General features: G+C 40.2%; 8 protein-coding genes and 1 long non-coding RNA gene across 19 annotated transcripts; 3 read left to right on the plus strand and 6 right to left on the minus strand.

Moving 5' to 3' along the window:
• Window positions 1-1,563: 1,563 nt before the first annotated feature.
• On the minus strand, window positions 1,564-7,908 carry LOC125712638 (uncharacterized). Of its 3 annotated transcripts, XM_048982903.1 has the most exons (9): window positions 7,384-7,908; window positions 6,752-6,890; window positions 5,586-6,550; window positions 5,449-5,489; window positions 4,849-4,979; window positions 4,556-4,722; window positions 4,148-4,302; window positions 3,065-3,144; window positions 1,564-2,162 (listed from the first exon to the last, which is right to left on the minus strand). In XM_048982903.1, the coding sequence occupies exons 1-9, from the start codon at window positions 7,492-7,494 to the stop codon at window positions 2,116-2,118; spliced, it is 1,836 nt and encodes a 611-aa protein (XP_048838860.1). In that variant the 5' UTR covers window positions 7,495-7,908; the 3' UTR covers window positions 1,564-2,115. The 3 variants fall into 3 exon arrangements, with proteins under 3 accessions (XP_048838860.1, XP_048838861.1, XP_048838859.1); XM_048982904.1 differs by having other exon boundaries at window positions 5,449-6,550; window positions 7,610-7,908; XM_048982902.1 differs by having other exon boundaries at window positions 5,449-6,550.
• A 4,024-nt stretch (window positions 7,909-11,932) lies between these two features.
• Window positions 11,933-13,050, minus strand: LOC125712660 (uncharacterized). Its single transcript, XR_007383366.1, has 2 exons — window positions 12,736-13,050; window positions 11,933-12,524 (listed from the first exon to the last, which is right to left on the minus strand). It is a non-coding gene; the product is annotated as an uncharacterized LOC125712660 (long non-coding RNA).
• An 81-nt stretch (window positions 13,051-13,131) lies between these two features.
• Window positions 13,132-16,133, plus strand: igbp1 (immunoglobulin (CD79A) binding protein 1). Its single transcript, XM_048982927.1, has 6 exons — window positions 13,132-13,403; window positions 13,687-14,001; window positions 14,261-14,477; window positions 14,549-14,628; window positions 14,714-14,823; window positions 14,901-16,133. Exons 1-6 carry the CDS (start codon window positions 13,186-13,188, stop codon window positions 15,047-15,049), a joined length of 1,089 nt encoding a protein of 362 aa, XP_048838884.1. The 5' UTR covers window positions 13,132-13,185; the 3' UTR covers window positions 15,050-16,133.
• Window positions 16,134-23,218: 7,085 nt separating this feature from the next.
• Window positions 23,219-26,807, plus strand: gjb1a (gap junction protein beta 1a). Of its 2 annotated transcripts, none has more exons than XM_048982935.1 (2): window positions 23,219-23,487; window positions 24,493-26,807. In XM_048982935.1, the coding sequence occupies exon 2, from the start codon at window positions 24,507-24,509 to the stop codon at window positions 25,227-25,229; it is 723 nt and encodes a 240-aa protein (XP_048838892.1). In that variant the 5' UTR covers window positions 23,219-23,487; window positions 24,493-24,506; the 3' UTR covers window positions 25,230-26,807. The 2 variants fall into 2 exon arrangements, with proteins under 2 accessions (XP_048838892.1, XP_048838891.1); XM_048982934.1 differs by lacking the exon at window positions 23,219-23,487 and adding an exon at window positions 24,158-24,280.
• A 2,991-nt stretch (window positions 26,808-29,798) lies between these two features.
• On the plus strand, window positions 29,799-35,777 carry gja2 (gap junction protein, alpha 2). 2 transcript variants are annotated; one of them, XM_048982929.1, is made up of 3 exons: window positions 29,799-30,119; window positions 32,573-32,692; window positions 33,785-35,777. In XM_048982929.1, exon 3 carries the CDS (start codon window positions 33,809-33,811, stop codon window positions 34,895-34,897), a length of 1,089 nt encoding a protein of 362 aa, XP_048838886.1. In that variant the 5' UTR covers window positions 29,799-30,119; window positions 32,573-32,692; window positions 33,785-33,808; the 3' UTR covers window positions 34,898-35,777. The 2 variants fall into 2 exon arrangements, with proteins under 2 accessions (XP_048838886.1, XP_048838885.1); XM_048982928.1 differs by lacking the exon at window positions 32,573-32,692 and having other exon boundaries at window positions 29,800-30,119.
• A 1,469-nt stretch (window positions 35,778-37,246) lies between these two features.
• Window positions 37,247-67,410, minus strand: LOC125712631 (zinc finger MYM-type protein 3-like). 5 transcript variants are annotated; one of them, XM_048982890.1, is made up of 25 exons: window positions 67,286-67,410; window positions 64,718-65,347; window positions 64,546-64,616; window positions 64,394-64,463; window positions 63,829-64,234; window positions 63,546-63,720; window positions 62,334-62,546; window positions 60,747-60,897; window positions 60,547-60,662; window positions 57,685-57,771; window positions 56,306-56,456; window positions 55,966-56,138; window positions 54,799-54,964; window positions 54,331-54,380; window positions 53,400-53,562; window positions 53,121-53,236; window positions 49,664-49,838; window positions 49,419-49,565; window positions 48,198-48,292; window positions 47,929-48,076; window positions 47,690-47,841; window positions 47,438-47,552; window positions 46,983-47,237; window positions 38,772-38,889; window positions 37,247-37,932 (listed from the first exon to the last, which is right to left on the minus strand). In XM_048982890.1, the coding sequence occupies exons 2-25, from the start codon at window positions 65,130-65,132 to the stop codon at window positions 37,746-37,748; spliced, it is 3,915 nt and encodes a 1,304-aa protein (XP_048838847.1). In that variant the 5' UTR covers window positions 65,133-65,347; window positions 67,286-67,410; the 3' UTR covers window positions 37,247-37,745. The 5 variants fall into 5 exon arrangements, with proteins under 5 accessions (XP_048838847.1, XP_048838848.1, XP_048838844.1 ...); XM_048982891.1 differs by lacking the exon at window positions 67,286-67,410 and adding an exon at window positions 66,003-66,415 and having other exon boundaries at window positions 47,959-48,076; XM_048982887.1 differs by lacking the exon at window positions 67,286-67,410 and adding an exon at window positions 66,003-66,412.
• Window positions 67,411-69,013: 1,603 nt separating this feature from the next.
• Window positions 69,014-89,637, minus strand: tbc1d8b (TBC1 domain family member 8B). 2 transcript variants are annotated; one of them, XM_048982892.1, is made up of 21 exons: window positions 89,402-89,637; window positions 84,527-84,637; window positions 83,997-84,115; window positions 83,428-83,653; window positions 82,537-82,777; window positions 81,883-82,090; window positions 80,281-80,448; window positions 78,598-78,759; window positions 78,144-78,294; window positions 77,585-77,799; window positions 77,387-77,504; window positions 76,251-76,536; window positions 75,581-75,710; window positions 75,362-75,460; window positions 75,144-75,212; window positions 74,782-75,022; window positions 74,614-74,679; window positions 74,201-74,305; window positions 73,683-73,736; window positions 72,376-72,473; window positions 69,014-72,124 (listed from the first exon to the last, which is right to left on the minus strand). In XM_048982892.1, the coding sequence occupies exons 1-21, from the start codon at window positions 89,526-89,528 to the stop codon at window positions 71,735-71,737; spliced, it is 3,384 nt and encodes a 1,127-aa protein (XP_048838849.1). In that variant the 5' UTR covers window positions 89,529-89,637; the 3' UTR covers window positions 69,014-71,734. The 2 variants fall into 2 exon arrangements, with proteins under 2 accessions (XP_048838849.1, XP_048838850.1); XM_048982893.1 differs by lacking the exon at window positions 74,201-74,305.
• Window positions 89,638-90,855: 1,218 nt separating this feature from the next.
• rnf128a (ring finger protein 128a) lies at window positions 90,856-106,009 on the minus strand. Its single transcript, XM_048982915.1, has 7 exons — window positions 104,944-106,009; window positions 100,460-100,707; window positions 96,723-96,794; window positions 96,244-96,326; window positions 93,885-93,981; window positions 93,407-93,578; window positions 90,856-92,314 (listed from the first exon to the last, which is right to left on the minus strand). The coding sequence occupies exons 1-7, from the start codon at window positions 105,365-105,367 to the stop codon at window positions 92,196-92,198; spliced, it is 1,215 nt and encodes a 404-aa protein (XP_048838872.1). The 5' UTR covers window positions 105,368-106,009; the 3' UTR covers window positions 90,856-92,195.
• Window positions 106,010-108,309: 2,300 nt separating this feature from the next.
• Window positions 108,310-120,503, minus strand: radx (RPA1 related single stranded DNA binding protein). Of its 2 annotated transcripts, none has more exons than XM_048982895.1 (15): window positions 119,496-120,503; window positions 119,163-119,305; window positions 118,483-118,675; window positions 118,192-118,300; window positions 117,818-117,918; window positions 116,398-116,517; window positions 116,009-116,104; window positions 114,824-114,991; window positions 114,471-114,616; window positions 113,667-113,821; window positions 113,461-113,508; window positions 113,120-113,256; window positions 110,173-110,442; window positions 109,739-109,921; window positions 108,310-108,925 (listed from the first exon to the last, which is right to left on the minus strand). In XM_048982895.1, the coding sequence occupies exons 1-15, from the start codon at window positions 120,091-120,093 to the stop codon at window positions 108,789-108,791; spliced, it is 2,604 nt and encodes an 867-aa protein (XP_048838852.1). In that variant the 5' UTR covers window positions 120,094-120,503; the 3' UTR covers window positions 108,310-108,788. The 2 variants fall into 2 exon arrangements, with proteins under 2 accessions (XP_048838852.1, XP_048838851.1); XM_048982894.1 differs by having other exon boundaries at window positions 110,173-110,445; window positions 119,496-120,501.
• Window positions 120,504-125,603: the final 5,100 nt, after the last annotated feature.

Here is a 125,603-nt window from a genome sequence, read left to right on the forward strand (position 1 = left end):
CATGTACAGTTGTAGTGCTGTATGAAATATTTTGCAAAAGTGAACTTGGTATGGAAAAATGCTTGTGAGCAGTTATATAAAACTGTAATACACATTGATATATTTTGTTAACGGTATTACATAAATAAGCATGAGGAACCTATGAGCAAGAGCCCCTGAGTGTCTCAAACCTGAGTTACGATGATGGTGTCTAAACTGCATTTGGTCCAGCTGTCCGGGGCTAATGGAGTTCCCAGCAACCATATAACATTTCCTCTAACCCAGGAGAACGAAACGCTAAAATGGAAGAGACCCAGAAATGGAAAAATGGCAGAGCTCACTGCAGTTCACTATAGAAATAAGATGAAACAAGGAAATAACGTGAAAACCCCAACTATTTTTTTTTAGCAAGTAAGGCAGTTTTGGGACAGTTCAGCTACAGGGAATCTTTCCCTTTTCCAAACATCCCTTTTTGTATAGAAACAGCTACAATTCTATACTGCTGTGACCTTCCAATCTACACACATTAAGATTTTGTGATATTTAAGTGCTATTCTGTGCAACAAAGAAATACAAACAGAGATCCTGCTTCCATCAACTGCATAGACATTTTCATTCCACTCCATTGGGGCAGATGTCTTGATTTGAAATTTAACAGAATGATTTGTTGGAAAGGTCACTTCCCAGGAGTGTCACTGGAGATTCATGAAATGTAGGGGGGGGTCCTGACTTTAATGAAAACAAAAGACAACACACCATTTAAACGAAATAGTGTAAATTTATTTTTTGTTGGGGGAGGGGGTGGGGGTCACCTGGCCACTTCCTATGATGTGCCACATCACTGGACCCCCGTGTCAGACCCATTCTACTGCCAACGTTCGCTGCTAGAGACTGCATGGTTGTGTGCTTGATTATGCACCTACATAAGCGTACTCAATGGCTGTGGCTCACTTAGCCAATCTCACTACTCAGAAGACACGTCTGATTACATTCTGCTTGGATGGACACTTTACGGATCCCATGCAGAAAATTCATTATTCACGAACATTCTACATTTTTCCCCATTAACTAAACAGTATGCAACAACCAATGCAATAACCAGCCACGTTTAATTCATTTATATCTAGACAGATGACAACTACATTACTGTTGCCTAGGTATAACAGTTTTCTTGCTTTGGAGTACAACAATTTCCTCAGGCTACTGTGATGTGAGAAGTTAGCACTAAGACTTCATAAGTCATGGATTTAAAGTACCGGTTTCCAACCCCTGGTCTGGTTCAAGTGTAACCCTCCGGTCCACAAAATATTTCACATGTCATGATCCTCAGTCATTAAAACATTGAGAACCCCTATTTTAAAGGTTGTATCTACTGAACATATTCCATATCAAACACTTTAATCACATGAAAGTGAAAAGCAGGATATTTAGTTATATTGTGCAATGTTGTGCAACTTTGAGCTACATAGTAAGTTTAAAGAAAAAAAAATTCTGAATTTATCATCCTGAGGAACTCTTCATTTAGGTAAGGACTAGGTGGTCACCGCGCTCTACCCACTGAGTGGCAGAAACTGAGTGGCATCATTAGCGTTCCGCTTGAATGGATTACCTAATAGAATATCGGATCGGTGCACTCCTACTTCATATATACCAGAATTTGAACACGGCAAAAGTACCCTCATAGATTAAATGTTTAGGCATTACATATAGCAAATATTTATTTAAAACTGACTTTATGGACCAACATTTGTGTAAGGATCTTTATTAATCTTAATTAATCTTAATTAAATTACAAGCATTCCTCAACAAGAAGTCTGAATTAATTTTTAAACATTCATTTATATATTCATTTTTATCTTATTTAATGGATGGATGAATCAGATGCTTAATTCAGCAAACAGCACAAAACCAATCAGTTAAGAGCTTAGAAAGAAGGGAAAAAAGCATATTGATTGAGCAGCAGCTCAGCACAACCTGAACTATACTGCAGAGCACATAAAAAAAAAGTTAAAAGAAAGATTTACGGAACGTTGCTGCCTTACATAACTGAGAATTTTTTTCCCTGTACCTGGATCTCTGTCTTACTGATCTGTGCTGCTGTATTTTACAACCTTGATCTCCGTTTGACTCCAAAACCTAGGCAGCTTCTCTCTGGACGTTCTTGTCTCGTCCACTATTGAGGCCTGTAACAGTGATAACAGTCATACAACACAGCATATTACTATTTACAGGTCACTTGGCTTATCCTCCAAAATCACAGGTGAAATCATTAAGTGCAGCTATCTACCCACCCATTATAACCAGGGTCTAACTAACCTGCAAATAAATGTTATGTCTATTATTTCCAGTATTTTTATTGTTCGTTTTATTTAATTTAGCTGTTGCAGAACTATCCATCCATCTTTTAACCACTTACCATGGTCAGGGTCACACTGGGGCATGAAGCCATGGTGCACCCTGGATGGGATACCAGTCCATCATCACAGGGCACACACACACACACACACACACACATGAACAGTTCATATCTTTCTATCATTGTGGGGACTCTGCATTCATTTATATAGGCATAACCCTAATCCCATTCATGACAACTGTAACCCTAACCCAGCCTGAATCTTAACTATAAGTAACCAAACAAAATACAAGACTTCTGGTATGTTCAAGTTTTTGATTGCATTCACAGATTTTTATGAAATTTAAGTTATCCTTTTGGGGACCAAAAAAATGTCCCCAGGGTTTTAAAAGTTACAGGTTTTTAATCATATTGCAGGGAAAATCTGTTCCCCACAATGTAATAATTACAAAAATATGCAAGTCTGCACACGCACACACAAAATTATACATCATGGGCAATTTAGAGAAGGCAATTAGCTTAGAGTACATGAGATAAGTGAGATACACAGAGCATGCAAGCTAAATACTAAGAGTCATAATTCAGACACACTGCACCGGATGCCAGCGCACTGCAGGGCACAGACACAGTGTAGGTGCTGCTGACCGTGTGAAAACAGCTTGAAGCGCATGTCCCAGTGACATTCGTCAGGGTAACTGATTGGAAAATGGAAGAATGGAAAATACTTACTTTTCCTCAAGTTTAGGTTTATCATCGAATGATTGGCATGTCCACACAGAGCCAATCTCGTCGACAGAGAAGCACTTCTCCTGAAATAAGTTATTAAAATTAAGCGGGTATAGATAAATTAAGGGGCGGCATGGTGGTGCAGTGGTTAGTACTGTTGCCTCACACCTCTGGGACCCGGGTTTGAGTCTCCACCTGGGTCACATGTGTGTGGAGTTTGCATGTTCTCCCCATGTCGTCGTGGGGTTTCCTCCGGGTACTCCGGTTTCCCCCCACAGTCCAAAAACATGCTGAGGTTAATTGGAGTTACTAAATTACCCGTAGGTGTGCATGTGTGAGTGAATGGTGTGTGAGTGTGCCCTGCGATGGGCTGGCCCCCCATCTTGGGTTGTTCCCTGCCTCGTGCCCATTGCTTCCAGGATAGGCTCCGGACCCCCCGCGACCCAGTAGGATAAGCAGTTTGGAAAATGCATGGATGGATAGATTAATTAATCACTGCTAATGAATGAATGACTGCTACATTCAAATTAAAGGCAGCATGGGTCAAGTCTAAGCAAAATGTTTGACAGTTTTACAAGTAAATGTGTTTTTCGTAAACAAGAAAATAATGTCCTCAGGTAGAAACATCTAAGCTGAATGTCAAGTAATCACTGTAAAAGTAGCTTAATGTACTTCAAGTCGTGCATTATACGTTTTATAAACGCAACCCAGAGGCCAATCTTGGTCAATCTTTGTCTCGACAGCCATACATTTAAAATGGTACATACACAAAATGCACAGCTTGTACTGCGCTAATCCTCACTAATTTATACATTACTTTTTGGATAAACATGAACTATAAATGGAACACATTATCTTAGAAATATATCACGAATAAACATATACCCCCTTTAATTGTGTATGTTCTCTTATTTTCGGTTTATGTTAGATATCTGAATAGTATACATCTCATCAACAAATTCTTATTAATGGGAATCCCTACTATTATTCCAAAAATTCAGAAAACTTCCCAAACAGAAATATAATTCTGCATTTTACTACAAAAATATACATTTTGCAATAAAATAAATTCCCAAGCAAACAAACCTCATGCCTCCAATTTTTCCCTTCTCCATGAATAGCTCCACCATCACTTTCGTCTCCTGAGGAAACAGCCTTGCAAACAGGGTCCTATTGTGTACTTTGTCTTTCAACCAGCAAACTGCCTCTGGAGTCCAGTCTTGACCATTAACTGGAGAAACCTGTATCCATAATCACAATAAAACAATTCCATATACAAGACACATCAGAATCATAATTTAATTTATTGGCCAGGTACACCTGCATGTACTAAGAATTTGCCTTGGCAGTATTGGTGCATATATTAAAAGACAACACAGAATATACCTTAGTAAAATAAGAACAAAATATTAGATTTAAATATATAAATAGTGGCAAATAAGCACAAAACAGTCAGTATGGAAAAAAATATTTCAAAAATAACTATTCCCTTACATTTGCCAAAGCAACCTGCAGGGCTTGTTCAGGTAAAGCAGCTGTCAAATCATCGAGTTCTTTTATATGCTGCAAAGAGATACAAGCTACGTCGCCATAGTCAATCCTTCTGACCTCCAGGTTGATATTATGCACACCACCTGCACTCCCAAGATTCACTGAAGCTCCTGAAAGCAATGAACAATTTCAGCTAAGAACAGGAAGGACAACGTAACAAGGGCAAGACTGAACGTCATTTTGTGAACTAAGTACTTAAAACAATAACTGAATAAATAATAAGGCTAAAAGCTTACCTTCTCTCATGCCGTTTATCTTAAGCACCTGACCACGGCACCACATCTTCTGTCTTGGAAACCATCCCAGAACATAGGTCCCAATATCCGGAATACAATCCATCTCAGCAAAAGAACGACTGCAGTGCAAACTGCCAGACAAACAACCAAAACACAAACATATAATGAGAGCTGTACCACATACAGTCAGTAATGAGCTGAGTGCATGGCAAACATGTTTAAGAGCAATGTACTATTTATAACTGAATATTCTACTAAAGCACGACTGGTTAAGTGGTTTGCTCAAGGAAAAGTTAAAAGTTCCTGGACATGTACCTAACATCTGATATCCTTAGTTGGATCATCAAGTAAACGAAATTCTATCTGAGGATTATTTATTCCAAGCACTCTGCCAGCTTCCAGTAATTAAAAAAGACCTGGAAAACCCACAGAATGTGGGTACTTTGGAAAAGAAATAGCATATATTAAAAAACCAGATGAGAAAATATGACCAAGTTCGATAAAGCTCTGATTATATTTTAAACAACAATTTTGATGTTACCTTAATACTATAATACTTCATGTTTATTAATGACGCATTCTCAAAAAGCAAATACTTACTCAGTATCTAGGGAGAGCTGTTGCAGTTCTGGGCCCACAAGCTGGATGACAAAGTTACTAGGGTTAACAACATGGGTCACTGTAACTGCCATTTCCTCATACTTTCGAACCTGGAATACTGGGACCTTTTTTCCAACCTTAGATATTGCCAAATTAGACCCAATGGGGCAAGGTGACAAAGTCCCAACTCCACCAGTGATATGCCTTTGAACACTGGAAGCTTCTGTGATCTCCTCTTTTGTTTCTGCACAGGTCCCAGAAGTTGAACCCAACACATCTACTTGCTGAGGAGGACTCCTTGACGAAATAAGGTTTTCATCTATGAATATATTACCAATATCCCACAATTCATACTTTGTGGAAACAATATAAGTGCACCTCAATGCACCATCAATGTAGTCTTCCTTCACCTCAAATACTGGGGCAGAAGTAGCAATTAGCAAGCCATTTGTTCCTTGATACAGATTATCATAGACAGGCTTGCCTTTCACTTCAGACAGAGTCCCTTCTATTAATAAAGGAGACATGTCGTCATGTGTGGCACTGTCAACACTTGGCTGAACCGTTCCTGGAAAACAGGCCAACAAATCGCTTCTACATTTGGTTTGCAAGAACTGTATCAACTGTGATGAGGTCTGCTTCTGATGCTGTATGGTAACATCAGTTCCCAGCTCCTCATTCTGTAAACATGAGGTCACACCATGAAGGGGCTTTTCAAATTGTTGTCCTGTTGATCGTGTTGCTGGATTTCCCAAAGTAACATTATGGCTGTGATGTCTCACTGGAGTTTTTGGACGCGATTGATCCTGGCAGTCATCACTTGAAAGCTGATTATCCTTTGTCTGATTGTACTGAAGTGCATTAGGTATCTGCACTTGTGCTTGCGACATTAAAGAGGTAAAGACTGTCTGAATTTGCTGTATGGTGAGAGCAGCTCCAAGAGTCTGTACTGCATTAGTAATAGAGGTGGCCAGTACAACATTGTGGAGCATTGGTCCAAACTTCAAAATGTTGGAAATCATTACATTTCTGCCCCATTTCAGTACTGGTCCATGCAGATGATTATTCGGCTGATTAGCAATTAGTGAACGATCTTCTGGGTCTGCAAAGTGTAACAAAAACACTTCATTATTCATGGGAAACTAAACTTCAATTATACCTGTCAATTATCACTCGGCTATTGAAGGTTGGCTATTACATAATGATTTCAGTCAGTGCCTAATCCAGAAGTAATGTTTAGTTTCTTTTGATAATTTGTGCTACAACAGGTTATATATTTCCCCGATATAGTTTAGCATTTTACCGGCTATCAGTTGACGAAATAAACCAGTAAGCCTCTCAATGACGGTACATTTGACATCCAAGGCATCCAGAAGCTGAACTCCATCCATCCTAGAGCTTTCTTTGGCGGTTCTCAAGAAACGCTGTACATCTTCGCTTGCCTGAAACGAAAATGGAGCTTAAAACCATCAACAGAAAAAGCAGGAAAATTCACACTATAAATAAAATACAAACATAAAGTATATTGTTGAAAGTATGAGTCATTTTTAAAAACACTCCATTGGCGCTCGAGCAACGACAAATTTGCAGACAACACATAAACCCTTTATTAACTGAAGAACCTGCCCGAATATGGCCGAGTTTAAATCCCGAGAGTCAGGAGACGCTAAACAGACAAAACAAGCTTCCAAAAGTTTAACTTACACTGATAAACAGTCGAACTGCAAACCACCTCGCGTTCACAGACATGCTAACGCCGGCATTATAAGCATTTTTTGTGCCCGATAATATTATGAAAACTTAGGAAGACTCGTCATAAATATTTTAAACAATGTATCAATAAACCATTTATTACGTATTATTTAGATAGCTAACGCAGTCCTGATTAACATAACACATTTTAACTTGCAGCTTTAACTTGGAAGTTTAACCTACCTTTTTCGTGAAAACCCGGAGCTCTTCCTCCAATCTATAACGGACATTTTCCAAAACCATAATTTTGTATATAAGACACGCTTTAGTGACTGGATACCCTTCGATCGACATTATACTGTGTATCCCTTTACCGTTTTACAGTATACTTCCTATAGTTCAAATTAAGTGAGTATTAATGTAGGCTAATACAAACGTAACTTCAAGCGAGCAGATTATACGTTAGTACCTAATCTAAAAAGGTACTCGTCAAGCGCGATCAAGGGGGCGTGCGACGCCGCAAGACCGGATGCTGCTTCCACGCGTCTTCTTCACTCTCCGTACGTCTCCGTGTTGTGGTATTTTTCAAAAGCACACGTGAATACCGTACAAATGCACGTGTTAAGAAAGGTCTAGGCTAATTTTCTTCTGTTTTACATGCTTAAGTTAATGTCTGACGAGCAAAGTAGTAAGGGTCAGGGGGGACTGAATTTGCCTATAGTCTACGGTAATCTCATACAACAGGATAAGAAAAACTGGGTGCCTGGAATGTTTCATCCTCTCTTAAGTTATGCCTACACTGCTGCATTTTATTTAAAATTGAGGCCAATGAGTGCCTCATTGGACTAAGCTTGTGTGTCCGTGATCAGAAGGTTGGCAGTTCAAGTCCTAGCCACAGCAGAACAGTAACACTTATATGGGCCTTTCACCCACCCTCCATCTGCAGGGGCACCACATGTTGGCTGACCTTGTACTGTGAACCCCAAGCTATGGAGAGCAAGATTGGGAATGTGAAGAGAAGGATTCCAATGTACTTGTGTAAATGGCAAACGAAGGATTATTAATATTGTTATTATAAAAACATTTTCAAGTGAAAATGATCTCCATCCACACAGGCATTTTCTCTTCATTTTAAATATTTCCATCCACACTGAAATGAGTAAAACATATCTGATGCAGCCTACACTGGGCATGTGTACATCGATGGAAAAAGGATAAGTAAATATCACCTACTCAGGTGTAATTCATTTGTGATGTTTGTTTCATTTCAGAAAAGACTCAACGATATTACGATAATAAATAGAACTATTTATTTTGGCAACAATCACAGCAACAGCAGACAGTGGTTTAAATGTGAAACATCACAGGTCAAGAAATGTGGTTAACACACGTCTCACTCTCTTTCCCTCAGTTTCATGGCAGTCCTTCCTAATATTATCCCACTTAGTGGGAGGCTCGATATCTCTGTCATACTCAATAGCTGCACTTATGTCTTGTTCAGGTATCGTTTCTTTTTGAGTTTCACAGTAGTTGTGCAGAACAAAACAAGCATAAATAAGGAACGGAAGGTCCTACATGTTTATGTCCATCGGTCTCCTCAATACTGAAAACCGTGCCTTCAAACGCCCATTCAATCACCATGCGAGCCCTACAAAGGGACTGACCAAAAGATTGCTCCTGTGGGGTAACGCCGCCATTCGGATATTCTTTCATGAGGTATGGCAACAGAGGATATGCTGCATCACCCAAAAGAAAAATGGGAACAGCCTCTTCACCCTCCACCAGTTCTGTTGAGCAAGAGGGAATGCTTCCATCCTTTAAATCTTCACTTAATTCTGAACTCAAAAATATCTGAGCGTCTTGAACACTACAAGGCCATTTCACGACGATGTCCATGAAACAGTACTTGTAATCACACAGTGCTTGCACATTCAATGTATGCTTACCCTTTTGGTTCATGTAGTCTGTGGATTTGGCCGACGGTTGTTTGATTTCAATGTGTGCGCAGTCTATTGCTCCTAAGCACTGTGGCATTCCATGACATCTGTAAAAGTTGGCAACAGCATCCTTAACTTTTGCCTCCGTTCTCGGTGTTTTGATGTAATCAGGACCCAAGGAAATGGTAATTGCCTTGCAGACCTGTCTAACAATTTTCGAAACAACTTGCCGAGACAACCCAAATGCGTTGGCAGTTTCCCGTAGCTGTCCTTCATCGGCCAAATAGTACCGGGTACAAGCGACCTTTTTGACTACGTCCACAGGCGATCTCATTTGTGTTTTCTTTCCTTCGATATTAGGACGCAGCTTTTCACTGAGAATGAGCAGAGCTGTTCGAGACATTCTAAAATTTTCGTGCCATTCTTCAGGAACCCCAGATTCACTTACAAAATTGTCCCACCAAGCACTGCTCCGTCCTGGTCTTACCCAAAACTGGCGCTCCTTGAAGGGATTGTGACGCTGCCGGTAACGGGTTTTGTTGCATAACAACAGTGACCGGTAAACTAGTTTCTTTTTGCGAAAATATGCAGCAGTCACAATGTGTAACATGCTATTTAGCTGTATACAGGTCAATAACAGGGAAAGTGCCACTGAAAGCAGCTCCTCCATGTCTGCCATGTTGGAATACTGTTTACTTCTGTGTAAGGTGACCAGGTGACCAATCAGGGTGTAACTCGTGGGATCAAATCAAGGAAAGACCATATGATAAGTAGGGACCAATCAGGGTGCTCTTAGAGTCTGTGCTTTTCAAAAGTAATTTATCCACACTGCAAAGCTAAAACGAAGTTTTCAGAAGTATATGGCTCTGAAGGGGATTTTCTTAAATCTCCATTTTTGGGGGCTGAAAACTTAAAGGTAGCGTGGACAAAAGCTGACAATAGAAACCTATGTCTGCATTTTTAAATGAATGTAGCAATGTGGACTTGGTCTGACTTTCTCTAAAAGCCCCTCAAACATATTTCTGAGGTGGTCCTCTAGAAGCTCTCTTTCATTGACTAAGCCTTCTTTAGCTGTGGAGCAATCTTCTACACTTTGTTCTTGGGTTCCTGTTTGACAATGAGAGAATATTTATTTCAGATTTGTATTTGTGTGTTACATTAAGCACTGCAACAATTATACTGATCAGGAGTGTTTCTAGCTATTGAAAAATTCAGGGGCTAAGTCAGGTTTACCCCAGGTCTTGACAGTTAAATAAAAAAAAAAAAGACTGGCATCTGGGGTAAAATATTTGGGGTTAGGCTTAAAATAGGCTACTCAGGGATATAGCCCCGAGTGAATGGTCCTAACAACGCCTATGATTGTGTTGTCAAAAGTATTGAAAGTATTCATTCCACCATATATAAAATGGTTTCAATACTGATTTTTCATGGTATCGATCCTACAGAGTACACCTCTGGTTTGCTCTGACCACTGAGGCTTATAGGCTTTGCCTAAACCTGAGTGTAGTCTTAAGGCTGAAATATACTTCTGCATCACGCTTACACCATGACCTATGCAAGTAGCCAACGCCATTGCAAGCATTTATGCGCTGGTTTGTCTGCCTCATTAAGCAGTTACACCTCCAAAACACTAAGCGATACATAGTTGGAGGTTGCCTTTATCGTCTTCCCACTCTCCGTGATTGCTGAATCATTCAATTGAAACAGGAAAAAAAAATGAACAGTTTAAAGTATTCATTTATGGAGTCCTGGTTATACAGTATTTGTGTTGATCTGAATTTCCCGTAGGCAAATTTTGGAAAATGTCGGGCCACTAACAAAGTCACTTTTTTCTGTACTACTTTTTATTGTTTTTAGACTTGCAAAGTACAAAAAAACTTAGTAGACGTAAGTTAAATTGGCGCTGGCATCCTGTTTTTTAGACCTGTTGTTATGATGCTTAGGGTGGGTTTTTTTCAATGCTAGATTTAAATAGTGCTTCAGTTTCAATCAGCACCACCTGGGGTGATGCACGTCATACTGCAGTGAAAGCTACTCGTATGGCACAGGGTCCAGAGCTATGCAAAACCTATTTAATTGATCTGATGCAGAAAAATGGGTGTTAGAAGACTAGTTCAGAAGCATCAGAGAATTCACCACTGCACTTAACTGATAAGGAGCATGCAGGCTAGTGCCACCAAACAATACGGACAAAGGGAGTAAAAGCCACAAATGTTGCTAAACATTTAAAGGACCAAGACGCCATGCAAGTTTTGAGAGACAGCTAGGTTTTGGAAATAAGTAAAGAGTTATCCGCATGAACCTGCTGCAGTTGAAGTAAAGATGTGACGTGCATTTTTTCAACGGGTTCAAATACTTATTGTAGTCTTGAACATTTTCGCATCAAGACAATTGTTTGCAATCGTTTTTTTTCTGTGGGTTGTGTTCAGCTCTACTCAGACCTTGTGAGGTCATGTTGATCCATCCTGATCATAAAGTAACATCTAATTTTGAATAGTGGTTAATTATTTACTGTAGGTGACTATCTCTGAACGTAAATACAGTGAGATTACAATGGCCACTACTGTACTTAGTATCATTATGCTTTGACTGACATGAATTTCCAAAGTTAAAGTTGTAAGGTTTTTACTGCAGACTAAATTGCAACAGAAATTATTTTTTTATTGTATCAAATTATATACTGTATTGAGTAATGTAAATGGTATTGAATTTCAATACTTTTTTTGGTACCGTACCAAAGTTGGAAATTTTATTTTCATGACACCAGACCACATCACAATTATAAACATAGTCTTACAAAAAGTGTAAGACAGATTTAAAAGGTTGTAATTTGAAACATTCCACTAATTCAAAAATGACTTTATATGAACTTTATTAATCATTTTATTTATAAATAAAACCAAAATTTTGTCTCAAACAAAATACCTGTATATTCATATTCTAAGAAAAATGGCCAGTACATAGAAGTTTAATGCAGAAAACGGATGTGTCCTCCCTCCGAAAGGTAAACCCACATTTTATTTTGTGACATGGAACAATGACATGGTTTTGTTAATGCTGGCACTATGTGCACTAACAAAAGAAATATTGTTACTGCCTCAGAATTCATACATAAATGTTACTTGTTGTGTTACTTGGGTACATAAATATAATATGAAAAAAATAAGAAGCCCCAACTGAATTGTGCAGAAATTGCGTATGACTATAAAACAATTAATCTAATATTACAGAGCAATATAAAACGATTAATTTCACAATTATAATATTATTCAGTATCTTACAAATCCAAAGAATTTCAGTGCATATTACCATTCACTAAATTATTACAATAAAATATTTTTCTTAATATTTAGCTGACTGAGAGGGCAGAGATGTGGGTGAATGCTGCTGCGATGCAGGCTGGGGTCTCACCGACCCCGGACGGGTCGACTAGGCGAGTGTCTGATGCTGAAAGACCCCAAACACCCGATGAGCCCAGGTCCCATCACTGATGATGCGTCCCCGCGCATTCACAAGATGCATCTATCATCTTCATTAATATTGTATAACATTTTACTTTTACTTTGTTTGTAATACGTTAACTTCAATGCACTGTGCACAGTTTCTTTGCGTCTTGTCCGTTTGCTACTAAATGCATGTTAGTCTGTGCTCTACGTACCTTGCTAGATTTTCCTACAAAATTTCCATATTGGGATCAAAAGTTTAATCTTATAGTAGTCTTCCATTATAGGAAATCTATTCTCCTCCTCTGACATATATTTCGCCGCTGAGTTTTAACGTAACACACCGTGCCATTGGTTAACTTATAAAATTAATAAAACCTTCCCGTATTTTGAAATGGTGAAGTATAGTACGAAAGATTTCTCACTAAAGAGAAACTCCAGCTCCACCTGATTTGCAAATAACATGAAAAACTATCAAAATATCGTGAAAAATGGAGGTGCAAACCGAGCAGCGGAGCAGCGTCGTAAAATATAAAGCGATTTACGCATGCGCAATAATGGTGCACTACGTACTGTGGATTAGGTAGCAACTACAACAGCAGGAAATCGTCTCCGGAAGGTACGGAAGCCGAAGTCGGACAGTCTGTGTGTTAACAATTTGACGCATGAAAATGGCTGCTGCGGAAGAGTGTAGTGAAATTCAAAATACGGACTTGGATTCACAGAAAGTTCCTGAAATGCTGGATCGCGGGTGGAAAATATTTGAAGAAGTGGACAACACCAACCAGCCGACCGGATCAAACTCGGTCCAGGTTAAAGTTAAGCGTGGGATGCAGCTGTTGGAAGAGGTAACACGCATGGTAGCCCAACTGGACTTGTTCAGGTAACTTTTGCAGACTTTGGTCATTTTAGACGTTTCAGCTTAGTTTTCACTCTACAATTTATTTCACTTAGGGGCATTTCGGGACGTTGAGTGCATGTGGGTTTTGATAACTTTACGTTTAACTGGTTATCTGTGCTGTACACATGTGGGAGAAGTAGATTAGCATTGGTGACAGTGAAGGTAGCAGTTTTCAAATTGGTGACTTAAAAATAAATAGCATAGTCTAATACTATAATTTTAATGTTCACTGCGTAAGCATTTAATGAGTTTTCATTTTTTTCAGTCGAAATGAAGAACTGGAGGAAATTGCAACCACCGATCTCAAGTATTTGATGTTACCTGCTCTTCTCGGGGCCCTTACAATGAAACAAGTCAATCTAGCGAAACGCCTGGAGCAAGTGCAGCAAGCAAAGGTTTATTTTTTAGATTTCTTGAGAAGGTGCAAAGACTACAATATCATGAAGTTTGAACTACCCAAAACAAACGATAATTCTGCAGACTCATTGGAAGAAGCGGGAAAAGGACCAATAGCAGCACCTACAACACAGCCTCCGAATTTGATTGCCATGGCAACACAGAGACAGGCTAAAATCGAAAGGTTTTTATTATTCACATCTTCACTTGTGATGATGCAGTAGCAACTGAGACCTAATTAATTTATCAAATAATTAAAAGTGTGATTCGCTAAATTTACAAAGGAAACGCAATTGCAGTTGTCTTTAAATTTCTGATTTTATTTTTAATTAAGCTCAAACAATTTTCATGTAATGATTGATTCTCTCCTAAAGCTGTGGCGTTGAAGGATGACTCTGGGTGCATGATTACCTCGTTATATATGTCATTATAACCTCCCCCAGATATAAACAAAAGAAAGAAGCAGAAGCCAAATTGTCAGAGATCAAGTCTGCAGTGGAGAGCGGTCATGCGGATGATGAAATGCTTCGCGACTTCTACATCCTCAGTCTGCGGAAATGGATAACCATTGCATTGGAGGAAATCGAAAGCATCGACCAGGAAATCGAGATTCTGAAGCAAATGGATTTTCTGAAACAAGAAAAAGTTCCACGAGGAATGGTATGACGACAATGATTCCCATGGAGTTAAACTACATGCTATTAAATTACTACGTCTTCCCCTTCTTCTAGGGTACAGCAGAACCATTACAGTCCCATCAGAGACCTCCCATGAAACCCTTCATCCTGACTAAAGATGCTGTTCAAGCTAGGTAGGCAAATACACAAATGTATAGGTGCTATATGTAGAGATTCGATAATACTGTATTTTAAAGTTTGAACTAAAAATATTTTCAGAGTCTTCGGTGCGGGCTATCCCAGCCTACCCACGATGACCGTTAATGACTGGTATGAACAGCACAGGAAACATGGAGTTCTTCCGGATCAGGGTATTCCACGCAGCGCAGGTACTCCCGCTCTAGTTGTTTGTACATGACTTTGTGTTAATTAAGATGAAAACTAATTCTGCAAGTCTTTCTCAAAGCTGATATTGACAGTGAAGAGCGAGAGAAAGAGGAGAAAGAACGACAGATAGAGAATGATGATGAAGAGGCCTTGCAGAAGGCTCGGGACTGGGACAACTGGAAAGACACGCATCGTAGAGGATACGGGAATCGCAAAAACATGGGCTGATTCAGCTGCAGCCAAAATCCGCAGTGGCAAGCTATAAGTGATTTGTTGAACCAATTAATAAACTATTTAAAATACTTAATTGGGAAACTTATATTTGCCCATGGTGAGGTGGGCAAGCAGCCGGAATGGAAGGTGCTGCCAAACCTTCAATTTGTATTATCGTGGCCGCTCAAACTACAGTTACCTTTTAACGGAATCTGATCATTGGCCAGCTGTTTAGAATTTGCCATTTGCTTTTCTGGGGCTATAAGAGACACATTTGGCAAATACTTTTATTTGCATGTCCATGGAAATGATAGTCTAGTGATATTTATCGTTCTTGTGTTGAAGTAGCACCACCAATATGCATTTGTGAGTTGTTCTTGAAACTGAATCTTGCAGTGCCACGTAGAACAACTTTTTCGGTATGCCAGAAGATAGTATTATTATTCGTTAGAGAGAAATTGAAATCTATTTATCTGCATACGCACTTGCAACAATGGTCGAAATTGTAACAATACCACTACGTGATCTAGATATCCAGATATTTTTTGAAATCTGTTTTTATATAGCTGTTCATCTGAGTAGCTTAAGTTGCATATTAGAAGTGGCTATTTTCACACTGTCCTTGAAGGAAAGGCCAATTTGAATGTCATGCTTACAGTGGGGTTATGAAAGTCTGAGCCTGTCCAATTAAAACGAAAATTTTAAAAAAATTATACAAATACATCTTTTAAAATGTGAAACCTCACCAACTGTTGTGAATGCCTGATCTTGTTCATTACCAATAAGTAAATAATTCAGTGAAAAAACGTGGTGAACTACAATTTAAAAAAATATATGAATGTCCAGTAAATTTTTAGCATTACTTATGTGAATGCTTTGTGGAAGGTTTTAGCAAGAAAAGCTTTCCTTATGTGATAAACCTGAAATCTGCAATCTGGGTTCTAATTACTGTATGAAATATAATTTTGTATGTGGACTGTTTCCTTTTGCTGAAACATGCTATTTAGTTTCTTTTTCCTATTACATATTTTGGTTATTTGTATTTACATTGTTTCTTGGAATAAAAGGGTAACTGTTACTTAAGATTTAAGCAAAGCCATACATTTGGTTAAGAATGATTTTTGAAAACTGTAGCAGTAATAATTTTTCAAAGACCACATTTCATGATATATATTGTACGGTAGCTTGGTTTGGATAATGACAGTATGAACTTTTATATATTAGTTACCTGAAAGACGCAAACCAAAAATTAAAAAACAGAATTTTAATCTGCTGTAGATTGCATTTTGAAATATAACTACTCACCATCTCCTTGTACAATGATTACTATATTTCAGCTCAATTTTCCAACGATTTTGAGAAAATGTAGCCAAAGACTGGAGCAGCACTTCTTGCATGATCTGGGAGGGGGAGCCACATTAGTGTAGGTCTGGCTGTTTGCACTATAATTCTCAACATTATTGGCCTGTTTGGTCATGTTACTGTTCACTTCTTGTGGGTTTATGATTAAAAATGGTTTGCTATTTCATAATTAATCATGATTTCCATCATTGCGGGGGTTTAGAAGTCTACCCAAGAAAAGAATTTAGTTGGTTTTCTTGTCTTGCACAAAGAAAATGAAGGGATGGTCTGCATAAAAAAGGTATCTTAAGGCATCTTAGGTTCTTCTCGACCAAATATATTCTCATCAAATTCATTGATTGACAGCATTTAATAATGAATTGCATGCTCGGGCCTAATGCAACTTATGAAATCAATTATATCCAAAATCAGAAATGCAAGAATTGACAATCACCTGGTCAGCATCTTCCCAGCCCCTCCAGGGGCTCCCTGTGGGATGGCATAAGGAACAAAAGGCTACTTTGCATCTTGCCCAGTGTCATTTCCAGAAATTGTAGCTGACTGGGCTCATCTTCTAAATACCTGTAAAATCCTTTGAGAAAATAAAGGATTCAAAAAAATATATATTTCAATATACATTTCTGAGAATGCATACTGGTTACACAGTGAATTTTGTAACTGTTCTATGCATCATTTGCACAGACACTGTGTGTGTTCGTGAAATCACGAAGCACCTGTTATCCACCATTTTGTGGCTGAAAGCTTCTGCCCAGTCTGAGCTGTCAAAACAATAAATGTCATTTAGCAGAGACTTTCAGCCAAAACGACAGAATTGAAACCAGCCAGTCCCTGGTGCACTTGGGGTCGAGGACTGGCGCGTGCTCAGTTGTAGTAGTAGTCATAATGAAAAATAGTTATGATACGTAAGCCATTACCCCCCCAACGCAGGTTGTTCAACTGAATGAATCGAAAATGCAAAACTCCTAAAATGCAAACAGCTCTACATTACAGTCATGGGAAATGAAACATTTAAAGCATAACTCCAGAATGGTGACTTTCACAGGCAAGTCTTAAAGCATTAAGGCAGCAATAATCTCAACAAAAACACAAAAAAATTCAAAAGCAACAGGGGCGGAGTGGGACCAGGTCATAGGTGGCCTGGGTGGGACCAGGGGTCAATTTGTGGTGACAGAAATCTAAATATATATATATATTTAGATAAGGGAATGTTGAAGTTTCCTTCAATGTTGAAGGCTACAGCTTTACCTGGTTTAGAATTCAGGCAGTGGTGCAATTATAAAATACACATCTAATATGAATTTCTTGCAGTTAAGGTAAGAAGCTTACAGTAATGCCACCATGGTACAAAAATGCGAACAGGACATGGGTGGGCGGGTTTCAGTGAAGCCACAGACACCGCCAGATCCGCATGTGAAACGTAAACAAAATACCAATAAGTCACAGTAAGGCCACACGTAACGATTTGAGTTTGTGAATTGATTTGAGGATTAAGTGCAACACAGAAACGGCAGGAGAAATACTAAAATCATGTAAACGGAGTAAACACCCGTACGTCTGCCCCCCCCCCAGCAGATGTAATTCTCCCAAGCCAGTACTGAGAGGGTTAACAGAGCAATATTGAAATTAATTCTTTAACTACAAAACACAGAGGAAAACCACGAACTCCAGAATTAATAATATTCCATTCATACACACACCAATAATCACAACCCAAAAATAAGCAAACACCAAATGCAAGGCCGAGGAGTAGCAAAAAGAGTTTTAAAAGCACAAAAATCGCACTGTTAATAGTGGCTGTTATTCAAACAGTGAAAGGGGTAGAGAGCTGGAGCTGCGCAGATGCGAAACTCCCACAATGCGTCTCAAGCCGCCTCGCATACAAGCGGCTCAGACTGCGAAAGTCACCTGACCTGCTTTCTGCCTCGGAAGCTCTCCAACTCCCAACCGCAATCTCCCCGGCACCCAACAGACAGAGGCGCAACCCGGCTCACACACAGCGTGGGCTACAACCTGTCGGGCAATCACTGCCACGTGCGCTCTAAAAGGACACTGCACTGATGGATACGTCTAAGCCATGCCCCCAAATTCTCCCCAATTAAGCGTCATCCTACATCACTCATCCATCCATCCATCCATCCATCCATCCATCTATCTATCTATCTATCTATCTGCGCATAATGATGGACTACCTCCCTAGACGTGCAGTCTGAACTTTACATTCTGGTTTCTTCGATTTGGACTCTGGAATCAAAACAAGACGTTAATGCATTTCCATCAATATCATATAAAAATTTGCACTCATACATATAGCTCTGGAAAAAAAGATAAAGAGACTGCTCCATATATTTTTAAGAATCTGCATCGTCAAATTCCTGGTTTAATCCAGGTTCTGCTGGAAGAAGGGTACACTGAATGGCATCAGGACAAGAACAAACAACTAGAAACCAGCCAGGTAGAGGGCAGAAGTGACTTTCCAATGCCAGAGATGATCGTCAATGTATCCAACAGTGCCTCATGAACTGGGGGATGACATAAAGTGACCTTCAAAAAGAATGGGAGACATGAAGTGGTGTGAGATGCACTGCTAGGACAGTTTGAATCAAGCTCCTAGAAGCAGGATTGAAGACCCATAAAACAAGGAAAAAGTCAATCATAAATCAATGAGAAGCAAAGAGCCAGGCTGGAGCTTGTAAAAAAAAAAGTTACATTTTACTCAGGCGCATACAGATAAAATAAAAAATGACTAAAACAAACGTTTTGTGCTGTTGCCCCCAATGTCTTTCCTGAGCTGTAGTCAGCTGCCACTGGGTGGCGTCAAATTGCATTTAAGTATAATCTAAGGCTCTGTAACAATAAGGGAGTAGTCTTTAATTATTATTTGCTGTGAGTTGTCTAGGAACCAACACTAACACCCCCCCACCACCCGCCACGTGCCTCCATCTCAACCCCATGGCAACAAAAAAGGCACCATTCGGCACTGCGATTTTTATTAGATAGATATAAATATTAGTAAAAGTTAAAACTATACTATAAATATAAAAATATATACAAAATCAGATTCATGTGTTATAAAGAAGTAACAAAGGCAAAAGAATGAGGTTTTAGTATATAAATATAACAGAAAACTATTACCTTTTTGCAAACAAAAAAACACAAATGAAATTAGAGTGCACAAATACACAGAGTAGCATGGTCAGTAAGATAAGCTGACTATTACTATTGTGTTTCAGACCAAAAACACACAAACTAAATTTCCCATATAAAATCTGACCTTTTCTTGTTTTCATTGATGCCATCAATTACATCATCATAAGAAATCTGCCCAGCTAGTTCCTGAGAGTGTTGCAAAATATTTCTGAAGTGCCCCTGAATGTGCATTGAAATACAGTATATTGACCTGACACCTCAAATACATTTTTTGCACGATTGTAAGTGTAGGTATAAGGCACCCCAAAAGGCTCAATATATAACAAAAATACAAAATGCTGTATAATATAGATGTTTTTTAAGTTAGCCAACAGCATTGTAAATTCCCATTACTGAGCTCAGGACCTAGTCAAAACAAGCAGAGAAATAGCTATGATGAAACCTCAATGAAAGTTACCCAAATCAATAAGGAGTTAGGAAGGTTATAGTCATTCTGGTGCAGGCTACACTGATTATCAGGATGAAAATGTGTGAAGGCTAGCTGCACAGGAAACAGAATATTGTCACCATATGTGTAATTCCATAGTGAGCAACTCAGTAACACAGACCAACAAACATGCTATTGGCTAACAAACATTATAGTGTTATACTGGCCTATTTCATTACCTGCATAATATTATACTCATACAGAGATGAAAAAGTTGCATAGATTTATCTTTTTCACATTTATCCTCTTCTTTTCACTTTTTTTTTAAACTGGACACCTTATGGCTTAGACCTTTCCTTATCGATTTATGTTAATTTGGCACTCAAGCATGAATACATGACTCATCCCCCACCCAAGAGGCAAAACTACATCAGTTCACCATGGAGGTTTGCCTTCTGGCTTAATATTATTAACAATTTCACATAAACCATAAAAAAAATGCAACAATATGAAACTATGCATTCATGAATGGATTGTGGCAGAGGTGGGGACTCGAGTCAGTGACTTATATTCAGTTACAAATCTGATGACTTGTGACTCGACTTGGCAAAACTGATGGAAAGACTTGGACTCAACTTGGACTTTCGATACGTCCACCTTTCGACATGCCAGCACTGCAAACTGCGCAGACAGAGGCCCCCTCTGCCGCAGACTCATAGAACATCCGCCTCCCCAGCACACGTCTGCGCAGACAGAGGCCCCGGCTGCCACAGACTCATAGAACATCCGCCTCCCCAGCACACGTCTGCGCAGACAGAGGCCCCGGCTGCCGCAGACTCATAGAACATCCGCCTCCCCAGCACACGTCTGCGCAGACAGAGGCCCCGGCTGCCACAGACTCATAGAACATCCGCCTCCCCAGCACTGTCGCCCAGCACACGTCTGCGCAGACAGAGGCCCCGGCTGCCGCAGACTCATAGAACATCCGCCTCCCCAGCACTGCCGCCCAGCACACATCTGCGCAGACAGAGGCCCCGGCTGCCGCAGACTCATAGAACATCCGCCTCCCCAGCACTGCCGCCCAGCACACATCTGCGCAGACAGAGGCCCTGGCTGCCGCAGACTCATAGAACAACATGGTTCTGCTGACTCTGAAAGAGCTAAGCTTCCCCTAGAAGTCCAGCCTGTTCTGGTCTTTCCTGTAGGGGGCAGTGCAGGTCTCAGTCCAGTCCAGCTTACCATCTAGGTGGGCACTCAGATATTTGCAGTCCTGGACAATCTTCACCTCATTTCCTGAATGGGGGGGGGGGTTGCACCCCTCGACAAAGTTATCCACAGTACTCCTGTACTCCATCATGTCTCCATCCCTCATACAACCACCTGAGAATGTCTGCAGATCACAGGGCTCCGCGTTCTGGTTTAGGTCAGAGATGGCAGTTAGGTAAATAGACTTCAGTGTCAGAAGAAAAACTAGATGCTGCTGGAACCGACAAGAATATATTCCTCATACAGCCATCACAGCACATACAGTCATCTCTCCCCGACTAATCTCTACTCTTCCCTCTTTAATTTGTAGCTCCCTACACACTCTCTCCACAAAGCAGCAACACTTCAGTTTTGGAGTAATTTGACTCAAAATGAAATCAGTTCCAGAGTTTGTCTTATACAAAATAATTGTGAAGTTTGAAAAAGATACAAAACATATATTTTTTTAAAATATTGCACTAAAGAGACAGTCTGCAGATACTTTTCTTTTTGCTGCCACAATGTAGCCCTGCTTCAGTTTTGATCTGTTACAGGTTGTATACAGTTACTTGTACATAATTACTTGTGTTTTTATGACGCCATTGCAGGCAAAATTTGATTAAAGCCACAAAGTGTAATGAGGCATGATTCATGTCAACACAAATATATAGAGTAAAAAGTACAAAATTTCTTTATAACTGTAGATGAGTAGAAGGTGAAGCTTGTTAATATTGAAAATACTCAGGGAAGTCGTGCAAAGTTGCTTAAATAATTTTCAAGTACAGTAACAAAGTACAAATACGAACACATAGGTGTCTTCACTGTAAATCATTTCAGTTATAAAACCCCGGTTTGGTTCTAAAATAGAGGTTATATTTATGAAAATCCAGCAGCGCACATTAATTTGCGTCATTTGTGTTTTATGCTAAAAGCTTGCAAATGAGGCACACTGGCCATGGGCGGCACATGGACTGCAGACAAGAGTTTGAGGTCACTGGGGGCTGCACCAAAGTGACGACTGGAATAGTTGGCTGAGATTGTGTGTGACACATTCAGAAAACTGCCACATGCATCACGCAGCCCCACAGTGAACACAGTTATGTATTCAGAATGGAAAAGATGCCTTACAAACGATGTAGCCTAACTCAGGTCAGTCATCTGCCCCTGTAATACAGAAATGCATTCTGGACACACACGCCACTGTCCTGCATATCTCTAGCTGAAATCTATGACTCTTGGTTTCAAGTTTTAAAACACTCTCATATATTTGCTTCCCAGTTCCAGTTTATCTTAAATATTATGCTCTGTACAGTTCAGTACAATACAGAGTTGACTGTGTAACTGGTAAGTCACACAACCTCCACCTACTGTTAATTAATTCTATACACTAGTTGCACTCCTTGTGTGTAACTTGTATAATCATTACTGTGCAATAAGTAATGACAATATGAAAAATTTATTAAATTGTTAATTAATTTGAACATAAACAGAAATGTAATAAATTATGAATAATACCCCATGACCATGACCAAGATAAATGCTTAGAAGATGGTTGGATCAAATGTTTTAGAGCGTAACTAATACCGAAGAGCTAATATATAATGCAAAATATACTAGTAAAAGTACTGTACTGTAAGTGTGGTCTATGATCTTCATCATTGTTACCAAAAGATATCGAAGTTACCTTTTAGAATGACTGAAGATGTCTGAGGAAATTTGCTAGACTGAATATTTTTTTTATTTTATTTTTATTTCAGCTTTCTGTTTTATCTTTAAAACATTCCATTTAATTGTCAAAAGAGCATATTATCTAGTGTGGTTAGGAAAGGAATTTCTGCTAAGTGCTGATATTACTTTGATTACATTTCAGTACAATGTTGAGAACACTTGGATCTTTTCTGTTTTTCTGCTCCAGCTTACGTCAAAAGCAACATTTACTTCCCCTGTCATGTCCAGCACAATGCATAATGGAGGACGGCTTTTATGTGTCCACACAGATTCTTTCTTTGGCAGAGGGTAGGCGGAAATCGTAGCGTTTGATTTGAATTCTAAAGAGTCTTGTTAGGCCAAGAGAAGGCCGTCATTGTATGTAAATAGTTATATAAGAGCATATGACTGCTACAGTGCAGGGTAGTGGCTAGTGTCAGGGAATTCATTTGCAATTTTCAAAGGCATGGTGTTCTAGTAAACCAAGCCATTGAGTAAAATAGCTTACTATACTGATTGTAATCCACCCTTTTCTCGTCGTGTTGGGGCACCACTTCAACAGAAGGTAAATGACTTTTTTTTTTTTTTACTGAACACTAGGCTTCCTACTGACTTATCCGATATCTAAAATCAATGACTTATACTTTTTGTTTTGTAATTATCTTCAATAATCTTGTTGGGACAGTGTTGCAAACAAAGCCTTGTTTGCAAATCAATCAATTGCATTTATTTAAGAAGCAATCAGTTACTGCCCTGTTTTAACACAATATTTGGAGTTTGCAGTACAATTCTGGTGAAAAACAGTAATTGATTTCATTGATTAATTCATTTCAATCATTTGGAAGCCCTCATATTTTTTGTTGGATCAGTCTTGGAAGAAAAATATCATTTGTGAAAATGACAAAAAAAAAATTGCAATTGCCTAATCATAGGTCTGCATATCTCAGCAAAAATATAAGTATGTGTGAAATATGGATCCATATTGTTCCTTACTTAAGTTCTGTATGTTGTTGATGTTGAGCGATAAATGGGTTGCAGCTAGGGCTAGGCCAATAGGATCATTTCAGATGCACTGCAGGAAGCTTGGGGATTTTGGCCATCTACTCCCTACCCCCCACCCCCCGCGTCCTGGCCACGTTGTTCGGGTACACTCCTATCATTGGCTATACCAAAGCAGGTCACGTTATCCTCCCTGTCCGCTGCGCCATCGCCTCGCCTTCTTAAGTAGCCTCCCGGCCATGTGTCAGAAAGCTTGCATTCTCTGTTGGATCCAGCTTAATGTCCATGCTACACTGGAGGGTTAACGTGGTTCTTCAGCTTGGTGCCGCCTATGCCTCTCACACCTCCTGCAGAGCCTGGTAACCCACCTCACCTCACCTCGGAACGGCAGTGATAGCAGCAAAGCGGCTAATCGGGCTGTGTTGTCTTTGACCGAGTAGCGGAATATTTAACATTCTTTAGCATTAACTGTGTTGGTTTAATGCCGTCTTGCTATGCAGTGATATTCTAGTTTCATGTTTTACGCTCAGTCACTAAAACGTTGTTTTGTTCGAAATGTTTTTTTTTCCAGACCTGGAACCGAAAATGAATTGGGCGTCCTTTTATGCCGTTATAAGCGGTGTAAATAGGCACTCCACGGGCATCGGCCGCATTTGGCTCTCCGTCCTCTTCCTCTTCCGCCTCTTGGTGCTGGTCGTGGCGGCAGAGAGCGCCTGGGGAGATGAGAAGTCCGGCTTCACCTGCAACACCGAGCAGCCGGGCTGCAACAGCGTCTGTTATGATCACTTCTTCCCCATCTCCCACATCCGGCTGTGGGCCCTGCAGCTCATCCTGGTGTCGACCCCCGCCCTTCTGGTGGCCATGCATGTGGCCCACCGGCGTCACATCGACAAGAAGATGCTTAAGCTCTCTGGCCGGGGAACTCCCAAAGATCTGGAACAGGTCAAGAACCAGAAGTTCAAGATCACTGGGGCCCTCTGGTGGACATACATGATTAGCTTGTTCTTTCGTGTGTTCTTTGAAGCCGCTTTCATGTATATATTCTACATGATCTACCCAGGCTATAAGATGTTCCGACTGGTCAAGTGCGACTCCTACCCCTGTCCTAACACGGTGGACTGCTTCGTTTCCCGACCTACAGAGAAGACCATCTTCACAGTCTTCATGCTTGCTGTGTCAGGGGTCTGCATCCTGCTCAACATCGCAGAGGGAATTTTCTTGGTAGGGAGAGCTTGCAGTCGGCATTTTCGCGATGCTCAGGATTCACCCATTGGAGCTTTGATCATGCAAAAGCTTTTCTCATATTAGACAATTAGTCCATCTGACTAACCAAGTTTAACTTCCATTTTTCATTCCGTTTTCCATCCCATTTTTTATTAGCCAAAACCGAAAATATAGGTAATATCAATCTTATTCATTATTTTTGTCTCACTGGAGCATGGTGAAAATTTGCATTACCATGGATTTTTTACAACAAACTGTGGATGATAATTGATGTAGTAGAGCATTAAAAGATGCACATGTATTTTAAGACTTACAATAGCTCTTTCCTTCAAAGGAAACTGGCGACAGTGCTAAAGACATTGTCCCCTGGACATCGTGGGAAATATCGAATTAAATGGCACTCGATTATAATTTTGGAGGAAGCTACAGAAGTACATAAATGGGGAACAAAATGAACAATTTATGTACTGTAACAGTTTGTGAGGCATGACTGGATATTAAATCTACTAATTAGAGGACAAAAAAACAGCAAAAACGGTGGAGTCAGTGGCATTAATGCCAGATTTTGTCAAAGTTTTGGACAGTTAAACAAGTTTTGAATACAAAATATTCTATACACTTACCAGGCATTGTCTCTCCCACATTAAACATTTGACTCTTCCACCTCATTCTCACTGTTGGCTAATTCATTGCTTGAATACATCATCTCAAGCTCTAACAACAGGGGTACATATATATATATATATATATATATAGACACACACACCACACACTTTTATCCTAATAACTGAAAATTGCAAATACAAAGTAGAAGGTGCTCCAGACGTTAATATATCTATTATAATGTTCATTTGTCCGTTTCTAACATGCAGCTACAAAACAATAATTTGTGTGCATTTGTCCATTATTTTTAAATATGAAATGCTGCAATTTCAATATGTACTGATTCTTTTACACTGATGGTCTTGATTGCTGAGCTTACCAATTATGTCTGTGACTTTGATCTCAAATATATTTCAAATAATGCCTTTTCAATGTTTAGGTTGACATATTTATATGACAGGGAAGGGGAGAGCTAAGCTGCATTACACTTAGAACATGAACTATATTTTCAATAATACATAACTTGCCACGGTGCAGAAACATTGGAGAAATACATGGTATGGAACAGAAACGTAACGATGTCTATTATACGATTGTCTTCACCATGTAATCGATAGCTCATATACCCCAATATAGCAGTAAAATACTTGACAGAAAAATCATACCTTTTATTCAACAGATTTCAGGACTATTATTATTAAAATTAGTATTATTAGTTTGTGTCACTTCAGAGTTCTATATTGAGTTAAATATTCTATATTTATATAAAGCATTTTTGACCAAAATCAACAAACATATGTTTTATATGTTTTGACTGCAGTCATATGACCAATTGACAATAAACAAGCAATATTATACTACAGTGATATCATTTGAAGGGGTTTATATAGTTACTCTGGATTTTCAGGTATGTTACCTTTCCATTGGCTAAAGTGGGCTTTACCAAAAAAATCTTTGTGAACTGTACTGCTATGGTCGGGAACAAATACATTGTCAGAACATACTTTCACATATGCCACGAAATCATTTTTAAATTAAATTCAATTTAATTCAATTAAATTATGTTTTTTTGGTGATATTGAACCAGATAATTGAACCAAATATTGTATTTAGTGGGGCGGCATGGTAGTGCAGTGGTTAGCACTGTAAGGGGCGGCATGGTGGTGCAGTGGTTAGCACTGTAAGGGGCGGCATGGTGGTGCAGTGGTTAGCACTGTTACCTCACACCTCTGGGACCCGGGTTTGAGTCTCCGCCTGGCTCACATGTGTGCGGGGTTTGCATGTTATCCCCATGTCGTCGTGGGGTTTCCTCCGGGTACTCCGGTTTCCCCCCACAGTCCAAAAACATGCTGAGGCTGATTGGACTTGCTAAATTGCCCGTAGGTGTGCATGTGAGAGTGACTGGTGTGTGAGTGTGCCCTGCGATGGGCTGGCCCCCCATCCTGGGTTGTTCCCTGCCTCGTGTCATAGCTTCTGGGATAGGCTCCGGACCCCCCGCGACCCAGTAGGATAAGCGGCTTGGAAAATGGATGGATGGATTTTATTTAGTTGTTGCTTGTCATCAATAACAACTGATGTGTATTGCTAGCTATGAAAAAAAAAAACAAACTCTTTCACTGCTGTTAAAATGTTCTGTTCTTCCATGACAGGGGTACACCCTGACAGGGAGGCCACAAAATTGCATGACCCATATGCAGATTTTGAGATGCTAGTTAGCCAGGAAAAAGTTTGGATCAGGCGGAAATCCACAATACACAGGGAGAACATGCAAACTCCACATTATATAGATATATCATGCAAACTCCATATTATACATTATCCATTAACAGGGCTCAACAGCAAGATAATTCTGATAGATATTTTAATCGAAATGCAAAGGACATGGTATTTAAAACGTAGCCCATGCTTTTTTCTCAATCAAAACATTTTGTCAAGGACATAGACGAGTCTTGGCGTTTATGCGTGTACGAACATGCTGGCGATCGCTGCACAGAGCCACCGCCCCCCTCACAGACCACGCGATTTCATTATTTCCAGATACTCTCAACAGCCACAAGATGGCGGCTTGAACTCACTTTTATAAAACATGTCTGTGTCACAAGTTTAAAAAAGATTTTAATAACGTTAATGTTAAGAACAGAAAACTTATTCCACACTGTTCATACAGAATTAACATACTTGATTCATCCAAACGAGGAAATCGCCTGGTCCCCGTATACCATAATGTCCATATGAGACCGGCACGTGTATACACAGAGGTGAGGGCTGGTTTAGGGGTCAGGGTGTAAGGCCAACCAGCATCCCGGGAGTAGGTAGGGTTAAGGGGCTTCGCTCGAGGGCCCAACAGTGATATAATTAGTAGGCTACTAATGGAATTAAAGTCATGACCTAGCAGACACTGGTACAGACCCTTAACCTACATGAATGGCCATGTCATCAAGGCAGAGTGGTCCCATTACCAGACATTACAGCCAAGAGTTCCGCATTTGGAACCCATGTAAATTGCCATAACAGATTGATGCAGTATGTGTTATACAATATTTATCAGAAAATTCTTTTGAATTCTGTATGCTGTTAAGGGGAAAAAAACACATTAATAAAGGATTTATCCAAGTAATATATAATTCATTCATTTATATATAATATTTGATAAAGTAATAAAACTAAATCAATTATCACAGTTATCTGAATACTCAAGGCACTCCAACTCAAGGTGAATTTTCCATCATTAATACATTTATTTTATATAAGAAAAATGCCATGTAACTTTTTTTTTCTGTGCATTAAGAATGCATTTGAGAGTGTGCAACTGAATTTCAGATCATTTTTAATTTAAAGAATATTTTTTCAATGGCACTGACAAAATGCAGCATATTAGAATCTAAAACAAATACGCGGACAAGGCTCAGAGCTGTATTTTAAAAGTAACAGTACTACACATACACATATACATACAGGACGTCAGCTTATCACGATACATATAATACATGAGATACGCGTAGTATCCAACACCAAAGCCAGATGTATTTTGAAAGTCATCATTATAGAAATACCTCAGTACTGCCAGGTCACCAATGACAGGGGTCCTGAAAGGTGACAAGGGCTGCATCCCCAAAATACAGGAGCCCACGACAGCTGCTGTGTGGTGGGGCTCAGGCTGGGGCATCAGGGGCTGCAAGCTTTTTAGGGCGGAAAGACACATACCCCTATACCCCTGCCGTGACCATGTATAGAGACTGTACAGAGAGGGACTGTGGATGGGCTGAATGACTGAACTGGCCTGATATCAAATAAAATACTCTGAAAATAGGAATGTGTGAATTTGCTGAGAGTAACAGTAAGCACACTGTTAGAAGGTGTCCAAGCAAAGTATTTCCCCCTAAAGCCAGGACAATTTAAGATATTACATTTTTCTGTATGTTCTTTGGAGCCCGTATTGTAAACATTATTTCTCAGTGCTTCTTCACTTATCAACCTTTGTGTTCCTGAAGTGTAAAAAGATAGCTGATGAGAAAGATCAAACACGAGCATGCAGAAAAACTAAACTGATGTGTCATATATTAAAAAGTATTTTTTAGAAATGTTTGTCACATACGTATATTTTTTTTATTAATGCATGACGCCTTTAAAATTCCATGTGATGTGATTCCTCATATATGGAACGAACGTGAAGAAATATAAATTTTCATAATAAACTACACATTCTATAGTGTAAAAAAGCTTTTCCATTGCTGGAACAATGTGCTATATTTACAATCAACTGATCAGAGTCAGGTTGCTGTTGAGTATGTGCTGTGGGTGACAGCGCCGCTCAGCTTTGTGCTGCGAGAAGTACAGCCGGGACCTGAATCTCTTCAGAAAACAAACAAACAAATAAACATTTCAATAGCATTACAACTGCCAGTCAGACAAATTCCCAGTTATCCCCTTTGTGATAGCAAAATGCTCCCCCCCCCCTTAAAGTGAATTATATTTAGAACTGGTGCCTGACTGGAACCACCCCATTGGATAAACTGGCTGCCATTCACAATGTACGGAGAAATAAGAAGCCAGTGGTAGATAAGCTGCTTCTCTTTGGGAACCTCTCTAGCCATATTTAACCCAGGAGCAGAATGAAGCAAAATTAAATAGTCTTGCTGGTAGTATTTGATCCTCAGGTTGGACACATCTATATGGGAAGAGTTTTACAAAGTCAGAATAGCACATGAACAAAGTGAAATTCTTGAAGTGCTAGCGGGGTAGCGTCATTGCCATTCCAGGACAGGGCCTCAGCTTGTAAAGCAGACCTAGCGTGTCGCCTGTATCAGTGACCTATGTGGGAAGACTGCAACTTGGGACAGTGTTTCTGCCGGAGATGTATGCATTGATCAGGTGGGTCTTTAAGTCTTCTTCATTATACATGATACTCTTAACAACTTCAAAATGTTAGTTTCTCCAGTGGGCATGATGCACTTTAATGAGTTGTTTAAAAATTACAGGGGAATTAAATGAAATTAAATGAAAATCCAAAAAGATCTGCTAAGATGTTAAAAAGAAACATCAGGAATTAAGTGCATTTTACCATATAAAAGCCTAAATGAAGAACTAGCAACTGGAATTTTTTTTAAAGTACAATAGAAATAATATTTCTGTGTTATTGTAATCAAAGAATCAATTGAATTTGACCTGAACAGGCCACCTCTTTGTAATTGCAGTGACTAGTACTCATTAATGCTAATTAAATGTATTAGAATATATTGCAGAGAAACCGTAAAGCTCAGCAATTAAGGCTGACAAATTTTATTCAGTGAAAATGAATTTGATAAAACGGAAAAGACTGTGGCAGTTTTTAATTTATAAGCTTAAGTTATATAGACACCAGTATATGTACTTGCAAATATGTTTAATGGCTGAATAGGACTCAAAGCTTTTTAATATTGTGGCTACAAGTGTAAGGCAAAGGGAGCAAAGCAATGTTCAGGCAAAACATCCCAGGATACACCAGCTTATCGTTATCAAGTCAATTTATGCAAGAGTCCTCAATTCTAAATCACTTACACAAAACTGATTTTTTTAACTACAATTACATAAGAAATACTCAAAGTATATTTACTTCATTTACATTTATGTTATTTCACAGGTGCTTTTGTTCAAGACGATGTATAGTCAGGCAAATAACGCATAACAAACGGTCGTGTTAAAAACTGAATCTTTCTGTGATGCACCATATTTTTGTAGCATTGGAATCTTTGTTAGTGGGTAATAAATGTCTGAAATCAGAGAAATACAAGAGATAAGTGCCATGTCCTCATTAGCCTCAGAGAGTGTCTAGTCTGGACTCCTTGAGGAAATCTAGACTTGCCAAAAATAGGACTATTTACGGCTTAGTGTATGAGCACCTTATGAATGTACCAGTATGCCAGTTCAGTGGAGGGCTGTACCCAGTTAGGCCATGAGCCTCATTATCAGGTTTCTTTCTACCAGCACTGGAGGCAGATGTCACCTGCTCCAGGTCACGGACATGGAGCTTAGAGACACTCAGCCTCCAATAATGCGCCATACATTTTTGGAAGTGTGAGTAGTGACGAGCAGTCTATGGCTGCCTGGAATGTACGGGCGGCCAGCAAGACAGAGGCATATAATATAAATACTCTAATACTGTTAGAGACTGATCGGTGTTGTAGCATTCAGCCAAGCATACAGAAACGTATCTTATATTCCATTAGTTTTCACTGATTCTCATTATAACTATACAAAGTGCTGGCAGTAGGAGCCTACATGCAGCCGTAGCCAGGGGGATTGGGGTTAGGGTCAGGCCCTGGAGGTTAGGGTTAGGCGCCGGTGTTTAGGGTGAGGGTCAGGCCCTGGAGGTTAGGGTTATGCGCCGGTGGTTAGGGTGAGGGTCTGGCCTTGGAGGTTAGGGTTAGGCGCCGGTGGTTTGGGTTAGGGTCAGGCCCTGGAGACTAGGGTTAGGCGCCGGTGGTTAGGGTGAGGGTCTGGCCCTGGAGGTTAAGGTTAGGCGCCGGTGGTTAGGGTGAGGGTCTGGCCCTGGAGGTTAAGGTTAGGCGCCGGTGGTTAGGGTTAGGGTCAGGCCCTGGAGGTTAGGGTTAGGCGCCGGTGTTTAGGGTGAGGGTCAGGCCCTGGAGGTTAGGGTTATGCGCCGGTGGTTAGGGTGAGGGTCAGGCCCTGGAGGTTAGGGTTATGCGCCGGTGGTTAGGGTGAGGGTCAGGCCCTGGAGGTTAGGGTTAGGCGCCGGTGGTTAGGGTGAGGGTCAGGCCCTGGAGGTTAGGGTTAGGCGCCGGTGGTTAGGGTGAGGGTCTGGCCCTGGAGGTTAAGGTTAGGCGCCGGTGGTTAGGGTGAGGGTCAGGCCCTGGAGGTTAGGGTTATGCGCCGGTGGTTAGGGTGAGGGTCAGGCCCTGGAGGTTAGGGTTATGCGCCGGTGGTTAGGGTGAGGGTCAGGCCCTGGAGGTTAGGGTTATGCGCCGGTGGTTAGGGTGAGGGTCAGGCCCTGGAGGTTAGGGTTAGGCGCCGGTGGTTAGGGTTAGGGTCAGGCCCTGGAGATTAGGGTTACGCACTGGTGGTTGCTAGCTCATCGCTCCCTCAGAAGATGGCACTCTGGGCGGCTGGCCATGTCACTTAGTCATTGACTAAATCAAAATCCATAATCTACAATAAATATCTGAATATTTCCTAAATATAAAAAATCTGAAAAGTATGCAGTGTTACATGTTACAGTTTAGCTAGGTTTATTTTCAAAAATTGTTTGATGGAAAAAAAAATTGTTAAACTGTAGAAATGTATTAGTTCTTCCATTCATTAGGGCTTTTTTGCTAATATGTGCACAGAGAGTCACATCTCCATGTGACTCAGATGTTTCCAAGCACATGGATTCCATCTGGATACTGTTAGGGGCGTGACTTCCTTGGGAACAAGATAGAGGAAAATAAATGTTCTCCATGTCCTAAGTGAGTATGAGAATATAAGACATAAGACTTTACATAAGATGAAGAATCATAAAAACATATTTAAAAAATAATCTTGGGATAAACATATAACCAAGATCGGCAGACAAATGGATTTCATAATTTTAGACTGACAAACCATAGCATGTAAGAACCTTAGATATGTCTCTTTGGGTCTGTGTTCAATATTTAAATAAAATAGATTTTTATGTACCTTAATAGTTATTTTATATTCCTAATGTGCAATTTCCAGTGGCTCTTTGTATAACGGTTATCTGGTAGATGGAGTCATTTCATGGTCAGTAGGTAACCTAACCCTAACCTAACCCTACTGGAAAGACACTTTGCCGTAAATATAAGTTGAACAATTAGCTAACAAAGCCGCTCATTTGATTAGAAATAAAGACTGAATAAACATATAAAAAAGAAGTTCTCTGGAGTTTACAGAGAATGGTGTAATTAACCAGAAATGTCCAGTCAATGCAATTTATGTGGCGGAAAGCACCTTGTCCATGACAGATGTCAGAGTAGATTGGCCAGACTCATTAAAGTAAATGGGAAAGGCACAAGTGCAAAGCCAACAGGTTCCGCATCAGACTGGTGTGCAGAAAGGCACTTCTGAACACACTCGGAACTCATCAAGCCTTGAAGTGAATCTGGAGGTAAAATGGCGTCTATATGGTATTACACACCAATGTACAGTTAAATACAAAACCTTAAAAAGACCAAAGATGATAGCTCAGGGGTCTCAAGCTCCAGTCCTGAAGGGCCAGAACCCTGTGTAGCTTAGTTCTTCCCCTGTTCCATCACAAATGATTCAGCTCAAGAGCTGTGTGGTAATTAGCACAAGGAGTTGAATCAGGGGTGTTAAATGAGGGTGAACCAAAAACTGTGTAGGGCTCCGGCCCCCCAGGACTGGAGTTTGAGACCCCTGTGATAGATGTATAGATAAACAGAATCAGCTTAGCATGGAGGTGTGGACAGAGTCACTTATTATGCATTAAGAGAGATTTCTTCGGTGTTGCTATGCAGTGTGAGAACTGCTACAGATACAGACGTTAAACACAGGTTGCTGGGTTGTGTTTCTCTGTGCAGGACTAAGGTTGCACAACAGCCAAAATGGGAGACTGGAGTCTACTTGGGAAGTTGCTGGAAAGTGCACAGGAGCACTCCACTGTGGTGGGCAAGGTCTGGCTGACTGTGCTGTTCATCTTCCGCATCCTGGTGCTGGGCACCGCAGCTGAGAAGGTGTGGGGTGACGAGCAGTCGGGCTTCACCTGCGACACCAAACAACCTGGTTGCCAGAATGTGTGCTATGACAAGACCTTCCCCATCTCACACATCCGCTTCTGGGTGCTGCAGATCATTTTCGTCTCCACACCCACGCTCATCTACCTGGGTCACATCCTGCACCTGGTGCGCATGGAGGAGAAGCAAAAGCAACGAGACAAAGACCTCGCTCAGCTGGCACCACCAGGCGACAAGCAGCCCTTGATCGAGGATGGAAAGGCCAAGAAGCCACCTATCCGAGACGACAAGGGCCGTATCCGCTTGCAGGGTGTCCTCCTCCGCACTTACATCTTCAACATCATCTTCAAGACCCTCTTTGAGGTGGGCTTTATCGTAGCTCAGTACTTCCTGTATGGATTTGAGCTGAAGCCCCTCTATACTTGCAACCGTCTGCCTTGCCCCAATGTGGTGAACTGCTATATTTCGCGGCCCACAGAGAAGACCATCTTCATCCTTTTCATGCTAGCAGTGGCGTGCATTTCCTTGCTCCTCAATCTGGTGGAGATGTATCATTTGGGCTTCACTAAGTGCCGCCAGGGTCTAAGCTATCAGCGAGCTCAGATGGCTTCTGAAACAGACTCAAAGACACCAAGTGAAGCTGTCATACCTTACGGGCCAAGCTACAATTACTTCCCTAATCATCATCCGGCGCCTGGACCCTATCAATCTGGCTCAAGGTACAGCCTCAATCCCCTCACCGAGCCAGACGCAGCTTACCACCCATACAACAGCAAGGTGGCTTACAAGCAGAACAGAGACAATTTGGTCATGGAGAGGAACAGTAGACCAGAGGAGAGTGACCTGAAAGCGAAGACGACCTCAAACTCCGCCCCAGATTCGCCAGCTCAGAACCAGCGTCGGCCTAGTCGCACCAGTAAACATAGCATCAAGACCCGGCAGGACGATCTGAAGATCTGATGGTCTGCATTTGGTGTAGAGCTTTGAGTGCAGCAGATAGTCGATTATTTGCTGTCTGCAGAAAATGTGTGGTCTAGTCTTCAGACTGAACACGGAATACCATTGGATTAGTAGTGCTACAACACGTGTCCTCCATTTCTAACAGCGTGGGTGGAATGGAGTGGTGGTCAAAGAGCCATGTGGTCTATCATTTAATCTGTACCCAAGTGGTTTCGGTAATGGCTGGTTCCATCAGATGCTGTCTAAATGTGTGGGCCAACTTGGTTGTGCAGGTATTTACTTTGGAACATACGAAAGCTTTTAGTTTTAGTTGAGAATAACAATCTCTGATGACGTCGTCACCAGAGAATCAACAAAAAAACTAAAGCCCCCCAAATGTCTGGACTGATTAGAATACTAAACGTTTCTATTCATTATAAGTGGAAAAAGCTAAGGCAACATTTCCAGAGCATGAAAAAAGGAGGGAAACAAAACTAAAAATACAGACAGACACACATACATTAAGCTGGTAATTTGGTGCAGTTCCCTGGGAACTTAATGAAAGCTTGGAACACTAAACGCCCCCCACTGTCAGTGTGTATACATATGTCACTTGGGTATACAAATACAGGCAGATTTTATATCGGTTACTTTTACCACGATCATACTACAAATTTAGAAACATTTGCCAAAGCAGAAATACACCCTCAGATATTCACATTTCTTTACACTCACAGTGAAACAAATCTATGGGGAGTTCTCATTTAAAAAACTTAACAAATACCTTTCTTTCAGCACACTGCACATGGACATAAATATGTACATACCCTGAGTAATTGGTAAAGGACTGTGTACTGGTGTATGCTTATTAAAAATAAAAGTGGTCAGGTGTTTGGTTGGAGATTTGTGCTCTCTAGGCAAAGAGGTGCCAGTGAATGACTGAGCGGTGAGTGACTGCTGTTGGCCCACGGACTCAGTCAGCACTCGGATCAGAAACCAGAATGGATGTGATGCAGAGTTCATGAACAATGATGAAGCAAAACTACTCCCTCACCCCACAAAAAAGGAAAGGAAGAGGGGGAAAAATATTTCAGAAAGCTAAACGAAGACAATAACAGTAAAATAAATTTAAATATACACATATTGCACGGCTGCTGATATTTCACATTTCAGAGGAGATACGAGGAAATTAAACATCTTTCAAGTCTATCACTTCTCATCCAAAGAAAATTCTGAACATTCTCCAACTGAACTTAAATGAGTAAATGGTTCTCGGGACTAGGAATACACTTAACCTGGTTAACCACAACTCGTTCACATCATTAAGTATATTAGAAATCTTTCAAAGAGGTCAACTGTACGCTAAGCCTCCAGCATAATGCTTTTACCTCGAGTTGTCCATCGCTAGGAATCTGCAACGCGCCATGAATCTGAAATCTCACATATCAAACTAGGCTTTTTAATACTGGTTTTGTCAGGTTGCATTTAAGTTATATTTTATAGATCTTGTTAAAGAGCAAGCACAGTTGTTGCTGTTATCAGAATAATTAGAATTTGGCATACTGATTTATAATTCATAGATAAAACCTACTGAAAAATTGCTTTCACAAACAAAAAAAAGCTTATAAAACCACCTAGCCCCATTTAACATTTCAAGCAATGCTTAAAACATGAGTTTTATACACACACACACACACACACACACACACACACACACACACACAGGGAAGAAGAATATACTTAACTCTTTCCAAGTTGTCCAGTAGCAGCCATTTGTCCCAATTAGAACATGCTGTATTCCCAGTTTCATACAATAAATCACCACATTAGCATTGCATCAATATCAGTTTTCATTTTTAATCTTTTATCTACAGCAGAAAATATAGCTGTTCTTCCAATTGCTAATATAGTGCATATATTTTATATATTTTATAGAACAAATGCAATTGTTGGAAAAAATGGTACATTTTGGGTTTGTTTCAGTACAACACAGTATTCATTTATCACAAAGGAAAATGAGGCAATTGCACACAATTGCACCACATCCATAAAACAAGACTGGCCAGTGCACTGGCATTTCACTGCCGGCAACACATGCCAGTGATTGGACTGTATTCAGTGGATTAAACAAAGGTGGAAACATGGTGACTGCGAAACACAAATGCACCGCCCTACTTTTCATTGCAAAAACACTTCAAAAACTTCATATCATGCTTGTTTCTGTTGAATATAAAATTAAATATGGCAATATCTTCTCCCTTTGTTTCTTCCAAGACTAAACCATAAATCTGTAGCACAAACACCAACTTCATGGATCAGTCATTAAACCTTAACATGCAAAAACATTCTGTAAAAAAAAAAGGATCTCAGTCACAGGGTTTTTTAAATTTAACTTTATTAATAGGTTCATGTATACAGTATTGAAGATTTAATGGTAAATTTAGCCTTTATCCAAAAGACCATGTAATAAAGTAGAAAGAAAAATGAATAGATGTAGTAATTGTAGCTACAAGTGGCAGACAATGCTTTCAAGTTATTCAAAAACTAAGATTCAGACCTTTTAAACTTCTATAACAAAGACTGTCAACACAGAAGCACTTGAAGCCTAAATGCCACAGTGGCATCATTTATATTCCTACATAAAACTATTTTGAGAAGCGCTAAAATAAATGCTTTCTCTGTATTTTGGTACAATCCACAAGTCGCACAGAGTGAAATGTGTGGCAGAAAGGTGCTGAACAACGGACCTTTCAGAAGTTTCACGTGCAAGAAATATTTCAGGATTAAGACCTTTCCGCCATTTCACTAACTACGAACAGCACAGTTTGTTGTGATGCAGTCAGCAATGAGGTTCAGCATCTTTCAAGGCTCAGATCGCATGCTCCTTGCTGGTGTAGTCTCTGTAGATCTCTCTGACGGCCAGGATCCGGTACAACATGGTCTCCAGAGTGGCCCGGTCCATGGGGACGGCGGAGTACCATAGCGGGCTCTCTGCCACGCAGGATTTCTCAGGCTGCAGGTAGAACACGTCGCTGCGGTTCCTCACAGTTCCAGAACTGCCGGAGAACGTTTAAGTCGTTTCAATACAACATGCTGCCACTAAATCACGGAAGAGTTTAACCTATGATGACGATAAGCCTGAGAATGAACACCCTTTCTGTGTAAATCGGCGATTAGAAACCATTCAATCGTCAGTGTTTCAGATATTCCTGGGGGATTGCGACATTAAGCTTCATGCACCAATTGGCCTGTTTCACTGAGCATTGTGGGGTCACTAGCTAACTTTATTAGAGGTTGCGTTAGTAGCTCTTTGCCTTGGATCGCATTTCAGACTGAGACGCAATGCAGACGTCGTTGCTCCCTGAAGTTTCACGCTAATTGGCAGCAGCTCCTTGACACCCGCAAATGACGCGCAGTGTCCCAGTAATTTGTCGCTACGCTACTCAATGGCGGAAAAATTAGTGAGCAAGAAAGTTTTACTGCCACAACCCCGGTCCACCAGTTGCCATATTTTACCGCCACCTAACAGCCCCCCCAGACCCCTACCGGTGTCGCTTTCTTACTCTGTCAACCCATATCAGTTTGTTAGCTTCCCATACATAAAATACCGGTCAATTTCACCCTTAATTTTCTCAAAAAAGCCTAGAAAAAAAAACAACAATACATTGGATGCCAAAACAAAGCTTGAAAAATAAAGGTTTTCAAAGATCTGTAGTATAACCCACCATGGGGTGGGGGTACCCCAACAGCCGATTCTCAAAAACCATTAAAGATAAATGTTTTTTTTTTGGTATCAAAATAATTCACATATACACGCACACACCTTCCTGAGGGGTGTTTATACACCAGCAGCATACTTACTAAGCCATCTACCTTCTGTATGACCCACACTTACCACTTGGACAGGTAGAACTCAAAGAACTTGACAGGACATCTGAGAGGGTTCATCCTGTTTTCCTCCTGCTCCTTCCCTGGAATGTCATCATCCCGCTTCCTCTTTCCCAAGGCAGCCTCTGAGTGAATACAAAGTGAGCAGTTTGGGTAATGTTAGGCTCCTGGAACTACAGCGTGTCACATACTCCAGGAAAGTCGCAAGCACACTGAGGAAGGCCTAGAGCAGGGGTATTCAACTAAAATGTAGAGGTCCAGTCAGAGAGAATGTCTTGAAGCAAAGGTCCTGAAGATCATAATGTCTATTTAGTGTGACATATATTTAAGTAGCCTATTAGTTGGATAAACATTGCATGTAATCAGTACCTGACTGTCAAAGCAAATTAATTCAGTACAATTCAAAAACTTTTTGACAATATTTATTGTCACGTGACATAGAACTTCGGCCAGCTAGAGTGAGATTTTCAGTTCGGGATGTCTGCACACACAAGTAACAGTTCTTACCTTGTAAATAGTCTGCTTCTGTATTTAACCGTGTAAATACACCTTTGACGTAGCTAATTTTAGGTTTTATATCGGAATAATATAGATCTGCTGCAGGATTTCCAGAGTGAGTCTGAAAGTGTGTCACGCCAGATGCTTGACATTTGGCAACCCTGAAAACGTACATTTTTTTTGTTTCACCCGAGTTATATAACAGATAACATTACTTTATACAGTTGTTAAAAAGCAGAAACTTCAACAAACATGAAATCAACAATAAACTACGTCTATTTATCCAACATGTTATACAATACATACTGTATTTGAAAACTTTTCAGCTTTATGATTTCAGGACAGATCAGCCGCTCTGTTACGAACATTACGGGTTTTTGGTTGCGGGTGTTAGCTTCGCGGCTGCTATTAACACTAATGGCACATTAGCGCAAACAAAGGGCTGCATAAGCCAAACTACGTCTTGCTTGGCGGTTAAAGGTGCTTGACGTTCATTGGCTGGGTTCTACTGCTAAACCACTACCGAAGAGACTACAAACGCTACGCCTGTTAAAACAGAAGCGTTCAGTCAGGTTTTACATAATAACTTTCCGTTTTGGTTATCGGTCTGGGTCCGTATCGGACAGCTCCTGGGTTTGGACCCGGACTGCGGTCCACCCGTTAATGGCTTCTGGCCTAGAGACAAAAACCCCGTGGCATTCGGTTAGCGGGTTCTAAAAAAGAGAATGCAATCAGGTGCGAACTACGATGGCTTATTATTAATCTGATACATAACTTGGGCTGCCAGGATTAGTTGATAATGTCGGTGTTGAAAATGCAAAATTTAAAATAAAATAATAAAAAAAAGAGCCATTGTCTAAAATTATTTCAATAAAATTACATTTTTGATTTCCAATTCATCATAAACATTTCTTTTAATATCACTACGTAATTATGGGAGTAAGTGAAATTATCACAAAAGAAAAGGTGCAAGGTCTCCACAGCAACACGAGCACCTTGCATGAGCGCCTGAAGAGAAAACACACAGGCACTATTCTGGACCGCTAGAATAGGCAAAACCACTGTAAGTGTTGTGTATTCATGTTTAAATTACCATCAAATTGGTAAGCTTTTAATTTCTTTTGTCATTGTAGCTGCTAACTACACTCATTACTAAAGCCATAAACTTCATTCAGAATTTTCATTGAATAAGTATTTGAGAATATGTTTAGGCTAAAATATGGGTTTATTCTACACTGTCAGTATCTGTGATCATGTGTGTTGGGGTTGTTAGGACCAGTGTTATTGTAAACTAAAACTAAAAAATAATTTGTGACCTGAAATATAAATGAAAACTATTTACCGAAAAAATAAGTAGGAGTTTAAATTGCAAAAAGTATTGCCACGCAACAAATGTCTTGTTTAATGACAATATCTCCTCTTTTAAAAGCTGACCTGTTCCTTTCTTCACCACAACTTCAGTGCTTATTGCTTCCTCGATATAACAAAACAGCCACAAATGACTCCATGAACCAAATTCATTAAGTATCACAATGAGCCTCTCATTAATATTTTAAATGTACTACTTCTCCGCTTATCAAATTGTATCGAACCGTTTGTTGTAGTCTACACCAGCTCACTGCCCTCAGTGAGAGAAACCCACAGTGGTCATACGAGCCGTTTGTTGTAGTCTACACCAGCTCACTGCCCTCAGTGAGAGAAACCCACAGTGGTCAGATGAGCCGTTTGTTGTAGTCTACACCAGCTCACTGCCCTCAGTGAGAGAAACCCACAGTGGTCATACGAGCCGTTTGTTGTAGTCTACACCAGCTCACTGCCCTCAGTGAGAGAAACCCACAGTGGTCAGATGAGCCGTTTGTTGTAGTCTACACCAGCTCACTACCATCAGTGAGAGAAACCCACAGTGGTCAGACGAGCCGTTTGTTGTAGTCTACACCAGCTCACTACCATCAGTGAGAGAAACCCACAGTGGTCAGATGAGCCGTTTGTTGTAGTCTACACCAGCTCACTACCATCAGTGAGAGAAACCCACAGTGGTCAGACGAGCCGTTTGTTGTAGTCTACACCAGCTCACTGCCCTCAGTGAGAGAAACCCACAGTGGTCAGACGAGCTGTTTGTTGTAGTCTACACCAGCTCACTACCATCAGTGAGAGAAACCCACAGTGGTCAGACGAGCCGTTTGTTGTAGTCTACACCAGCTCACTGCCCTCACGCTGTGAGAGACACACTTCAAAGCATCTCCATGCTGGGGGTATAAATAGCATTAAGTCACACTCAGAATAGCATCATGTGCGAATGGGGGAGGGGCACGAAGGCTTTGCTTTACTCCCAGCAGAGACGGTTAAACAGTCATTACAAAGAAAGCTGGGGGGAGGTAGGTGGCCAGCAAACGTGCTACAGCACCGCCTTTCATATTCATCCACCTGCCCCAAGTCACATGACTAGCAGCAATGCTTTGGAACTGAGGTTCGATACCATCCAGTGAATTGAGTACAATGTTTAAGAGCTATACTAATAAATGCCTAGTGGTCATTCACATGGGATTCATTTCAGTGGCTGCCTTAAACAAGCCTTATTTAGAAATAAACATTTTAGATAGAGATTATATATTTTTTTTTTATCATCCTCACATAGTTGCCTTAATACCAATGCACCCTATTAAAATAGGCTGAACTGTAGCTCATGCTGGATTGTAAGTCACAGCAGTTTTATAAGACAATCTAAGAAATATCATGTTCCCTACATTACAACCACAATTATTATTATACGGCTTATCAAAAAAAAAGAAAAAACGAAGTCTAAATTTTAAGAACAAATGTTTTTTGGATGTGGCCATCGGGAAACTGCTTCATACAATTCCCAGGATGCATTTCATCATCATCTAGGCCACGATTGGTTCTTGCAACACCCCAACAAGAGTGGGGATATTCCAAATTTGGAACTGCCACTACTCATAGGTGCCCCCTCATTGCACAACCTGCACATGAATTTTGGAGAAGCAAAAACGAGCATGACCCCACTCCGAAGACTGCAGCCAGAATGTGCCGTTTTCTCAGTGTGATTTCATTGGTTAGGTCTCTCTTACAAATGACAAGGGTATGGGGGTGGTATCCCTCAGGTGGTATTCAGCATTACTCAGACCCCAAGGGCCAAATAAAACAAGCTTGTCCATGTCCTCTAATGGTTGTGACCCATGTCATATTCAAAACTCTAAACAGCCATAAATTAAGGAATTTGTGTGCAACATTGCAGGAAGCTGGGAACTGATCGTGAACAGTAACAGTTACTGCAATGTTGATATTTTTCGTGGTTTTATGAAATTTTCATTTTTGTTAAACATAAAAACTATTATTAGGCTGTTAAAGATTTCAAATAATCCAATTCAGTTTTATTTACTGATAACTGCAACAGTCCTGGTTACAACTGTAGTACGAAACGAAACATCTTTCACGCTTTTTAAATCCAAAATCAAGACAAACTGACATGAGATTTTCTTCCAACTTTTACTCTTGCACACCGTAACAAGCTAAAAACAAACTCCAATTTACTTAAAAGTAACATATAAAATTATACAAAATGACGCTGGGTTAGAAAAACAACTTTTCATCCCATACACATACATTTTGGAAATATATTTGATGATTCCTCCAAAGAAGAATGTTGGAGCTCAGTCACATTTTGAATTGAACTTCCCTCGAATCCCTGGAAAGTTTTCCCAGCCAGACTAGGCCACTCGGAGCATTTCCCTCTTCCCTCCTTAGTCACTTGCTCAGCCATGTCAAAGTAAAAGTGTCTTTTATTGTCAGCTTCAGAAATACGATACACAAAATCACACATTGAGCTGAAGTTCTCTTTGTGGCATTTGACAAGAGTGTTTGTGCGGGGGGGCTGCTACGTGGACACTGTAAATGTCCAGCAGAGATGGCAGAGTGGTCCGGAAAATTCTCTCTGCTGATTTACTGATCGCTGGAGGGACTAGCAGTCTAAGGTGTACAACACATTATGTAATAAAACTTCTTACATTTTGTTAAATCATCACATAATGCAGATTTATTACATAACACATTGCAATACACCATGTAACACGTAACATATTAACTCAAAAAAAATTACATTTACAGCCTGCATCGGCACCTGCGTGTTTTTGTAATAATTTTGTGTCAGTGAGAATAGCAGACGAAAGTGCAGGACTTCCTCAGCTTGCTCGCTGGCTCTGCTGTCGTCTGCATACTTTATGATGTGATGGGCGGGGATTCCGGGGGAGCAGCCGCATGTCCGGAGTGTGACTGGTGGGGGACTGAGGCAGAAGCCTTGGGGGTTCCTGTGCTCTGATTTTACCCAGGGTGATGACCCCCTACCAGACAGACTGAGGTCTCTGCAACAGGATTCTGGACTTCATGACGTAGTAATGCTTTCAGACCAAGTCATTACAAATTTTAGATTAGTGGTCGACATATTACTATGTTGAACGCCAAGCTAAAATTGATGAAGAGCAATCTTACATAAGAGTCTTTATCATTCAGGTGAGTCAGGGTGGTGTTTAATGCCAAGCTTATGCTTATATCATCTTCTGCGGACCCGGTTTTCTTTAATGTGTCCCATGACCAGTCATTCAAAACACTTCATTTTGGTTGAAGGCAGAGCTATTGGTCGACACTAATTCAGCACTGAAACATTCTTCTTAGGCACTGGTATAATCTTGCTGCTTTGGATTACCTTCTTCAGATTTTCACCAGAACACATTTCGCCTTGAGGTTAAGCAGTTCTGTCTTGCTTAAGAAGCCGCCCCCTCCCACACAGAAGGGGTCTTCCAAGTGTTGCCTTCAGTTACCATAGTTCACCACCACCTTCATGGTAAACGTCATCAGTACCGTAGCTGGCAACTTCAGACAATTTTTCATTCTCATTTGGTTGCTCAGTTTTGAATAGAACACTGATATTTTTTTTTCCCCATCAGTCCCCGTGAGGAAGTTCTCATTTAGCATACCCCAACTTGCCCACCATGAAACAGACAAGCTTGGGGGTCACAGCACAGGGTCAGCCAGCGTGCAGCACCCCCGGCCAATCAGGGGCTAACGGCTTAAGCGGTTACGTTAATGGATGGATGGGCCTTACTGAAGCTTCCTCTGGTGGCATCAGTCTATTGGTCATGGGATTTGAACCAATGAATTTCCGTTCACAGGCGGAGCCTTTCAACAGGCAGGCATATGGCTCAGTGGACTAAGCCTGTGTGCCTGTAATCAGAAGGTCGCAGGTTCAAACCCAGCCTCAGCCTGTGGCTCCTTGAGCAAGGCCCTTAACCCCCAGCTCCCTGGGCGCCGCTACGGGTGGCTGCCCTTCGCAGACAACTTCCTCTATGAAAAAAGAGCAAGTTGTGGGAGGCGTAAAGACAATTTCCCTACGGGGATCAATAAAGTATCGATATCCAATTCCCGGGTTGTTACCACCTGATCTTGGATGTGTCTGGATTTTGCAATACACCCCCATTCTGTGACAATGGACAACCATGTTCCCGGAAATGTATATAATGTAAATAAGCCATATAATTTTGTTTTTCATAACGTTCAGTTCTCTCCCAGCTCCCAACAATTCTAAGAACTCAAATTTTACGGACAGTTCATTATCATGACAGTGTGACTGAGATCTCTTGACAAAGTCAGTATTACTTGCCACTCAGCCTTAAAAATGTTGATTCCAAATCAAAAATAATGTATATAAAGAATGTATACATGCCATACTATAATGCAATTTAACTGAATCAAAGTTTCGTGCTTATTTTTAAAATTTGAAACGACACTGAATTGGCATAAATAGAAAAAAAATTCTGCAATTCCAAACTTTGTGGTGTTAAAGGTCAAATTAAGAGAATGCATGAATAAACACTCAAAGCACTCTTACAATATGCAAACTTATGTCAGAATTTATACCTTGTTCCTATTGCAGATATACGTAGGAGATATTTTTTTTAAAAGATATTTTATGGATACAGTGTATATAAAAAAGTATACAGACCCCTGTTACAATGCCAGGTTTTTGTAATGTAAAAAGAAACCATGATAAATCATTCCAAAACTTTTCCCACATTTAAATGTGACTTATAACGTGTACAATTCAGTTGAAAAACAAACAAATCAGTTTGGTGGAAAAGAAAAAAAAATTATATATATATACGTACATATTTACATATACATACGTACATAATTATATATATATATACGTATATATGTCCAATAGGCTGGTTGCATAAACATACACACCCGTAAACTAATACTTTATCGAAGCACCTTTTCATTTAGTTACAGCATTCAGCCTTTTTGGGTACTCAACTGCAATCACTTTACATGTTCAGCTGTCCTAGTAGGTTTTTCCTGACATTTACTCTGTTGTATTCTACAGCAATGGTTTGCAGAGAGCTTACAGAGCATCAAAGGGATCTCATTGCTTAAAAGTATCAGTTGGGAAAAAGGGACAAAAAAAAATAATCCATGGCATTCTATACACCCATGGGACACAGTGAAGACAGTCATCAAGGCGTGGAGAAAATATGTGACGTTACCATGTGACAAGATGAAAACTTGTCAGAGAGGCTGCCAAGAGGCCTAGAGCAACACTGAAGGAGCTGCAGGTATTCCTGGTACACTGTATATGTTTGGCGCAAAAACAGCACTGCACATCACCACACCCACAGTGAAGTACGGCGGTGGCTGCCTCATACTTTGGGGTTGTTTTTCCTTCAGCTTGAACTGGGCCTTTAGCCAAGGTGGAGGGAATTATGAAGAGTTACAAATACCAGTCAATTTTAGCTTAAAACATTCAGGTGTCTGCTAGAAAGCTGAAGATGAATTTCACCTTTCAGCACGACAATGACCCCTAGCATACACCCAAATCAATTAAAGCTTTGGAAGGGCCCAGTCAGAACCCAGACACCAAAATCTGTGGAGAGAGCTGAAGAGGGCTGGGCACAAGAGATGCCCTCACAATCTGACAGACCTGGAGCGTTTCTGCAAGGAAGAGTGGGCAAATATTGCCAAGTCAAGATATCGCAGGCTGATAGACTCCTACCCAAAAAGTCTGAATGCTGTAATTAAAATCAAATGGTACTTCAAGAAATTATCACTTTAAGGGTGTGCACACTTATGCAACCATCTCATTGCACACTTTGTGTTTTTACATTTTTCCCCTCAACAGATTTCTTTGTTTTTCAACTGAACTGTACAGATCATAGGTCACATTAAAGGCAGGAAATATTTTGAAATGATTTATTGTGGTCTCATTTTTTTTTTTACATCACAATAACCTGGGATTTTAACAGGGGTGTGTACACTTTATATCCACTGTACATGCTTACATACACACATGTGCATCCTATATATATCACACTATACAATTTCAGTTACTGCCAGCTTAGCTCTCTTTCAAACTTGATGGGTGACTCTTAATACGAAGAACACAAAGATCGTATTGTGGTTTTGGTAAGACTGGTCTAACTCGCCTCCAAAGACAATTGGGGCGCAATGAACTATGGGGTTGGTCTCATTTGGTGAGGATGCAACTGGTGAATCCTTGATATGTGGGGCTGGGGATCAGGGGATGTTTTTACTGTCCTCTGTACTTTTGTTCTTGCGTATTGGAAGTGGTCTTCAGCAACGGAAGACTACGTAAAACGGGTACACAAGAGTACGGTCAAGTACGCACATAGAGAAAGAGTCGATATCTCACCTTTGGTCTTTCGATGCCGCCAGCTGGGATAGTAGCAGACGCTGTGCACCTTGATGACGCCTTCTGACACAGAGACCATGCGGGACTGTCGAGCCACGTTGGCGAAGGACAGCTCCATGTGCTGCTCCACAGTCCTCAGGCCAAAGTATTTGGTGTTGAAGTACATTAGGGTGTTGATGAGAACGAAGGGCGAGTACACACCCAGCTGCTTACAGTCCCACAAGTGCTCCTCTTCCACGTCCGATCGGGCCAAACCTACAGAAGACACTAACCTTTAGACATGGACTAAAATGAAAAACACAGCTTCATCACACTGTTTCTGAACCAGAACCACACACACACACAGCTGATTCAAAATAATTATTAACATTAGGAGGTATTTCAGCACAAGCAGCAGCTAATGTGTATATTTGCGTTCTCCCCTCGCTCTAAACGTGAGCTGGCATTTCTCATACCCTCGGGAGATATTTCAGGATTCCACTTGCTCAGTATCTTATTCAGTTCTTGAACAAAGGTCGCATAGTACTGGTCTGTGAAGATGTTCACCATTCTGTGATTTTCTAGAAGATACTACAACACATGGAAAAATAAAATAAGTATTAGCATTGCTAAACACATCCATAACCTTTTAACCATTAAATAATGCGCTTTTAATGTCACATTGACACGCAAATGATAACTGAGATCCACACGTCATTGAGACAAACCTGCTGAATTCCAAGACACAGGTAGTAGACACTGTCTGGCTCGTAGTATTCTCCACTAGGACTGGCAGTTTCTTTGACAAACTGTGCCAATCCATAATTCAGCTCAGCAGCCGTGCAAGACAGAATGTCCTCTTTTACTTTAAAACGCTTCTCTAGAATGAAGAGAGCAACCACTTTGTTACTACACTGTGCTCCAGTCGTACCACTCAGGCAGATTCTTCACAGCCAGACTTGCTCACTTTTTCTCTCCTCTGTCACGTGGTTCTTACTTTGAGCCCAAACCTTCCAGGCATTGACACCATATGTGTGATTTAACCTTGTTCTGGTGGCTCGAGCGCCTGGGGGGTCCTTGGAACAGCTCTCAGACAAGCCAAGCTGCTTTGAGCCCTGCAACACAAACACAGGAATCATCCAGCAGCACTGGGGGCCAGGGGGCACATTATTTATTAGTACCATAACTTTTAAGGCAAAAATTTATTTGGAATAAGCTCTGTTAGGAAGTAAATACCTTTTTCACAGCCACCGGAAGCTCATTTTTTGTGCAAATGCTGTCTGGGCTGACAATTCCACAGTCAATAAGAAACTCAACGCTGGGGTTTAGATCTACAGGAGAACACAAAAGTCAAGGGAACCTTTTACGTTGGTCACTTACGTAACTTTCTTTGTGCATGATAACTACCCGGTCAGAAAGTAAATACAGTTGTCAGCACAAGTAAACAACTGTATTCCATTAATACTATTTAATGTTTATAAACAGATATACATCATTATCCAGATACAATTAGTCCTGGAATTTTATGGATTTCTTTTTTAAATCAGATAGGTCCTTACAACATGCTCAGTAGCCTCTTAATTAGGTCCACCTGTTCCTTAAAGCAAAACCAGCCAGCTCCTCCAAATGGTGACTGAATATATATATATATAGCATGCAGACAGGGCCAGTCATTCAGTTACGCTGCGGCTAAGCATAACAACAAGCAAGAGCTTGATTTTAAATGTGGTGTGATTGTTGGTGGCAGGTGTGGTGGCTCCATCATCTCAGACACAGCTGCCCTCCTGGGATTTTCGCAGACTAGTGTGTATATTATGTTCTGAGTGATGAAAAAACACAAAAAACTATCCACTCAATGACACTTCTCTACCTTATTCATAAGAAGAAGTGTGAAAACCACAGATCCATCTGTACAACTGTGACGTGCAGACAAACATCTCCATCAACCCTTCAAGCGAATCCGGGGATGAAAGGGCATCCTGGCTAATACTACGCAGGTGCTCCCCATTCTGTGCTCTCTTACTATCATGGTTACTAGCTTCTGCGGTTACAGCAATAGCTTTATTTACCTTTAAGATTTAAAGAGCTTAATATAATTAAAAACAATACGAATCCCTTCAAGACGAAAAACGCTAAATGGAACTCTGACGATCAGTGGTGCATTAACTACTGTAGCATAGCTGGATATTTGAACATTTAAGTCGCAGTAATGTTACTTTTAAGTTACACTTAAAATAAAAACTTTCCGGTATTATCCAGGGATAATTTTCTTTTAAGGTATTCAATGCCATAAAAACATGTCAAACATCATATCCTTTGCTGGGAAAACAATTAAGCTACACATCGACCAATCATTAACTACTGTAAAGGAAATGCAGATGAGATCTCATTCTCAGAGCATTTTTCCAGTCAAAAGTGTGTTTTGCTATGATGTCATCATTTTATTTTGAATCTAACCTTTAGGAAGATCTTCTCTCAAGTCGGGACCTGGTTCATCTAAAACATTGGCCATCTTAACAGCCATGGACAGCATATCATCTCTCGTTGGGCCAAACAGGTCACAGTCCTCCAGCAAGCTCTCTGCGCTTGGGTTACTGACCAAATCTAAATATAAATCAGTACATAAACAAATAAATAAAAGGCATTAAGCACTTAAAATACTTTTTAAATTTAATTGACTGTGGTTGAGACTGAACCATTACCACAGAGATCTGAGGAGGCTTTGCCCATTTCTGAGGCCTCAGCGATCATCTCGGCCATAGCCAGGATGTCAGCCTCCAGTGGATTAGATGGGATCTTCACTTTGATCTCCTCGATGGCCTCCACTATCTTATCTGCATTTTCAAGTGTAGTGGGGAAGAACATGGGCACAGGAACCTGAGGCAGCAGAGACAAGAGACAAAATTATCACTGTATGACATCAGAGAACTACCACCTAGAATAATGAAACTGGGGGGAAAATAAGTCACATGACAAAACTTTAGCTTCATTTAGAAAAGATGGAAGCTTTCAGAAATGCTGATTATACACTTGTATAACAATACCTGTCTTATAATTCTAATGAGAATGATTTGCACAAAATCAACAAGTCAGAAGTGAAACACATGCAGCATTTCATATTACAAAAAGAATGGTGTTGTTTTAGTTTCCCGAGAACAGCTTATACTTTGCTAATTCAAAAGTTTTAAAACTTGAATAACATTCATCGAAACATTCATCTCAATAATAAAAAGAAAATCTGAAAATATTTGAGCTACTGGCATAAAAGGCTGTTACATTTCGATTTTTAATCCATTTTTTATATACACATACACACACACACACACATAAAAAAAAATTCCCCACTCGCCCTCCTGTGGGCGGTCTTTTGTCCTTCAAGCTCGGGTCCTCTACCAGAGGCCTGGGAGCTTGAGGGTCCTGCGCAGTATCTTAGCTGTTCCTAGGATTGCGCTCTTCTGGACAGAGATCTCAGATGTCATTCCTGGAATCTGTTGGAGCCACTCTCCCAGTTTGGGCGTTACTGCCCCGAGTGTTCCAATTACCACTGGGACCACTGTTACCTTCACCTTCCACATCTTTTCTAGCTCTTCTCTCAGTCCTTGGTATTTCTCGAGCTTCTCATGTTCCTTCTTCCTGATGTTACCATCGCTTGGGATTGCTACGTCTATCACTACGGCCTTCTTCCTCTGCTTGTCCACCACTACTATGTCCGGTTGGTTAGCCATTACCAGTTTGTCAGTCTGTATCTGGAAGTCCCACAGGATCTTAGCCTTATCATTCTCAGCCACCTTTGGAGGTGTCTCCCATCTTGACCCTGGGACTTCCAGCCCATACTCCCCGCAGATGTTCCTGTACACTATGCCAGCCACTTGGTTATGGCGTTCCATGTACGCCTTGCCTGCTAGCATCTTGCACCCTGCTGTTATGTGCTGGATCGTCTCGGGGGCATCTTTGCACAGCCTGCACCTGGGGTCCTGCCTGGTGTGGTAGACCCCAGCCTCTATTGATCTTGTACTTAGAGCTTGTTCCTGTGCTGCCATGATTAATGCCTCTGTGCTGTCTTTCAGTCCAGCTTTGTCCAGCCACTGGTAGGATTTTTCAATGTCAGCCACTTCCTCTATCTGCCGGTGGTACATGCCGTGCAGGGGTTTATCTTTCCATGATGGTTCCTGTTCTTGCTCCTCTTCCTTCTTGGGTTTCTGTTGCCTGAGGTATTCACTGAGCACGTCATCAGTCGGGGCCATCTTCCTGATGTAATCATGGATCTTCGATGTTTCATCCTGGATAGTGGCTTTGACGCTCACTAGTCCTCTGCCTCCTTCTTTCCGCTTAGTGTATAGTCTCAGTGTGCTGGATTTGGGGTGAAACCCACCATGCATTGTGAGGAGCTTCCTTGTCTTGATGTCAGTGGCTTCCATCTCCTCCTTTGGCCAGCTTATGACGCCAGCGGGGTATCTGATGACTGGTAGGGCGTAGGTATTGATTGCCCGGATCTTGTTCCTCCCATTCAGCTGACTTCTCAGGACTTGCCTTACTCGTTGCAGGTACTTGGTTGTTGCTGCTTTCGTTGTGGCCTCTTCATGGTTCCCGTTTGCCTGCGGGATTCCAAGGTACTTGTAGCTATCCTCAATGTCTGCTATGTTGCCCTCTGGCAGTACGATCCCCTCGGTTCTGACTACTTTCCCCCTCTTTGTTACCATTCGACTACACTTATCCAGCCCGAATGACATTCCGATGTCATTGCTGTAGATCCTGGTGGTGTGGATCAGTGAATCGATGTCTCGTTCACTCTTGGCATACAGCTTGATGTCATCCATGTAGAGGAGGTGGCTGATGTTCGCCCCATTCCGTAGTCGGTATCCGTAGCCAGTCTTGTTGATGATCTGGCTGAGAGGGTTAAGGCCTATGCAGAACAGCAGCGGGGACAGGGCATCTCCTTGGTAAATCCCGCACTTAATGGTAACCTGTGCTATTGGCTTGAAGTTGGCCTCTAGAGTTGTTTTCCACAGCCCCATTGAATTCCTGATGAAGGCTCTTAGAGTCCTGTTGATCTTGTACAGTTCCAAGCATTCTAGGATCCATGTGTGAGGCATTGAGTCATAGGCTTTCTTGTAATCAATCCAGGCGGTGCTCAGGTTGGTATGTCTGGTCTTACAGTCTTGAGTGACTGCTCTATCTACCAGTAGCTGGTGTTTTGCTCCTCTGGTATCTCTACCAATTCCTTTCTGGGTCCCGCTCATGTATTGATCCATGTGCCTATTCATCTTAGCCGCTATGATGCCTGATAGGAGCTTCCATGTTGTGCAGAGGCAGGTTATTGGCCGGTAGTTGGGTGGGACCGGTCCCTTCTGGGGGTCCTTCGGTATCAGGACTGTCCTACCTTTGGTCAGCCATTCCGGGTGGGTCCCATCCATTAGCAGCTGGTTCATCTGTGCTGCCAGGCGCTCATGGAGTGCAGTTAACTTCTTTAGCCAGTAGGCGTGGATCATGTCGGGACCTGGTGCTGTCCAGTTCTTCATGTTTGAGACTCTTTCTTGGATGTCTGCCAATGTGATGGTTACTGGGGCTTGTTCAGGGAGGTTACTGTGGTCTGCTCTTAGTTCCACAAGCCACTGTGCATTGTTGTTATGTGATGCCTCTTTCTCCCATATGCTCTTCCAGTATTGCTCAGTCTCCAGCCTTGGTGGGTCTATCTTCATGCTATTACCCTGCCACTGAGAGTACACCTTGGATGGTTCAGTGGAGAAGGTCCGGTTTATTCTCCTGGCTTCTATATCTCTGGTGTACCTCTTCAGACGGGTAGCCAAGGCTGTGAGTCTTTGCTTGGCAGTTTCTAAGGCCTCAGCTATGGACAGCTTGTTATACTTCTTAGGTACCTCTTTTTTCATCACACCTTTCTGTAATTCCGATAGCTGGCTAATTTCCCTCCGTGCTGCCTTGATTTTAGCCTCTAACCTTCTCTTCCATGGGGGATACTGCTCCTTGCGGCTGTTGTTCATCTTATAGCCAAGCACCTCAAGGATCACTGTTGCTGTGGTGTAGATCAGCTGGTTGGTGTCAGTGATGGTTATAGTAGGGATATATACATACATATATACATATATACATATATACACACATATAGATATGTGTGTGGGGGGGGGCTGTGCAGGGCTTTACCGGCAAAGGCAGGGTGAGGGGCACTGGTGCATAGCGACAGTACATGTGCAGTGGAAGCGGGATGTAGACCGGCATGGGAATCGGCAGCACGAAGGGCGGAGCCATTGGGATGTCATCTGAAACATTGCAGGCAGAACAAGGGAAAAAATGTTACAGGCAAGAAGACCTACGTCACTTCCACCTTAAACAGCTTCAGTGGGAAAAGTTCACAGAAGCTATAGGAGTCCGGCAAGATAAAACGATAGAGAAGCTGATTTTATTATAGCACTGGGAAGTTACCCGTCTGGCAGCCCTGAGACTTCACCTCCGGGCTGCAGGATGTGGCCCGGTCCTCCATCACGGGCCGGCATAAGGAAGCCTTGTTTTTGTTAAGCAGAGTCACAGCCGGAGGGGGTGAGGAAGGCGGAGGAGGGGGCTGGGCTGTGTGCCGTCTCCCTGTGGGCTACAAAACGAGCAGAAACCTGCTCGTCAGCATCTCGCGTCCACGGCCCTGCACACCTTTCAGTCATGAGACACACACAGGCCCTGCACACCTTTCAGTCATGAGACACACACAGGCCCTGCACACCTTTCAGTCATGAGACACACACAGGCCCTGCACACCTTTCAGTCATGAGACACACACAGGCCCTGCACACCTTTCAGTCATGAGACACACAGGCCCTTCACTTTAAAAACTTAATGGGTTATTCTTTTTCTCACATGGGCCAGACAAGTTCAACATCAATAAATTGTTTAAGGAAATGTAAAATCTGATGAATGCTAATTAAGCTTGCATCAAAACAAAAAAATTAACAAAGAATATTTCAATATCATTGTTAAAAATAATTTTTCCTCTTAACATTTAATGATTTTTCCCCCCAACAAAACTATATAACAGTTACGTAACAATTTTGCAGTGCGTGAAAGTTCTATTCACATGTAAGAAGTTCCCTAGACCAGTGTTTACAATTGCAGTAACTGAAAATGGTTAACAGTCATATTTTGCTCATTTTACTAAGCCTCAGAGCTCAATATCGATGCATACACACACACACACACACACACACACACACACACACACACACACACACACACACACACCTCTGTGTGTGTAAGATCTTTACAATAAGTCTAAAATGTCTTATCTGCAAAGTATGTATATCATCAAACGTCAATAAATTCGGGAGTTTGGAAGACAAGAGTTCAATAAAAAATGAAAACAACTCACTTCACTTTTCTTCACAGCAGCAGGGGGTGACTTAGAATCTGGGGACTGACCTGAAACACCAGAAAATGAACAGAATTAACAGCCAATTAGAGAGACGATAACACATGTGAGCACTTTACAAACCCGGAGGGACTTTAAAATGCTCCTTAATACTGAGAAAGCATTGAAGGCTGTTCCAGAGAAACTTTACTGCAGAGGTTTTCCTCAATCTATATTTGTAGTCAAAAAAAAAAAAACGTGTACAAGGCACACGTTTTAACAATTCGACAAAGACGAAAAGCTCAACGAGAACTTTTAATCTTCTCAGCTGGAACGTCACCAAAGCCCATGGCAGAGTTTATCCGAATCTTTTCATGAATTGGGGTCACATCAAGTGTGCAGTCTGCAGTGAGGAGTTGAGCAGTTGGACATTTCATAAGGCAATAAAAGGGTGACAGCTGTATCACACGGGTGTAATGACTAACGTACTGTTGAGCAGGCTCTCTGGGCCCTGCTGGGTATCCAGGTTAGGTTGGTTCTGCTGGCTGTAGAACCGCAGGAGACACTTCTGGTCACAATAGTGCTTGATCTCCCCCCGCCAATGGATGGTTTCTAGAAGTTTCCCTTGTCGCTTGCAGGCATGACATCTTGCTACCTGTACAGAGGTGGAGGTAAGAGCTGAGAATTAGAATGCACTGTATACAAGACCAGAAACGAAGTAAACTACTTATCCCGGAACCTATCCCGGAAACCATGGGCACGAGGCAGGGAACAACCCAGGACGGGGGCACACTCACACAGCATTCACTCACACATGCACTTCTATGGGCAATTTAGTAACTCCAATCAGCCTCAGCATGTTTTTGGACTGTGGGGGGAAACCGGAGTACCCAGAGGAAACCCCACGACGACATGGGGAGAACATGCAAACTCCGCACACATGTGACCCAGGCGGAGACTCGAACCCGGGTCCCAGAGGTGTGAGGCAACAGTGCTAACCACTGCACCACCATGCTACCCCTCTACATTTCTCTCCATCCTCTGAATATAGGTAAAAATGTCAAATTGCGAGAGATATCCAAGAAACCGATGTCTAACTGCAGAAAAAAAAGAATTCCTTAATTTAATTTTAAAAAGAGTAAAGAAACACACCATGGTATGATGCTGGGCAACCTTTAGGTACCACAGCAGGTGCTTAGATACCCTGCGCACCCTGCGTACCTTTAGATACCACAGCAGGTGCTTAGATACCCTGCGCACCCTGCGCACCTTTAGGTACCACAGCAGGTGCTTGGATACCCTGCGCACCCTGCGCACCTTTAGGTACCACAGCAGGTACTTGGATACCCTGCGCACCCTGCGCACCTTTAGGTACCACAGCAGGTACTTGCATACCCTGCGCACCTTTAGGTACCACAGCAGGTACTTGCATACCCTGCGCACCTTTAGGTACCACAGCAGGTACTTGCATACCCTGCGCACCTTTAGGTACCACAGCAGGTACTTGCATACCCTGCGCACCTTTAGGTACCACAGCAGGTACTTGCATACCCTGCGCACCTTTAGGTACCACAGCAGGTACTTGCATACCCTGCACACCTTTAGGTACCACAGCAGGTACTTGCATACCCTGCGCACCCTGTACACCCTGCGTACCTTTAGGTACCACAGCAGGTACTTGCTCTTGCAGTCCTCACTGCAGAAGTCCCATGTGTTGCCGTCCATCTCTTCAGTAACTGCTCTAGTGCAGGTCTGAGAGCAGTAAGTGCAGGTAATGCAGCACAGGCCCAAGTTTTTGGTGAAGTCTTGTTTGTACAGCAAGATACAGCCTTTATGGAAAAAGGTCAATGGATTAGGAAAGACAAACATACTAATTACATGAAGAACCCAACATGCAGTGCGTGAAGGTGTTAACTGTAGGTTTTAATAGAACCCCTTATTTTCCTAACAGAACTGAACTGATGATCGAGTACTTAATGCAGTAAAACACACCAACCTTCACTGCAGAAATTCTTCTCTACACCAGAGAACTTGATCTTCTCATAGAGAAGCTTCTCCTGCTTGCAGTGCTCACAGACAGACACCACCCCATGCAGCCGCTTGTAATCTTCGCAGCACTCCTTACAGCAGAACTGGAAGATTGAGTCCTGCAACCAAAATAAAACCATAACATGCTATTTAACATTTGACAAGCCTATTACCCAAAAATATTTCATTACTTCCAAGTAGATCTATTACTTGGTTGCATTTCTATTATACGAGCCACAAGTATTAAAGTCAAAGAAATTTTTCCTTTGCACCAGGTATCACGCTTTAGTTACTTAAAAAATGAGTACTTTCCCTTTTCCATTGACTTCTGGTTCAGTACCAGTTCTAAAAATACCAAACCACCTGAGGTACTTTTTTTGTTTAGAGTTGGACTTTAAAATGTGTTCACTATCAGTTGATTATACAAATAGCCTACATCTGAAACAATACCATCGGTGTCTCAAACAAAGTAATGATTTTTTTTTTAAATAGTACATAATATAAAAAAGCAAGTATACTGATGGAAAAGCACAAACATTTGCATTCAATGGGTGACACTTTCAGTTCCGTGAAGCAAATTTCAACTGTCATCCAACCTAAAGAAGTAGCTAGCTAGTAGACTACAATTGGATGATGACAAAATTTACCTAGTTGCCATGGCAACATGTTCACAAACCATCAGTTACTTTGTGAAAGAGTAATAATCTCACTGATGCCATTTTAATATATTAATCTACATCTACATAATATTATGGTCCCCGAAGGGAAATTGTCTTTACGCCTCCCTCAGCTTGCTCTTTTTTGTAGAGTAAGCTGTCCGCGAAGGGCTGCCACCCATAGCAGAGCCCAGGGAGCTGGGCGGTTAAGGACCTCAGATGTGCTGAGGCTGGGTTTGAAGCAGCAACCTTTTGATTACAGGCACAAAGGCTTAGTCCACTGAGCCACATGCTGCACCCTGGGATACTGTACAATGCAGAATTAGCATTTTGTCCGGTACATACCATTGTAATAATTCTTAACTGGAATTACATTTTTTTTAACTAAAAAATATTATATGCATCAATAGATTGTCATCATGGGTTTTAGTCTCTCATCATTCGGAAAGACTCAAATCATCCCTGAACCAGACTTCCAGTCAGAAGTAGCTGCAAATTTGCAAGACATGGCACTCTAAAAGTGTTTTAAAAAACCTACAGGGAATCTGTGTCTGCTTTAAACAGCAACAGTTGCAGCCACTTGATTACTACCTGGCAAAGTAGCCGAATCAGACTTACTGGCCACCCTATGGCAGGCAGTGCGCCATGGCTTTCAAACAGCATATTCACATCGACACAGAAGCTACATTACCTGCCAATCTAATATTTCTGGTTTTCCATTAAACATATTGTGACAAGAGTGGCAGCTCAGATGAATGTCGCCATCTGGGGTGTTCTTCTACAAATAAAAACAAAAACCCATCAACAGAATTTCTTCAAATAAATGCATCCCGTAAAAAGCATTATAATACCCACACAGAGAAATGCTTTATTATACATCTTAATGGGCTGCACTGCAACCATTTAAGGTGTACATTTTAACAAGCATTCCTGTGCTTTACAGTCAACGGCCAACATTATACATTACATTAACCGTTCTTTTTTTATTATTAATCACTTTTAAACTCCTTATAAAACTTTACCTCCTGCAGTGGTCATATTCTGCAGGAGATCTTTCAAAATAGAGAATATGCAACAAGAAAAATGATTTGCCAAGGCAGAGTGAATTTTCACGTACATATTGGTAGTTAAACAACTTGCTAAATGACACCTTGAAAATTCTGTGCCAGTTCTGCACAAGTTAAGGATCATCAGGCCCTCATTACAGACGTGATACTGACAGGCCCTGTGTACAATAGGGTTTTAAAATACATCTTGAGCGATGGGATCACTAGTGGACAATGTTATATAGAAAGGTAAACGACCACCAAGACGCGCCGTCATCCGATCACTCAAACCACTTGCCGAGGTGGTTTGGGACGCGTTTGTCCAAGTATCGTTTGTACTGTGAATGCTTATGCATCTGCATTCATCCCCAACAAGGACATCACAATGAGTGCGGGGCCATCTGACATTCTAGCAGAAGTGACTTAGGCAGTAGCGAAACCTGAACACAAGTGGTCAGCCGGACACCCCGGAGACAAGATAAAGATGTAAACGTCGATGCATCATGGCTGTCCAAGTGTGATCCAACTGCCCATGACACATAAAACCAAGTGTAAACAGCGCATAATTGGCACAGCAGCTCAGCAAAGTTCCCTACAAACTGTGAAATGTGTGCAAGCATGCAAGAAAAGCTTAAACCATATCACATACAGAGTGACACAGCTTACGTGCTTAAGGCAAATCATGAGGAAAACAAAAACAACAAAAAAAAATTAGTTAACTAAAGATTATTTTTCATGTAGGGGTATAAATATGCATCATGGGATGAATCAATTATTCAGACTGCGATTTAACTGCATTGATCTGTAACATCACAATCGATTTTTGGGGTCAAACTAAAGACGCTCCATGTGCTGCAGGTAAACAGCAAAGGCAAGCAAATTTCCGAAACGCAGGATGGAAGGGGAAGGTGGAAGCACTACCTGATGCTCTGTGCGCTATCATTCTTTTGGGAGATGCCTCTCTTTTATAGCATAACAGTTATTACTAACTACAACAGCAATGCTGAAAACACTGAGGTGGATAACTAGCTATGTAAAAAGTAACAAATAATGCATTAAAAAAATATGTCCGTGAAATTAAGAGAAATTCAGTAAAATAATGACATAAAAAATGTAAAAGGAAAAACAATAGACCAGCGTATATTTTACATTAATATTTTGTAAAATACTTAAAAAACCAACTTAATTTTTCAGTAAAGGAATGTATTTTTTGGTAGAGTTAAATTACTGATGTTTAAAAGCATACAAACTGTAATATAAACCAATAATAAAGTTAAAATTACAACATAACGATGTGAAAATAATATTTTTTAAATCAGGTCAACTTTGTTTATACTGAAAGAAACCGTGTTACATTTCACAAATTAATATTTTGTGCTTTACAGATGAGAAACAGTAAAACTTTAAATGGTATATCAACACTTGCTTTTTGTGTTACAAACCAACATGAAATAGCCCACACAACTCAGGATTTTCTGGCTTGTCAGTCAGCTTTTGACGGTACATTCGGGGCTACCGTCAGAACTTCACCTCGTGGCAACACCTCTGGTTAGCTGATAAGAAGGTACTTTTCCACTGAGGTGTCCCAGCATGCACCACGTGCAGTTGTAAATAGCCCTTGCATTGTTGTTGTTATTAATGGTTAAATTTTCTTATTCTCGCGCATTTTGTTTACCTGTGTCTTGTGTGTACCCTGTCCGATCCTCGTGTGTAATTAGCTTACGTACATCCCCCACCGTATGTACATCTTACAGTTGAGCATCTGACAACCTCGTATTTCCTGTGAATAACTGGTTTGGTGCTCGTTGGGGGCCTAATGTAGTTCTTTTCAGGACTACTGATACAGAGCGTGTTTTCCCGGCAAGCGAGTGATGGTGGCTGTGGTTACCAGAAAAATTTTGTAAAAAAAAAAAAATACGGTAAAAATGTAAACAGCTTTACAAAACAGCCTGTCAATTTCACATACCAAAACTAACATTTTACATAGTGAATTTATAGATTCAGCTTCTTCTTTCTGTTAATTTAGCAAGGCCATGTTGCTGTTGTACCAGTTATTTTGGTATAATTTACATCCAATCGTTGCTTCTTCTACACTGAAACCAAGTAAACTTTACATGTAGTTGGTGGTTGTTTTACATTGAAATCCAGTAAAATTTACAAATGTTTCTGTAAAGTTGTTTACACTTGTACAGTATTTTTTACAAAATAATTCTGGTAACCACAGCTGCCAGCTTTTTTTTACATAAAAACAACGGGATATTTTTTGTTCCCATGATGTTTTACAATTTTTTTTCAACGAAGCTGAAAAGGCCTGAATTTAAGTTGGCAAAATAATCTAATCGTGATTGAAATGTTCCGTCAATAATCGTAATCAAATAGAATTGCCTTGCGCCCAGTGATTTACACCCCTATTTTGATGGGATTCCACTCTGCTAAAAAAAAAAAAAAAACAAAAAAAAAAAACAACTTGCTGTTCTTTATGGTCATATAGCAGATATCTCTCCTACCTGAAATTTAGTCCAGCAGCTGGGGCTGCAAAACTGATAAATAACTCTGTTGGCTGTGTAGTAATAGGCAGGTTCAGCAAGCTCACGCAGGCAGAAGCTGCAAGGCTGCATGGGGACTAGGGAAGAGGGAACACAGTGACATCATAAAAGTGACCAATCACAGCGCAGGGAAGAGCCAGACAGGGCAAGCCGGGAGGTACCTGTCTCGCCAGACGTTTTCACTTTATGAGACGTGATGCAGCACAAGGAGCAGAAGAGCAGGGCCTTCCCATGCACATCACCACGGCACAGCATGTCAAAATTTTTGCTTAAGGTCTTGCACCACTGACATGGGAGTACTTTGGTGTTTTTCTGCAGTGTAAGAAACCATTATTAGAGCACAGAAACAATGCGTTTAAGCTGCAGAGTTAGACCACAATGACGCCGCACCATCGTCATTGAAAGTAAAACTTGAGGCAGGGTGGTATATTGTATCTTTATAGTATATAGCAGTGATTCCCAACCGGGGGTACGCGTACCCCTAGTGGTATGCGAGCACATTACAGGGGGTACGTGGAAAAAAATTTTATATTTAATTTCCCTGATGATGGGTAAATATTATCAGCCATTCCATTAGCTGTGCCCTGGTATAGAAAGAAAATCTATCTGGGATGTGTTGCTTAATGAATTAAATGTTCAAGTTATGGAGATTTAATAAAATGTTTTAAATTTGATAATCAGTTGTACGTTCTACTTTTATTTAATCATCAACACATTTGACAAAGGGGGTACTTGTGGTATGAGAAAATCTCTCAGGGGGTACACAATTCAAAAAAGGTTGGGAAACACTGGTATATAGTATATAATACCATGCTATTGACTGCTTTGCTGTACGTGTTAATTTTGATATTCCGATGAGGGAAGAGGATGAGCAAAGATTATTAGAAACCTATAGCATTCCTTCCTGACTATAAACATTGCGAGAGGTTCGGTCACGACGCACAGAATCCACAGCTAAAACTCAGACCACTCAGAGCTGCATGGGGAGGCTGATGACAGGGAAAAGCAAGGAAATATTTTGAAAGCAATGTCAGAAATTGAGGGGTGGGGAAAAAAAATTTGTTTTTTTAAGCCTTCTGCTTGGAATAAATACATCTCTATACTGAATAGATGCACATTTGCAAACAGGGAAGGAAAACATTGTATTTGCTTTTCACTCAACAATAACAATAATGTGTTGCGACCTCACGTATGGCTTTTACTTGCGACTGAGCATTTTTCCAAATTCATAGAAAATATTGCGATATCACATGTATCACTATTCTGACTAAATATAGAGATATGATTTTTGGCTGCTATAGCCACGCCCAAGTAAAACTGGTTGTTAAGTTTCTTATAATACATTTATAAGCCAGTTCACTGTACAATTGTCAATTTTATATGATACACATCTTCAAAAATGAGAATTTAAGGCAAACAGTACTAATAACAAAGTAAGTGAAACCCAATAAAAAAAAACCCTTGAGATTCATCTGAGAGAAGAGTTATGCATTTCATAATATGTGCAACTTCTGACCAAATACAAGTAGGGTGTCCCCTATTAAGTATTATTTAACAATTTCATTAGTATCTACTATTCCATCCATATTTATTAAAATGAGTCAAAATCTATTCAGAACATTGATTACAGCACAAATTCAAGATGCCAAGAAATAAATCCCTAGAAATAAAATTCCAAATCAATCAATGTGAATTCAGATTCACAAGTACAATATTACCAATGATTAAAAAATAAAAATACAACTGACCTTTTTGAATTGAGCCAGGCATGCGGCATCACAGAAGCGCCTCTGCTGACCCTCGTGGAGGAGGTACTCAACGCGGGAGGTCTTGGCGTAGATATAGAGGCCACAGCTGTCACAGCAGCTGGTCTTCAGGCCCTTGGTCGCCCGGAAGTGGCTGAAGCAGGTATCGCTGCAGAGGTGATGCACCATGTTCCCACTACTGACCTCATGAAGGATCTGGGAGCAATGAGCAGCGGCACTGCATGTTATTATTTATGTATTTAACTACAATTACAATTATCAAAAATGAAATGACACTGAAGCCAACTTGTCAAGCCGTAAAAACCCAAAATTCATTTATGTCACGGCATGAAAATGGGACGACAATCAAACACAGATATACATGGAATTTTCTAAATTAAAACGTGTAAAGCTACGAGCAAACAAAAAACACAGTCTTTCATGGGGCATATACAGCACGTTGCTAAATCTACACTCTAATCTTGACAGAGACAAGCTTCCTATAAAGAATGTATACCTCAATTATATCATTGTGTGGCTTTCCAGAGCTTGCTATTAAAAGTGCTTACTTATTTGTAATAACGTTTATTGTACAGATGCCATAATGACTAACAGATGGTCATGGAGAAGAAAAGGGTCAGTTTGTGCCAGGCTTTTCCGAGTAAACACATTATTTAAATCTGAATGTTTGATGCAGACAATTAACTAATTGAAGCCTTTGAATCAGATGTACAGCCAGCCTCCTGGCCGTACGTCAGAGGTGGTGCAAATATCTCCCTGTAAGTGTTGTCTGAGAAAACGGTTACGGCTGAACAGGGAATCACATCCATATCTTGCTCATACAATCTTCAGCTAAGCATACTGACTCACTGACCGCAAGACCTAAGTCTCCATCTTATCTAAAGGGCAAAATATAACATGGTTTCATCACACACGCTGAAATGTTTTGGTAGAGTGGTGAGTCAATATAGCAGCAAACCATCCAATAGGAAGAGAGAAAAAACAATAAATCACGACTGAGGAGTTTTCTTTAGGGCTCAGCCCCAGAACTAAAGTGCTGTAGATGAAAAAAATAAAGTGAATTTAAATTCCTTAATCTAGCACTTTACACCAAATGAGATGCACACAAGGAAGCAAGAAACCAGAATACTGAGGATCGCAGGGTTTACCAGCACATCCTGAGCAGAGTCTGCGCAAAAGGCTGCACTTCCTCACCTCTCCCACCAGGTGGCACATGCTGCATCGCACACCAGACAGCTCAGTTACAAGTGCAGAGCTCCTCTGGCTCTGAGTCTCAAAGCGGGAGAGGCAAACATTGTTACAGAACTCCTGGAAAGAATTTGATGGCCCATTCTGGGCAAAAACGGTCTCCTTTACAGTCCCGATATCCCTGCATGGAGCAAATCAGAAAAGTCGACATAAAAAAACTGAGAAAAAGCACAGTACACATTAACTGATGTTAAAACATTCTCAAGCAGTGTAAAGTACCACGGTTTACCTTTTACAGTACACACAAAGCTTTTTCCTTGGTGGTCTCCTAGCAAAGGCAGCAAGACAGGCAGAAGAGCAGAAGAGCTGGGGCATGCCTTTGCGCTGGTAGGCCGTCTGGCCCTTCTGCAAGGCGTTGTGGCAGTTAGCACAGTGCATCTTTACAGACTGGCGGGGTGAGCAATGCGGCAGGACAGGAAAGGGTTTCTGCTTCTGGGAGGACAGCTGCTGGATTCTGGGAATGGCCATGTGGCCAGCAGTGGCAGTGATGCTGGGCTGGCTGACCGCTGGGAAAGCCTCAAGCGTCCTCTGATTCCGTGACGGTACTCGGTTGGTGCGACGTGTAGCACGTGGGACAAAATCCACATCACTGGGATCGTCCACCATGGTGTCAGAGTCATCGTCAGACAGCTGGTCTGCAGGACAGTTAGGTTTTTGAGTGACGATACACCTGACGCATAAAAAACTGCAATTGCAGAATAACAACAGAGCAATGATCATAAGTGGAAACAGATTTTCCACAATCACCACAAAAGCGTCATGTTAATGAAGTGCTTTTTTCGGAAGTCATTTACCACCATCAGAAGATTTCTGTGATGTTCTTCTCAACTCCATTCTCCTCAAACGCTGAACTCTCCGACTCTCCTAACCAAAACAATAGTTACCCCAGATGCAGATAATTCACTTACAATAACAAATCAAAGACCTTTGAAAATAAAGCCCTTACCAGCTTTTCTTGTACTTCTTCAGATACGGTTGCGTTTTCAGTTGGACTACAGGCAGCAGGAAGATCCTTAGCTAAAAAAAAAAAAAAAAAGAGCTCAACTCAGAAACTTACGCCATTTAAAAAAAGCCCCTTTTCAAAATTAAATTAAGATAAACAGCTTGGATCTTCATACCTTCAGTGGCTCTTCCTGGCTTGACTTTGCTTAGCTGTGGCTCAATGCTGCCCTCTGCTGCAACTTCCCCAAACTGTTTCTTCATCTGCTGCTCTTCAGCATTAGACTCTGTTGTCTGAATCTCACTCAGTGGTAAGGAATCTATCCTGAGCTGCTCCTGTCTGTGTTCAAGCAGCTTATTGCTTTCAGCATCTTTTGGGGCCCCTTTGAAAGCCGAAATCTCATTTGTTACCTTGGGCCCATTCTCGGCCTCTTCTCTAGTCCAAGGCGTATCTGGCTGACATTCACAAAGCTTCACTAATCCCCCTGCAGATCCAAGTTTCATCTCCTCAGTGTCCATTTCTATCTTGACCTCTTCTGATGTATCCATTCTTCCACTCATTGATTCCTTAGCCTTCAGTGACAAACCATCCATTTTTCCTTGTTTGCTGACATTCGACTGTCAGAAGTCTTAGGGAACGCTTACGAATCACTTTGCTGTAGAAATCTCACTTGGGTTGTAGAAAGTTCCAGTAAACTTGGATCCACCAATATACTTAAATTCCTGTCCGTCTCTTTCTCTCAGACAGGTACAGTAAAATAATCTCTGGAGTGGGCTGCTGTACATCACATCCTTGTATGTTAACTAAACTGGAACATGACAAGTCATGGTTGGTTTGTGGGCATAAAGTTTCACTCAGATTTGTCTAAAACACCTGAACATTCATAAGGATTCATAATGGTTCAAAGTTATACGTCTAAATATAAAAACAATTCATAAACATGAGATGCTGAACAAAATACACATTTAAAATACTTTGTGATCCATGTGGGCAAAACAGCCAACATTACATCTATTACCGTGGGGCGAGAAACATAAAATGTTTGGGGAAGAAAAAAAAACCTCTAGCACTCGGTTACTATTGTACAATTGCTGGGACAAATTAATAAAAAATGCCAGTCTTTGCACAGGCCTCTAGCTAGAAGTCGGTTTGTAATAAGCTGTATGTAAATCACAAAACTAAACTCAGTTCATTTGGAACTGAATTACTACCAATTTATCTCCCTTATAACGATTTGCTATCAGTATTTTCTTTGTGTTAAGTCGAAGTGAAAAGCCAGTTTTGGAGAACCATAAGTAAACGTTAGTTAGCACGACAGCTAGGAAAACGTTATTTGGCAACGCGCAGGTAGACGTCTAGCCCTTTCAAAATAGTGCATTTGTCATTAGGTATTTTTAATTTTAATGTCACCAATTAAGATTAAGATACACTTACTTATTACCTTGGAAAGACAAAATATATACCTTTTCAAAAATGACGGCAAGGCATTTATTGTCAATACTTCTGGCAAAGATGAAACTGAATTGGAGCTGCGCCTTTAAAGCAGCACTTTTGCAGCAGTTTCAGCTTTGCGGCAAATAGGCAGCTTTTACAGTCCTGCGCTCTGATTGGTCCACCGAGCGGCTGGCGGAGAGATCGCGGAGCTGGCACGTCTCGGGTAACGCCAAGACCAGCTCGCCGAGGAAAGACCCCCGATTGGTCTGGTGCCAGAGGTTTGTTTCTGTGTCTGACTGTGATATAAAGTACCAAAATGGAACTTAACGTTCCGAGATTAATTTCTTTAACTATTTTGAACTCGCAAATTGTATTAATTAAATTATAACTATAACAAACTACTGCTGTTTTTTTCTGTAACAGTAATTGTTACCGATCTTAATTTTATGTACCTATTAAAACTACTATAGATGTTGCATTTGATTTAATTCAGTTAACAGGAGAAACCAAACGTATAAAACGCGTACAAAAAATGCTTTAAACAACACAATTTCTTCAGAAAGTATAAACTTGGTACAGAGTTTTGTTAAAAATAAATTATTAATCTAGTAATTTACTCACAGTTCCTGTTCAATATTCTCACCCAGCTTGGCGGGTCGTGAGTCGTGCTTAAGAGTCTTTGACGGTAATTGAGTTACGCTACACAAATTGAACTAGATTTAAAAAAAAAAAGAAAACTGGTATGTCACGCAACAAGAAACTCTCCAAATCGAAACCACGGTTTTAGTATATACCGAAGAAAGGGACATTTCACTAAATAAATGTTTCGCTTTAAAGCTTAATGGTTCTCAACAATTAAGTATACTGTACTGCACATCGTTTTGTAATTGTAATTATGCTTACATTTCTGCAACATGATTGCACTAGACTGTGAACAGCTCTATAAAAATGCGATCTATTTCTAGATAGTATAATTAAACATTCGCATTCTAAATTTCGTTAACAGTGTGTTCAGTGTATATGCATTGTCTTTATGTGTGACATGCATTTTCACTAATGACTAGTATAACGTTTTATATTATCCTCCCTCATCTTAATCCGAATGATCGAATTAAGACACCTTCATGGCTAAAGTAAGACGACACCTATTCCCCCACGTTGCGCAAAGCCCGCCATTAATCCGCCACACAAGGCATCTGAATGAGCATTATATAATTTACCGGTGCTAAACATTAATCATATCTTACACAATTGACACGATGTATTCCAAAAGGACTTCAAACGATACAACGAGCGTAAGAACGTGTCTTACCAACGTTATATGTATCACTGGCTCCCGATCCTTAGTTTAGAACTAGCACCAACCCTCAGACATGAAAGTAGGCGGGACTGCTCTTAAATCAGGTCTTACTAACGGTATATGATGGATTTTCGTCTTTTTTCTTGTGGTAGTCAAACTGACGGTTCAATTTTGTAATGTGCATAATTTATTGTACCATACTTTAAACATCTTTTCTGATGCTTGTGAATGACTCTTCAACGCAGTAACCGATCACTCGTTTCTTACAATGAACCTAGGTGGCGGTTTGCCTGTAATGACTTTCTGACCTTAATCTATGCACAGTAATTTGTTTAGCATTTATCCTGTCAGGTGGTTGGCACATATAATGCACATATTTACACATCGCGCGGTGCCCTGCAAGGCATGTCGGTAAACTACATAATTGGTCCTGCCGACCAACCCCGCCGCGCCACCATATATATATATATATATATATATATATATATATATATATATATATATATATATATATATATATATATATATATATATATATATATGCAAATGTATAATCAGCCAATCATGTGGCAGCAGCTCAATTCATGAAATCATACAGATAAGGGTGAAGAGCTTTAGTTAATGATCAACTCAAATATCACAATGGGGAAAACGTGATGTAGGTGATTTTGACAGTGGCATGGGTTTTGGTAGCATACCGTGTGGTTAGTATTTCATAAACAGCTGATATGGAATTTTCACACACAACCCTTTCTGGAGCTTACACAGAATGTTGTGAAAAAGTGAAAAACGTCTAGTGAGTGACAGTTCTGTGGGTGGACCCATCTTCTTGATGAGAGGGGTTTGCAGACAATGGCCAGGGTGGTTTGAGCTGACAGAATACCTACGGTTGTACTCTGTACAAGTGTGGTGAGCAGAAAAAAAACATCTCAGAATGCAGAATGTTGATGGGCTGCAGTAGCAGAAGACCGTGTCAGGTTCCACTCCTCTCAGCCAAAACCAGAAAGTTAAGGCTGCAGTGGGCAGTTGGAAAGATCACCTGAATCTCAGCTTCTGCTGCAACACACATACGGTAAGCTTGGAATCTGCCAGAGTACATCCATAGACCCAATCTGCCTTCTGTCGAGAGTTCGTGCTTCGGGCGGTGCTCACCAGATCAAAGCCCAATAGAGCTCCTTTGGGATATGGTAGAATGGCAGATCTGCAGTATGAATGTGCAGCAGTTAAGTGTTTTGATAATGGCAACATGGCCAGAATCTCTTAAGGAATGTTTGCAGCACCTCATTAAGTATTAGGATGATGCTCCTAATGCATCACCTGGTTTTATGTAGTTTTGTCAAATTTCCACACATCATTAACATGCTTGATGGATACAAAAGAAAGCCAATAAAAATGATTAGAAGTAGATGCACTGACAAAAGAAATGGCCAAATTGTTGCAGATTTCATTATATAAAGCCACCTGCCAAATACATTTGTTATAGTAATATATGTAAACAAATATATCATGAAAGTGTATATAAAATTCAATTATAGTAAGGTCCCCTTTTATTTCTGATATTTTAATCAATATGACACACTCACAGGTCCTTGTAAGGGATGAAGGTCTTGTTTTCAATCAAGTATGTCTGATAAAATTTGTTTATCTTTACTGCTTTTACCTCTTGGAATGTATAGGTGTATTGGCATAATGAAACACTTCAAAAGTAACCTTTGAAAAATAATTGAAAATCAGAATCAATTGTAACAGTAATAGACATAAATGGCAGTTTATTGGTCAGTTTGTACTGTAACATACATTGTGCAAACAGAAAAATTAAGGAATATGTTTTACTTAAAGTGACTTGTGATAGGCACAGATAGTACATATGTGTTTTTTTCACTTCAGACTGAGTTTACTAAGCATCACACAAAATCACCATCAGTATGTGTGTATTCGACCTATAAATGGAAAACGTTGTTACAATACACAGTGAAATCAACTTCATTCAATTAATACAGGAAAAAATACCTTAACTATATACCATGGTAAGATGTTTAAATTAAGTGAGCTTCACCCATGTGTGGGTAATGAATTGTACAACAACATGTAGCTATTTTGGCCTATACTGTACCAATTTAAACTACAGATATACCAATTTAAACTACAGACAATATCCTACAATATATTTTATTTAGAATTAGCCCTGACTTGTATTAAATGCATTTTTTGCACTTCGGATCTATTACTTCTAAATACCATAATCAAATTTTAATAATCTTTATTTATTCGTTGTTGACAAATTAAGACGTACAATTCCACGTTTTTTTACAAACTACTTATTGTGAAACGTGATTACATTTGTTTCCTTTTACTTGTGCTGACTTCCTCACTGACAATCTTTTAATAAGACTAGTTTAAATACCAAAATGGAAACATTTTGATATAGCAGCTAAGATCATGTCTACACCTGTTCGAAAGGTATATTTATTTACAATTTGCCACAAACATTCATTCAATCAGAATGCTCACCAACAGAGTTTAAATAACATCCTGGGTTTTTAAGGACGATGGAAGAATGAAATAAAGAACAAAAAGGAAAATGTAAGTAGAGTGCCATTTAAGACAAACTAACACCAATAATTTGATTAAGGTAAATTCATCTGTGTAATGACTGGACACCTTTTTAGTAGTACAGAACATTTCAGGGCAATAATTGAACAAAATAGTACATATAGATTTTTGTTTGATTCCCTGAAATATCATATGTAGCCCTCATAACTAAACACCATCATTTTACCACATCAAAATGGTACACAAACATTCTTTTACCCTAAAAATGTGCTCATTCCACTAGCATGTTTCCGTTTAAATGACTTGTAGTGTGAGTAACCTTCTGAAAAGTTCAGACATATTCAAGTTGAGAGCAGGGAAAAAACTATTCAAAACAAAGATACCGATGCAAGTGATAGGAGGCATCCTGTAAAAACACCCCTACAAAGAGTGACAAATAAAATTGACTAATTCTCCAATATCCCTGTTCCATAGAACCCTTCTCCCCATTTAAGTGTAAATTACAACAAAGACGATTTATTTCAAATTATTTTGAATAGACGTTGCTCAACTTGCAAAGGCTTCTAAGAAAAAAATACAGTTTAAGTAGTTTGTGATAAAATGCTGCCGTACGTTTATTACAGCATGAGTCAAAAAACCAAAAGCCGTAAATAGAAAAAATACTAGCTGTGAAGGTGCACAATGCAATGACCTAAGTTTTTTTTACCTTTCCTTGAACAATTCAACAAGTCTTTTCTTGTTTTTCAAATGTATGCGCTAGTCAGTTTAATGTTCTAAATCCAACTAAAATCGCAACAATAAATAAACCAATTTCCTTTTTCAATGCTTCAGATTTTTTAAGTTGATTGCCTTGAGTTCTCATGCACGTGCACGACATGCTATTCCACTATTTTAAAGTTACTCTGGAAAAAATTAAAGTTTACATTTCGGGAATCGTACAGTAAAATCACCTTGAGCAATGATAATTTTGCTTAACACAAACAGTACTCAATACATCAAAAGAAATGACAGTGATTTCAGACAATATGCATCTGTACATAAATTTCAAAAATATTCTTGATAGAAGAAATCAATCATAATGATACATATATTTAAGAATCGTATCCCTTTCATTTAAATAGAAATATACATTTAACGGAATAAAAAAAGCACCACATGATGTGTAAAAGAAATGCTTTTTTTAAAATATGCGTTTATGTAGAATCAGTCTCTAAGGATGCCAAGAAAAAATAATTCTCAGAAGCTGTTCAGTATCTAGTTTACAGGTTCATTGAAATGTAACATATAAAATGAAACATACATAGATACATAATCATTAATACTGTATGACGTAAAACTTTATACTCAAAATATTTTGAAATGCATCCAAAATGTATAACCCAAAACCAACTTACTTAAAGCAAACCACCTTTTTCTAAGATGCCAGTCACTGGGATCTCAAAATAATCATCCATTAATAAGAATTCATATTCAGGCATTTTGTTAAACCACTGGGGAATAAGGGTCTTTGATTTTTAATTTACCCCATCACTAAATATACAGAGCGACACAAATTCAACCTTTATCACATACTGTCTTGACTGAAAATATCGAACATTGTGTCCAAGGGAAACATATTTTCTCCATCTGCATCATCTGTGACCTTGACAGATGTAATAAGCCCTGACTTTTCTAACACACAATTCTGAGTAATGCTGCTTTATCTAACTGGCTGACGTAAAAACGAAAACACTAAATTGGACCAAACTGTGCTCCCTGTACTCAAATCTGGAGGAGAGAACTTGCGTAGTGGATGCATGGTGTCTGTTCCAACATTATTTTGCTCATATGTAAACTGGGGGGGGGGGATGCTGGAGAGATGTATTATGGCTTAATAAAGGGTTAAAATGGTCCCTTTAAGTTCTCTGCTTACACCTTCAGCTGGGTGACCTTGGCGTGCTCCAGTCTGGCTTGGATGTCCACAGGCTTTTCGAAGAAGTGGACCACAACAGGCTCGTTCAGCAGGGAGGCTAGGATCTGCTCAAAAGCAAAGGACCACTCCACTTCCTGTGGCTGCAATGCAGTCTCTGAAGCGCAAGGAGCAGGTAGCAAGCCTGACACTGTTTCTGGGACAGCGGTAGGCTCCCTGTGGGCAGAGGCAGTTTCAGTGGGGGGGGGTGGGCCCTGCAGGCGACGCCCCACCTCCTCCATCCTCAGCAGGAGGCTTGTGACGCTCGCTACGGCCCGATACAGCGATTCCTCCTCCGCGTCTCCATGAAACAAACTGTATAGAGTTTTGGAGAATTGGATGAACTGACCCTGAATGGAGAGAGAAAAACAAAAATCTTTACACAAAATCAAAACTCAAAAAAAAAAGCAGAAAACATATCCAGTAGATTAAAACAAAATGCAATTACTAATATTAAAAATCATTCAATCAAGAAAACAAACCTGGGAATCCAAACAGTAACCAATCCACAGTCTATTACAGCGTAATCATTTTGGTGCAACATTTAGTCTTGGAATTGCTCACAGGTCGAAGTGTCGAGTCAGTGGGGCTGTCGATCTACCTGGTTTATCCTGGGTAAATCCTTAATGCTCTCCTCTCTCTTCAGCAGCTCATCCTGCCACTGCTTCAGGTACGCCTGCAGATCCACCTTCCCTCTGCCTGAAATAGTGGATAAGAAAACAAAAAACAGTCAGACACTGTCAGAGTACAGATACTGAAGGATGAGTCAGTATGAGGGATATTTGGGGATGCTGTCAAAACACAGGTAACAGAAGCCGCCGTTAACGGGCAAGCGTTTATGGAACTGGCAAAGGATTGCATAATGTAAACATCCATCCAGCGCGCCCCTCCCTATACGCAAAACACGCGCTGTGCGTAGGGCCCCACAATCCTTGGGGGGGGGGGGGTCCGTTTTCCGCAAGGGGATGCATTCTCTGCAAATGCGCAAAGGATGCACATCGCTGCCGTGATGCGCGTGTAGAAGCGCCAAGTCAGCCCAAGGCAGGAGAGCACGCAGCATCTGACCAATCAGCGGTCAAATGCGCCGACAGGGAGCTGGATCCATGCAGGTGGAGAGATGGTCTCCAAATGGCAATGCGAATAGGGAGCAGGCAAAAGAAAAAAAACAAAACAAGAGGAGGCTGTTCGTTTGATTTGTTCCTACTAATAAAGGTTGTAAATCTAAATGCAATGGGGAGGGGGGGCTCAAAATAAAATTCTGCTTAGGGCCCCAATTTGGCCAGGGGTGGCCAAGGGCCATCCATCCATCCATCCATCCATCCATCCATCCATCCAGGCTGTGTGTCTTGTGCAGGGTTGCAGTGAACCTGGTCTTCCTTTAGGAGGTACCATTTCATACCAAATTGCGCAATCAGACATTAAGGGCAATTCAGAAACAATTCAAGAATCCACAGATTTTGTTTTTACCGTGGGAGGAGACTGGAGCACTCAAAGGAAACACATGCAGTGAGGACATGCAAGCCAGACACACTCAGAGCTGGGATGAGGCAGCCACATCTACAGCTGGATTTTAGGGCCTAAGTTCTAGCCACTGAGGCTACACTCTGGCTACAGGAAAAACAATACTCAATATTTGTATTTTCTGCAGTATTATTTGTATCCATTAGTAAAAAATGTTTACTGTATATAAAAAAAAATATATGTTTACTATATTTAGCAGTGATCAAATTATTCATACTAATCAATTTCCTACTTCTGTTTGTGTATTATGTACATCTGATTCTCTCAAAATGAATGTCGATATTTCATAATCAGTTGTGTCCAGCTTGCTAACGAATCTTTTTTTCGCATAATTACACAACGGTGAACATGAAACACAACATGTGGACAATATTCCCAGCAAATTACCTCTTTCCGGGCTTTTTCTAATAACGCCATCCTCCGGACCATCAGGCAATGAGACTGCAACAGACAAAGTGCTCACGTTTTAAAAAGGAAGAATTAAAAAAAAATTGATGCTACTACTGTTTTATACTATTAATTTATTACAAAAACGATGCCGGTTGCAAACATACAGTAGACTTATCAAACTTGAAACAAAAAAATCATGTTTCATCACAGAAAGGGAAGCACAGACAGTGGTACACAGACACACTGTCAGAAAAAAGTATCAATTTGTACCTCTGAGGATGCAGTTACTTGACAGAGGGGCTGTATCCTCAAGGGTCTGCCAATTTTACCCTAGCTGCGGGTAAACGTACCTTTTAAGGTACAGAAATGGACTCTGAGGAATACTTTTATATCATTGGTGGTACATTCATGTTATTTGTACCTTGGGGAACAAATCTCTAACAGGGCTGTACCCTTTTTTCTGACAGTGCAAGAGAATATCCAGAGAACAAGTATAGAAGAAAAAGGCAGCTGACCATTCAGTCGACTAAAGTAGGAGAAGTCTTCACTCAGTGACCTAAAGTGGGAGACTTTGCGGCCCTTTGAGAATAAAGGACGTTCGGTCTCTATTTCTGTAAAAGCTAGAAAATAGGGTGTGTTTAGCCAGGCTGTATGAGTCAAAGCGCAGGAGGTCCATAAAGCCAGTTAGTGAGCGGGATGCACAGCTAATTTTGTCTTAATCATCCATAATAAAGCATCTTAAAACAGTTGAGAGTAGAACAAAGAGCCAAGATTATAGGCAGCATAAGCAGGTATCATGCACCTGTTTCAACTTGTGTTCTTCCTTCACATAGAGTGAATGGATGTTTTATCTCACTCTCGTTTTTGTCGTCAGGATTACACAACATAAGCGACAGAAATCAGATCAATAAAGGAAAATTACATTTACCGGGTGGTAGATGCATCTTGAAGAGAAATTTCAGTTTTTCTGTAAAAGAGCCACTGTACAGAATATCTGCGAAGAGAAAAAAAAACAGCATTACTGCCCTGAAGAATGACGCGTGGGGGCTCACTGGCTGGCGCGTGCAGTGTGTCGGGAGGAAACAGCCGGCCATACTCAGGCCACAGCAGAACTCCTTGAAGTTGACCAGGCCATCCTGGTTCTCGTCCAGCAGGCGGAAGGCCCACAAGGAGAGGAGATGGCAACTGCTGCAGTGGGACCAGGGAGCCAGGAGGGCGAAGAGGCTGCAGAACTGCTGCTGGGCTAACTGGTACTGCTCTAGGTAGGCCAGGCTGGGGTCGTGGTGCAGGAGGGCGGCACTGTTCATCGTCCAGTAGCAGCTTAGAAAGTGCTGTCTCTGCAAGCCGGTGCCATGGAAACAGGCAGTGCCGTCAGAGTCGGGTGAAGCCAGAGAAACACGTTGTCTTCTAAGGGAGAAGACTCTTATACACTTGAAGAGTATTTTTATTTTTTTTTACCTTGAATAGGCCGTAAAGATCATCCAGATCTGCGGGAGTGAACTTCACCTCCTGAGAAACAACCCTTAGCTGACAATAAAACAAAAGGATAGTTTGAATATAATTCACCTGTTCTGCCTTTAGTTTGAACTAAGTAGGCAAATTGATGAACGTGAAAACCGAAATAAAAGCCAGGGATTCTGCTAAGGTACGACTGCATAAAGAGTTAGAGCACTTACAACATTCTGCTTGGTTGTATCTTCTAAAGTCTGGATCACAAACAGCTTGTTTCTCCTTCGCATGCTCTCCACTTCCTCGGATCGAATGTCCCCGTATTTCTGCACATCAAAGAACTGTTTAGAGCTGGGGTCACAATGTCAGCCCTGTCCCCAGATGGTAGGGCTGCATCTATGGCGGCAGAGGAGAGGGGAATGCCGGCCAGGGGCTGCTGCGCTCACCTCATAGGCCTCTCGAATGAGGTCGGTGATGTCCACCTTGCTGTTCGCAGTCCTCTCACTGTTTGCCGTGGCTCCTTGCTGCACTGTGGGTGGGAGGGGGCTGTCTTTGTTGGTCACACTGTCAAAAAACCTACAGGGCAGATAATGTCACAAACAGTGTCAGTCTGCTCGCTGATTAAGTCTGACAAGCAACCAAAGATAACGTCGGTTCTAAATGCAAGCCTTGGCAAACAAGCTATTGCAGCAACAAGGAATGTCCAGACGATTTTCTCAAAGGGTAAGAGAGAACCAAATTAGTTCATACCTAAAAGTACAAAACTAAATCAGGGGTCAAGTATATGGCACTAGGTACATTTCAGATAAGATTTGTGCGCAGTACATGCAAGATCTTAGAACAAAAGCAGTTTTATCCCCCAGCCTGTTATTCTTTAAACCCATTTAAGCTGATATCATAAAATGTTTCCATGTAATTTCGATATGGACGTACCCTTATACAAACGAGCTGTAAATAGACATGCATATTTTTCAAATCACAGTAAATTATATCGAAAATAATCTTGAGTGTACTGTGATGATCTGATTACCATGACTGGCGTCAGGCTGTAAATCTGACTCTGAAATGTATAAATTAACAGCTTGAGCATATGTATAGAGTAGGGGTGCTGCTCACTTATTCAGGATGGTCACAGCCTCTGCATCATCGCGGCAGGCAAGCAGATGGTCCATGTTGAAGTCCAGCACTGCTAAGCCAAGCTGTAGGATGGCCTTGATTCCATCATAGAAGAAGCAGTCAACGACATTGACGGCGCTCTCAATCGGCAGCACGCTGATGAATAGTGTGAGGAACCAGGAGAGTGACACAGACGAGAAGAAGGTCATATCCGTCATGTGCTCCGTGAGCTGGGACAGGTGCTCTCGGATTAGCTCCTCAAACACCGACTGGTCCACTAGGGCACCTGAAACATGCATGCACACATACATAACATGAAACATGACATTCACAATGAATAACACTCAGGCTTTATAACCGTGTCTGTCCAGGTAGACGGTTCCCTGAAGCACGCAGCACACCCTCACTTTACGCGTCAGCCGGCGCGCCACACTTTTTCTTTGCCTGACTGTTAGGTATAAGGAAAGTTCATGTAATTAGGCGCTTTCACCCCGAAGTTCCAGAACCTGGTCCCGGTTTACGAGTCCCTGGACAGTCTTGACCTGGAACTCTTGTAGCTCCCGGCCACTTTCATGTGTCGTTTTCACACGGCAAAATAGGAACTGGAACATTTATCCTAAATAAGCATGAGATGCAAAAAGTTCAAAGGCTAAACTTCACACGATCTCATACGAAACTACCACGGTAAAACAATGAAGGGTAAGTAATTTGTTTTGTTATTTGTTAGTTACTGGAGGATCGATCGCGATCAAAACGGGACACAGCCTTTTATTTATCTTTTATTCATACGACCCAAAACATGTTTATATTTCATTATTAAATCTGGCTGGTAGAACGATCTTTTGGTTTCAAGAAATAGAAAACAATGTAACATTATCTTGCTAATAAGCGCTGGAAAGTTTCACTGCCTGCACCGGTGATATTAGACAAAAGTAATTTATCAAATTTTCTGATCCAGGTATATGGAGACACAAGCAAGAAAATGACTTCAATAAAAGTAACTGAAGTACAAAAATAATTCCAGACTTCTTCCGTTGACAGATTTTTGCTTTTTCATTCACATGGCATCTCAGGGTATATGGGGGGGGGTGCAAAGGTGCTTATTGTCAAGAACTGGAAAATGTCAGCAAACTCACCAATGATCCTGCGATTAAAATAGTCAGGCAGCATCCTCTCACAGATAGCGACCAGCAACCAGAAAGCCTCCTCTTCCTTGGCATACAGCAGCAAAACCGACGTCAGGATGTTCATGGCCTAAGGGGCAAGGGACCAATGAGGTCACGAGAAGTCATCTGCAGTCTACCCCAGAGTCCGCCGGCTAGCCCCACGCATACCTGGCAGTAGCCAATCTTGGGGTTTCGGTAAGCGTATGAAGTGAGGACGCGGCGCAGGGCCGAGATGCCTGTGTCACTCTGGAAGGCAGGGTGCTCCGGCAGGGACCGGTGCAAGTCCCGCTCTATTTCATCTGTCGCCAGAGTACTGGTACCAAGAGACTGCTCAACCAGCTCCGAATAGTAACCCGGATGGGTAACCATGTCATTTATTGCACCTAGCAGGGCACAGTGCCATAAAATAACAGAGGGAGAGACAGGTGTACTGACTACTGCCGTAACAATGCCAGACTCGAAAGCCTGCAGTTTGTACTTCACAACAATGCAACATACACACACAACTAAACTAATATCTGCATTATTATAAACTATAAGGTTGCCCTAGGACAATGGTCCTAATGGGCAAAGTACAGAAAAAGGCACTACATTCCAGGAATAAAATAGTCAGATTTACACAGTAGCAGGTCTTCCTCAGGGACAAGTGGGACAAATATATTTTCATAACTTACAAAGGCAAGTCGGTATATAGGACAATCACTCTGGAGTAAAATTGTCAGTTTACCTGAGAAAAGCAGCCAAAGTTCACCTCTCAGGGCCTCAGGAACTCCCCGCACAATCAAGTCTCGCGTCTTCCTCGTACGAAACATACTCATACCACGGCCGTACTCCGCAAAGTGGATGTTCCACGACTGCTCCTTCATCTTCTCCTTCAGCTACCCCATCACAATACCCCCCATAAGGTGCACCTCAGAATAAACGTTATGTTGCTCCCAGCAACAAAAACCTCAAAAAAATATCGATTTTTTGCTTTATTTCCATCATCATTTTAGGCATAGCCAGATTTTTACACCCTGTCATGAACTAGTACATCAGTTTCATACCGTTTACCTAATAAAATAAGCAGAAATTTTGTAAATACAGTTTCTGCAAAAATGTTCATTTTAAAGATACGGTGCTAAAATAGATCAAACAAATATTTAAAAACTCTTCCACGGGTCGGTGCTTTATAACGGTACCATTTTGGGGTCCAGGTTCTCAGCGTCCTGGGGGTGGAAAACCGTCATCAGAGCCTCTGTGCTCACAGCCTTGCTGCCATCTCGCTGGCCGACCATCAGGGCCACCTCCTCGGGATTATCCTCGAAGTGCTCAATGAGGGTGTGGCAGCTCTCTGCCCCGGCCTGCAAGGACACGCAGGCGGGCCTTTACCGTGGCCTTTGGAAACCACACTGCACCGCAGTGGGTTCCTGGATATATCCAGAAACCGTTGAAAAGCGTACGACTAGGACACAGAGCATCTGGTGTCAGATTTCAAATAAACACTTTTGTTCTGTCGCCCAACATGCATCTTTCCATCTATTGTTGTTTATAATGAGAATGAATTCATGTTCATTGTGTAGGTTATTTCGGGATTTCACTTGTTATTGACTGCACATTTTCACACACTGACAGCTTATAAATACTGACTGAGGTGTCATTATAGATGCTTGTGGTATACAACTTGTGGTATACAACAAATGCCCATGTTCATTGTAAATTATGGAAATTTGTACAGAGATTTATATCAACTTGCTCAGAAGAATGCAGGAAAACACAGGTTCCTGTGTGCATGATGATGTATCCCCAGACTGCCCTCTAATCCCTACAACTCCCACTTGGTTTGGGCGGTTTGGCAGTATTGTTATATCCAAGTACTTAGGAATCCCAAAGGTATTATTTTTAATACCAAAAAAAATATAGACGCTCCTCTTTCCATGACACCGATACGTCATGTCGATGCTGTGTTGAGGTGATGTACTGTACTGCACAGCGTTAGTGGTGATTAGAGCCTCTCAACTTTAAGAGAAAAAAAAGGCAAAGAATAACACATGTGTAAGCCGTGAATGTGCTGTGAATGTGCGATAAACTGTTGGAGCAAACAAGGCAAACGTGAAACCTCGTTTTCCTAGCGCTCAGCTTCCACACCTATGAGCCTGTTTGGGCTCTCTCTGATTACGAACTTTACAGTAGCCAATATCATCCATCCATCCATCCATCCATCCATCAATAAATTATTATGCCATATATTGTAAGCAGGGTGAAATGTCTAGAAGGTAGAAATAGTGCCCAACCCTACCTCCCATATCCTTCTGCCTCTCTCTCTACCCCGCTACACAAGGCTTGGGGTGGCATTAAATTCTTCATACTCGTACTGTCAATACCTTATACCAAGGTATATGGTATTTAGATGGTATTTTTCAGGGGGGAACCACCCACAAGATATTGTGGCGAACGAAAATGATGCAGTATACCAAAATTATTACCATAGTACCATGCAACTCTACCATACACACTCTTCCCACCTCTCCAAGAAAATCTTTATTAAAAGCCCAACTTTGCGTGACTTGTCTTAATGTAACCAGGTTCACCAGACCTACATCTGTATTTTCCTGTATCACCACTGACTGGGACGAGGGCTATGTGACATGATTAAATTTCCGCACGATAATTTTCACCGAGATGGGGGATACAATTACTTCAAACAGTCACACTGAGAAAACATCTTCTCAGCCATGCTGTAAGAGCAAATCACTCTTTAGTGTCATTATTACTACTATCTGAAGAGGGACACGTTTCGAAATCTGATGCAAATGATTCATTTCAGATGTGAAAAGAATATTGAGTGACATTTGTCTAACGTGAAGTGAGAAGACGCTGCTTACCCCGCCAGCTAAGATGTGCCGAGGGCTTGCAGTGGCCCCGCACCTCCTGCGAATGCTATTGGCCAGGCGCTCGTAGTCCCGCACCTCGGAGAAGCGCAGCGCCCTCTTCCCACGCACGCACACTGTCACTGCGCGACTGCTGCTGTCAGGTTTGTCCACGCCGACAATCTGCAAGGGCAAAACCACTGGCTTTAGCTCACTGATCTGACTCCAACAGGCAACTAAAGACTGCTCTTTAATCTAAAAATCCACTACTAATATTCTTAGAAGATGGTTCTATTCAGAATGATATAGACATTTACACGGCTGGGTAATTACCTTCAGGCAGGCTAAACTATCACATTTACAGGTGGCCTACCAAACCGACCTTTCTGTGATACATTAGTCCCTAAGCCTCTACACGATCTTGCTGAACAGTAAGCAGGGAGGTTGCTAATCGTCCTCTATGTGGAAGGTTCCCATTGCAGAGGTCCCTTCAGGCAATAAAGCCATAAAGCACTGACCCACATGCTGCATGCAACTGACAAATTTGACTCCTAAAATTACTGCAATTGTGAAACTGAGATACTTGTAAGGCACTGCATATTTCTGGCATATCAGTAATGAAAAAGCTATACAGTACAAAAATGAGGGTGCGAAATACAACTCATCACGTAAAACTAAACATGTTAAACAATGAACACAAGTGGGTGGCAGAGGAACTTCAAACGCAGACATAACAGGGGAGGCGTAACAGCAGAACAAACAAGAACAGCATGTGTCTTTCCACAAGGAAACAACGACAAAAATGCCTGGCTGATTACAAGAAATCAGGCCTCCATGTATGAAGTGCTTAAATTAACTGCGACATGCAACATTCCAGAACACAAATCTTTAAAATAATGCAGCTAAGTTTCAGGAACAGTTGGGTCTAAATTCATTCATTCTATTAAGGTTAATGTGGAACAATATCCCATGACCTCAAGCTATCGTCTCCATGCCATGCTACACTGGTACTTCTCTCCGTGGAGTGGGATGGCATCCACTGCGATGACAATGCTCCACTTCACGGTAATTCAATATACATTACACATTCACTGCAAACAGCCACATTAAGAAGCAGTGACTTTGTTACCTGTATGCTACACATCACTTTTTCTGCAAAGCTAGCTTAGTCACACCTCTTTTTTTCTTTCCATTTACATCCATCCATCTTCAAAACTGCTTATCCTACTGGGTCACAAGGGGTCCGGAGCCTATCCTGGAAGCAATGGGCATGAGGCAGGGAACAACCCAGGATGGGGGGCCAGCCCATCGCAGGGCACACTCACACACCATTCACTCACACATGCACTCCTACAGGCAATTTAGCAACTCCAATTAGCCTCAGCATGTTTTTGGACTGTGGGGGGAAACCGGAGTACCTGGAGGAAACCCCACGACGACATGGGGAGAACATGCAAACTCCACACACATGTGACCCAGGTGGAGACTCGAACCCGGGTCCCAGAGGTGTGAGGCAACAGTGCTAACCACTGCACCACCATGCCACCCCTTTTTCCATTTAGAATACAGCTAAATGAATTCTTATTCTGCAGGGGAACCTGAAGCGATGCTCCTTGCCTCTCGTATGGGAATGATGACGTAGCACTGGCTGCCGTCCTGACTGGCAAAGCACAGGTAGTTCTCGGAAACGCAGATCTTTCCCAGTGTGTTGAAATGGCTGAAGGGAACCCACAGGAAGCTCTCGTAAACCTCCACCAGGGTCTCTCCACGAGGCAAACGGAAAAAGGCGCGGAACTGCTCATTACGCACATGTGTCTCCAAGCCCCTGGATCAGACACAGCAAACAGGACAGATGCAGCAGGAGTACAACAGAAAGTCTGAGGGGTAACCCCTATGCTAATCTTTGGGTTCATTGTATCAGAAACGAACATTAGTAAGAGATTTTAATATGAATATTACCTTTTAAGTATGTCATTTTAAAAGGTTTAAGGCATTGTATTTTACAATGACAGAAACAAGCATTGGATTAGGCTGATGTTAAAACAATCTGTGTGTGAAGTCTATCATGATCATTGGGTTTTGTCAAGTCAAAATAATACAGTTGGTATTACTCCAGAATGTTCTCTGTATAAAGTGTACTGACCACTTCAATATAATATATATATATATTGTATGTGGAATGCAACTACAGAGTAATTCAAATAGTGAAATGACAGTATCTTCTGCTTCCCAGAGGTACTGATCTGATGACCAGGGCTCGTAACGCAGTACCTCTTGGTGATCTGGAGAGGGTCTGATAAGGCTGGAATGAGCTGGAATGTCTCTTTGTCAAAGAGCCGTTTGATGGAGTAGTCGGCCAGCTGCTCCATAAGTAGGAAAGTCTCATGGAGGTGCAGAAACATGGAGAAGTAGTGGTCCTCTCCGCCTGCCGCCACATGGATGCTCTCCGCCAAGATCACATTGGACGTCTTTTCCAACTTCCAGATCTCATCCCATGAAATGATGAGCTTAACTGAGGGGAAAAAAGTACATGTTTTGTCAACAACTCTCAAAAGCCTTGAAGTCTATGCCTCTTTTTAATCACTATTATTACCAGAAGTACCTCAGTTATGCTAGCAGAACTAGGATTGAATCAGGGTTTAAAAATGCAGATTTTTTTTAAAAAAATATTGAGTGGTCTCATTATTTTCCAGAGCTGTCTATGACAAAATTCTGTTATTTTGACAGTGGCGGGGAAGGAGAGCGTTCATTTTCTCCTCACAAGAGAACTATTTTTTTTTTTAGAAAAATCTGTAACTGCAATCAAAAAATGAACATAACCAGAAGTCCTATTTTGTTTGGTTTCTTGTGAGTGAGGTTAGGGCTGGGTAGGGGTTAGGGTTGTCATTGTTGGGATTAGGGTTTTCCCCATGGAAATGAATGGACGGTCCCCACAAAGATGTGTGTGTGTTCAAAACAGAAAGGGTATTAAAAAAGTCTAATTTTACTATTGTGCTTTTAAGAGAATAATGCATAATATTGCCTAAAATAATATAATAGTAGAATATTTAAAAAAGTTCCAGGAACTACAGGTTTGCCTGAAGAAGTTCCTCAAACCCTTAGGCTAACAGCAGGACAAGCGCTTCCTGTCTGCCTTGCTGCTGCGTTTCCTTCTTTTCTCACCCTCTGCCCCCAGCAGGTACGAGTAGAAGCTGAGGAAGTTTGTGCTCAGGTACAGCCACCCCTGACAGGGGACCCGGCCCTTCCAGTAGCTGCAGGAGTAGTAGGTGACCAGCTTTTCTTTCTCTGGGAGGGCAAACCACTTGTGAAACCGCAGCAACGCCTCACGAAACTTTTCGGGGTCGTCCTCTTGTACCAGAGACACCTTTCCCTCCTCAGCAATGAGGCCCTAGCAAGACAGGAAATCAGAGCTGATTAATTTCTCAGTGACTGCATCCATTTTCCAACTATGCATAGTATGCATCCAAATCCCCAACGTTTCCCTGTTTTAAAGATTTCTTCTGAAAGAGAAGCTCCTGATTTACTGGACATGCTCAGATTTAGATTCCTTTTGAACTTCGATGCAGCTGTAAATGCTATATGAAGATCAACAGGGACATTCTGTGTCACAAAGTAATGAATCATTTACTACAGTTCAAGGAGATGCACATGTTCTGTGTCCCAAAGTGCATCCTGGTGTAATTATAACCATTCTTAGTCTGGTCTACGTACCAAAAGAACTTAAGACTTACTCTGATCTTGCCTTGAACAAAGCTGGTGATATCCTCACTGGAGTCGAACACAGAAAGGGTCCCCATTACGTTCTGCTGCAACCATTCCCAGTGCTGGTTAATCTCCTCCTTGGTGGCTCCTACACAATTACAAAATGGTTAACATGCTAGTAACCTGGTGTTTAACAGGATCTTTACAGGTAGCTAATATATTATTAATTATGAGAGAGACATCCCTCTGATAAGGATTTAGCCATCGGGGATTAGTCAGCCAAATTATACACTGTTGATATCGTATGACTTCAGAACTTGGTAGCACTCTAAGCAGTTATTGATTCTCAATGCATATTTTAAGAAGCCCTAAAGCCCAAGAAATGAGAGAAGCTTTTTATGACACAAGCTGACTGTAGAATTTAATGGGTGAACAACAATACAATCGCAGTACTGGGTAAATGTAATTATGAGTGACTCCATAAACCTAAATCAACATTAACATTCTGGTGATGTGGAGAACATGGGGATATTGCGACTGACCAGTGCTCTAGTCTTACCACACGCTATTGACCAGTAGACCTGGGAATCTGGTGTTTGGTGTAGGATGCGGAAAGGGGCCACTTTTGCTGTGGAATCTAACACAGTGTCAAGTGTTCCCACCAGGAGACCTGTGTCCAGGGACAAGACAAGGAGTGATCCTCATTATTCCATGATACACCAGCAGATTTCCTGCACAGAGTGCCTTAATGACAGACAAAAATTTGCCTGGTGCATGAAGTTCAAATGCGATAGTTCCGGACGCAAATTCCGTCACATATTAAAATGATTTCATACATTTCACAAATAAAACAACAGTGAATGTCTTGCATATCTTGGAAGCCAATTGCATTTAAGGTATTTACTGCATGCTACACATCACTTTTTCTGCAAAGCTAGCTTTGTTTAGGTATTTCACTGGTCTTTCAGTAGCTGAAGCAACTTTTATACAAGTGCCCTTCATGAATTATTCCAAAGGTTAGACCTTGCTGATTCCCTGCCGAAAGCAACTGAAACGTCTGTCTATGTTACGGTTCATCCTACACAACCTAAAGCATAGATACCTAAAACTTCTCTGAAAGAAACTGGATTTTCTGTTAATAGTAATCTGAAGATGACAAACAAAAGTACATCAGATTTTTTTAAAAACAAATACTTGTACAAACTCATTTTTTGGACTTAAAATTAGTTGAACGACAGAACGTTTTCACCAACTGAAAAATGTCACAACGAAAATACATAATCATTTACGATTATTTTTTCCAAATGAAAGCCTTCATAAAAGCAACAATTTAAGTGTCGACGATGCATCAGACATTGCTGACTCTTGACTGATTTTGCATTTGTAATTAGCAGCCAGAGATATGTTGACACCCCTGCCTGCGTTATGCCTCCCATGCACCTGTAGCTTTCAGGATAGATTCCACACCCCTGCGACTCTGCATAAAACTAGATGGCATTAAAAAATGGATGAATGCATGCAAGGATATATGGATGTTTAGTAGTAATATTAATTGCCCTCGTCTCACCTGATATTTCAAGATAATTTCAAATTAATCACGCATCTGCCTAGAAACACAAAATTACATAAAACCTTGTCCCTGATATCAAGTTTCCATGTACAATTTTAAAATGTAAAAAACTGTTTATCATACTATATTATTTAATGGTTTTCCATGGTTTATGCTACCTGACATGGAAACACATCATTTTCTAATTGTCTCAATGATTTTAAGATGACAGTGTTTCACAACTATGAGTTTAAAGGTTCCAAACACAGAATTATACACCACCTGACATTTCACTAAGATAAATTGAAATTGAATATCATTTGAATGTATTGAAAATGTATTCAGATTAAAGAGGTTTCATACAATAATACTAGGCGAACACTGTATTCATTAAATTACTTTTAAAATCAATAAAATAACAGACGCAGACACAAAAAATACTGAGAAATAATGCAAAAATTATTGAAAATTATCTATTATATACTTTTTCTAAAAATGAATGTCACAAATATCCAGATAAATGTCTTCAACAAATTAAAAATTGCATGTTTCATGGTACATCGGCATCCATGTATTAGAGCAGAGCGCAGCAGAATTAGCCTAAAACATCAGATGGTGACATGGCCAACAGGGTCATTAGAAACATTTAATGGATTTGGATGGCAATACTGCAATCTGTGCCCTACACTGCACCTGCTAATTAGCCAAAAAAATGTGCCGGGTGCTGAACTAGAGAAGAGTGTTATGTCAGGCTTTCATTGGGTTCCTCTCTATTATTACCCTCATAACAATCAAGCAGGCAGTGGAAAGGAACAAATAGGGACGTGCAGATGGTCACAAGGCTCTGAAAAGGCATTTCACCCTTATATCAATTCAAGTAAGTAAAGTAAATTTCTCATACGCTTCTATACGACTTAGAAGGTCAACTTTAAAATCAATCTTGAGCTGCGTTATTTTCTGACTTAGGTTTAATTAATAACTGTGGAACTATTAGGGGTGTAGCTATACGCAGTTGACGTATACCATTTTGTACATCGCTTTTGGTTCAGTACGCACAATGAAACGAATGAATACATTTACTGCCATGGGTGGAAGGCTAAAATTCACAAGTAGATGAAAGCATTACACTAATTGCAGCTGTGAGTCGTTTATGGCTAATGCTGGTTATAGTCAGTTACAAGCCCCGTTTTGGGAACATTTTGGATTCCCAGTAAGTTACACCAACACTGGAGAGAGAGTACTTGATAATACTGTCTGTCAGCTCTGCTATACCAAACTCAAGTACGCCTCTGCAAGTTAGCCTACCCGTGGTGTTTAGGGCATTTTGCCAGGAAATTCAGACCGGGCTAAAAAATTACCTCAGCTAATAACACAAGATTTAGTTTATTATGACTGTTACGATGTTTTAGTTTTTCTTTAACTTATTTCATATATTCATTTTTACAACATGCAAATAGGCATCTCTTAGAATTTTGTTATTTAGACACATCAATAGACGCATCACATTTGTATCACAACTGTCCCTAATTGTGTTTTTAGTTTTAATAATAAATAGTTTCGAAACAAATTCAGTTTTCCCTGATGTACTGAAACTGCACCGAACCATGAACCCGACACCGAAGTTTGTACCAAACCAAGAATCTGTTCTCTTGTACCCCTAGTACATATTACAGCTAAAAGTTTGACCTTCACTGTTGTATATTTTTATGATATATGCATAAAATACACTGCACTTGTAGTTTACAACACTGAAAATTATAATTCATTTGGGTACAAAGACAAATATAATCATATAACTTCATTATATCTGAATATAGTACAAACACAGATACAGATTTCACAGTGAAGGTCAAACTTTTAGCTGTGATCACATGATGTGAAAAGAATCTCTCCTACTGATCCAGTAAAAAAAACATCAGAATGATCTAACACCTCTGCATTTTAATTCCCATCTCCTAAATTTACTCATACTAATGGAGAGCCTAAATGTGAGATGATGCAAGTTTCAAGTAATATTTTCTTACAACACTAAATATGTTGACAGATTTTTAACAAAACATACGAAAAAGTGTTTTTATATATTCCACATTAAGTATCAGTTCATACATAATAATTAAATCTTACCACCCCAAACGTTCTGCTGTATATGCATAACGATAGTATTTAGAAAAAATATATGTTTTGTTTTTTCAATTTTTGGAGCAAAGAACATCTTACAATTACAGTGATATTTCAATACTAGGTATCTGTCATGCTGACATAAGTTTATCTATAAACCATCCATCTTCTCTAACCACTTGTCCTATTCAAGGTTGTGGGGGGGTCCGGAGTCTATAGGTGCAAGGCAGGGAACAGCCCAGGAAGGGGTGCCAGCCAGCCCATGGTAGAGCACACTAACACACCAGTCAGTTTGTCTATAGTAACTAATGCGTATCACAAATCTACATTTTGTTGTATTACAATGCAACGTGATAGTCCTGTTCACCACAAACTTAAATGTTAAACTCTGAGCCACAGTCTACGAGTTTTGGTTTAGCTATCAGCTTTGATGACTCCGTATCCATTACTACTAGAAACAATTCAAAAATGCTGAATATGGTTATTAATTTACGGTACTAATTTCATTTCGTTTAGCTGCAGCAGCTGCTAAAACATCCCATGATCACAAATCTGCTTGCATTCATGTGTTAAAATATATTAGTTAACCCCCCATTTTTATTACATAAATCCTATACAACTAGATAGATGATGGTTGGTAAAATTCATTTTATGTGCTTTCATTCCTGTACTGATTCATTCATATGCATAAATAAACAGCATAAAATTATGAAAAATGTCTACTGCTAGATTTCATATTTCACATTCAGCCTTTCTGGTTCTGTAGTAGGAAATGACCTAGGCCCTACACCTAACCTTGAGGACATGGAGGTTTCATACCATTATTGCAACAGAATCGTTTTATAAACACCAGCAGCATAAAGATGTCAAATCACATCTACCATTCGTCATTGCTGAGACCTAGGGCTTTTTATCAGATATGTGCAGAAATAAACGTAACACACAACAACGGTCAAATGCAAAACCTGTAACTTTTAAAAGACGAAATAAGTAATGATTCATTTTAACTTAAGGGTAAATTTTGGTGGAGAAGACAAACAAAACATATATACTGAGGTTTCTATTTTATCATTCATATACAAAGACTCAAATACATTCGTCAAAATTCCTGATATTTTGAATGTCATCATACAAATGACAACTGATTTAACTCTCTAAAACATTAAGTATTACGTTCAAAGATAGAGACAGTGGTGCACATTTCTGATAAAGTTAAAGTAATGTTATACGGTTATAACTATACCAATAATTTTAGGTTTTGTAATTGCATCCACACAAATCGGGTTTTAGAGGACTTTACACTTTGATGGTTTACTATAGTGCCGATACGTACCGCATTTGAATGCGTATGTGACATTGCCGTTCACAAACAAGGGACAACAGACGCGTAGGTTAGATACAGAAAAACAATGTTTTTGATACGTCGTAAATAAATAATAGTTCCGATTTCCGGAAACACAGAGGCAACGCAAGCGAGGAAAAGATCACAACATGATAGTATTAAAAACGTCGTCGCTGTCTTAAAAAATACTTGTTGCATAGTATTTTGAGGAGGAAAAACTTTATTACTTAAAGCAATAAAGCACACGAATCACCATTTTCGAAAAAAGATGGAGCAATCAAAACAAAATGATTCGAAATAAGATTAAAGCTCCCCACAAAAGTAAGCTAGTGCATCCGTGGGGAAAAATGATCAGAATGTCGTGACATGTCAGTTTTGCAGACTGAAGGATTCATGACACTGGATTACAACAGCCAGTTCCCTACCTGTCAAGCCACCACCTCCTTCACCATATCCTCGCCTCCTCTGCAAGATGAAATAATCATTTGATTTCTCAGTCATCCATAACTTTAGTGCATTTTTTAGAAGCACCTCCTCTGGTTTCAGCCACATTGTTAAATTCCAATGAGTATAATTTACATAAAAAGATGTTCATTGCTCTGGCCACCTACACCCATGTAGGTTTCTGTTTGCAAGTGACTCTTTCCCACGTCGACAGAAAGCTCGCCAAAGTCTAAGGCGCAGGTATTTCTGGGATTGTAGTTCTAATTATCATGATACCCCTTAGAAGACTATACATAGCGCACACAAGGAAATTTACTTCCCACAATCCTTCACACTTACCATGCTCATTTCGCGATAAAACTGGTCGCTAACGTGTTTGTATCATTACTGCTACGTTGACTGTATTGAGAGATTTGTTATGCCATTTAAATACCTAAAATATCGGAACATAATTATATATCAATAAATTGAAATAGACAAAATCAAAAATTCTAAATGTGTACGTATATCAATTCTCCTAAAGTATCGGAATTAAAATAGGTCAGGTCAGGACATTGATTAAAACGTGACTATAAAATACTATAACGTAGTAACGTATAACGTTTGTTTGGTGTTAGTAACATAAATGACGACGTTACTTTAGCTTGCTGTCTGTACAAGTATATAGGAGTTCTTTACCTCTGGCATTTGCCATCTTACTCTGCTTTGAGACAGGTGATAGCGAAGCGTAGGGTAGCAGAGAGGATCAGTCATTTATCCGGCACCCCTCAAGCGGGTTTTACGGCTAAGGGCCTTGCTCAAGGGCCCAGCGGAGATCGGGTCTCCCTGTCGGGCATGGGATTTCAGCGGGTAGCCATCTGGTCACACACCGCCTCAGCAGGCATTTGCCGGTATTTTGCTTGCCAAAAATAGTTAATTCACACATCACAGTTAAGTTTTATTCAGTTTTGTGTACGTAACATGCAAGTTTCCGTAATGAACCATAGTCACTAGCGGCATAAAAGAAAAACGTTTAAAGTTAAAAGCTGTTCAAGGTGTTTTTGATCAGTGAAATTGGTCATTTAATAAACTGCTATATGTCAGTGTGATGATTTACTGTAAAGTAAACCAATTCAACTCGTTTTACTAGGATTTAATCAGTCAAGTTGCACTGCTTGTTACTGCTGTTGAGAAACGGTCCTAATTACATGTGGTACCTATGATTACCTGTAGTGCATGAATAGTAAAAGTATGCTGGATAAGCAATGCATGGTACCGAACCAGACTTAGCAACCTAATTATTAAAACAAATATGTCACCTGTCCCTTCCTATCCGTACCCAGAATTGCGTGAACACCTTGGATCTTCCACCACTGGCTATTTATTTGCTGTGAGTGCAAGTTAAAATGTGAGCCGATAATGCTTCATTCAGATCAGCACTCAAACTAGTCAGTGGTTTAATAAAAGAATTTTTATTTACAATTTGCTTACATTTAAATATAGCTTTAAATCGTATATACACCAGTTATCAAATCACAGATACAGAAAAGAAGGGGAGGTTGTTGGGGGTAAAACCAAACACCATCTGTCCCTTATTTAAGTTAAAATACTTTGGACAGCTTCACCCAAGATGGTGAGAAAATCATGATAATTTCACAAAATTCATACAGGTAAAGTTAAACCATTAAAGTGCACAGCAAAATTAGGATTAAACAATAACCGATCCTTTCCCAGGAAAATAGTTTACATTTTGCACCACAAATTATTAAGGCATAGGCATCTCCTAAGCTGGTAAGTAGTAACCCTATTGCTTTCATTTTCACAGTGACAGGGAAATATTTTGCATACTTTTTGATCCAGTAATAAAAGTGAATGGGAGAATGGCTTCTGTATCTTAACATACCAGCTTAAACATTGAAACACCAAAATATTAATATAAAACTTTGATAATTTCTTCATCTTTGGAAATAAAAATGGTACTTGAGATGAAATATTTACAAGCAGTAAATGCAAATAAACTGGTATCTTAAGCGTTCTATATCGATCTCAGCGACTGCAAGTGATGAGGCAAATGGAATGTATACTTCAGGAACGAAGCAGCAACTTTCCCTGCTCTAAGCATTTTAAAACTTCCTGTTATTTAACAGTGCATGTAACAACCATCTTGTGAATAAGGACCATTTTCTGGCCATCCAATACATAACAGTGTCAAAATGGGTAAATAAAATGTTTTGGTACCCAGGGGGAATAAACAGGTCTTAGTCTTAAAGTAATATCAGGAGAAGTCACATTCGGTTCTAGAAAAATACTTCAATTTATTTCAATAAAAGGATCATTCTGAACATGTTAAAACAATTTAATCACAATCCATACCGGTTTCAGGTTATTAAAATCCACATTATGTGCCATGTTATTTCTGTCAAAAATCCTTAAATTATAGAGCTTGGAAATAATTTCTTAAATTACAGAAGAAAACAGAATTAGAAGATTTAACGTCATTCAAAAAAGGCAATCAGATTGTTCAGAAGCACAAAGCTCTTTTGTATACGATATAAGCTAATGTACCCTTTTCATGAGACTCGGCAGAGCTCAATGCACTGAACAATGGGTTTGCATTTATAGATGTTCCACTAAAAAGATGCATAGGTGCTCATTTTCCTATTAGCAATCACAAACATGCACAATATGTATCTAGTTCTCAAAAATAGCTTTTCAAATCAATCACAGGCCAGATTTTGGTGCAAATTCTGCAGAAAGCAAAGCCCTCTCTCTCTGGGGGATGATTGGCTGTGCTCTTTATGTCCTGGGGTCTGGGTGGCTTTGCGAATCTCCCTCGAAGGCTGGGTTGTCATAATGAGGCTGGAAGTCGGTTTGTCCGTCTGCTCCCTCTGCTTTCTGTTCACCCTGTGTTACAGCTGCGTAGGAAAACAATCATAGCTGCTCAAGCTTTTGTAAAAGGTAAAGCTAATCCATGTCATCATAGCCAGTATTAAGGTCACAGATTAACGCCAGGCAAAAACTCAAATGGCTTATAACATGTCTGTGCTCCATACCGAAAAATACCATACCCAAAGACAACAAAATATGAAACAGGAATAACAAAATTAACATACGGTAAGATTTACATTTTCTCCCCAACACTATCTGAGCATTAAAACATCACTTTGATGTGAAACCGGAGTCTTATTAAAAATGAAAAATCAGCCCAAACTGACTGCACAATGTGTTTGTTCACAATTTTCATTTTGTGAAGTAAAAAAAGTCTATTCATATAATAGATGTAAAATAGCTGGATCAAGCAATTTTTGTTTTTCCATTTAGTGAATGGCTGTTGACAGGTACTTTCCTTTGAACAGCCCAAACACTGGCTTCTTTTAAGATAACATAAGTGTTGGGGAAAGCGCCCGGCGTTTCCACCCCAACTCCACCTTTTATTGAGACAACACACTTTATAGTTTTTACTTGCAAGGGTACCCACACTCTCTGCAATGCAAACTACAGCAGAATGTGTTACAAAGGGTGGTTCCCCTTGACTTCTTTATTTATAGTCAGTGGGAGGCGCAAGAGTCATGCAGAATAGGGAGGTGAGAGAAATTTCTGGTTTTGCTAAGGTGGGAATGCTATTATTAATATAATCTAAAGTATATTAATAGCTAGGGGAAAACAAAATAATGTATATACATATTTACATTCATTGCTGATCATACAGGAGTGATAACAAAATGATTAATAACAGTTTCTTCAACCTAACAATAAGTACAGCAAAATTGCGATTGCAATGTTTCTGTGTGGAGAAGTGAGGACTTGTATTAACGAGACCTTTCTTAATTAGGGAAAGTTTGTCATGGGTTAGTGCTCTGTCCTGCGTTTTTCGCTGCCTTGTGCCTGTAGCTTGCACATAAAACATGGAACCCTGCATAGGACATGTGGGTACATAAGATGGATGGGTACCACCCTCACAGTCCTGGCAAGCAGGTGTGAACTGCAGCATCAGTGCCATTGCTCACCTGAGGGTGCCTGAGTGTACCTGTCCTCCGCAGAGCCCCCGTGCTCCTCTATGCCCTGTACTGAGGCGTATCCGGAAGAGGCAGTCTCGCTTCGGGCATCTTCCAGGGTCTCAGGGTATATCCTGAAGTCTGGTGGCATGGGGACCTGGTGAGTTCCTTCTTCAACATCCGGCTGTTGAAAAACGAGATATGAGTGTGAATGGGGAGGGGGGGGGGGGGGGGGGTTCTCTTACAAACAGGTAATGGTACAGCATCGATCTTTACTGTACTACGTTCTTCAGGATGCTTCCTTTTTAATGTCTATGCAAAAATGATTATTTTTTTCTCTGTCCAAAAAATATAGTTTACTATGCCACCAACTGCAACAGTAAATCACAGTAATGTGTCATTTGCTTTCATAAAATATAAAAACTGTAGTCAGGCTTGGTCCTACTAAAAAGGCTCGTTTTGGGATATAAATGCTACAAAATACACTTACCTCAACTCCAAGTGCCTTTAAGATGTCACATTTACACATGGGGCATGTCCTGTGTTCCAGCAACCAGGGCTCGATGCATGTCTTGTGGAAGAAATGGCTATGGGGGGGGGGGGGGGGGGTGGGGGGTTATTATTGGTTAAAAAAAGGAACCATTAAAAACAAAAAAGTATTCTATTGAAATGCAAATTCTGTCATCAAATGCATATAGGGAGTGGCAGATTATTTAACACGAAGAATGAGTGTCTGAAATACTGCCCAGCTTACAGTTTAGTTACATTCAATCCAAATTGATCAAACTCCATTTCAAAGTTGACACACAATGTAAAATGGCAAAAAGCAAAACAGAGGCTTCACAGAATCTGGGCTGCTTGTAGTTGTTAAATCAATAAGTGAGGTTTGAAATTGAGAAGAAAACACATGTGGCATACAATGCAGTTCACTGTCCTAGTGCCAATGCACTATTATTGTGAACTGTTGAAATTTCAGAGAAAAAAGGGCCACCTGCACACTATCCATACTCTAGAAGTCACCATGCAAAAGCCTCTGTTTCTATCAGTCTTATCAGTTACCAAAGTTCTCATGCTACTAGCTCTGCAGTTCACACACAAAATGAGAGGTCAGCTCTTTAACGAAGTGTTAAATTCCTTGTTTTTTGATTGCTGCTTCTGCATGCAGACAGAACACTGATGGATAATGGCACATGTCCTAAACATTAAAAACTAAAACCACTGTCAAAATATACTGCAGAGAAACATCAAGTCAAATGATACATTCATTTCCAAAGGACTTTCGTAAAACAACTTCTGGAGAAAATGAAACAACCAACTAGGCGATATGGCCTAAAAATCAAATCTCCAATTTTTTTTTCCAGTTTACAATTCCGATTTTGATTTATTATTTTTTTAATAAGCAAAGACATTATTCACATTCACAAGTATTCATTATTCACAAGCAGTACACATTTTTTTCCACATGTACTGCTGTATAGAGATGGGGAAGAGCTACTTCATAGCTCTTATCTGGGGTCGTTTTTATTTATCCTCTGAATGAACCCAGTTTTTCTCCCCCACTGTATGTATGCGCACCAATTCTTTGGCAATATGAAACGTCACCACATCTGTAATTTCTTTCCACCTGGATCCCGTGTCATTGTTTGGACACCAACGTGAAAAGGACGCTGTTGTTGCCTACTTTTCAGCCGCTGTACACAGGCCGCTAGTTTGTGCATCTCAGAGCTGCACACTCCTACGTTTGAGACACTAAAATAAGTTTGCTGTGCCGCTTTGTTCAGTAGCCACGGATTCCAGGAAAACTTTACAGCGGACAGTAGTTTGTTCTACGCCGGACTTCGCATAACCAAACCACTCTGAAATGACTGAGGAGGCACGGCCAGGTTTCGCCACGAGTTCCTCTCTTAACGAGATGTGTGCTGGTGGCTTGCTGCTGTGTGTTGGTGTTCAAGGTGGCGTGTCAGAGAGCAGATCTGAATGTCCTCCAAGTACTACTTACACTAGATTGCCATCATTAAGAAGCAAAAAGACAATTTTGAAATCCAATAACTTACGAAATGCTTTACAGTCACGTTTTACAGTTTTTACAAACACAGGTACATAACTCACTGATTCCTTGTTTAGCCTGTATTGCTTCCACAAGCTTGATTATTTATGATAGCCCTACATTGCCTTGCAGAATCCCATCTGAGTCTGGCTAGCTACCTGAGGCTAATGCTGCGTGAATAGAAAACATGACAGGAAAAAGAAAGTCATTTTCTTTCAGTGACAAATGCAGACCCATCAAAGCTTATGATAAATTGCCAAAATCGAACCACCTAGATGCAGCAGCGAAACTACAACCTATATTTTATGTACAGTACTGTTCTGTATTACAGCATTTCAATTATACATAGTTCAGTAGTTTAATTTGTACAGTACTGTAACATGAAAAGCATTTGAAACTGTATTTTGAAAGTGTTGAGAAAAAAGTGTCACTATTTACTGAATTTTTTATATATATTCATGTCATAAATACACAAAAGTCAATTAGATGGCAATTTGCCTGAGACAAAGAAAAAAACGGTCATAAACGATCATCCGCTTATGGCGATCAATTTCACTCAAACAGACGTGATCACTACAAGTGGTCTCCACTAAATTTTGGGAGCTTCACAGGTGCTTCATGTTTATTAGCTAGTTTAAAATTAATTACGATTTTTACTTTACACACTGTTCTAAACCAAAAATTCAACTTAAATCGAAGGAACCGATTTATTGCCCAGCTCTACAACCAAGTGTCTAAAACAGACCATCACTACAAAAGAGACCACTGGAGTGGACTTATACCAATAAAGAGTAATACATACTTGCAAGTTAGTATGGATACCACGTCGCCAGGCTTGTAAGCTTCGATACATACAGCGCACGTGTCTGCATCGGATCCAATTTCCTAAAACAAAACAAAGATCAAGCAAGAGCTTCCAGTCCGAATTTCTTGCTGGTCAGTAACATTGCAAAAATAAATTACTTCAAGCAGTCCTCAAAAACACAAAATGAATGATGAATGAATAAAGTTTATGGTACAGTGCAGGTAGTACAAATGAGACAAACACGCTTGTAAATGTAGAAGGTACAGAATTCGGTGTTGGAAAAGAAACAAGTTTCAAGTGATTCCAGACGGCACAATATCTGGCAGCCTCGCCCCATAGTTAAATAAAAGGAAAAGTGCAACATGCGATGGACAAGAACATTAACTGAGGAGTATTAAAAGCAAATACAGCCTTTTATATTACATCACATTGGAAGACGTAAGGAACAGTAAAGAAAAAGTATTAACAGCAAGTACCTGGTCACCTTGCTTTAGTGTTCGGACCTGAAGCTGTCCAATAGCTTTTTTGGCTTCCGCTTTGAGTCGTTTCTGCAAAGATTTTGGTCAAAATTAGGCTGTTTAAATAAAACAAATTATAATATGATAAAACATTATTAATGATGATATTGTTTTATTATGTTTTATTTTATATATATATATATATATATATATATATATATATATATATATATATTATATATATATATATATATATATATATATATATATATATATATATATATATATATATATATATATATATATATATATATATATATATTATTTTATTTTTATTTTTTTCTAAATAAATGTCTGTAAAAATAGCTTTCAGGCAGCCATTCGCCCAGCAACATAACCCTACCTAGTGTGCACCATACATTAGTCACCGGAGAGTGCAGAGATCAAAAGAGAAACTACAGAATCATGTAGAAAAACAGCTGAAAGGTCCATCAAGTGTCAAATGCCTGTTGGCTTACAGTATGAAAATATGAGGGGGGGGGGGGGTATGTATTTAGACAGCCCTCCCCATCACAGAACACCACCAAGCTGTTTTTCATAGTTACTAAACTACATGTATATGTTACATATAGCATTTTTTTAAGCCTGGGAACCATTTTTACATATTAGGAGATGGTACGCCATACTGCATATAGGCCTCCCAATTCCAACATACGTCCATTTTGTTGAAACAACCCAGTTGTAACTTGGACACAATCTGTATTGAGGGTAGTACGGTGGATAGCACCGTCACCAAACACCACCGCTTTCATGTATGTGGATTTCGCATGTTCTCCCCATTTATAAGCGTGTTCACTTAAACCATTGTTATCCTCCCACAGCCAAATACATGCAGCTTCAGTGAACTGGAGTGCATCATTTGACTGTATGTGTGAGCGAATGAGTGAGTGTGCACCTACACAATGGAAAACAAGTGTGGTATTGTTTATTGCAATTTTAAACAATGCATTTGTTTGTATGGTTCTGCATGCACTTAAATACTGTTAAACTATTTGCACCAAAGTTTAATATCGACCTTTCATACTTCAAGTTTTAATTCACATTTGAGATATGAAATACGCACTGGAAACTCCTTCTTTGTTACCATTACAAGTGTACAGTGGTGCACAGGATAAGAAAAACAACGCCGAGTGATGTCACTGCCTGCCCCTCATGAACACAAGTAGCCTAGAGTACCAGCTTCATTACGAAGTCTCAGCAATGTTTGTTTCATTAAGCGACCCCCTGTGACTGCTCACTGGAAACATTACATCAGCTTTCACAAAACAAATATTCTTAAGTTCTACGCAACAAATTCATATTGTAAATGCATGCAATAGGGGCAAAACACTATTAATGTATTGATTAGAAACCAGCAAATTTTCAACCGACAACAAAGTACAGAATCACAGCTTTCTCAAAACTTACAAAGGGCACTAGTATTTAGCTGTGCATGCCTCTAAAGCGGGGGTGGGCAATCTTATCCAGAAAGGGCTGTTATGCATGCGGGTTTTGCTGCAATTCCCTAATTAGATTACTAATTTGATTGGCTGAAAAATCCTCACATCTGGGTTTGAACAGCTGACCTAAAAGCTATCCCAAAAACCTGCATACACACTGACCCTTTGTGGATAAGATTGCACACTCCAGCTGTACACTCGGAGCAAGACGAACAAGCTAGAGAAGGTCGATACTAAACAGTACTTCCAACAGAGTACTGTTCTTCACTACTAACCACTATGTAATTGCAATGTAATACCCCCAATTTTTCAGTGGTGTCTCAAAGAACCATTGGTGGAAGACCACTATAGCCTTTCTGCATGACAGAGGCGTGGAATTTTGCATACAAACAAACAAAGCCCTGCTGTAGTGTCACTAGCAGCTCTGTGGGTGAGGTCTCACACCAGCTATTGAGTTCCTGCATAATGGAAGACTTTCTACTAACCCACTTTGCCAACTGGTGAAGTTTTACTGGAAAGAGAGCATGAGCAGAATACTGGTGGAGTTTAAGGATAACACGGAACAAAAGGGAATTCTATAGCAAGCTGTCAAAAACATGCAGCGTCACAGTTTTTCCATTAATTACACAGAACATTTTATCCATTTATACTCTCATACAGTAGTATATAACAAAAGAATGAGAGTGATAGAACGAGGCAATGCAGCCTATTAAAAAAAAAAAAAAAAAAGTTTATTCAGTTATTCCATTCACTAGATCAGGACAGGATGCAAAGCCTAAATATTTAATGTGCAAAGCTTATTGCATGTCCCTGCCTTCAACTCTGGTTTCAGAGGGCAGGTAAAAGCATGAGATCACAAAGCATACATTAGAATCCTGCTATTCAAGGTTTTTTTTCGACACGTACACTACATACCTGCACACATAAAAAGCAAACACCCCAGTCACTAAACAGACCAGTTTCTCTTAAGTAATTTGAGAATTAAAGATGGGAATCCATTACCAAAAGTTTACCAGATCAAGCTGAGGAGTTCTGCAAACACACATCTGAACTGTAAGTAAAAATGTCCAATTGCATGAAAGAGTAAAGGTCATGCTTGAAAAACTGTGCAAGTTGCTTCAGATTAAAATGTTGGTTTGAATTTTAATAATGACCTAGGAACCATTCCACAAGCACACACCAATGGCCCGCCTCAGTACACCTGACACACACGTGACTGCAGGAAAGCCCTGAGTTCTGTACTGTCCCAATCCTTACTGGCTGTGTGTGTGAGGACGCTGTGCCCTTCATGCATCTTTCCAGCGGGCAGAACTGTTGACTTTGGTGACGGCTACTGCCTTGTCACGAATCACACTGGAGAAGCACACATGATAATTCCAAGCTCCATTTTCAAAGGCAGTTCTGGGAATAAAATTTTAGTACTCCACTACATCCTCTACTACAAAAAAATTGTATCGACTATAATATACATTTACCAAAAAAAACATTTTAAAGGGTTTTCCTTCTTATAAATGTGTCCAGCAGTTGATAACGGCAGACAGAGGGACAGTGCCATGACACAGCAGATCATCTCTAATAATCTGCATACAGCATTTTTCCCCCCGGCTGATTCCTTAAATCAAATGCTTGTTCATAACCTTTGAACAGCTGTACCCTAACTGACCTGACAGCTGGAGTTAATTTGATCTGCTTTGCTCGTGAATCACAAATTAGGCACATTACAGATAATTTATTAGGCGAAAGGTCTATTATTTTTAAACCTGTATTCATATACCAAAAATATGGTTCAACACTAGTTAAATCAATGACTTAATCTGACACAAGTCAGGAAAATCAACCCAGTGTGGTCTAGGTAGGCGTTCACAATAAATGGTGGTGTTGTCACCTGTAAACTAATAAATAAAAAAAGTTGCACCTCTGGTTTTTAAGAGTTAAAAAAAAAATGAGCTCAGTTTTAGTACAAGGAAACTTGTGTAGAGAAAAAATGTGACTGGGTGTCTTTGCTGCATCATTTATGAAATACTCTGCTCAGTACTGACACTTTTTATGTTGAACATGATTTTCTTGTAGAACTGGCCAGTGAGCACTAGGATTTCATCAATAACTACTGCAGGAAACTAATGCTCACTTTTTTTGGAAAGCAAGAAAATAACTAAGCAGTGAGGTTTTTAAATACATTTTTCAAAGATTTTTTATAACAGTTCACATTATGGTTGTGGCTAAGCTGCTTTAGCCAGGCAGTAGGTGGCTTCTCACCTGCTTTCGGTTCTGCAACCTGATGGTGTGTAGCCGGCGAGCAGAATAGAAGATGAAGTAGCCTACTGTAGCAGCCGTCACCACGAAGAAGGAGATGGACACGAAGAAGACGGAGTAGTGGCTCAGCCAGGGACCATGCTCCTTTCCCACCTCGATGCTCATGGTCACCGTTGTGTTGTTCCTTATCAAACTGACTATTTCCATGCCTCGCAGGTAGCCGATCATGATGGCCACAGTGTACCCAGTTCCTGGGAAGGTACAGAGGAATACACACAGCATAAGATGACCACCTTAACGGCTGCTTCCCAATACCACACCAAGCCTTCACTAGCGAAATGTATTTAAATCTATTAAAATGTGTTTAATACAATAAATAAATCTAGGAAGAGATAATTATTTTATTTGTTTTAATAATTAGATCATTTTGAAGGACATCCATATCAATATGATAAGCAGCATTCAGATTCATTCAAATGCTTTAAAACAAATGTAAAAGGCAAGAAAATAAGATATAGTATTTATAGCAGAGGATAGATTTACTGTAAAAATACAATTAAATCACCGAAATAGGCTGCATTCCTTTTTACACCTTAGTTCAATATCACAATGACAACTGCACCATTTCAATTAAGAATGTATAATTGGTCTTCTTTTCCCCAGGGAAATCAACAGTCAAATTTCTTTGGACTAAAATTAACAGGGACATTAAATCTCAGAATTGAATTTAATTATATCTGTAAATTAGTTAACCAGCTGTTCTTAAAAAATATGTAACTAAGTCATAACAGTGCATTAAAAGGTAAACAGATCACGAAAGGGCAGCCATCCAAGCAGCCATCCATGCACCTTCCAGCTGCTTATCTGGTTACAGGGTCACAAGGCTAACAGCATGTCTTTGGAGTGTGGAAGGAGACCTGTGCGGCTTGCCGTGTAACGCACACACACAGAGCAGAGGTGAAATTCAAACCGTCAATGCTGGAGGTATGAGGCAACAGAGCTGCACACGCAGTCACCGCGCCAGGCTTTTATAATAATGCCTGGGTAAAATAAACAGCAAGATTTTAATTTATTCTGCATTTATATGTGTATATCTAAATCCTCATCCAGGCTATGAAGCTGTGAATCGTTCACATTAACCTATGAATGAAGACAGTAAAATCTTCCTGTCCCCAACTGTAAGCCTTCAAAAGTACTACATCACCAGGCATATTAAAGATGATTTTCATCAATATACAGAAAAAAATTAACAAAAAGCTGGCATTATACATAAATAGCAAATTTCAAATTAACTGAATACTTTATTATCTTATATTTCAGTTTAGCCTCCAGTTCCAACTCCACTTGTGTAGGTTCTGCTCTGGCACTATTTGCAAATGATGAGCTCAACCTGTTACCAAACCACAGGTTTTACGTATCAGAATAAACATAATTAACGTGTCTGTAACCAGGTCAAGGAAAACCCAAAATAGTTCCGAAAGCAAAACAAGCAGGAACTGATCAAGATGGTTGGAACTGAATGAATAGAAGCATTTAAAATGAGTCACAACAGACAGATATACTTCCTCAAGTATACTGAAAGTGTATGAATGTGCAAAGAAGATATCTAATTGTTTATTTGAAATTTAAAAAGTAAACACCCTCTGGGACCCACATTTGCATAGGTTGTCCCAAAAGAGGATTAGCTTCAGCACTCTTGTGAAAGGCACCCAGCACGATGGGTAATTTGTTGGAGCCAATCTCCATAGAAGGGCGAACGGTGAAATTAAGCTATGCAATTCAACTTGCCAAGCAGAAACACCTTCGTCCAACGCAGCAATTTCATTATATAAACATGATATAGTGAAATAGTGTTATAATACAAAACTGATACAATAAGAATGGCAATAGATAGTACAGAACCACCGGAAATGAAAAAGGGAATTAGCAGTGACATTTTGTAATATGTTCAATTCCCACAAATGACAAGCAGGAGGTGGTCTATTTCAGCCCCTAGAGTAAGGCCTCTCAGATGACCGATGAAATTACCAGTAAACTGAAAACTAAACCAATTCTCACACGGACCAAAACTTATCTAATGATATCAAATCCATCATTCAGCTGGAGACTAGTATGATATTTCCTATAGTACTTTTGAAAACCAAAAAAACAGGGATATTGAATCCTTGAAACACATTCGCAAGATATAAAAATGGAACATAAAGTTTAAATAAAAATTACGTTTTTATATAATTATGTTCATTAAGAAGCTTCACTGGAACAGCATACGACACAAATTCTAATATAAACAAACATCACAAAAATGCACTAGACTAAAAGACTTCAATTGCTGTAATCAGCTAAGTGATTTCATCGCTGAGCCATTCGGAAAGGCCCTTAATCCCAATCACTCCAGGGACGGTCGGAAACAATCTTCTCAAATCGTACGTTGCTTTGGATAAAAGCATCTGCTAAATACATGAAGTTTGCGAAAGCCAGTGCTGCAGGCAGCTCATAAATCAAACAACATGGAAGGAGTCAGCCAGCCAGCTAGCCAATTCAGGAAAACACCTTTACCTCTTCAGCAAAGCTGGCTTTTATTTCTCTACCAGTGCAAAAATTACTAAACTAATTACTAATTTAAGTTTACTAGGTAGCTATAACTGTGATGGTTGTGATCTGTCTTTGGATGCTTGTATTTCACCCACAATTTGTTTGATGACACAAATGCTGCTTATAAGTAAAATGTAGATATAAAATACTATATATACACTGCTCTTTAAACACAGACTAAAAAATGGTGTTCATCACTACAGATGTTATCAAACTCAGCACCAGAAAATGTGGAATTTAGACAAAATGTAGTTCATTATGATTATATTTTATAGGGATAGTTTACAACTATCCCTTACAGTGTTTGTAGTTTCTGTACTAAATCATTTAAAAATAAATTCTGTTTTTCCTACTGTATTGAAATTGCAAACTGTGAAAACAAAACTGAGGTTTGTACTGAACCATGAATTTTGTGTGCAGTTAAGCCCTAGTTAGGAATAATTCTATGTCCTGGAACAACCAGGAAAAGAGGGCATTTAGAAAACAGTAGACCAGAAGTTACACCATAAAGAATATCCCAAGTGACCTTCACGTTGTAGTGAAACAATTAGTAGATCCAATTCCAATACTGACAAAAATTTCACCTTATGGTTAAGCTTGCACAGTATTCATGTCAGGTTATAAAACCTACAGAACACCATGAAAATACTGTTATATGATAAAACTTTTTTTATGTATGTATACATTTATACCGAGAACTGAAGTATCCAAGAAGCCTATTTAATGTGAGCTTGAAAAGTCAGGTGGCAAAAAGGCAGTTAATATTACTAATAATCATACATGCAAACAAACAGGAATTAATGAGTCTGCAATGCATCACGCATGTTTATTTTATGGAAGTTTTCATATGGAAAAAAATAAATGTAAAATATTTCCTGGCTGTGTGACCTGACATTTGTCAGGTGGCGTAAACCTTATTTTTCCATTTACCCTATGACAAACACTCAAAGATACTGAGACTATGACCAGACATGCTGAGCCAACCTATGGAAAGACTTGAGAGTTCAGACAAGTAACTACACACCAAATTGGCCAAACCGGAAACAAATTTAACTCAGATATAATATAACTTCTGGAAAAAAATATATTACCACAATTGTGTGACAAATTTTCCACCAGTAAACACATAGTATTGGCATACTATAAAAATTGTTTTGTTCTGGGGGGGGGGGGCATGTTATGCTACACAGATAGTCACAAGTCAGGGCTTCAGCTGAGAAGCAAGACAAAATCTTTAGTCCCTGTATCTTCCAACCAGGCAGATCACCAACTTAAAGCCAAGCCCCACATCGCCCCTAACTTACTGCACACCTGTGAACACGGGTTTTTCAGCTTTGCCTTTCCCACGATCTCTCTTGCCATTTTATTCATATTTCACAACTTTCAATTTACACGTTTTTTTTTTTACGTGCAATTCTTTCGCTTGGGATGCCGTGTGTGGACGAGGCCAGATACAGGATTTAGTTATGATTTTGCCATATGCAGGAATCGTGTCTGCGGCGTTTAGGACAGCCAGACCACAGTAGTAATCTAACACAGCCAAATAACATTTTGACACCCGGATATTTTACAGGAACATTTCACGTTGAATGCTTTCCAAATACATATCAGCACTACAGTTAAAGGTTAGACCAGCCATCTCTCTAATCATACTTTGCATCCATAAACACCGTGACTATAAGGTCTATTGCCCCTGCACTTTATACCCTTTCGGGAAGGCTGACGGCTCCCCGTAAATATACATACCTACCTACCTTGCCGATAACAGTCAAACGTATAAGAATATTTAGTTTGGGTATGGCTTTTAAAAACAGAGAAGTTTCCACAGTTAAAGCATTATTCGCGTGTGGGTGCCAACCAGTTAATTAAAAAAAAATAATAATAATTTAACGTACCTGGGTGCGACATCTGTATAACCCTATTATCTGGCCCGGGTTCATTAAAGATTACGGCGGCGATAGCTCCTTTACTGGCAGCGACGTTTATTTTGTCAGAAAAGGTACATCCGTTTCCACGCTGAATCAAGGCGATCCATCCTTTGGAGTTAATGGGAACGTCGTAGAAAGTATCCGGCTCACAGCCGTATATCGGGTCGGGCAGAAACACGTTTCCCGTGGCCGAAGCCTTCGGCGAGTCTTGTCCGTAAAGTCCGCTTTCCTCTCGGCGCCACACCGTCTCGTTACTCCTCGGCTCCACATAGGAAACATTCAGGTACGCCGTACATATGTACGTCGCCTGCGCGAAGTGTAAACTCGATACCTGGAGGACGCAAGCCACGAAGAGCCAGGAGAACAAATACAGCTCCGTTTTGCTTCCCATGTTTGCAGGCGTCCGCTGTTAAGTCCCGCTTCTAATGGATTTTTTTTTATTTAAGTACCATAAAATGCACGTTTCGACAAATTTCAGTAACAAAAGAAAGGGGCACAACGGCTTTAATTGTCGAGTTTCAGTACTTGACAGGTGAACTTCTTTAGTTGGATCCCGCTGACGCTCCGCCTAGTTGAGGTCAAAAAGAAACTATAGGCGCTCGCATCCTGCTTAAAGGCGCCGCGTCGCAATTACCTCTGATTTCATTTCAAGCGGGGATTTTACAAGCAAGTATTCGTCGGTTAATCGGATTGGCATTTCCTACTTTGAAAACATAACGCACTTTTATTTTTAGTAGCTCTTTGACATTTACAGGATCGACACCGCGTACAGAACGCTGCCACATCCTTCAGTGAGATCCATAACCACTTGCCGTCCCCTAGAGGTTGGCAGGACTGGATGAGATAAATATCTGCACGCTCCCGACAGACTATTGTTCGTCCATCCGCGCATCTTGCGTAACTGCCTTCTCAGTGCAGGGTCTTTGTCCGCCTGGGAGCTGGGATCAGGGGACACCCTGGACGGAATGCGACCTCATTAGATGACACATACATTCACATGCTACGGACACTTTAAAGGCATCAATCCATCCAACTCACGCCTGGGTGTATCCTCGCGCCAATAGTGAGAGAACATGCGAAATGCGCAGACAAAAAAACAATGAGGGTCATTGACCTCTGTGCGTACAAAAGTCAGCGTAATCGGCACAGGCAGTAAACATTGCTAAATCATTAGCACATATACTTAGATCATTGGATTGTATATTTATAAAACATTGCTGCTGACTATATTTTACTGTATTATTTTACCGTGTATAGTGCTTCTTGAACAGAGCAATCAAAGTCCTAAAAGTCCTTTAAAAGGAAACGAATATGACAGAAAACGAGTTTTCTCTTAGCTGTGAACGACGATTATTGAAATGAACACAAGGATTTTTTTTAACCCTGTGACTGTTTACTATTCCATATTTATTATTCACATATTTATCTACACGGTATAAAGCTGTTTTGTAGCCTTATTCTGTCACTCAACTAGGTGTCACACTCTCCAGCTGTATTTTAGGTAAAACGATTATATTCTGAAACCGCCATATTCTCGTTGGTTTACTGGTAAATATAACCCATGTGCAGAACTAAAGAACAAGGGCATAGGTTTAGTTTCAACACTGGCAAGAACCAAATCAGCCCGGAGCCACACCCCCTAAATACACAGTATACTTCCACAGTTTTGATGTAGGCCACATCAGCCCTGAGCCACCTGGCTTACCATATGGTACTCCCATAATATTGGTAGGGGCCAAATCAGCCCTGAACCCCCCCTTCTAAACTTACACAGTATTCCTACAATATTGGTACAATTCAACAGTCCATACCAAAATCTATGGCCTTGGACAAGAGATGAAAAAAACATGGACGTTACAAATTCACAGCTGAACTGTTAAGTCCCACTAATTCAGAACTAAAATTATAAAGCATGCTGGGCAACTATTCGAAATACTTCTACATGTAGTAAAACTCTCCACCCAGTCCTCACTCACCCCAAGACAGTCCGCATTTCTCTCTCTCCCAGCTCTCCCCGAGGACTGGGTTGATAAATGTAAATGGGATAAATGTAAATGTACTCTTTTGAGGGATATGAATACCGTCCTGCTTGTTTTGGTTTAATTGGTGTATGACTGGATAATTTTTTTATAAAAACATTTGAATATGATATTAGAAGTAAAACTCTGCCTATTTATTTATTATTGCGTGGTACAACACAGTAACAAGCACATAAGCACAATGATGTATTTCATCACATATTTCATGTGAACATGCTATATAAAGCCTTCAGCAGAGGGCAGGAAACCAAAAGCCTTACCAGGATGTGACATGGCTCTGTCATCATTTCTTGAGTCTGCATCATTGAAAATTACCACAGCAGCCGCTCCTGCCTTAAGGGCGGAATTGATCTTTTCAGAAAAAGTGCAGTCCCCCCTTTCAATGAGAGCAATCCATGTATCAGTCGAGTTGTTGAACCGGGTGTGAGGACCACAAGCTGTGATGTTTGTTGCAGGAAGCTCCACTTGTCCATAGGCATTAGCTATTAGAGATTGCATTCCATACCAGCCACATTCACAAACCTGCCTTACCACCTGATTGTTGCTTACATTCACGTAACGTATCTCAACAAATGCTGTCACAGCAGCCGATCCATTCTGAACTGCAAAGGAAGTAAACCAGAGTAATACAAAACGGCAAATGCCACCAAATGTACCTTTCGTGTACATTCTTTTCTTTAAACAATCTACAAAACAGCTCCGTTCAGCTAATCAGCGGCTATTTGAACTGCTGTTCACTGTAAAGTGACGTCCCTTGGGTAACCCAATCTTGTTCTACGTCACACGTCGTTCCTGTTATCTTAATAGATCTAGATTACTGCCCTAGGGCTTGTCCATGAGTGCTTGCCTTCATTACACACACAGAGCTTTTTTTCTCAGTTTGCCCTTCAATAATTCAATAAATTCTTTTATGCATTAACAGAGGATTAATTAGACGGGTCAAGTATAGATAACTATACAAGTCCATTTGAACACCTAAGCACTGAAGAACAGTCAACCAAGTTAAAACAAATCAGTTGAAATATGAAAATGAGCATTTAAAAACTGTCAAGCTTGTTTAAAATTTAAATCCACCTTTAGGTAATAACACCTGGGTCAGCTATGAACAATTATATGAACAAACTAGTCATGTGGCTGTGAAACCCAGGCAGCATACTGCTGAAGAGCAAACAGAAAGCTTACTGATTAGGAACCAGTCTGAACAGATGTATTGTACAGATCAAGACTCACTGGTTTTCCTAGCATGCTTCTCTCTGTCAGTCAGTCACCTGAATGAGACATTCAAACTACACCATTAGGCTGAAGACACTTTATTTCAAAGCGATCTACATTCCACGCCTCAAAATACTTTATATACAGTATGCGTGTATAATACATACTTATTCTATTTAATTTGTAAGCAGAGATATTTTTTGCAAGCCCAGACTTGTTAAACATTCATACTATACCTATAAATCTATTCATCCATTTTCCGAATGCTTATTCTGGTCAGGGTGTTGGGGCCTGGAACTGATCCAAGGTAGCATAAGGCACAATTTATATTCATATAAATACATGATTTAACAACAGGGCTGATTGGTATGTTTAAAGACAGCCATAACTTTTAAGCAGGACACAGTAGAAAATCTTTTAAAAAAAAAAATCTTTATTTTTTTTTTAAAAACCTATACCAAGCACCACAATCATACAAATATATGAAATATAAATACAATTTATTCATTATAAAAAACAGTTGGTAATTTTTGTCCTTAATGTGGTGTTGTAATGCTATATTTACACAAAAACAATGTCGGCCATTTTATACACTTTGTTGATAAGAACTTCCACCTTCTGTCCAGCTAGACGGCAGAAATCGATCAGGCACACAACAGGCGTGGTTTCCAGCTCGGCCCCACTCTGTATGATATCCCCTGAAAATAAAGATTTTAATTTTCAAGGGCAAGAAACACCAGTAACATACGCAGTACTGTTATATATCATTAAAGACATACATATCATCGCTGTCCGACGGAAACTGTATATGTCCAATTCGTGACATTTTTTAACTATAGATGGAATCTGCACATTTACAAAGTCATCTATTAAATCTATTAAAAATATCACTAACTTTAACAAGTTAACATTGATAGCTAGCTAAATAACACCATTAACTGTGAATATCTAACTAGATTAGTTTGTATCTTGATGACGCTCAATGTAAATCCTTTTCAAACATTAAGCCTTTCACTGATGGCGGTGTAAAGATATGTTTCTATTAGCAGTGCTAAAGGTGTCTCATTATGTTGTTTTAGGTTTTTTTTGATGAAGAACTGTGAAAATACGATTTTTCATGCTTCTGAAGTAGCAGATTTTTGGAGACAGTTGTTTTTCACTGGACAGTGACTATACAAACACATACATTCCTGTAGGGACTCTCCATTTACTTCTATGGGCAAAACCCTAATCCCTATGACAACCTTAACCCCTACCCAGCTCTAAACTTAACCATAAATAACCAAATAAAATACAAGACGCCTGGATATTTCAGTTTTTTGGTTGCATTCACAGATTTTTATAAAATTGCGGTTCATACTGTGGGTGCCTGAAAAAAGTCTCCTTGGTAACCCAAAGGTTGGTTAAATGTGGTCCCCGCAATGTGGTAAATAGAAACCCAAATGCATGCACGCACTACCTGAACCTGGGGATGGGGCTATACTCACGGGCTGTTCTCCTACATATCTTACCTGGGTCAGGATGGAGTGACTGCTCATGGCCTACTGTGTCACTCAAGGGGTAGAGGAATCCAGAGGCCAGACAGGAAAGCAGTGAATTGTTGTGTGACCCTAGGGGCAGCCCAACACTTCTTGGGTCTTCAGACGACAGCACAGGCAGGAACACAGCATCAATGGCTGTTTGCTGGTTTATGCCTCATGGGAGAAGAAAGCACAGGAACATATAATGTTAAGGAATACAACTTTAAATGCAATTTCAGAGCGGTACATTTGCAATGCCCTTGCAAATGAAATTGTACTTTACGTCTGGACTTTGTAAGAGTTTCAGAAAAAAAGGAGTATGCATCAATAATGCATGAATTTACATGTGACACAGGAAGTTCTAAAATAGTGCAAAATATGCTAAATGATCTAAACTGAAAATGTTGACACCAAACACATCTTACCCAATATGGTAATTTGATAGTAGCCCTTGTAGCCCACAGGGGACAATTGCTTTATGTTCTGGTCGGGTAGAAATCGATTTTGTGTCCATTTGGGTGGGTGGAAATTATTCTGACACAGAAGATAATCCTTGAGTTCAAACTTGAACTTGTTCGGAATGCTCTCTTTGTCCAGTCTATCAAAATGAAAATGTTCTGACAAGTCCCTCTTCAGCGTCTCCCATGCCTCACTTTCCCAGTATGCACTGGGCTGCTTGTCTGTGAGCGTCTCTTCTGCTGTTATACGATTGGGTGCATCACACGGGTCGACGAGGTCATCAGGATGCGAGAGAAACACAGGAATTAGTTTGCTGTTCAATCTACTGGATGTCCTTCTATACATAGGAAAATACCACCAAGAGTCTTTCCAGCGCTTCATTTTATCGTCATTTACGTGTTACGTTACATGGAAGTTTTGCCTCATTTTATCTGCTTCTTCCCAATTTATACTGCACATTATCTATACAGTGCAAGAAAACATAAGCATATGAAACCTAAACCATACAATGGACAGTACACCCAGATTACTGGCTGAAGCAATTCAAGTCTTTTCCGTAATAGGATTTTCAGGAATTCATTTATCTTATAAATGAAAATAATGGAGATGATTGCTTTGAACGACCAGCCATTTTCCATAGCGGAGGGCGAGGGTTTTAATTGGCTCATTCACCACTTACTGGAGAAGAGGTCTCCAAGTCCCCGCCTCTGACATACTTATAATTCATTATTAAATCCGGCCTGCAGATTGATCTTTTGTTTCCCACAGAATAAAAAACAATGTTATGTCATTCTGCTAATCGGTGCAGCTATTTCAGCAATAACTAAATATTAATTTTTTTATTTTTAAATAAAAATGAACACACTAAAATCAACTAAAAACTAAATTTTTTATAAAAAATTAAAATAATATAAAAATGAAAACTAAGTTGAAAAATTCAAAAGCACAACAACACTGCTCAGGCAGCCACTATATTCAATGTCATACCAGTTCAATTATTAATTATGGCATCATGGCAATATTCTACTGGAAAGAAAAAAACTATTTGCATACAAATACACTGCTAGCATGAAGGAGTGGAGTTTGATGGCAGTGTTCAGATTACCACTGGAATTCAAAATTTTAGCACAGAACATCTCTCATGCCATCACATCACCTCCAGTCCACATTGTTGATACACATGATGGATTCAAAGACTATTCATGTGTGTCTCACCACCCCAAGTCCTCTCATTAGTACACAATAGCAACAATTACGATTCATGAGGTCAATGTATTTCCAGTATTCCAATTTTTGTTATTGTTTTTTTGCCAGAAATTGAACTTTTCACAGCCATGGGATGACCAGATGTGTTAATAATTATTTTGCAGGTCATTCTGCGTGTTGTTCTGACCTGTCAGTTTATTAACTGCCCACATTCTGTTGATCTGCATGATTCCTGCCAGCCTCATTTTTCTTCCCTCAATAAATGGTTTTTGACTGCAGGGTCCGCCTCAGACTGCCTTTTAGGTGGTGGGACATTTCAGATGCTGCAATGTCCCACCAGTGCTTGAAATACCAAACTGCAGTGCAGTGCAAAAAGCAAAAGCAAAGATATTTTTTATGCTGCAATTTCCCACACATAGGAACACAATCCATGCTGCAAGCTTTAGCCTAAAATGCTTCATCCTGTCTCCTCCATTTCATGTTCTGTATATGAAATTAATTGGATTTAAAAAGCGCAATTAACAATAGATCATACCTTTCACCTATTTCAATAAAAGAGTAGACGCCTTATTACACACCCTTTTTCTTCAGTGTAGGGATCATGTTCTCATGGAAGGCTGTACTATCAATGTTATAGTCATATACTCCCAATAGTAACTCGTCACTATAATGCCATTCTGATTAATGTCTCATTGTTGCAAAATAATATTTTATAGAACTTTTCACAAACTGTGTCTAAAGTGTCTAAAGGAAAAGCATACTGGTAATATACCATGTTAATGGAGTCACACCTTCTAAACTTTGAACTTCTGCATTCAAGACACGGAGTGTGACTATATAGTGTTTAAACCATTTGGTAAACACCCCAAGGTAAACATAGATATCATGAGTTATCATTCATTGTAAAAGTTAATCTTCACATATGGTTTTCATCTTGGAGACCTGTCATTCCTGAATGATTCAAGCAATACGTCATCGTTACAAGACATGAAATTTTAGAAATACACTAATTTGGACTGAGGGTCTAAGGAACAGATATGAGGTACAGCAATAGGAAAGGTGATGTCATGACAAACACTACTAGATTTTCCAATAACACGAAGCTCAGCCGCCCTGCACTGGTCCCAGAGGTTGCAGTGAGGTTTTTTCTTTTTTAAATTTACCCTCAGATGTTTGATGCCAGACAACTATCATGTACAGTTACTTCCAGTGTATTTCCACACAGAGTATCATGAAATTGACATTCTGGATTTTAAACATAATCGTGGTAAAATTTGAATTAGCAATAAAATACAATCAGTCTGTTAGAATTTACAGCAAATTAGTAATAATAATTTTGCTAGTGATTTCATCCATTTGTTTCCCATCTTATTTGAATAAAACTCTATACAAAAAATACAGAGGTAATCAATAGCAAAAATCCACTGTTGAATTTCTGAAGACGTATGCAAGTTATTCTTAGTCATTAACACTTCATTTACTAAGAGCACACATCTTTCACTAGGGGTAGACTCCTGCAAACTGTAAAAGTAATATGCGATTTTCTTCAAATTATAAATCTATTATTTTAAAAACATTTGAATGCCTTTTTAAAAGGAGCCTTAGTTCTGGTGTAGAAAAAAACCATCAGTACAGATAAAACTGAGAACAAGTGCTTCTTTTGTGGTAATAATGAAAGAAAATGAAGAATCCATATATTTATGATACCTGCAAGATTTGATTGTCCGCTGGTACCAGCAGCTGGGTCATTTTTGTTTGACAAGCCATTGTCACCTTCATCTTCCTCCATTTCAGAACTAGTCCTTTCCTCCTCTGAGAGTTCCTCCTGGTGTTGATTATGCTTCCTAAAACGATCAACATCACCTTCCTAAAAATATTCCTGCAATAGCCATCTGACATAACCATCTAACAGTACTCTAGCAGACCTGGGACGAAAAAACAAATGGCACAATACCACAGTCATTATTGTGGCCACGAATTGCAGGTTCGACAGGTGTTTGCGCCTTTTCAAGAAAAATCTTCTTGAACATATATTACAATGTTCTTACCTGAGCATCTGTAATGCTGCACGTGTGATGTACCGTCGCTTGATATTTCTGTAAAGATAAAGAGATGCGATGACCTGCAAGTCAATGGGGCAATTATTCACTATACTTAAACGTAAAATTACGAGTATGCTAAGAATGTACAGAGGAACAGCACTTTCAGTTGATCCAAATGTGGAACCAAAATGGCACAGGTGACTTCAACATACTGCTTCTTGTGTCGTTTTTTCTTTCGCTTTTGAGTGGAAGGGGGGTTCTCCGATGCAGCCCCCAACGCATTAGTCAGTGTCTCCAATGTGTCTGCTTCCACACCCCTGGTGTGTCCATCTGCTGTGCTGGTGGTATGTCCTTCCGAGGGCAGAGCCTGTACCAGAAAGGCATGGAACACTTAAAAACCGCTCCTTATCCTCTCACTAATAACCTTTCATTAACAGTAAAATACTGGCTGTCTTCATCTGACTATAAAATTTCCTGATTAATTTATTAGAGATCTAGGTTGCTTAAACAATAATAAAAAGCAAAGAGGAAAGAGGGGCTAGCTATCAGACACATGTTATTCTTATGGATATATCAATAAACATATGTATCTCTATATTGCAATGGCTTCGAAAATGATTCTGAATATACAACTAATTAATTTCAAATAGAGCTAGTATATATCGAATTTTGATGGTACATCGGTATTTTCCAAGCGATATATCGGATGAGACAATACCATTCATACAAATATACCTTTATTGTGCGTTAAAAAATATGAGCAAAGATTTTTAATAGAGACCTACAGTATTCCTTCCTGGATGTAAACAACACGAGAGCTTTAGTCATGATGCTGCACCAACACAACTAACCAAGTTACTAGTGTGTGTCCAGAATCCAAACACATAAAAGTAGCTTTTAGCATACTGCTTTTGGAAAGTGCTTGGAAAAAAAATAATCACACACAGTTTAGAGAAACAACTAAAAAGAGCTCGGGCACAACAGGATATGGCAACCATGTGGAAGCGAGCAGCCACCTTAGCTGGTTGATGGCGGTCTTCTGAATGTGCCACATAACGCACGGCTGTGATTCGACCCTGGATGGCAAGTCGCTTATGCTCACGGTATTGCAGACTCTCAAGTTCTTGCCGCAGCTCACTTGCAGCGATCACAGGATATTGAGCTTAAAAAAATGCATGTAATGTATCAGATATAACATTAATATTTAAACCAGACGTGCTTGAAATTTCTGTGTTGACCTAATCATAAACTATATAAGGTAACGTTTTGCATATCTAATATATAACTTATGATGCTTGTTTTAAAAGAGGTTCATGTGGTCAAGTGATAAATAAAATTCAACTGGAATTTGCTACAGAAGTTCTCTCACCAGACTCATTAGCGATGGTTTGAGTGAACTGCGGAGGTGAAGGAGGATAACAGTAATGACCACCAATGACAGTCTTCTTTAGTATCACACTCTCCTTCAAAGTTTTAGTCCACTGGATGAAGCCTTTCACTTTAGGATCGGAAATATATGGCTGACCTTTGTGAAACCCTAGAATCAAAAGTCCTTAGATAAATCTACTACTTAAACGGAAGTTCTAAACATACCCAAACACAGACAAATTCAAGTTCAGTTACACACAAATATGTCACTGGCTTACCCATACAAAGGACAAACAAAGCTGTTAAATTATAAGCTAGGTGCATTAAAACGTATTCCCCCCCGACAACCCCATTACACCTTCCCCCCCTCAATCTAATTCCTACTCCTCCCACACACCCCAATCTTTATAAACTCCAGACCCCCAAAACCCTTGTGCCACCTTTCCAAAAAAGCCTAAATTTGTGCGACTTGTCTCAATGTAATTAGGTTCATCAGATCCATGTCTGTGGCTGTCCTTCAAAGACACCACTAATAGAGTGTATCACTTCAATTCTGGCACGATTTCTTTCAAACTGGGAAAGATCATCATCTATACAAGGTTCCTGGAAAGTTTCAAAAAGATGCACCAAAAACTTTTAGAGTTACTGTCTTCACAAGATCAAATGAATTCTGCACCTGCCCTGATCTTCCTTTGTTGCCACATAGTGCTGCTGCTTCAATTTTGGTGATGTGTCAAATTAAATCAGGTACAGATCTTCATCCATACACTGATTGTTTTTTTTTTGTACTGGTATACAATCTGTATAGTATTTTTTGAGTCATCACATTAATGAAGTCACCCTCTCCTTTGCAAGCCACTAGGCAGCACTGCTTCAGCTCTGATGCAATTTGTCTCAACATTTGATAGGTTCCAGATCTTTACCAATAAAGAGCCATCAAATAATTTTGAGTTATGCTGGGGTAAGTGTGTTGGGGCTAGAGACTGTAGAGCTGGGGGTGGACTGACAGCATCCAGTTCTCATTACAGATATAGACTACTAAGCTAAAACGTGTGTATTTTCTCAGACCACTGAGAGGAAGGACATGTCAGACATACTTCACTATTCTAGAATCAAAGTGAGTAATATATTTGCAAGCACATTAAGGATCCAAAGTGGGGAAGCACACACATATACATTCACTAACCTGTAGTGAATATCTGAGTCTCACAGGAGCTGGTCAGATAGGGCAAAGTGCTTGCTTCTCTGCATACCCTCATCTGAGTGCACACCAGGTAAGTCACTACATTAGAGAAAATTGTTGTTTTAATGAGTTTAACCAATGATACTTAATTACAATATGATTCCTGAAGCGTGTTCATTACTCTACATTCATTAGGTCGAAGAAAAAAGAAAAACTTCTAAGCTTTGAAACCATATACAAAACAATCTTAGATTTTTGATTAAGTTATGTGCAACACGAATTAAGAAAACATTAATCGCCACAAACATCAGAGAAGTCACGATGAAAATAGTGACGTGGGCAGTACAACATAGCTTCCCTAATAATGGACATAAAAATATAGTAGTATTTACTTGGATATATTCCATGAAATATCTCTGGCTGAGATGAAGCAAATATTTCAAGAACAAAGGGAACAGCTGATGTTCCATCCATAGCATGAACCCAGCGATAAGTCCAGTATTTTTCAGGGACTGTAGGGAACAAAGTTACAAGATTATTATAGTCATCACATATGGAACATCCCTGATCACAAAGGGGCTCTGCTTCAGTGTGGGTGCAATCTGCCTCAAAATGAAGTAGGTCCCACACCATTACCTATACAAGGTTCCTGGAAAGTTTGAAAAAGATTCATTGACTACTTTTAGAGTTACTGTCTTCACAAGATCAAGTGTTTTCGGCAGCTGGCCTGACCTTCCTTTCCCGTCACATAGTACTGCAGTTTAGATTTTCAATTTGCATCAAAATGAATAAAGGTGCAGATCTTCATTCATTCCAGTTCCATTTCTTCACCCATACAATGTGTCCCCAAAGATTAAAAAAAAGATTCACTTTTGAGTTATAGTGCTAACAGGACCAAGAATCAAAACCGGCCTTCTCTCTGTGATCATGACATGGCCAGCTTCACCTTTGGTGCAATTTGTTTCAAAAGTTGATCATTTCCAGATCTTACCCATACAATTTTATTGCACTAACGAGAAAGTGACTGTGACAGCAACCCGGATGCAAATGTCCAGAAGGTTTACTAGTACAAATCTGGTGTGGCAGACTGGGATCTTTAGCAAGGCCCTTAACCCTAAACCGCATCAGGGGTGGAGGATACTGGCTGCACCTGCTCTCAGACCCTCATCTTTCCTCATTTCTACATCATTCTGGACAATAGCAGCTTTTATAAACATTATAATATACTGTATAACATATATTAACATAAAATATATGTCATTTCCCTTTCTTGAAGATAACATGAAATGCATTATTAAGAGTTCATGAAACCAGTCGGCTTCTCTTTTATTAAAACCTCAAAATGACCCACAGATCTCTGTAACCTAGACGGGAAGCACCCAGTTGGTACAGTAGTTATTTATTAACAGGTAACGCAGTGTCCCCAAGGACAATCTACATTTTGCCAGCTTTAAATTATTACTTCTGTAAGATAATCTCACTTTCTGTATAAGCAAGTTGTTCTTGTAACAGGCAACTCAGGCTCTTTACAAAGGTTTATTAATGCAGGAATGTAATAAGGAAGACACTTGCTTAATCTAAAGGAATTCTGCTTACTGTATTCAAGTAAAATGGGAGCAAGAGAAATGTGACTTAACAATATCACCTCAATCACTTTATACAATAAGTGGTGTGTTAAGCCACTACCGGCCCACATCACTCATATCAAAGTTCACGTTGGCTATAGATAAGAACATGTTCCATGCACAAAATACTCATGCAGATGACATTCTGCTTGTGACTGAAGTCCACAAATCAGACTCAGGTACCTACCTGTGTTTGCCTTGTTCTTGATCCTCTCACAACGTCCCACGAAAGTGACAAGGCCAATGATATCACAGACAGAATTATTCGGCAAACTTTCCAGTTCAGAACTGAAAAACAGAAATGAATATAAATCAGAGCACAGACTAAAAAGAAAGTGTAAAATACCAACAATAGCAATTCTGGAACATAGAACTAAATAGAAAAGTATACAAATAAAGCTTTTACACCAATGTATTTAATTCTAATCAAAATTACGTATTTTACAACTTATAAACTTATGTTCTTCTGATATATTCTGGAAATACAGATGATATTTTATGGCACAGTATTGGTATATTTTACTTAAGAAACAAGACTGAAGCTCATATCTGAATCATGACCTGGTGATGAACTGGTAAGTGACACTGGGTAAACCCCACTGTGGCAGCACACATTTGGGAGGTATTACAGCAATGATCGCTCTCGGATCACGAGGATTCAGGCAAATTTCTACAAAAAAAAGATAAAAAAGAAAAGAAAATCATAGTCAGAAAGAAATTCATGATTAGGCTTCATAGAAAAAATAGTCAGAAAGAAATTCATGATTAGGCTTCATAGAAAAAATTGTCAGAAAGAAATTCATGATTAGGCTTCATAGAAAAAAGTCATTACAGAGAAGGCTGATTCACTACCAACTGAGGAGAAGACTCTCATCCGGGAATCTGCAAGAGAGGGGTGTGACCTGTTCTGGAAGCTCCGTTTCAGCGCATAGTTTTGAAGATACATCACCACTCCCACATCCAATGACTGGTACCACTCGAGACACAGTGCATTCCAAAGGACCAAGGACACTGAACCGCTGTGATCTGCGACTTGGAAGTAAGCCTGTGGCACACAAAACACACAGGCAGAAGAAAATCTATCACTCTGGCTCATGGGAAAGGCACAACTGAGAGAGCAGAGTCAGCCAGGCCCGGGAAGAGCTGAGATTAAGGACTGTACTAAAGGGCCCAATGAGAAAGTTACTCTGTCGGTCCCGTGATTGAAACCTGCCGATCAAACATTCAGTATCGTAACACACAGATCCATACACCACCTGTGCGTACAGTTTGCAGTTCATTTACACAGCCTGATATTTTATGAAAACATTCCATATAAAGTTGCTCAGCCAATATGAGACGGATCTCTGCACTTAATGATTCAGATTAGAGGGCAAGCTGCTTAAATAAAATGCTATGTGCTTGTCCTCAAACTGGCTTCTCAGAATGTGCTCGTATAGAACTTTTGGATCGCTGCTTCATTTTCCACCACGGTTAATCACTATAGCTCCCACCATATTTGGAAGCAATACTTCAACATTGACATTGCTCACTTGATAAGGGAACTCCACTTTGGTGTCCAACTTTCCATAATATCTCAGTCTTGATTTGCACATAATACGCACAAGTAAAGGTGGATGCCGCAACCCATGTAAGAAGGAATTGTGCAGATCACAAAGTGGAATACATTTGGACACTGTCGGAAAAAGAAACAAAAATCAGTGCTTAGCATCTATCCAGGTTTTATCCATCTTCCAACCATTTAACGAGTAGATGTGTAAGAAGATGAGGCATTACTAATATTACTGTTACCATTTGTAATTATTTACAGCAACATCATTATTATTAATAATGTTCATCATCATCATTGTTGTTACGTTGCTTACCATCTAGGACCACTTCTGTCGGAGGGATTCGGGGGATCCATAAAGATCCATGAGGATCTTCGTTATTCCACAATGATAAGTAATGTTTCCGACCTGTCTGAGTTGGCACATCACTCTGCGAGACGGTCATATTTCTAACTCCCTCTGCCGACCAAATGGGTAAAGCGTCCACATCCCCAGTCAAGCTAAGAACGGAGGAGCGCTCCGCCGTTATCTCCATCTTCTCTAAACACACGGCGCCCTGCCCCAGTCTCTTCTCGTTGTAAACAAACGAACACTGCGTTATATGAACATCGATACCGGTGCGAAGTATATTTTTTTGCACGAGATGGTTGAGATGAGGGGAGAGGCTGCATTTCACCTGACAGACCCCGTCGGTAACGGTCACATCATAGCTGTAACTGTCACTAGGTTTGTCCTTTGCGGCTAAACTTTCCGTGAAATACCTCTGCAGTGCTATTACGGCAACGACTCCAACGTCGAAAATCCTCAGTCTGTGTGTTGTGACGGCCAGTAGCCGCTGGAAGGCTGAGCGTATAGCAGAGTCCCGTGTCACGGAGGCCGACTCCTGCCCCGAATGTCCTCCTTCTTCAGGCATCACGCCAATCTAATGTCTCACACGGTCCGTATCAAAGCACAGCTTTTGCGCCCATCAGTCTTTCACTTAGTTACACTGTTTCATACAAGCGAATTCCCAGATACAATAATATTTCCTCTTCGTGTGCTACTGTTATCTGGATATTAAATAAACATAACAACTACATCTTCCCTCTGTTTCTTTTCGCGCGCCAGCTAATTTACTAGTCAGCTACTACATAACTGAGTTATCTGGTTAGTTACCTGTGTCTTTGGACACAACTCGCATTACGCTATTATGGCTATACTTTAGCTAAAATGATTTATTTACGTTATTTCCGATATAAACAGCAACACAGACAACTACTGAAACATTTAACTTGTCGATGGCTGATGACGGCGGTAGATTTGAAACAGGCGTTTTTAAAGGAAAGTGGAAACTTCCGTCGGCCGACAAAAAAACAAAGTATAGTTTAGCTTTAAAGATCTACTGCAGCCCTTACGATAAACAGTATGAACATAACGTTCATTGACTAAACTCAGCCAATACGGTTATTCTCAGACTGACTATGGCCTGACATTTAAAACAAAAAATAAAATTAAAGTCTTCGGCAAGTTACCAGTCGTATGTTTTATTTTTGATTTAAATATATGTCGAAGATATACTGATCCTGTCCAGTCGATCAGCTGCCCATGACTGGTCGGTAGGTGGCCGCATGCACCACAAAACCCTTTTTATTCTAACCGCCCTTTTGCATCAGAACATGCACCATATGTGTACATCTGTCAAAGACCTAACAACACATTGATGTGCTCACTGGAAAACACCACTGCCTTCAGCAGTACCTTTTTGTAGAGTCTTAGATTTACAGAATGCATGGTAGCCTTTTGTGAAAGATAATGTTGGTAATACTCCATGTGCACTGCTTACTCAGACATATATGAACACACAAATAGAACAATTGGCCAAAAAGTTTTTTTCAAGGCAATGCACTTCAACCAGAATTGAGTAGAAAAGGTACAGTACTGGGTTACATACATTTTCGGCTGTTTGCATCGGGACACAGCGCCTCATCTACTTCACAGGCTATGTTCTCTTTGACTAAGCCGTCTGCCAAACCACAGGCACTCCCAGGAAACGCTACTACATACACACTCCTCACAAGCAGCAACACACATGAAGAGTTAAATATGCAAAAACAAATAAATCTATATGGGAAAGAACTTACAGGACTGGTGTAACTAAATGCATATCGTAAGGCTAAGCTAAAACAATGAAACAATTTTTATCTTACAATCATACAAATATAAAATTCACTCACTGGTACATTTATAAGGTCAATATATACATCTACAATGTTGGAAGTAAATCTGTTATGCAGTTATTTATGTTTTGCAAGATTAAATGACATTCATGTGTTGTATGACCGCATTGAATTGAAATGAATTAAATTCCGTCATTCCAGTTCAAGGCCAGGTCAGTCCAAAATCCAGTTAAAAGATTCTGAATTTCCCTGGTAAGCTACATAATGAACTAACCAAGCAAGCTTGCTGTTTTCAGTCAAATCTCATTTGCGATGGTCTCTCGTTGTAAATTGTTATGTTATGTAACTTGTAGTGTAAGCTGAAACCCTTGGTTCCTTTAAATCTGAGCTAGATAAGATTTTAACAACTCTGAGCTATTAGTTAAGTTCTCCCCAAACAAGCTTGATGGGCCGAATGGCCTCCTCTCTTCTGTAAATTTCTTATGTTCTTACATCTTTTGAATTGGGAAGGTGACCCTCACGACCAGCAATGACAGATTGTGCGAGTCAGCAGAAGACAGCATTTGAGACAGCACCATCCAGGAAGCTGATTTTGCAGGTGGTCATGATCCCCTTGGACCATCTCAGTAATGAACAATTCATAGGGAAATACAGGCTGGCCTGGGGTGGAATAATGAGTCCCCTTGGTCTGCTGCAGGATAACTTGAAATGAGGGAAACACTGGAATTTTGCCCTCAATGCACCGTGCAGCTTCTGTCAGCTCATTACTTCTACACCACTGGTGGATTCCTGCAGACCTACAGATGCACATGGCTTCTGCAAGGCTGTTGTGTCCTGCATCTGCGCATTGATCACATTTCTGTTGCACTGTGCGCACAACATACAATGTCCAGCAGGAGGGGATGTTTTGCATGACACTAAAATTGTTTTTTATGCTCTTGTAGGAATAGCTGGCATTGTGGGTGCAACGGATGGAACCTTCAACCCTATTTATATTTGCAGCCCCTTGAATCCCACCTGCACCCATTGAAAAGGGTTATCTTCTTGGCACTAGGCCTAAATGTCAAAGTGACATGCAGCCATCAAGGACATCTTACAGACATTGTTGCCAAGTGTCCTGGGGGAACACGATGCTTATATCTGGTCCAGCTTTTGGAGTGAGTCAGATGGCAAAGCATGGTGCGTTTGCTGGTGGCTGGTTAGTGGGAGACAGCAGGTATCCTCTTAGCTGCTGGTTCCAGTACTGAATCCCCAAACCGTGGCTGAAGAGAGGTGTAACACTGCACACCAAAGAACACACACTGCTGCAGAGGGTGCTTTGTGCTTGTAGAAGATGTGAATCTGTCGCCTACACAAGTCCTTCGGTTGCTTCTGTATGTTTTATTTTCTAAGTTTATTTTCTAAGTTTATATTATTCACATTTGCATATGTCAGCATGGTGGGACAATCATACAACATATTTCACCAGTGAAATACATGGAATTGACGTTCCTGTTACGACAGTCTGCGCTTTTGTTACACAGAGGCTGGGAGGAGCCAAGAAAGTGACTTAAGAACTTTCATGAGAGTTGGTCGTAACTCAAGTTGGTCGTAAGTCAAGACTATTTTTCCCATAAGAAATAATGGAAATACTCTTAATGTGTTACGAACCTCCCAAAGCACCTCTTACCTAACCCTTTCGTAATAAAAAAGGGTTGTATAATGTGCAAATTTACCAGAAACACCGATGATTTCCCTAGCGTATTCACAAAAAGTTATAAAACATGCCAAGCCTAGCAGAAACACCAATTTCATACTGTACTCACCATTTCCCTGTGTCCTGGTGTCGAACTGCTGTATGTAATTTTTGAATGTTGCTGTGCTGTTCTTGTCATGGGTAGTATGTTTTCTGCACAACGTGTGTGCTGGTGTATCTGAGGTGTGTGAGGAGCACCCAGCAGGCTGTCCAGGGGAGGCAGATGTTGATGCCTAAATGTCTAAATCAAGCTTCATTATATTATACTTATCTTGTCATGAATGTGAATTTGATGTTGACAATTGAATAAATTTGTTCTATGTTTACGTGTTCACAATGAGGGCATGCCTCTTAAATAGAAAATTAATTTATTACAAAAGTAGTGCGGCAGTCTTGAGGAATTTCACAGTGTTATACATGTCATACGTCACATGTGCAAATGTGTCCTTACAATGTCTGTGTAAAATAAAGAGGTCAATAAAAATGTGCGAGCAAGAGCTATTTACACAATAAGTCCATAAGTGCAGATCATGGATGCTGATCAACCCACTGCCGGTCAATTAGAAATTTCATTAATGAACCTAAGTAACTGCGGCGTTTCTTCATGACGTCGCTTGCTTGCAGCATCTGAATCTTTCAAAGAGTCCAGTACATCGGCAAAGCCGTCTTCCAGCCTTCTTCGCTTGCCTGGTGGCTGGGTCGATGGCGACCTTCCTGCCGGTGTGCTTGGGGGGTGGAGTACATTATGCCCCTGTCTGGCTGCCCAGGACTCCTTCATTATGTACCTCCACACCCTCAACCTCAACAAACAAGTACCATTTAACAATGACATAAAATGAATAAGGGGCAGCATGGTAGTGCAGTGGTTAGCACACACACACACACACCTACCTACCTACAGGCAATTCTAGCAACTCCAATTAGCCTCAGTATGTTTTTGGACTGTGGGGGGAAACCAGAGTACCCGGAGGAAACCCCATGATGACATGGGGAGAACATGCAAACTCCACACATATGTAACCCAGGCGTAGACTCAAACCCGGGTCCCAAAGGTGTGAGGCAACAGTGCTAACCACTGCACCACCATGCCGGCCCATACAGTGCTAACCACTGCACCACCATGCCGTGAGAACATACCATGTTGAATTAGCAATGCAATCACTGTTCTCTCTGCACTTTGAATCAAGTTACTAACACTAAAGTTTTAATACAGTACATTTACATTTAACATTCTGCTGAGCTGCTGTCTTTATTCATATATTAATTTAACCTGTTCAACAGATATTAGACCAAAATTAAGATCTTCCCTACCATGAAATTCATTGGCCAGACAGCCTTTATAAATTTCATGAGGACACAGGACAACAATATTTCTTTATAAATATTAGTTATGTACAGCTGAAGGAATGTTTAAGGTATTTCCATACAAAAATATTTCATTTACACAGTACCTGGTTTAAACTGCCATGTTCCATGTGAAAGTAAACAAGCTTTTTTTATTACAACAAATAAGTGATAGTCAAACAGTGACTCTCACAAGCTCAGCTCAAATAATATCTATCTTGCTTATACATGACAGTAATTTTGCCTCTGTTCTGACAGTGAAGCAGATTGACATGGGACAGTTTGATTTGTTATGGTCAAAAACCAGTCAGTAAATTTAAATTTAAAGAAGAAAAGAAGCCATTTGGTTATATCTAAGTGAAACGTAGACTCAATGTATCAAGTGCGTATATTTAGGTAATAACTGATTCCAAAAATACGTATACAATAATGGAAAAGCATGAGTTATTTCAAATGCAATGCAATCATTTGTTGTTATTAATTCAGAGAGTTCTGGAAAAGCATGCCATAGCATTATGCATGGTACCACTGTCAGTTTTACAAAGGATTATAACTTGTGCTTTGACTAAAATTAGTTATTTCTTCTCACGTTCACCTGTTAATTATAATAATAATGACAGATATATATTTCATTACAAATATAGTGCAGTGAAAATACCAGGTACCATTATTATACAACATTTGATACGTTCCTTGTTTCCTTCACCGCATAAAATGAACATTGCACACAACATGGTAAACTAATAAAAGGTAACGGACAATGACAAAACCATGTAATACTGAATTGCGGAAACTTAAAACAAAAACCTGAGAGAAGTACACAAGAGGATAGATGTAATTCATGTAAGACAGCTACAATATGCAGGTTTTCAAATGTCATTTTGTTTTCTTAATTTTCAAGAGCAATAAGTACACATGTTCTGCGGAGAGAAAGCATGCGGCCATTAGTGCTGTATATACAGTTTGTATCATTGGAGCCCGTAGAAACGATTTATTGTGCCTCACGTAAATAGAATACACATATTAAAATCATATACATAAATTTGTAGAAAGCTGAACACATTTCTTCTGTGGTCAGTGAACAAGGTAGCTTAACAGAATACCACTACTGTCATAACTGGATATCAAGAAGATTCATTTACCTTTTATGTATATTTATCTTTTATTCCGTTTTGCATTTGGTTAGAA

Source organism: Brienomyrus brachyistius, chromosome 18, assembly GCF_023856365.1.
Source record: "Brienomyrus brachyistius isolate T26 chromosome 18, BBRACH_0.4, whole genome shotgun sequence".
In the NCBI taxonomy this organism is placed as follows: Eukaryota; Metazoa; Chordata; class Actinopteri; order Osteoglossiformes; family Mormyridae; genus Brienomyrus; species Brienomyrus brachyistius.

Bases quoted from the DNA above. Each gene is read 5' to 3' on its own strand.
- gja2 (XM_048982929.1), top strand. From the start codon at position 33,809: ATGGGAGACTGGAGTCTACTTGGGAAGTTGCTGGAAAGTGCACAGGAG.
- tbc1d8b (XM_048982892.1), bottom strand. From the start codon at position 89,528: ATGTGGCTGAAACCAGAGGAGGTGCTTCTAAAAAATGCACTAAAGTTA. The intron at 78,295-78,597 runs GTACCGTTATAA...GTGATGGGGTAG, and splicing joins AGAACCTGGACCCCAAAATG to CTGAAGGAGAAGATGAAGGA. The intron at 74,680-74,781 runs GTATGGCCGGCT...TTCTCTTCGCAG, and splicing joins GGAGTTCTGCTGTGGCCTGA to ATATTCTGTACAGTGGCTCT.
- LOC125712631 (XM_048982890.1), bottom strand. From the start codon at position 65,132: ATGGATGGTTTGTCACTGAAGGCTAAGGAATCAATGAGTGGAAGAATG. The intron at 57,772-60,546 runs GTAGGAGAGATA...TTTTATTTGTAG, and splicing joins GCTGCTGGACTAAATTTCAG to AAGAACACCCCAGATGGCGA. The intron at 56,457-57,684 runs GTAATGTAGCTT...TTTTGGTTGCAG, and splicing joins CAGAAATATTAGATTGGCAG to GACTCAATCTTCCAGTTCTG.
- igbp1 (XM_048982927.1), top strand. From the start codon at position 13,186: ATGAAAATGGCTGCTGCGGAAGAGTGTAGTGAAATTCAAAATACGGAC. The intron at 14,478-14,548 runs GTATGACGACAA...CCCTTCTTCTAG, and splicing joins AAAAAGTTCCACGAGGAATG to GGTACAGCAGAACCATTACA. The intron at 14,629-14,713 runs GTAGGCAAATAC...AAATATTTTCAG, and splicing joins AAAGATGCTGTTCAAGCTAG to AGTCTTCGGTGCGGGCTATC.
- LOC125712638 (XM_048982902.1), bottom strand. From the start codon at position 7,494: ATGTCGATCGAAGGGTATCCAGTCACTAAAGCGTGTCTTATATACAAA. The intron at 4,980-5,448 runs GTAAGTATTTGC...TTTGTCTGGCAG, and splicing joins CAGCTCTCCCTAGATACTGA to TTTGCACTGCAGTCGTTCTT. The intron at 3,145-4,147 runs GTTTGTTTGCTT...AACTTATTTCAG, and splicing joins GGAAAAATTGGAGGCATGAG to GAGAAGTGCTTCTCTGTCGA.
- gjb1a (XM_048982934.1), top strand. From the start codon at position 24,253: ATGCCTCTCACACCTCCTGCAGAGCCTG. The intron at 24,281-24,492 runs GTAACCCACCTC...TTTTTTTTCCAG, and splicing joins CACACCTCCTGCAGAGCCTG to ACCTGGAACCGAAAATGAAT.
- rnf128a (XM_048982915.1), bottom strand. From the start codon at position 105,367: ATGGGAAGCAAAACGGAGCTGTATTTGTTCTCCTGGCTCTTCGTGGCT. The intron at 93,982-96,243 runs GTATGTATTACT...CCCCCCCCATAG, and splicing joins GTATCCATACTAACTTGCAA to CCATTTCTTCCACAAGACAT. The intron at 92,315-93,406 runs GTGAGCAATGGC...TTTCCTACGCAG, and splicing joins GTACACTCAGGCACCCTCAG to CTGTAACACAGGGTGAACAG.
- radx (XM_048982894.1), bottom strand. From the start codon at position 120,093: ATGCCTGAAGAAGGAGGACATTCGGGGCAGGAGTCGGCCTCCGTGACA. The intron at 110,446-113,119 runs GTATCATAAATA...ATCGTATAACAG, and splicing joins CGGACAATCAAATCTTGCAG to CAGAAGAGACGCTCACAGAC. The intron at 109,922-110,172 runs GTAAGATGTGTT...TTCTCCCATGAG, and splicing joins CTATCAAATTACCATATTGG to GCATAAACCAGCAAACAGCC.